The sequence below is a fragment of the Thamnophis sirtalis genome, unplaced genomic scaffold (genome assembly GCF_051295495.1).
Source record: "Thamnophis sirtalis isolate CommonGarterSnake01/CBP01778 unplaced genomic scaffold, rThaSir2_p1.2 scaffold_4, whole genome shotgun sequence".
Classification (NCBI taxonomy): Eukaryota; Metazoa; Chordata; class Lepidosauria; order Squamata; family Natricidae; genus Thamnophis; species Thamnophis sirtalis.
The window spans coordinates 138,454,484-138,563,528 of NW_028261384.1; the positions used below are offsets into that span (position 1 = coordinate 138,454,484).

The window sequence follows — 109,045 nt, forward strand, 5'->3', positions numbered from 1 at the left end:
TAAATGGGGGTGAGGTGGGGAGGGGGTCTCACTTGGAAAAAGCTGGGGAAAGATCCTAGAACCCCCCCCCCAAAATCCCCTCCCCCCCCCTTTGGTTCTCCATTCGGGAAGGGAAGATTTTTGCCCAGCAGAAGAGGAAGAGAAAGAAGGAAGAAGAGAAAGAAAGAGCAAAGTGGCTGAAAGGCGGCCGGGAGTTTTACCTGGGCAAGCGAAGCCTCCTTGGGCGTCTTTTGGGGCGGTGGGAAGGGCGAAGATGGGGTCGCCCCCCAGTTTTTTTTCCTCCGGGAGGAGGAGGAGGAGGAGGAGGAGAAGGGGGGACCAGGGAGGGGGAGAGCCCGGCAGGCCGGCCGCGCGCGGGATGGGAAGGCGGTGGATGTCCGGGGAGGAAGGAGGGGAGAGAGCGGGCCTCCTTCCCGCCCCAAATGCGGACGGTCTCTGGACGGGCAGGTTGGGGGCTCCTCCCGGCTCCTCTTTATGCGACTCCTCTCAGAAAGGAAAGGAGGGAAAGAAGAAAGGAAAGGAGGGAGAGAAAGAAAGAAAGGGGGGAGAAGAAGAAAGAAAGAATAAAGGACAGCAAGGAGGAATAGAGAAGAGGGAAGGAGGGGAATGAGGAGAAGGGACAAAGAAAGAGGGGAGGGGCTTCCTCCCTCCCTTTTTCCTTCTTCTCAGGAATAGAGAAAGCAAGGGGAGAGAGAAGGAAGGATAGAGGAGGATGGGCGAAATAGAAGGGAGGACAAAGAGAGGGGAACAGCTCCTTCCTTCCTTCCCTCCCTCCCTTCTCTCTCCCCCCCCTTTCTCCTTTCTTCACTCTCCCTCTTTCCTTCCTTTCCATCTTCTCCTTCTCCCTATTCCCCCGTCCCATCTTTTCTTTTTCTTTATCTCCCTCCTTCCCTTCTTTCTCTCTCCCTCCCTTTTCTCTCTTCCCTACCTCTCCTTTCCATCCTCTTCCACTCTCCCTCTTCCCTTCCTTTCTATCTTCTCCTCTCCCATTCCCCTCCCTCCCTTTCCTTTTCTTTCCCTCCCTCCCTTTTCTCTCTCCTTCCTTCACTCCTTCCCTTCATTTCTCTCCCACCCTCCTTTCTTCCCTCTCTCTTTTTTCCCCTTCTTTCTCTCCCTCCCTTTTTTCTCTCCTTCCCTCCTTCCTTCCCTTCCTCTTCCACTCTCCTTCCTTCCTATCTTCTCCTTCTCCCTATTCCCCTCCCTTTCCCTTTTCTTTCTCTCCCTCCCTCCCTTTTCTCTCTCTCCTTCCTTCACTCCTTCCCTACATTTCTCTCCCACCCTCCTTTCTTCCCTCCCTCCTTTCTTCCCTTCTTTCTCTCCCTCCCTTTTTTCTCTCCTTCCTTCCTTCCCTTCCTCTTCCACTCTCCTTCCTTCCTATCTTCTCCTTCTCCCTATTCCCCTCCCTTTCCCTTTTCTTTCTCTCCCTCCCTCTTCTCTCTCTCCTTCCTTCACTCCTTCCCTACATTTCTCTCCCACCATCCTTTCTTCCCTCCCCCCTCCTTTCCTTCCTCTCTCTCCCTTTTTTCTCTCCTCCCTCCTTCCTTCCCTCCCTTCCTCTTTCACCTCCCTCTTTCCTTCCTACCTTCTCCTTCTCATTCCCTCTCCCTCCTTTTCTTTTTCTCTCTCCCTCCCCTTTCTCTCTCCTTCCTTCTCTTCCAACCTTCCTCTCTTCCTTCTCTCAGCTGCTTCCTCCTTTCTGGATTTCCTCTTAATTGTCTTTGTCCACTCACAAGGACACACACTTTGCCCTTTCAGGAAACTTCACTATTAAGCTCTTCAGACAATAGCACAACAACCCTGCTGTGTAGGGCAAGTCAAGACCTCTCATTGTAGATCTGTCTTGAAAAACCCCAGTTTTCTCCCAGCCTGTCCTTCAGAATTCACACAACTGCAGATTTTTAGGCCCGAAAGTGTGTTTCTTGGGTATAAAATGTGAATTGGGAATCTCTGGGTTTTCCATGTTTGTTTATTCGCGAGCTGATTCATTTCCTCCCCTGGCTTGTTCAGTTATGAACAGGAATGAATGGATTTCTTTGGTATCTAGCAGAAATCTCTGCCTTAAATTCCACCGTTCCATCACACGCACGCAAAGCCACGAATAATGAAACCATTGAGCTGGTTATCTGTTTTTGGCTCCGAATTTCTGAAGGAATCGGGCCTACGGTGAGCCTGGGGATGCTTTGGGGGCAGGGTCCATAATGGGGGTTCCTAGAATTACCAATAGTGCCCCCCCACTCAGGAAAGCCCCCCCCCCCTTACATCTTAACTTTTTAAGTAATAAAGCAAAGAATAGGCCAGCTCAGAGATTAAATGCAATAGAATGTGGAATTTCTAAATTTCAGCAACTTTTAAGAGGCAGGGACTTCAAGTCCCAGAATTCCTCAGCCAGGGGTGGGATTCAGCCAGTTCGGGGGGAAGCGGATGTTCATTTTAATTTGGTTCACCGAGCCGAGGTGGCGCAGTGGTTAGGGTGCAGTACTGCAGCCACTTCAGCTGACTGCAGTTCTGCAGTTCGGCTGTTCAAATCTCACCGGCTCAGGGTTGACTCAGCCTTCCATCCTTCCGAGGTGGGTAAAATGAGGACCCGGATTGTTGTTGGGGGCGATATGCTGACTCTGTAAACCGCTTAGAGAGGGCTGAAAGCCCTATGAAGCAGTATATAAGTCTAACTGCTATTGCTATTGCTATTGCTATTGGTTCTTGCAAGGACCGGCTGGCCTCGCCCCTCTCGAGAGTCTCCATGCAGCCCATTTTGGATGCCAGGTAAGTGCAGGGCCCACTCGGAGGCTCTGGGAGGGCAAAAAATGGGCATACTGGAAGTACAGAAAATCCGGAAATGGGTCAATTTCTGGCCTCCGGACCCCGGGGAAGGCTGTTTTTGCCCTCCCAGAGGCTCGAGGAAAGCCTCCGATGCCTGGAGAGGGTGAAAAGACACACATCCCGGTCGTGGTGCAGGAAGCCAACTAGGCCACGCCCCCATGGCCATGCCCCTCCCCCCCAGCAAACTGGACAGAGAACCGGTTGCTAACATTTTTCAATTCCACCCTTCCCTGCCTCTAGCCCAGGCATGGGAAATGATGGCCCTTTTAATGACGTGTGGACTTCAACTCCCAGAATTCAGTTCTCTCCCACCCCGGCTCATGAATTCTGGGAATTGAAGTCCACAAATCCTTAAAGGGGCCATTAGGTCCCCACTTCTGTTCTAGCCAGTTTGGCTGTGAATGCTAGGAATTGAACTGACCACATGGTCACAGCAAAAATTCTCAGAAATGCCACTATCAATACAATACAATACACTAGCAGAGTTGGAAGGGACCTTGGAGGTCTTCTAGTCCAACCCCCTGCCTAGGAAGGAAACCCTATACCATTTCAGACAAATGGCTCTCCAACATCTTCTTAAAGACTTCCAGTGTTGGGGCATTCACAACTTCTGGAGGCAACTTCTGTTCCACTGATTAATTGTTCTAACTGTCAGGAAATTCCTCCTCAGTTCTAAGTTGCTTCTCTCCTTGATTAGTTTCCACCCATTGCTTCTTGTCCTGCCCTCAGGTGCCTTGGAGAATAGTTTGACTTCCTCTTCTTTGGGGCAACCCCTGAAATATTGGAAGACTGCTATCAGGTCTCCCTTAGTCCTTCTTTTCATTAAACTAGACATACCCAGTTCCTGCAACCGTTCTTCATATGTTTGAGTCTCCAGTCCCCTAATCCTCTTTGTTGCTCTTCTCTGCACTCTTTCTAGAGTCTCCACATCTTTTCTACATCGTGGCGACCAAAACTGAATGCCGTATTACAAGTGGGGCCTTCCCAAGGCCTTGTAAAGTGGTATTAACTCTTCTATTCTAATCTATTAACTAGATAGATTAGATAGATAGATAGTAGATAAATAGATAGATAATAAATGATACCATAGATAGATAGATAGATTAGATAGATAGATAGATAGATAGATAGATAGATAGATAGATAGATAGATAGATAGTAGCTAGATAGATAGTAGATAGATAGATAGATAATAAATGATACCATAGCTAGATAGATATAGCTAGATAGATAGATATAGCTAGATAGATATAGCTAGATTAGATAGATAGATAGATAGATAGATAGATAGATAGATAGATAGATAGATAGATAGATAGATAGAGATAGATAGATATAGATAGATAGATAGATAGATATAGATAGATAGATAGATAGATAGATTAGATAGATAGATAGATAGATGATAGATAGATAGATAGATAGATAATAAATGATACCATAGATAGATAGATAGATAGATAGATAGATATAGATAGATAGATATAGATAGATATAGATAGATAGATAGATAGATAGATAGATAGATTAGATAGATAGATAGATAGATAGTAGATAGATAGATAATAAATGATACCATAGATAGATAGAGATAGATAGAGATAGATAGATAGATAGATTAGATAGATAGATAGATAGATAGATAGATAGATAGATAGATAGATAGATAGATAGATAGATAGATGATAAATGATACCATAGATAGATAGATAGAGATAGATAGATAGATAGATAGATAGATAGATAGATAGATAGATAGATAAATAGATAGATAGATAAATAGATAGATATAGATATAGATAGATAGATTAGATAGATAGATAGATAGATAGATAGATAGATAGATAGATAGATAGATAGATAGTAGATAGATAGATAATAAATGATACCATAGATAGATAGATATATAGATAGAGATAGATAGATAGATAGATAGATAGATAGATAGATAGATAGATAGATAGATAGATAGCAGCTAGATAGTAGCTAGATAGTAGCTAGATAGATAATAGTAGAAAAGTTGTGGAGACTCTAGAAAGAGTGCAGAGAAGAGCAACAAAGACGATTAGGGGACTGGAGACTCAAACATATGAAGAACGGTTGCAGGAACTGGGTGGCGACCAAAACTGAATGCCGTATTCCAAGTGTGGCCTTCCCAAGGCCTTGTAAAGTGGTATTAACCCTTCACGTGATCTTGATTCTCTCCCTCTGTTGATGCAGCCTAGAACTGTGTTGGCTTTTTCGGCAGCTGCTGCCCACGGCTGGCTCCTATTTAAATGGTTGTCCACTAGGACTCCAAGATCCCTCTCACAGTTCCTACTATTGAGCAAGGTGCCACCTATACTGTCCCTGTGCATTTCGTTTTTGTTGCCTACATGTAGAACCTGACTCTTATCCGCTCTTGTGTGAGTGCCGTTCAGACATGATTCAGTTCTTTTAGTTTTGTGCTAGAAAGCAACTTAGGAATCTGTGAAGCACGGAAGTGATTGAAACATTAGAGTCCCAGTGTTTCCCAACCTTGGCAACTTGAAGAGGTCTGGACTTCAACTCCCAGAATTCCCCAGCCAGCGAATGCTGGCTGGGGAATTCTGGGAGTTGAAATCCAGACCTCTTCAAGTTGCCAAAGTTGGGAAACCCTGCATTAGACTCCGCTTCCCCCCCCCCCCAAATAAAGGCACTGATCTGCAGCTTAGGGGCCCGTTTCTCAAATAGGTTTTCTGGATTTCTGCTTAAAAAACACACACACACACATTCGATTGATCAGGATCCATGACGCATGGATTAAAATAATAAGAAACGCCCCATCAGGGATAACAAGGGTGATTTCTTTTTTTTCCCCTTTAACCAGCCAGCATAGAAGGAAAAATAGGATACGAAGCGCCAATACATTCATTCATGCAGAAAAACGAGGAAAACAGCCTGTGCAAATGAGTCCCTTGGAGTGGAGATCCAGAATGTTTCCCCCCCAAGACGAGGAAAACAGGAAATGGAAGAAAAATTCTGTCCTTCAGCCATGTAGATGTGTTTGGAAAGCAAGCCATTCCGCTGGTTAAATTGTATTCGCGATTAGGAAATTTCTCTTTAGCTTTAGGTTGCTTCTCTCCTGGATTAGTTTCCACCCATTGCTTCTTGTCCTGCCTTCAGGTGCTTTGGAGAATAGCTTGACTCCCTCTTCTTTGGGGCAACCTCAGATATTGGAAGACTGCTATCATGTCTCCCCTAGTCCTTCTTTTCACTAAACTAGACGGTTCCACCACAAAAGCGCGATAGACAAAAGCGCGCTCGACGAAAGCGCGTACGTGACGTCATCACAGCGCGACGAAAACATCGCGCTGTGAGCGGTAAATTTAAAATTAAAGCGAAAACCTTATCCTAACCCCCCCAAACGTAACCCTAACCCTAACCCTAACCCTTAACCTAACCCTAACCCTAACCCTAACCCTAAACCTAACCCTTAACCTAACGCTAAACCTAAACCTTAACCTAACCCTAAACCTAAACCTAACCCTTAACCTAACGCTAAACCTAACGCTAACCCTTAACCTAACCCTAAACCTAACCCTTAACCTAACCCTAAACCTAACCCTTAACTTAACCCTAAACCTAACCCTAAACCTAACCCTTAACCTAACCCTAAACCTAACCCTTAACCTAACCCTAAACCTAACCCTAAACCTAACCCTTAACCTAACGCTAAACCTAACCCTAACCCTAACCCTAACCCTTAACCTAACCCTAAACCTAACGCTAACCCTTAACCTAACGCTAAACCTAACCCTAACCCTAACCCTAACCCTAACCCTTAACCTAACCCTAAACCTAACCCTTAACCTAACCCTAAACCTAACCCTAACCCTAACCCTAACCCTTAACCTAACGCTAAACCTAACGCTAACCCTTAACCTAACGCTAAACCTAACCCTAACGCTTAACGTAACCCTAAACCTAACCCTAAACCTAACCCTTACCTTTATGTGAATCGGCTTGCTTTAATTTTATTTTAATTTCAATTTAATTTATTTTTAATTTTTTTCGTCGCGCTGCTGATGACGTCAGGTACGCGCTTTCGTCGAGCGCGCTTTTGTCTACCGCGGTTTTGACGGGTCACGAAACTAGACATCCCCAGTTCCTGCAACCGTTCTTCCTATGTTTTAGCCTCCAGTCCCCAAATCATCTTGGTTGCTCTTCTCTTATTCTCTTTTATTGCGATCCCTTTCTCTCCAAAATCGCCAGGCTGTCAAGGTTAGCTTTACAAGATGGGAGAGTAGAACTCCGATCTTTGATGACATCGTTGTGGCTCACCTTTTGAGGTTGTTTTTTTTTTTTTACTTTTTCTCGCGGACGTCTCTGCCCTTTATCTTTTGGGGCGGGGAACCCCCATAAGGTGACTTCCCCGCTCAACATCGACGCCGGATTTGGGTTGCAAGCAAGTCAGCGAGTCTAAAACAGGGAGTGGTCCTCCTTGCAAGGCGATGATCCAATGGTCGGGGGGTTGTGCGGATGCTGTGACGGGGATCGCAAAAGCTACAAACAGCGGGTGTTGGTTTAGTGCAGGCGTCGGCAACCTTAAACGCTCAAAGAGCCACAAAGGTCCTAAACGGAACCCCCCCTCCCGTTCAGTTCGACCGGCAGTCCGGTTCCCGCACCATAAAGTCTCCTCCTAGTGTAGCGTCCTTTTTCCTCTACCTGTCCTAACTGAAAGCCCTATCATTTGTAGAGCCAAGCGGCGACAGGGAGCCGCAGCAGAGAATTGAAAGAGCCACATGCAGCTCCGGAGCCGCAGCAGAGAGATGAAAGAGCCACATGCAGCTCCGGAGCCACAGGTTGCTGAACTCATGGTTTAGTGAAAAGCGGAGGAACAGGAAGCAAATCCAAGTGTCCATTCTGGTGTGTTTGTGAGTGTGGGTGCCCGCATGGCTGTGTACCTTTGGGTTTCAACCTTCATCTTCTACTTTTCCGATCACACTTAAGGTTTCAACACGTCTTTTCTTCTTCCCTGGAGAGAGAGCTTTGCCTACAGAAAGTGTATCCAGCCAGTTTCGCAGCAATCTTGAATGGGGCTGGGGAATTCGTCTTCTTCGGCTACGCAAGGAGGAGGCCGCAGAGAGTAGTTACGTCCCTGGTTGTTGTCCCAGAATTCCTTCCCCCCCACCAGGTAGCAGAGGGCAAACTCGAGGACCGCCCCTGCGGAGAGCGGGACTGGCAGAGGCAGCCGGAAGGCAAAGCGGTCAGCGTGGTCTCGGTCCCGCCCTGCAGGGGCGGCATAAGAGGCACGCGCTTCGTGCTCAGTAGCCCAAAAGTCCCAGGTGTATCGCACGGAGACCCTTTTCTCATAGGCCAGGTTGATCACGCGGATGGTGCCAGAAACGCAGGATCCCTCGGCCCGGACCCCCTCCAGCAGCACGCACTGGGCCAGAAGACGGGGCAGGAAATCGGACATGCTCAGAGGATCTGGGAACATTGGCTCCAGCAGCCGAGTCTGCAGGTTCAAAGATTCCTGGGGAAGTAAACGACGGGAGAGCAAAGATTAATCATCATCTTTCAATGATCCTGTAATACCTTGTGGGGTGGAGTTTGAGCAACTGAATGAAGCTAGCAGAGTGTTTGAATGGCCAGATGCCCTTCTTGTTGCCAATGCGGAGTTTTGTTCAGCAGATATATTCTCAGTGTGCCCAGAGAGAGAAATATTTGCCTCTACCTAGGATTGAACTCACAACCTCCTGATTATGAGGCGAGAGCTCCACCTCTAGGCCACCGCACCACTCCGCAAGGATTAATAGACAGAGAAATGGTAGCTTTGTTGCACTATTAGAGGGTGTGCCGTGAAAGGCAAAAAAAATTCAATATGGCAGCCATAAGCATGCAATCACAGCCCTGCCCTAAGGATTACAACAGTGGCTCCACACATGTCGCTTTTGGAAATTGAGGGGAGCCGAATGTCAACTCATAAAGTTGCCATGGTGAGGAAAGGGGCGGGGGGACACATTCCACACATATAGTACCTTCGGCTAGAGTCGGATCTCAGATTACTACAGCAGGTTTGTGAGGGGTGCACCTCATTGGGGAATGTGATTTATGACACAGACTGAGGGGATGGAAGAAGCAGGGGTAATGTTCAGCTGTAATTCAAATGAGGCTTAGATCTGACTGCAATAGGCTATTGCCAAAATGGTGCTCCTAATAAATGACTGGTTTTCTTTTGAAACTTGGCTCGAGGCTCATGAATCAATTAGGGCGTCTTTCGGAAACCCGACACTGAGCTAATCGGGGCATATTCTGCGGAGTGATGGATAAATTTGTAATTGCTCATTTGTGAGTCAGGGATCCAGTTTAGGACTGTGGTTGCCGAAGTGCATAATAACATTTTTGGAGACCAAGTTAGGGGTAATTGGGTCAAACAGCTTAAGACCCACTGAATTCAAGGGAAGTTGGGTTGATGGGAAGGAAAACAATACAGAAAGATAAGGAGAATACGGAGGACCGGAGCAGGAGTGGGTTCCTGCCGGCATTACTACCAGTTCGGTGCCCGGAAATTTTGGTGTGCACACCAGAAGTGCACATTTGCACTTAAAAAGGTCTGTGCATGTGCATAACATTTAAAAAAAGGGGGGGGGGTACATTTTTTTCAATGAAAATTGTTCTGCACATGTGCAGAACAGAAAATATAGATAGATGGATGGATAGAAAGATAGATATAGATAGAAAGATATTAGATAGATAGATACTACCGTAGATAGATAGATAGATAGATAGATAGATAGATAGATAGATAAATAGAGAGAGAGAGAGAGAGATAGATTAGATAAAGATAGATAGATAAATAGATAAATAGATAGATATAGATAATAGATGATACCATAGATAGATAGATAGAAAGAAATATATTAGATAGATAGATAGATGATAGTGTAGATAGATAGATAGATAGATAGATAGATAGATAGATAGATAGATAGATAGATTAGATAAAGATAGATAGATAGATAGATAGATAGATAATAGATGATACCATAGATAGATAGATAGATAGATAGATAGATAGATAGATAGATAGATAGATAGATAGATAGATGATACCATAGATAGATAGATAGATAGATAGATAGATAGATAGATAGATAGATAGGTAGGCAGGTAGGTAGGTAGGTAGGTAGGTAGGTAGGTAGATGATACCATAGATAGATACATAGATAGATAGATAGATAGATAGATAGATAGATGATACCGTAGATAAATAGATAAATAAATAGATAGATATAGATAGATAGATGATACCATAGATAGATAGATAGATAAATAGAGAGAGAGAGAGAGAGAGATAGATTAGATAAAGATAGATAGATAAATAGATAAATAGATAGATATAGATAATAGATGATACCATAGATAGATAGATAGAAAGAAATATATTAGATAGATAGATAGATGATAGTGTAGATAGATAGATAGATAGATAGATTAGATAAAGATAGATAGATAGATAGATAGATAGATAATAGATGATACCATAGATAGATAGATAGATAGATGATACCATAGATAGATAGATAGATAGATAGCTAAATAGAGAGAGAGAGAGAGAGAGATTAGATAAAGATAAATAGATAAATAGATAGATAGATAGATAATAGATGATACCATAGATAGATAGATAGATAGATAGATAGATAGATAGAAAGAAATATATTAGATAGATAGATAGATAGATAGATAGATAGATAGATAGATAGATGATACTGTAGATAGATAGATAGATAGATAGATAGATTAGATATAGATAGATAGATAATAGATGATACCATAGATAGATAGATAGATAGATAGATAGATAATAGATGATACCATAGATAGATAGATAGATAGATAGATAGATAGATAGATAGATAGATGATACCATAGATCAGTGTTTTTCAACCACTGTGCCGTGGCACACTAGTGTGCCGTGACATAGTGTAAGGTGTGCCGTGGGAAAAACACTTTATATATAGTCAAGATAGGCACAGAGTTAAATTTTTTAACATTTTGTAATGGTGGTGTGCCTCGTGATTTTTTTCATGAAAAAAGTGTGCCTTTGCACAAAAAAGGTTGAAAAACACTGCGATAGATAGATAGATAGATAGATAGATAGATAGATAGATTAGATAAAGATAGATAGATAGATAGATAGATAGATAGATAATAGATGATACCATAGATAGATAGATAGATAGATAGATAGATAGATAGATAGATTAGATAAAGATAGATAGATAGATAGATAGATAGATAGATAGATAGATGATACCGTAGATAGATAGATAGATAGATAATAGATGATACCATAGATAGATAGATAGATAGATAGATAGATAGATAGATTAGATAAAGATAGATAGATAGATAGATAGATAGATAGATAGATAGATGATACCGTAGATAGATAGATAGATAGATAGATAGATAGATAGATAGATAGATAGATAATAAATGATACCATAGATAGATAGATAGATAGATAGATAGATAGATAGATAGATAGATAGATTAGATAGATAGATAGATAATAGATGGTACGATAGATAGATAGATAGATAGATAGATAGATAGATAGAAATATATTAGATAGATAGATAGATAGATAGATAGATAGATAGATAGATAGATAGATAGAAGATAGAAGAAGAGGAAGAAGAAGAAAGAGAGAGATTCCGCAGATGCATTATTCACCCATTTCTTGGCGGAGGGGGACTTGCAAGTTACGAGTTAAATTGCCTAATATATTATTTTCTCTCGAAAATAACTGCCCATCCTTTTATAAACCCGCTTTGATACTGGGACATGGCCTTCAAGACACTTAAAATAAGATGTACATGTTCCTGGGTACAAGTCACCATGGAGGAGCATATCCCATTTCCCGAATTTTTCTTCAAAGATGAATTTCGGAGGCTTTTTCTGTTTCCAGGCCAGGTTTTCGAGGCTGTCATGCACTGACGTTATTATTATTATTATTATTCTTTTTAATTAGAAGTAATGGAAGTCGCCCTGCTTGGAGAAAGCTCCTGACATTGCCTGGGTTGTGCATTATTCAGCAGGTTTAAATTTGCTAGCCGTGGGGCTGTGACTTTGTTGTTTTCTCTCTTTCGGCCTCGAGCCTTTCGGCATGGCCACCAGTACGACCCTTTCGGCATGGCCACCCGTACGAGGTTTTGCAAAATAGGGGAACGAGAGAAGCTATACAGGAAACGGCCGCCGTCTCACGGAATGGCTAGATTTTTTGGGCAGCCCATCTGCTTATCAACATTAACGAACGATGCCACGAGCACCAGGAAACTTCACCTGTAAGATTTTACACGGGGGGGGGGGGGGTCGTGTCTGGAAAACACGTGGCCGAAAGGATGTGCGAACGGGGGGGCTCATCGGGGTGGTCAAAGCTGCCTGCTTTTTATGCGCAATGAACATTCAAATGAAATATTTTCCGCAGAGCTTTAACCTGTAGCTCCCCTCTTGATTTTTTTTTGGGGGGGGGATCTATGGACACCCCTCTAAAGATTAGTTTATATATAGATAGGAGCGGACAGGTTTTGCTGACTGGTTCCCTTTTTTAAACCCTTGTTCTCCAACGATGGCTAGAAGCTAACCAAAGAGAGAAGCAACTTGGAATGAAGGAGAAATTTCGTAACAGTGAGGACAATTAACCAGTGGAACAACTTGCCACCAGAAGTTGTAAATGGTCCAGCGATGGAGGTTTTTAAGAAGAGACTGAGCAGTCACTTGTCTGAAATGGTATAGATTCTCCTGCTTGAGCAGGGGGCTGGACTAGAAGACCTCCAAGGTCACTTCCTATCCTATCCTATTCTGTATTCTCTATTTTATGGTATTCTATATTCTATTCTATTATTCTCTTCTCTTCCTGTTCTTATTCTATTCCATTCTATTCCGTTCTGTTCTGTTCCCTATTCTATTCTATTCTATTCTATTCTGTTCTGTTCTGTTCCATTCCCTTCCTGTTTCTATTCTATTCTATTCTATTCCTGTTCTTAATCTCTTCTCTACTCTTCCATTCCTGTTTCTATTCTATTCTATTCTCTATTCTCTATTTTATAGTATTCTATATTCTATTCTATTATTATCTTCTCTATTCTGTTCTTATTCCATTCTATTCCGTTCTGTTCCCGATTCTGTTCTATTCTATTCTGTTCTGTTCCATTCCCTTCCTGTTTCTATTCTATTCTATTCTATTCCTGTTCTTAATCTCTTCTCTTCCATTCCTGTTTCTATTCTATTCTATTCTCTATTCTCTATTTTATGGTATTCTATATTCTATTCTATTATTCTCTTCTCTTCTGTTCTTATTCAATTCCATTCTATTCCGTTCTGTTCTGTTCCCGATTCTGTTCTATTCTATTCTGTTCTGTTCCATTCCCTTCCTGTTTCTATTCTATTCTATTCTATTCCTGTTCTTAATCTCTTCTCTTCTCTTCCGTTCCTGTTTCTATTCTATTCTCTATTCTCTATTCTCTATTTTATGATATTTTATATTCTATTCTATTATTCTCTTCTCTTCTCTTCCTGTTCTTATTCTATTCCATTCTATTGCGTTCTGTTCCGTTCCCGATTCTATTCTATTCCATTCTATTCTATTCTGTTCCATTCCCTTCCTGTTTCTATTCTATTCTATTCTATTCTATTCCTGTTCTTAATCTCTTCTCTTCTGTTCCTGTTTCTATTCTGTTCCTTTCTGTTCTATTCCGTTCCTGCTTCTATTCTATTCTATTCTATTCTGTTCTGTTCCATTCCCTTCCTGTTTCTATTCTATTCTATTCCTGTTCTTAATCTCTTCTCTTCTCTTCCGTTCCTGTTTCTATTCTATTCTCTATTCTCTATTTTATCCTATTCTATATTCTATTCTATTATTCTCCTCTTCTCTTCCTGTTCTTATTCTAGTCCATTCTATTCTGTTCTGTTCCATTCCCTTCCTGTTTCTATTCTATTCTATTCTATTCTATTCTATTCTATTCCTGTTCTTAATCTCTTCTCTTCTCTTACATTCCTGTTTCTATTCTGTTCTCTTCTGTTCCTTTCTGTTCTATTCCATTCCTGCTTCTATTCTATTCTATTCTATTCTATTCTATTCTATTCTATTCTATTCTATTCTATTCCTGTCCTTAATCTATTCTATTCTATTCTAAAAGGTATTTTGCTTAAAACTGGCTTACGACAGCACCCCTGTGTGGCCACTGGAGGCAGCACTATTTCTGTTGTAAGGGAGACATTGTTGAATTTTCCGAGACCTGGTTAGAAATTGGCCCTAGTTTTGTTGATTTTTTTCCCTCAAGGAAATGAATACCCTGTTCTTCTCCTTTTCTGGGGGGTAAAGAAAACTCTGAATTGATTGCATGGTTCTAACTTTTATGGAAGGCTCAGCAACCCATCCCGAGGTGCTTCTGGGCAGGACCTCCCCCCACCCCCCTATGTTACCTTCACCGGCGGGCAGAACGGCAAACACGGCGTGAAGTGGCTGAGCGAGTCGCGCCTCAGCTGATTGTGGACCCTCTCTGGCACCTGCGGGAGGTCGTTGGGCCAGAACTGCCGCACGCTGATCAGCTCCAGGCCCAAGGAGTCGGCGAAGCGCACCCTCTTGCGAGTCCCGGGGCTACGGCTGCGTGACGCTCCTTGAATCCTCCCCTGAGCTGGGGCCGAGCGAGTCCGGCGCCTTCCCCTTCTTTTGGGTCCCCGGAAGAGATGGCGGCGTCTCTGGGTCCTGCCTCGCGGCCTGCCCTCGGACTCCGATTCGGAGCCTTCGGTTCCCGAATCCTCCGCGATGCTCGGACGGGCTGTGCGATAATAAGCCCTCTCGTACAAGCCGGCAATGTAGCTTAAGTTGCGGGGAATGTTGCTGGGGGTCAAAGGGGAAGGCGGAGCGCGGGCCATAGGAGCAAAGTTGCCGACCCCTCTTCCTTACGGCCCAGCTCACTTATTCCTGTCCAATCGATTATGATCTTTTCGTCGTGGCAGTGGCTCAGCGGCTAAGGTGCTGTCGATCCGGAAGCTCGGCAGTTCAAATCCCTAGCGCCGTTTAACGGAGTGAGCGCCCGGGACCTGTCCTAGCTTCTGCCAACCGAGCAGTTCGAAAGCACGTAAAAAAATGCAAGTAGGGAAAAAAAAAAGGAATCACCACCCTTGGTGGGAAGGTAACACCGTCTTGTGCGCCTTCGGCTTTTAGTCATGCCGGCCACATAATCACGGAGATGACTTCGGACAGCGCTGGCTCTTCGGCTTCGAAACGGAGATGAGCACCGGCCCCTAGAGTCAGGAACGATTAGCGCATATGAGCAAGGGGAATCTTTGCCTTTACCTTTAGTCGTGGTTACCTTCAGGGATTACAGTCTTTGATCAACCCTTCCACGAGACTCGTCCTTGCTCTCACGGCCTATATCCTGTCCTATATCTCCTCAAGAGACTTGCCTCTTGATCATTCTCTTGCCCGTCTTCCAATCGTCGGAGCGCTGAGATCTCCTCATAGCCTGCGACCTCCTCGTATCGCTAATTTGTAAGTCTTCTGGCTGCCGCACAGTCGTTTCTGCTTCTTCACAGAAATTTACGCGAGGCGGCTGGGGAGGCATAAACGCCCTGTTCTCTGCCGTCGGGGATCTCCGTTTCCCCCATTGAATCATCTGCTTGGTTCCTTTCTATGAGGCGAAAAGAAGAAGTGCTCGCCCGAGATTTATCACTTGTAACGTTAGGGCTGCTCCTTCGGTGAAAATGTCACATGTCTGCCTCATCTCGGCTTTTGGTCCAATTGCACCGTCTGTCTAAGCTGTCCTCTTTTCTTGTCATCCACATCTCCTGAGCTTGTTGACATCTTAGGCAGATGCTGAGTGTCCAAACACTCATCTAAAGGCTATTGATCCAATAGAGGGAGGGAGTTTTGCCTCTTGCCAAGGGCTCCATCGTTCCTTTCTGCCGTCTAGCTGTCACTCACTCCGTCCGACTGGCCTCTCTCTCTCTCTCTCTCTGGCTCCGTCCTTTTATACCTCCGCCAAAGCCTGCCTTATCTGTGTTTCCCTCGAGAGCTTGCAAGCTTATGAGCTTTTTGGGGGTCCAGTCCAGCCAAAGGTGATTCAAAATTACTTTTCTCACCAATCTTGGACAGCAAGTCTTTCCAGTTTCCGACCGGATCGATGCTCGAGCGAGAAAAACCCAGAATTGCACCCAAAACGAGAGGTTCGGAAGAGCCGGAGGGAAAAAAAAAATCTCTTATGACGAGACTCCGGAAGCTTTTCTATTGCGTCTAGAAAGAGAGAGGCCCAGGTGCCAGGGTACAAAATGTCTCATTAAACAAAGAGATGCGTGCCCAGAAATGTTTTCCACGGAGATGAATAATTCAGAGGATCAAATGGAGTTAATGCACTGTCAGAGAGATCGAAAGGCGAAAAACGCACCCTCGCTGAGGAAGGGAGGAGACCGCGAATGGTGGGGAGGGGGGTCATTGACAGGGATCGGTTTGGAAACAGGAGGTCAGAAATGGGATCCAGCCCTTAGGCCTCCCTGTTCGGACACAGAGAAACACTTTTCGGGCTCCCCAAGATATCTTATATAATCCTCGGATGTCAAGAAGATGTGTTGGTTTGGGTTGATGGAGATCCTTCACTGGGAAATTCTGTTTACATCTGAATCATCGAAGTTGATTCGTCCGGTTCATGAATAATGTAACTCCATCTTGGATCTGATGAAATTCCCTTGAGCTTTTTGTCAAGCAGCATAAAAAGGGTTGAGCTATGCAATTAAAACAAATGAGGGGTGGAGGGTTTCTTTTCTCTTCTGATGCAAGTTGACCAACTGCCTCAAGTTCGACTCCGGTCAAACCAGGAGGAGAAACTTTAGGGCAACTTCGGAAAAGATACCTGAATCCAGCTATTTCTTTCGGTCCGTTGAATTCTGGAGAGATGGACAGAGTGCCTTGGCTGTTCTACAATCTATGGTGGTAGCAGCTTGAAGATGGATGGACTTCAACTCCCAGAATTCCCTTTAGTGGCTGAGGAACCAGTTTTAAGACGGGTGGACTTCAACTCCCAGAATTCCCCACTGTGACTGAGGAACCAGCTTTAAGATGGGTGGACTTCAACTCCCAGAATTCCCCATGCTGGCTGAGGAACCAGTTTTAAGATGGATAGACCAATTCCCAGAATTCCCCATGCTGGCTGTGGAACCAGTTTTAAGACGGGTGGACTTCAACTCCCAGAATTCCCCATGCTGGTTGAGGAACCAGTTTTAAGACGGGTGGACTTCAACTCCCAGAATTCCCCATGCTGGCTGAGGAACCAGTTTTAAGACGGGTGGACTTCAACTCCCAGAATTCCCCATGCTGGTTGAGGAACCAGTTTTAAGACGGATGGACTTCAACTCCCAGAATTCCCCATGCTGGCTGAGGAACCAGTTTTAAGACGGGTGGACTTCAACTCCCAGAATTCCCCATGCTGGCTGAGGAACCAGTTTTAAGACGGGTGGACTTCAACTCCCAGAATTCCCCACTGTGACTGAGGAACCAGCTTTAAGATGGGTGGACTTCAACTCCCAGAATTCCCCACTGTGACTGAGGAACCAGTTTTAAGACGGGTGGACTTCAACTCCCAGAATTCCCCATGCTGGCTGAGGAACCAGTTTTAAGACGGGTGGACTTCAACTCCCGGAATTCCCCATGCTGGCTGAGGAACCAGTTTTAAGACGGGTGGACTTCAACTCCCAGAATTCCCCACTGTGACTGAGGAACCAGCTTTAAGATGGGTGGACTTCAACTCCCAGAATTCCCCACTGTGACTGAGGAACCAGTTTTAAGACGGGTGGACTTCAACTCCCAGAATTCCCCATGCTGGCTGAGGAACCAGTTTTAAGACGCGTGGACTTCAACTCCCGGAATTCCCCATGCTGGCTGAGGAACCAGTTTTAAGACGCGTGGACTTCAACTCCCAGAATTCCCCATGCAGGCTGAGGAACCAGCTTTAAGATGGATGGACTTCGAACCAGTTTTAAGACGGGTGGACTTCAACTCCCAGAATTCCCCATGCTGGCTGAGGAACCAGTTTTAAAATGGGTGGACCAATTCCCAGAATTCCCCATGCAGGCTGAGGAACCAGCTTTAAGATGGATGGACTTTGAACCAGTTTTAAGAAGGGTGGACTTCAACTCCCAGAATTCCCCATGCTGGTTGAGGAACCAGCTTTAAGATGGGTGGACTTCAACTCCCAGAATTCCCCTTCCTGGCTGAGGAACCAGTTTTAAAATGGGTGGACCAATTCCCAGAATTCCCCATCCTGACTGAGGAACCAGCTTTAAGATGGATGGACTTTGAACCAGTTTTGAGACGGGTGGACTTCAACTCCCAGAATTCCCCATGCTGGCTTAAGAACCAGCTTTAAGACTTCAACTCCCAGAATTCCCCATTGTGGCTGCTGTTAGAAGAAAAATCCAGTCCGGTCCCAAGCTGGGAGAAAGACACTGGAAATAAAATGGAGGCTGGCTATAAGGAGAGAAGTTCTCTGTTCATTTGGATGCCAGAAACCTTAGTTGACAGTAGCATGTTTTTGGGGTGGTGGATCAAATGGGGTTGGGGTAGGTGGGTTTTGATTCATTCTTTGGGCCTTTGTGATTGAGATGCCTATCACTGTGTAATAATGTGTCCTTTAATATTTTAATAGCTATTGCCAGATTCCTATAGGGTCACGTAGGAGTGATGGCTGGCTCTTGCTGCAAAAGGGGAAATGCAAATCTGAGCTAATCTTGTCAGCTTCACCTTGCCTAATTGTGTTGCTTATCAGGAGTCTCTTTGCTTATGAATAGGTTGTTCCCAGTCTTTCTGAAGAGATAGCAAAATCTCCATTCCTAAAGACTAGTCTTTTCAATTCTCAGAATTCCCCCTAGTAAATTCTGCACGTACACATGTTCCCAATCTTAAAAGATGCGACATTTGAACCCAAGGCCTCTTCAAGGTGGTCCTCGTCTTACGACTACAAAGTTTCCACTGCTAAGCGAGACCCTTGGTAAGGGAGCTTTGTCCCATTTTATGATCTTTCTTGCCAGAGTTGTTAAAGGGAATCACTGCAGGTATTAGGTTAGGAACGCCGTTGTTAAGTGAACCTGGCTTGCTTCCCCAGGGATTTTACTTGCCAGAAGGTCGCAAAGGGGGGAAACCGCATGACCCAGGGATGTTGCAACCCGTCGTAAGTATGAACCAGTTGTCAGGCGTCTGAATTTTGATCATGTGACGTGTCCAAGGGCATGTCGCGATGGTTGTAAATGTCAAAAACGGCCATAAGTCATTTTTCCCCAGGCCACAGTAGCTTCAAATGGTCACTAAATGAATAATTATAAATCAAGGACTATTTGCATAGAAATAGTAACCTAAGTTAATTTGCTTACATAAGGTTATTTAAACTGATGTGTTGGAAGAAGGAGAGAGGGTAGGAAGGAGAAGAAAGAGGTTACAAGTAGGGGAGAAGTAAGGGAAGGAAGAAGGGGAAGGAGAGGAGGAAGGAAGGAAGTAGAGAAGGAAGGGAGGGAGAAAAGAAAAGAAAGAGAAAATAAGGTGAGACGTGGAGGAGATTGTAGGGGAAGAAGAAAGAGGTAAGGAGAGGTGGGTGGGAGGGAGAGAAGAGAAGGAGAGGAGGGAGGAAGAGAGAAAAAGAGAAAGAGAGAGGGTAGGAAGGAGAAGACAGAGGGTAGGAGTAGGGGAGAAGTAAGGGAAGGAAGAAGGGGAAGGAGAGGAGGAAGGAAGGAAGGAGAGAACGAAGGGAGAAAAGAAAAGAAAGAGAAAATAAGGTGAGATATGGAGGAGAGGTAGGGGAAGAAGAAAGAGGTAAGGAGAGGTGGGTGGGAGGGAGAGAAAGAGAAGGAGAGGAGGGAGGAAGAGAAAAAGAGAAGGAGAGAGGATAGGAAGGAGAAGACAGAGGGTAGGAGTAGGGGAGAAGTAAGGGAAGGAAGAAGGGGAAGGAGAGGAGGAAGGAAGGAAGTAGAGAACGAAGGGAGAAAAGAAAAGAAAGAAAATAAGGTGAGATATGGAGGAGAGGTAGGGGAAGAAGAAAGAGGTAAGGAGAGGTGGGTGGGAGGGAGAGAAAGAGGAGGTAGGAAGAGAGAAAAAGGGAGGGAGAGAGGATAGGAAGGAGAAGACAGAGGGTAGGAGTAGGGGAGAAGTAAGGGAAGGAAGAAGGGGAAGGAGAGGAGGAAGGAAGTAGAGAAGGAAGGGAGGGAGAAAAGAAAAGAAAGAGAAAATAAGGTGGTGTCATAGCAGGTGCGAAAGATGGTAAATAATACATTCCAAATTATACCTTATACCCTTTTAAATGGAATAATAATAATAATAATATAAGAATGGCAAAGAAAAGGAATAACTATGTGAATGTATACCTATAACTGCATGTAAGAGAATAGATGACAGTAAAAATATATTTTGTATTTTGTAAATCTTGCCTTTTTTTATAACCTTCAATTAGGGGGGAAAAAAAGAATCAGGTCACCCCCCCCTGAAGAGGAAAATATGTAAACACAACAACGGAAAGAGGGGATGGAGGGAGGAGTAGAAGGAATGATAGGAAGGAGGGGAGAAAGGAGAGGAAAAGGAGAGAGGGAAAAGCAGAGGAAGAATTGGAGGGAATGCAAGAGTAGGAGAGAGGGGAGGAAAGGGAAGAAGAGGGGAAGAGCAGAGGAGAGGAAGGGGAAGGAGAGAAGGGAAAGGAGAGGAGGAAGGAAGGAAGGAGAGAAGAAAGGAGGGAAGGAAGGAGGGAAGGGAGAAGGAGAGAAGAAAGGAGGGAAGGAAGGAGGGAAGGAAGGAGAGAAGGAGAGAAGAAAGGAGGGAAGGAAGGAGGGAAGGAAGGCGAGAAGAAAGGGGGAAAGGAAGGAGGAAAGGAAGGAGAGAAGGAGAGAAGGGAGGGAAGGAAGGAGGGAAGGAAGGAGGGAAGGAGAGAAGGAGAGAAGAAAGGAAGGAGGGAAGGGGGAAGGAGGGAGGGAAGGAAGGAGGGAAGGAAGGAGAGAAGGAGAGAAGAAAGGAGGGAAGGAAGGAGGGAAGGAAAGAAGAAGAAATAGGATTGTTGTAAAATAAGATGGGTGTATGGGATGGTAAGAAAGCAATCTCAATTATATCGTCAATTGTAGGGGAGAAAAATTGTTATAAATACATATTATTAACAACAGTTATGAGATTATATAATTGTGAATGTATATATGAGAAATAAAAATTTATAAATAAAAAAAATATAAAGCACAATATAGGCAAATAATACTTGATCATAAGTAGCTAAGTCTAAATAAATAAAGAAATGTATATAAAAATGGATAACGAATAAGGAGATTATGAATGCAAGACAGAAATGTATAGTAGGGAAAACACTAACAGCAAAGAAATCGATTCGGAACTGCTGTATGATATACGATGGGACTTATTGTTCCTATGTTGTTTTTAAGTTATGTGGTTATTTTTGTTAATGCGTTTATGTGTTCTGTTGATGTGCTTATGTCTATAAAATGAAAAAAAATAATAATAAACTGATGGGTTGGAAGTAAAATCCTGGTCAATTCAAAACCAGGAGAAAGATTCAGGAGCTGATGAACTGAAGCTGCTGGAGAGGTCTCCATTTATGGGTGGTCCTCGATTTAGGACCACAACGGAGCCCCCACATTTCCGTTGTTAAGTGAGACATTTGTTTTTTCCCCCAATAGTTTGTATTGAACATTTTTACCTTTAAAAAAAACAGGGGGGGAAAAACACACACCAGTGCGTTAAGTGAGACATTTGTTAAGTCAGTTTTGCCCTGCTGCACAACCTTCCTCGACACAGTTGTTAAGTGAATCACTGCTGTTGATAAGTTAGGAACCCGGTCGTTAAGGGAATCTGGCTTCCCCGTGGGTTTTGCGGGTCGGACGTTCGCAAAAAGAGATCGCACGGGGGGGGGGATCCGCATGAGCTCCCCTGCGCCTCGTTTTTGCCCCCCATGGCCTCCTGCAGCACTCGGCCGGCTGAACATGGACTGAATGGCCCATTTTTTGGCCCGTTTGTGCTCCCCCCCAAAATGGAGGGTGAAAACGAGGCGCGGTGGGGGCGCAAGTGATCCATTTTAGCCGCCAGGCCTGATGTTTCCAGGCCTGCCCTGCAGGCCGGGTTTAAGCCCCCTGTGGGCCAGATTTGGCCATGGGCCGGATTCAAGCCCCATGCGGGCCAGATTTGGCCCACGGGCCGGATTTAAGCCCCCTGAGGACTGGCTTTGGCCTGTGGGCTGGATTTAAGCCCCCTGTAGGCCGGATTTAAACTCCATGTGGGCCAGATGTAAACCTCCCGCGGGCCAGATTTAAGCCCCATGAGAACTGGATTTGGCCCGTGGGCCAGAGTAAAGGCCCCCGCGGGCCGGATTTGGCCCGCGGGCCATGAGGTTGGCGCCCCTGCCCTAGAGTAACTATCCTATCAGCAAATTCTGGTGAAGGCTGGTTTCTAGCCTAGCAGAGGCCTTCCTGCATATAATTGTCAAGCTTTAGCCTTATCTGAGGAGATTAGAAAGGAATGCAATGTCGTTTCTTTTCAAGGCCAGCCTGGCTTCTTACAATTCTGTGAAAAGAAATTCCCTTTCCCCACCGATGAAGAATCTGCATCTTCTAAAATAGTCTAATCTGTATTGCCCCTATCTGGCTTCCTGGGTGGCGGTCAGGGTCAGGTCTAGCCTTGGGGAGGGGAGGGAATGTCAATCCTTTGTGGCTTTGTCTTTGTATGACTCAATCCTTAATCCTGTCAATTCAGACGGCCTTCCAGTCTTCAAGTTGGGGTTTACTTGAGGTCATCCTGGCTGGGAGGTAGGGATTGCTTTAGCAGCTTCTTCTTCTTCTTCTTCTTCTTCTTCTTCTTCTTCTTCTTCTTCTTCTTCTTCTTCTTCTTCTTCTTCTTCTTCTTCTTCTTCTTCTCCTCCTCCTCCTCCTCCTCCTCCTCCTCCTCCTCCTCCTCTTCTTCTTCTTCTTCTTCCTGGATCTCCTTCTCCTCCTTGTTCCTGTTCTTCTTGTTCTCCTTCTCTTCCTTCATCTCCTTCTTCTCTTCCTTCATCTCCGTCTCCTCCTCCTCTTCCTTGTTCTTCTTGTTCTTTGTTCTATTTTATTCTATTCTATTCTAATTTTCCCTTTCCTTTCCTTCCATTCCATTCCATATATATTATTCCATTCTATTCTATTTTATTCTATTCTATTCCATATTTTCTATTCTATTCCATTCCATATATATTATTCTATTCCATTCCATATATATTATTCTATTCTATTCCATTCCATTCCATATATATTATTCTATTCCATTCCATATATATTATTCTATTCCATTCCATATATATTATTCTATTCTATTCCATTCCATTCCATATATATTATTCTATTCCATTCCATATATATTATTCTATTCCATTCCATATATATTATTCTATTCTATTCCATTCCATTCCATATATATTATTCTATTCCATTCCATATATATTATTCTATTCCATTCCATATATATTATTCTATTCCATTCCATATATATTATTCTATTCCATTCCATATATATTATTCTATTCTATTCCATTCCATATATATTATTCTATTCCATTCCATATATATTATTCTATTCCATTCCATATATATTATTCTATTCCATTCCATATATATTATTCTATTCTATTCCATTCCATTCCATTCCATTCCATATATATTATTCTATTCCATTCCAAATATATTATTCTATTCCATTCCATATATATTATTCTATTCTATTCCATTCCATTCCATATATATTATTCTATTCCATTCCATATATATTATTCTATTCCATTCCATATATATTATTCTATTCCATTCCATATATATTATTCTATTCCATTCCATATATATTATTCTATTCTATTCCATTCCATTCCATTCCATATATATTATTCTATTCCATTCCATATATATTATTCTATTCCATTCCATATATATTATTCTATTCCATTCCATATATATTATTCTATTCTATTCCATATTTTCTATTCTATTCTATTCTAATTCTCCTTTCCCTTCCCTTCCATATATTGTTCTATTCCATTCCATTCCATATTTTCTATTCTATTCCATTCCATATTTTCTATTCTATTCTATTCTATTCTGATTCTCCTTTCCCTTCCCTTCCATATATTGTTCTATTCCATTCCATTCCATATTTTCTATTCCATTCCATTCCATATTTTCTATTCTATTCTATTCTATTCTATTCTATTCCATATTTTCTATTCTACTCTATTCCATTCCATATTTTCTATTCTATTCTATTCTGCTGTTACGACATGTAATATTACACACGTACTTTTCTTATCTAATTTTTCTGATATTATACCTAATAAAAACAGCTTCTTTAGCTTCTTCTATGGATGGTTTTTCTCTGCCTTCTGGCGGGGGGGGGGGAGTTGAAAATAAAGAGAGGGGAGGGGGGTCTTATGATTTTTCCTACACACGTTTTTTTTATTCTTCTATTCTTTTATTTTTGTTTTGTTGTATTGTTTAATTATAATCATTCCGACCGGTCATCAGCACCTCCAATGTATGTATTTTTTTGATGTGTCATATCCTATAAAAGGACTTGGCACCTTCCTTAACGCAGGCAATCCTCTCCCTTACGATGCTTCATTTAGTGACTGTTCAACATTACAACGGGATTGGGGAAAAAATTGCGATGTATGACCCTTTTTCACACTTAACGACCGTTGCAGCGTCATGTGATCAAAATCCGGACACTTGGCAACTGCTTCGTATTTGTGACAGTCGCGGCGTCCGGGGTACAAGCCAAGGCCATGGGGAAGCCAGATTCACTTAACAACCGGGTTCCTAATGCTAACAATCTCAGTGATTCATTTAACAACCGCGGCAAGGAAAGTCCCTTATGTTTCACTTAACAACAGAAACGTTGGCCTCAGTTTTGGTCATAAGTCGAGGACTACATGTAAATGTGGCGGGTTTTTTTTTTAATTACTTGGTGATCCTGATTTTACTCCCTTTTACTGCATTTTTTTAAAACCCTGCAAAGCGGTATATAAATCTAAGTTCTATTGGCATTAAGGCCTATTTTCGCCCCCCAAACTTCCGAAAGGAAACCGGAAGTTGTGCTGAAGGGTCTATTAAGACTGTAACCCTTTGGGCTACGCACGGGGCGGGGCCAAAGGAGCCGTTAAACGTTCTTTCCTTTAGGAGCCAATCAGAAATGTCGGCTTTCCCACCTTGGTGTGGGAAAACGAAAGGGCGGGCCAAAAGGAAAAAAGAAAAAGACTCGACCAATTAGAATAGAAAAAGAGGAAGGGTGTTCCGCCCCGTGGACTAGACCGTGTGCAAATATTTGCATAACGTCACTCACTTACGCAATCTCTGTTTTGGCTGATTGGCTCAAGGCGGGCTGGGAGGCCCAATGAAAGCATCAGCGGATAGGATTGACAAATTACTTTTCCGCCAATAAACGACGGCTATACCTTTTAAAACAAAAAACATGCCAAGCGACCAATCACGCATCGAGGATTAAGATTGGCGAGGGAAAGGCGGCCAAAGTCCACCTCCCTTGCCTCTCAACCTTTCTTTCTTTTGCGCCCGTCAATCTTTTCCCACGGGGGGGTGGGGCTTCCCAGACTGACACCACCCTCCTCCATTCAGCTCCGTAACCCAAGCCAACAAAGGCACAGGTGGGGGAAAAACCCCATCGCTCCGTCCCATCAGCGAGCGGCAACGCTTGGAGGGCGGGCCCCCTCAAAAAAAAAAGAAAAAAAAAGAGCGCCCTTCGCCTCCAATTCACCATTTTGAAGGCGGTCCCGAACCCTTCCCCCAATCGGCGACGGACGCCTCTTGATTGACGGCCGCGCCGGACCAAACGAGGAGCCCGGGCTGAAGGCGCGAGGCAGAGGGCCAATAGAGAGCGCCGGAGCCGGACCAATCGGAGCGGGCGCGAGACGGGGTAGCCAATCGGAGCGCGGCGAGGGGTCGGCGAAGGCGGGCGGGGGCAGTGGCGGCGGCGGCGGCTGAGGCGGCGGGAGCAGCGGCGGGCTCTATGGCGTCCGTGAAGGGCACGAGCGGCGGCGGCGGCGGGCGAGGCGCCATCGCGGCCTTGGGGGGCGACGGGGAGCCGGGCGGGGGCCCGGGCGGCGGCCTGCCGTCGCAGTACGGGAACGGGTTGGGGGGAAGCGGCCCCGGGGGGGAGCAGGGCGGGGGGCTCCGCGTGGAGGAGGAGGAGGAGATGGTGATCGAGGCGGCGGGCGACGGAGGCGGCGGCGGCGGGGGGAGCAGAGGCGGCGGCGGCGGCCCTAGGGGCGCCCTCTCGTCCTCCTCGCTGCCCTCCCGGGTCGGCCAGGCCGGCGTGGGCGCCCACCACCACCTCCCTCACCCCGAGGAGCTGGAGGAGGAGGCCGGCCTTGGTGAGGGCGACCCCGGAGACTCCGCCATCGAAGACCCGGTGAGCACTTGGATCGGGGTGGGGGGGAGAAAAGGGGTCGGGGGGCTTTCTGGGTGGGTGGGTGGACGATGGGGAGAAGGAGGGAGGATGGAGGGATGAATGGAGGGGGAGAGGGAAAGGAAAGCATTGTTTTCCTTTTTAAAAAGGAAAGATTCAAAGAGGAAGGAAAGAACTTTAAAAAGGAAAAATTAGGAAAGAAGGAGGTGGAGATAAGTGGAAGGAAGGAAGGAAGGAAGGAAGGAAGGAAAGAATTTAAAAAAAAGGAAAGATTAAAGAAGGAGGGAGGGAGGAAATGGGGATAAGAGGGAGGGAGGAAGGGAGGAATTTTAAGAAGGAAAAAGTAGGGAGAAAGGAAGAAAGAAGAGAGGAAGGAAAGATGGGGATGAGTGGAAGGGAGGAAGGAAATAATTAAAAAAAAGAGATGGGGATGAGTGGAATGAATGAAGGAAAGAATTTTAAAAAGGAAAAATTAAGGAGGGAGGAAGGAAGGAGGTGGGGATAAGAGGAAGGAAGGAATTTTAAGAAGGAAAAAGTAGGGAGAAAGGAAGAAAGAAGAGAGGAAGGAAAGATGGGGATGAGTGTGGAAGGGAGGGAGGAAATAATTAAAAAAAGAGATGGGGATGAGTGGAATGAATGAAGGAAAGAATTTTAAAAAGGAAAAATTAAGGAGGGAGGAAGGAAGGAGGTGGGGATAAGAGGAAGGAAGGAATTTTAAGAAGGAAAAAGTAGGGAGAAAGGAAGAAAGAAGGGAGGAAGGAAAGATGGGGATGAGTGTGGTAGGGAGGAAGGAAATAATTAAAAAAGGAAAGATTAAAGAGGAAGGAAAAAGATGGGGATGAGTGGAAGAAATGAAGGAAAGAATTTTAAAAAGGAAAAATTAGGGAGAAAGGAAGGGAGGAGGTGGGGATAAGTGGAAGGAAAAAAAGGATAAAAAAGGAAAGATTAAACAGGAAGAAAGGAAGATGGGGATGAGTGGAAGGAAAGAATAAAAAGAAAGATTAAAGAGGAAGAAGGGAAGGAGATGGGGATAAGTGGAAGGAAGGAAGGAAAGAATTTTAAAAAGAGGAAAGATTAAAGAAGGAGGAATAAAATGGGGATAAGAGGAAAGGAGGAATTAAGGAAAAAAGGGAGAAAGGAAGAAAAGGGAAGGAAAGATGGGAATGAGTGTGGAAGGGAGGAAGGAAGGAAATAATTAAAAAAGGGAAGATTAAAGAGGAAGGAAGGAGCTGGAGATGAGTGGAAGGAAGGAAAGAATTTTAAAAAGGAAAAGGGAGGGAAGGAGATGGGGATATGTGGAAGGAAGGAAAGAATAAAAAGAAAGATTAAAGAGGAAGAGGAAGGAGATGGGGATGAGTGGAAGGGAGGAAGGATGGAATTTTTCAAAAACAGGAAAGATTTAAGGGAATGGAAGGAAGGAGGCGGTAAAGTCGGGAAGGGAGGAAGGAAAGTTAAAAGAACACGGTAAGGAAGGAAAGAATTGAAAAAACGAGGAAAAATGGAAAAAGGGTGAGCGGTAGGAAGGAAGGAGATGGGAAATGAGGAAGGAAAGCATTCAAGAAAGCAAAAATGAAATAGGAAGGGAGGAGATGAGGGAAGAAGAAGGGAGGGAGGAGAGAAGAAGAAAAAATTAAAGTACGAGCTTGGAAAGAAGGAATGGATGGGAATAGAAGAAGGAAAGAATTGAAAAAGAACAAATAAAATAGGAAGGGAGGAGATGGGAATAAGAGGAAGGGAAGAAGGAAAGAATTTAAACAAGGAAAAAATGAAAGAGGAAGGAAAGCAGGTGAGATTTTTTTTAAAAAAAAAAACCCTCTTCCTCCTTCCTGACCCGGATCTGTCTCTTCTCCTCCCCCCCCCCCCCCCAAAATGCCTGGCTGGAGAACAATAAGAGGGATGGAAACCCCTCTTTTAAAAAAATAAAAAATTCAATTTTTTAAATTTTATTTTTGGGACTAGACCCCATTTTGCTTCAGCACCAGATCAGAGGAGAAAGAGCTGGGTTTTTTTGCGCATTTGAAGAAAAAAAGGGATGGATAGGGAAGGGCGACTGTTTGCTGGGGAGGGGGAGATGGGATGGAGCCATGGGGCTTCATGGGAGATGGGAGGGAGAGGATTGAAAAGATTGGGGTGGGGGGTCTTTCCCTGGGGGGATTGGAGGTGGGGTGTCTGGGAGACATGGGGCTGCTTGGGAAAACATGTATGCAGGATGCTTTTGATGGACGCTAGAGCTGCAGGGCAGGAAGAGCCTCCATTGCGTCTCAGCGTGGGAACAAAGAGCGTTGAGCGGAGGATGGGAGCTTCCCGCTAATTGAGCCAATCTGGGGAGAAAGACCCCCTTTTAAAGGCAGAGGGGGCTTCCGTCCTCTGGAACAATGGCTTCGGGGGCAGCCCAGATAGAGCCGGGCGTTTGTAGGGGTTTAAAATCTATCTATCTATCTATCTATCTATCTATCTATCTATCTATCTATCTATCTGGTTGTAAAATCTATTTATATCTATCTATGGGGTTGTAAAATCTATATCGGGTTGTAAAATCAATCTAATCTATATCGGGTTGTAAAATAACTGTCTAATTGTAAAATCTATATCTATCTATCTATCTGGTTGTAAAATATACCTATCTGGTTGTAAAATCTATCTATCTATCTATCTTATCTATCTATCTTATCTATCTATCTATCTATCTATCTATCTATCTATCTATCTATCTATCTATCGGGTTGTAAAATAAATCTATCAGGTTGTAAAATAAATCTATATATTGGGTTGTAAAATCTATCTATCTATCTATCTATCTATCTATCTATCTATCTATCTATCTATCGGGTTGTAAAATCTAGAGGGTTGTAAAATAAATCTATCAGGTTGTAAAATAAATATATATTGGGTTGTAAAATATATCTATCTATCCATCCATCATCTATCTATCTATCTATCTATCTATCTATCTATCTATCTATCTATCTATCTATCTATCTATCTATCTCTATCTAGAGGGTTGTAAAATCTATCAGGTTGTAAAATAAATCTATCAGGTTGTAAAATAAATCTTATCAGGTTGTAAAATAAATCTATATATTGGGTTGTAAAATATATCTATCTATCTATCTGGTTGTAAAATCTATATCTATGGGGTTGTAAAATAAATCTATGGGGTTGTAAAATCTATATCGGATTGTAAAATCAATCTAATCTATATCGGGTTGTAAAATAACTGTCTAATTGTAAAATCTATATCTATCTATCTGGTTGTAAAATCTATCTATCTATCTATCTATCTATCTATCTATCTATCTATCTATCTATCTATCTATCTATCTATCTATCTATCTATCTATCTATCTATCTATCTATCTATATCTATCTATCTATCTATCTATCTATCTATCTATCTATCTATCTATCTATCTATCTATCTATCTATCTATCTATCTATCTATCTATCTATCTATCTATCTATCTATCTATCTATCTATCTATCTATCTATCTATCTATCTATCTATCTATCTATCTATCTATCTATCTATCTATCTATCTATCTATCTATCTATCTATCTATCTATCTATCTATCTATCTATCTATCTATCTATCTATCTATCTATCTATCTATCTAGAGGGTTGTAAAATAAATTATATATTGGGTTGTAAAATATACCTACCTACCTACCTATCCATCCATCCATCCATCCATCCATCCATCCATCCATCTATCTATCTATCTATCGGGGTCCAGAATTCCCATTGCGAAGTGAGATGGTTGTTTGCCTCTGTTTTACAACCGACCTTCCCACGGTGGTTAAGGGAATCACAGGGTCGTTAAATGAATCCGGCTTCCCCCATTGACTTTGCTAGTTGGAAGCTGTCCAAAAATTTCACAAATTTTGTGTGATTTTGTGACAACCCCCCCCCCCCCCCCCCCGGGGCAGCGTAACAATTGTAAATATGTGCTGGCTGCCAAAATTTGATCAGCGTCACTGTGGAGATGCCGTGGCCGTAAGCGTGAAGACCGGGGGTAACTCATTTTTTTCAGTGGTGTTATAATAGCAAATGTCACTAAACGAATAATTGTATGTCAAGGACTACCTGTGGTTGCGTTGTAGAATGGATGCAGGTAGTCCTCGACTTACAACCGTTCTTTAAGTGACTATTCAGAGTTATGTCGGCGGTGAAAAAAGTGTCTTAGAATCATTTTTCACCATTCCGGCATCCTCGTGATCAAAACTTGGCAATTAACTCACATTTATGACGGACGTGAGGTCTCGCGCGATCCCCCTTTGCAACCATCTGACGAGCAAATGGGGAAAACCAGATTCACGAAACAACTGTGTGACCATCCAAAGGTTGGAAGGATGGTCATAACCTGGGGGCCAAGCGCGCTTAACCAACGTCTCGTTCAGCAACAAGAAATATTTAGGCCCCAGCGTCGTAAGTTGAGGACTACCTAGACTTCTTTCAGAAGGAGCCTTTGGGTGGGAACAATTCGAAAAGGACATTTTATTTTGTTTTATTTTGCTCATGGCTGCTTGCCCATTTCTCCCCAGGAGCTGGAAGCTATTAAAGCCAGGGTACGAGAGATGGAGGAAGAAGCCGAGAAGTTGAAAGAGTTGCAAAATGAAGTTGAGAAGCAGATGAACATGAGCCCCCACCCGGCAACGGTGAGTCCCCCCTCCCCAATAACATTTTCCTGGAAATTCTGAATTTTAGCCATCCTCTCAATGAGGAGAGCGTTTTAAGTATTAAGGGTTGTAGACACACATACACAGTGTCATATAGGAGTGTGAGTTTGCGTTTATATCCGTGAGTATATATGATGACAGCCTCTTTGGTCTAGTGCAGGGGTTGGCAACTTGCGGCTCTGGAGCCTCTGCTGCAGCTCCCTGTCGCTGGTCAGCTCCACAATTGATAGGGCTTTCGGTTAGGACAGGTAGAGGAAAAAAGACGCTGCGCTAGGAGGAGACTCTATGGTGGGGGAACGCGACTTCCCGTCAGCTCCAGAACGGGGAGCTTCCGATTAGGACCTTTGTGGCTCTTGAGTGTTTAAGGTTGCCGACCCCTGGTCTAGTGGTTAAGGCACCAGGTGAGAAAGCGGGAGACTGTGAGTTCTAGTCCCACCTTAGTCATGAACGTCGGCTGGGGATCCTTGGCCCAAATCATATCCCTCTCCCTCTGTTGAGAGAGACGGCTATTCAATTTTGACATAGATGGCCTCTTTCAAACCAGTGGTCCTCTGTCCAAAATGGGGAGTTTGCTGTTTTCCAAAGAGTGATCGTTTAAATCAGTGGCAGTCAACCTGGTCCCTACCGCCCACTAGTGGGCGTTCCAGCTTTCATGATGGGCGGTTAGGGTTTGCTGTAACTCTGCTTTATAAATTTTATAAAGTGACTTCCCTACTTTATCAATCACCATGACTGTGGAACCGGTGGGCGGTTAGAAAATTTTACTACTAACAGAGATACAAAAAGTGGGTGGTAGGTATAAAAAGGTTGACTACCCTTGGTTTAAATGCATGGATTGGATGGTGGAGGAAGGGAAGGATTTACGCTCCTTGCCGACAGCTGGTCCTTTTCATTGGCATCCATTCAGCCCGTCGTTCAAGCCACCTGGAGGTTTTATCTCTGTTATCCCTCACCTGAGTGGTGGAAATGTGCGCGGGGGCCTTCTTGGAACTCTCGAAAGGATTGGGTGTTGGAGATTGGAGAGAGGTGAGGTCGTATCCCTCCCCCTCTGTTGAGAGAGGGGTGTCCAATTGGACACAGATGGGCTCCTTGACCCTTCCTCTTTCAAACCAGCGCTCCTCTCTGTCTTCAAAAGGACGGCCTTTAAACGCAGGTGGACTGCTGAATTTAGTCTGGATGGGATTTGACCTCCTATGTTGCGCCATTGCGTTTCGGAAGTGGCTGTTTTGTTTCCCCAACGTACAGTGCGCACCTGTGTTGTGTTGCCTGAAGATCCTCCTGAGCCCACTTGGGATAGCCACACATTCGGAAGGTTTCCTTGATGTGTTCTCCTTCTTTTTTCTTCCCCATCTTTGCTGGTAGGCAGGCCTCCAGTTCGTTGGCGTAGGGCTCTGGTGACTTCCGTTTTGTGCTCCAATGGGGGGGGTGGGGTGGGAATCAAAATGTAAATATTGATTCGCGGCGGGGGAGGATGTTTCTCTAAACTTCAATGTTGACTTCTGTCTTGTTGGTTTAGGTTAGAATAGAATAGAATAGAATTTTATTATTTGTATGCCGCCCTTCTCCGGGAGGACTCAGGGCGGCGAACAATTCAAAAGGGGGAAAAGGGGGAACATAAAACGAAATACAGATAATTAAAATAAGCAAGAGTCACACCGCCATACAAGTCGAGAGGGGAAGGGAACTCATCACCCCCAGGCCTGCCGGCAAAGCCAGGTTTTGACGGCTTTTCGGAAGGCCTGGAGAGAGGTGAGGGTCCGGATCCCTGTGGGGAGTTCATTCCAGAAGGCCGGAGCTGCCACAGAGAAGGCCCTCCCCGGGTAATAGCCAGATGGCATTGGCTGGTAGATGGCACCCGGAGGAGGCCAACCCTGTGAGATCTAATGGGTCTGTGGGAGGTAATTGGCAGAAGGCGGTCTCTCAAGTACCCAGATCCAATACCATGAAGGGCTTTATAAGTTACGACTAGCACCTTGAAGCGTATCCGGAGACTGATCGGTAACCAGTGCAGCTCGCGGAGGATAGGTGTAACGTGGGTGTACCGAGGTGCACCCACAATCGCTCGCGCGGCTGCATTCTGGACGAGTTGAAGTCTCCGAATACTCTTCAAGGGCTGCCCCATGTAGAGCGCATTTATTAGCATTTGTATGCCGCCCACTCTCAAGAGACTCTGGGCGGTTCACAGATAAACGGGACATATATAAAAAAATTAAAATAAAAACAAACATTAAAATTACACAGCATGCACACAGCTTGGAGCGGGGCTGGATAAAATCAACAGCCCCAGGCCTGCCGGAACAGCCAGATCTTAAGAGCTTTACAGAAGGCGGAAGAGTAGTAAGGGTCCGGATCTCTACGGGGAGATCGTTCCATAGGGCCAGAGCAGCTACAGAGAACGCCCTCCCCCGGGGAGCCGGCAACCGACATTAACCGGCCGATGGCACCCGGAGGAGGCCCAATCTGTGTGATCGTATTGGTCTCTGGGAGGTAAATGTCAGGAGGCGGTCTCTTGGGTAGCCAGGTCCTAAACCATGTAGGCTTTAAAAGTAACGACTAGCACCTTGAAGCGTGTCCGGACACCAATGGGGAGCCAGTGCAGCTCGCGGAGGATAGGTGTAACGTGGGTGTACCTAGGCACCCCCACTATCGCTCGCGCGGCTGCATTCTGGACCAACTGCAGTCTTCGAACGCTCTTCAGGGGCAGCCCCATGTAGAGCGTGTTACCGTGATCTTGTCCTGCGCAAGCCAGGAAAGCCAGAGACTCTTTTCTATAACATCTTTCTCGTGCGGATTTGATGTGTCTCTCCACGGTGTTGATCTGCTTGATGAACGCTTGCCAATTCCTGGGTTTCGATCTTGATCAAGTATCGTCGACATACCTGTGCCAGTGAGTGAGAGGAATTCCTGGGAAGGAGTCAAGGACTTTGGTTTCTACCTCTTCCATGTAGAGATTGCACACAGGGGGGCACATGGCACAGTTGTGTTTTTGTCTGTAGAACTTTCACTGTATTTAAAAAAAAAAATCAGGCTGAGTGGTCTGGGCCGAGGTTGGTTCTGTCACCTTAAGGGGCTGTCCGGCGTGCCTCCCTCAATAACCAAGGAAGAAAACTCCCAGCTCCATTGTTCGTGGAATTAAAATACTTATAGCAATAGCAGTTAGACTTATATACCGCTTCATAGGGCTTTCAGCCCTCTCTAAGCGGTTTACAGAGTCAGCATATTGCCCCCAACAACATCCGGGTCCTCATTTTACCCACCTCGGAAGGATGGAAGGCTGAGTCAACCTGAGCCGGTGAGATTTGAACAGCCGAACTGCAGAACTAGCAGTCAGCTGAAGTAGCCTGCAGTGCTGCATTTCACCACTGCGCCACCTCGGCTCTTTTACTGGTTATGAAAAGAGAGCCGCGAAAGTAAAGCAAGATCTGAGCCAGGAAGGCGCGAACAAGTACAGATCAAATGATAACCCAGCCCCCTCCCTCCAACGCCCCCACCCCAGGGTCCAATCCGCAGCTCCCTTGGGTGTCATGTGGGGGGTGCATCTCCAAAAGGCATCATCAGGCTGGTAATGCAGGACGGTTGGCCTTGACCCAGGTCCAAACAGCAGCTGCAGAAGATGGGTGAGAAGAATACTCCATTTTTCATACCATTTATTCCCATCCCAAATACCTGTCCCTCCCCTCCCCGTTTCTATGGCAGCCAATAGTAAGCAAGCAAAGCAGGGGCTGTCTTGTGGCGGTTGTTTTTTCTGGACTGGACCCCCGGATGAGATCCATGGTTTCCTACGATGTGACTTAACCTTCTTCCCCTGCATTCCAACAACCAAAGCTGTCGTGGTAGTGAAGAAGACACGACCCCTTAGGTGACAGCACCAACCTCAGCCCAGGCCACCGAAGGGCCTCTACTTGAACACTACCTGTTTTAAGTACGATGGTTTCTACGGACAAAAACGCAGGCTGCCCCATGGCCGACCTGTGTCCCACATTGTGGCCAATCTTAGAAACCAAAGTCCTGGAATCCTTCCTAAAAAATTCCACTCACTCACTCACTGGTGTATGTGGCCCAGGGGTGGGTTCCTGCCAGTTCTACCTCTTCTATAGATTTGTTCCACAAATCTACAGTGCCGTTTAGAACCGATTTCAGCTCCTCCCCCCGCCCGTCCGCACATCTTCAAGATGGAGAGCGAGAGGAGGAATTCTGGGAGTTGAGGTCCACAAGTCTTAAAGCTGTCAACTTTGAACACCCCTGAGGTTTTTTTTTTCTAAGGGTTAGGGGTGCAAGGGTCTTGTAACTTGACAGCTTTAAAACTTGCATGCTTTAATGCCAGAGTTCCTGAGCCAGCATGACTGGAGGAGGAATTCTGGGAGTTGAAGTCCACAAGTCTTAAAGCTGTCAAGTTTGAACACCCTTGGAGGTTTTTTTCCTAAAGGGTTAGGGATCCTCCACCATCCAACTTGACAGCTTTAAGACTTGCGTGCTTCAAATGCCAGCGTTACTGAGCCAACATTTTGGTTGCTAAGCAAGAGCGTTGTTAAGTGAGTTTCACCACATTTTACAAGCCAATCCCACAAAGCAGGCCACACCTACAGAAGAGGTTCTAAAATTTTGGAAACCCACCACTGATGTGGACGATACCTGGATCAAGATCAAAATGCAGGAATTGGAAGCGTTCATCAAGCAGATCAACGCTGTGGAGAGAGACCTCAAATTCGCGCGGGAAGATGTTACGGGAATAGTCTCTAGCCTTCCTGCTTGTGCATTAAGGAAGACCGAAGTCTTAACGTTGAAGTTTAGAGAATCAATATTTACATTTTGATTCTCACCACCCGCCGGAGCACAAAATGGAAGTCATCAGAACCCCACACCACACCACCGAGATGAAGGCCTTGCCTGCCAGCAAAGATGGAGGGGGGGGGGGGAGAAGGAAAGCACACCAAGGAAGCCCTCCGAACGTGTGGCTATCCAAGTGGGCCGTCATCAAATCGTCCCCACAGGACCTTCTCCAAAACAAGACAACGAAACAACGTGGTATATGCAGTACAATGCAGCGAGCCATCTGTACGTTGGGGAAACAAAACAGCCGCTTCTGAAACGCACTGGCGCAACCCATCCGGACTAAATTCACCACCTCTCTCCAGTCTCCACATCCAATCCTTTTACGAGTTCCAAGAAGGCTCCAGGCACATTTCCGCCATTCAGGTGACTGATAACAGAGATAAAACCTCCAGGTGGCTTTAACGACTGGCTAAATGGATGCAAATGAAAAGGATCAGCTGTCTGCAAGAAGTGTAAATCCTTTCCTTCCTCCACCATCCAATGAGAGCCGAAGAGGAGAAGCAAAAGATCTTCGAAGAAATGCCAGAAAGACCAGCTGCCTCTTGGAAAAGCATCTTTTGGGTAGAACCTGGATGACGGGGAATCTCTATAATGTTCCCTTCCACCTGATTTAATCATTCTCTCGTTTGTTTTTGTTTTTTCTTTCTCTCTCTCTCTCTAGCTGGTCCGGTCATCATGTCTTTAGAAGAAAAGATGGAAGCCGACGCCAGGTCGATATACGTAGGAAATGTGAGTTTCCCCCTTCCCTCTTAGCTGTCTTCCGAGCGAGGACCAAACCAGCAGGCTCACCTCCTGAACTGGGACCCGTCTTCCATTTCAGGTCGATTACGGGGCAACCGCAGAAGAGTTGGAAGCCCACTTCCACGGCTGTGGTTCCGTCAACCGTGTGACTATCCTGTGTGACAAATACACGGGCCATCCCAAGGGGTGAGTTGAGTTTTTCGTGTGTGTGTGTGTGTGTGAGAGAGAGAGAGAGAGAGAGAGAGAGAGGCTGCTTTCAGATTGGATTGGATTTATTCGATTTGTATGCCGCCTTATTCCCAAAGGGACTCAGGGCGGCTGAACAAAAGCCAAGGGGAGGGGAGAACAATACCAAAAAGTAAGACAAAAGGACGATACAAACAATTTAAAAAACACAACAAGCACAGCCAAGTCGAGTAGGGGTGGAACTCAACAACCCCAGGGGTTGTTGACCTCAGAGGCAGACGAGCAGCTGGAGCCTGTTCCCAGTGTGCGCATGCGCAGAGTTGCCAGACGAAGGGAACAGCTTATTTATTTATTATATATTAATTAGACTTCTATACCGCTTAATAGGGCTTTTAGCCCTCTCTAAGCGGTTTACAAATTTTTTAGCAAATTGAGTCAGCAACTTGCCCCCACAGTCTGGGTCCTCATTTCACCCACCTCGAAAGGATGGAAGGCTGAGTCGACCTTGAGCCGCTGAGATTTGAACCACTGAACTGCAGATCACAGTCAGCTGAAGTGGCCTGCAGTACTGCACCTTAACCACTGCGCCACCTCGGCTAAAGAACAGGGGTTGACTTGGGAGTAAGGCCACAGGTGGACGGTGAATGGCCCCTCCCAGAGGAAATAAAAGAGGAGCGAAAGGGGAGTGGAGTTTGCAGGAGGCCATTTAGTTCCCTTGGTTCGGGACTCTCCGAGACTCCTTGCAAAGTTTGGCAGATATCAGCCTGGCAGCTCTCCAAGCCAGATGAGGTCTGTGACTGTAAATCCTCCCTCGAAAGACTTTGCTGGATGAGAATGAGCAGAATTCACAGTCAATAAAAGGGGTTTTTGTCGGGACAAGGAGTTGGCTTCAGGCCCTTGGGACGCCTCTCACAACATTGGGTTTTGTTTTACTTTTGTTTTTTTCCTGTCCTCGGGTTTAATTCTGTCAGGATCAGGAAAAAGGGAGTTTCGGTTTACCTGGGAGAGTTTATTTTTAGCCTGATTCCCCTTATCTTAATGGCTCTACTTAAGTGTTCCTGTGGTCAGCTTTGTTACTTCTGTTAACAGCCTTTAGCAGGGCTGCTCCGAGTTTTCCTTTCAGCTGATGCTTCTTGGTTTCCTTCAAGGGGAGGGGCTGGCTTAAGTCTTTTGGTCACTGCTTTTGTGGTTCCTGGCACTGTCCTTTGGGGTCCGCTTCCCACAATTGGTACCTAGGTACGCCTCCACCCTTTTGTTTAATGACCTTTTGAAGTTACAGCGGCGCTCAAAAAAAGGGGACTCGTGACCGTTTTCACACTTAACGACCATTGCGGGCACCCCTGGGGTCACGGAAATCCAAAATCTGGATGCTTGGCAGCTGTGTTTACGACGGTTGTCGTATCCTGGGGTGTGTGAGTGTGTGTGTCTGTCCTGTGATTTCCTTTTGCGACCTTCTACCAAACTTGGGAGCCAGATTTGCGTCGCAGCTGTGGCGAGCAAGGTCGTAAAATGGGGGGGGGCAAAGCTTGTTTGAGCAACTGCCTCGCTTAGCGACTGACATTTGGCCCCCACCGGTTGCGGTCGTAAGCTGAGGACTGCCGGCGAGTGAGCCTCCCGCGGAATAGTAATGAAACGGTCTAATGCGTTTTTCTTCTGCCCGTTTTCTCAAGGTTCGCCTACATTGAATTTTCCGACAAGGAATCAGTGCGGACTTCCTTGGCGTTAGACGAGTCCCTCTTCAGGGGGAGACAGATCAAGGTGGGTATGCCCTTCCCTCTCTCTCTGTCTCTGTCTCTGTCTCTGTCTCTCTCTCTCTCTCTCTCTCTCTCTCACACACACACACCCCTATGCCCGATTCCTGAATAGTAACTTTTGCAGCCAATCTATGGCACACAGAGCCCTCTGTGGGCATGCACGCCATTGCCAGCGGCTCTTCCGGGTCCCGTTGCGCATATGCGCGGCAGCCAGCTGGTATCTCTCTCTCTCTCTGTGTCTCCCTCCCTCCCTCTCTCTCTCTTTCCTTTTATTTAGCTTATTAACAGTCAGTGTTTTATTTCCCTTCACAATTACAAAACAGTCCCAAAAAATTTCGAGCCTACTAGGGGCTTGGGGGATGAGGGTGGGAGGATTGCATGTTTAACTCCCACAGGAGCAAAAGGGGGTAGTTGCTTGCACACGTTTGTGTGCGTCGGCCTGAGTGGTCCTTCCCCTGAGTGTGACTGTCGGCCTTCCAAATATCATCCAGAATTAAATCCGAGTTCAAGGCATAGCTTTCATCAAATTTTCCAATTTAATAAGAGAGACCTGTTGGTACAAACTGTGGAAAACCCGAATCTGAAAGCTTCCTGGGTTTTCCACCCAGTTGAAAGTTCAAGAGCTTGCCCCCCACAGCCTCAAGTCCATCACATGGTCCAATCTTCCTCTGCCACGCTGGCATTTCCACCCATCTAGTTCCGGTCAGGTGCGGAGACAAAGGATGACCTTGGGCTTCGAGAAGGGAATGTTTTATTTTGACAACAACATTCTACTCCTTACGATCCGCCCTCCCAGTTCCCCACTAATGAAACAGAATAGAAAAAAATAACCCAATAACCCAGCCAGTTCAGAGAGCATCAAGAACCCCTCAATTATCCTTCTCATCCTTTTTCTTTTCCTCCTCTTGTCTTCTTTTCCTCCTGCTTCACTTCCCAAACCCTGCGCCCTTCTAGCACTGATAATGTTCCTTAGTTGGGTCATGAAACCTACCTACCTACCTACCTCTCTCTCTCTCTCTCTCTCTCTCTCTCTCTCTCTCTCTCTCTCTCTCTCTCTCTCTCTCTCCCTCCCTCCCTCCCTCCCTCCCTCCCTCCCTCCCCTCCCTCCCTCTCTCTCTCTCTCACACACACACACAAAAACATTCTTTCCCTCTTCTCCCTTCTTATTGACAGGACATTTCTCCTTAGCTCTAGATTGTTTTTTCTCCTTGATTCCATCCATTGCTTCTTCTTCTGCTTGTATCTCAGTAGCTGATATTTCTTCCTTCAATCTCTCTCTCTCTCTCTCTCTCTCTCTCTCTCTCTCTCTCTCTCTCTCTCTCCCCTCATTCTTTCTCTCATCCTCATTGACAGGAAATGTCTCCTTAGTTCTAGATTGCTTTCCTCCTTGATTCCATCCGTTGCTTCTTGTTCTACTTGTATCTCAGTAGCTGATATTTCTTCCTTAAATCTCATCCTCTCCCCCCCCCCCCCCCCCCCCCCCCCCCCCCCCCCCCCCCCCCCCCTCTCTCACAAACACACACACAAACACACCCTTCCTTGTGAGAATGGGATGGAAAGTTACTCTTTTACAAAATACATCCAGAGAATCATGAAATACTTTTTAAGGCAATGCCTCTTACTTGCAAGCCTCAGCCCCAAGGCCAGATAAAAACCACAAATGATAAAGAGCTAGTCCCTATCAGTGTCAGCGTGGTCTGAATATTCAAGGACGTAAGCCCACGCGCAGGACAAATTGTAAAAGACCAGATAAGGTGGATCCTGTTGTGACTAGGCAAAGGGGTAAATCACGTTGGTCACGAACACAGAATGTAAGGGATCTTAGGCAGGACGTACCGTATTTTTCAGAGTATAAGATGCACATCCCCCCCCAAAAAGAGAATGAAAATCTTGGTGCGTCTGAATTCAGCATTTTTGGCCTCCTGAAACCCCGTCCCTTCACCAAAATGGACATTCAGAGCGTTTGGGAGGCCTGCAAAATACTCCTGGGGGCTGGGGAGGGCAAAAACGAGGGTAAAACGGGCCGTTTCTTTGTTCCTTTTTGCCCCCAGCCCCCAGGAGCACTCTACAAGCCTCCCGAAGCCTATACATGCCCTGTTTAACTGGTTGTTTTTTGCTCGTTTTTGCCCCCAGGAGCACTCTACAAGCCTCCCAAAGCCTATGCATGCCCTGTTTTTTGGGGGGGAAAAGGGGTCGTTTTTTGCCCCCAGGAGCACTCTTCAAGCCTCCCAAAGCCTATGCATGCCCTGTTTAACTGGTCGTTTTTTGCTCGTTTTTGCCCTCAGGAGCACTCTACAAGCCTTCCAAAGCCTATGCATGCCCTGTTTTTTTTTTTTTTTTATTTGCAAAAAACCGGGCCCGTTTTCACAAAAAATGAGGTGTGCAGAAAGTTTAGGGAGGCCTGCAGAGTGCAAAAACTTTTTTTTTTTAAATTTACCTTTTCAAAATCTTGGTGCTTCTTATCGTCCGAAAAATACGGTGCATTGTGTGGAGTGCGTATATTGTGGAAATGTACCAGTGCCTTGCGTGAAACTCAAAAGAGCGCGCTTCACGATCGCAATCCAACTTGGGAAGGGATTGCAAGGAGGCCTGCTTTTGCAAAGGCGAATTTAATAAACCTTCTTTGTTTATTAAGCAATAATTCGACAGCGAGTGAGTGGGTGTCAATTTTGGATGTTTTAAAAATCTCATACCCTTGAGCCAATTAACTCCAATAGACCGATCAGATCCCACAGATTAGGCCTCCTCCGAATTCCATCCACCGGCCAATGCCGACTGGCGACCACCCGGAGGAGAGCCTTCTCTGTGGCTGCTCCGACCCTCTGGAACGAGCTCCCCGTGGAGATTCGAACCCTCACCACCCTCCAGGCCTTCCGCAAAGCCCTTAAAACCTGGCTGTTCCAACAGGCCTGGGGCTAAAGAGTTTTTGCCCCCCTTCTCGAATGGTATGGTTGTTTTGTGTTTTTAAATTTTGTATTGTTATGTCTCGTCTTTTTTATCCCCCTGTCTGTACCCCCTTCCCTGATTGAATTGTGAGCTGCCCCGAGTCCCCTTCGGGGAAAAGGGCGGCATATAAATGTAATCAATCCAATCCAATCCAATCCTGACCTGCCCGATTCTCTTCCTTTTTTTTAAGGTGATTCCCAAACGGACCAACCGGCCAGGCATCAGCACCACAGACAGAGGCTTCCCCAGAACCCGGTACCGAGGGCGAGGCTCCGGCTACAGTAGTTCCAGGGCCCGTTTCTACAGTGGCTTCAGCAGCAGGCCGCCCCGAGGGCGTGCTTACAGGTCTGACCCTTAAAAAGGGATCGGCAGGTTGGGAGGGAAAGGGACGGGGGGGGGGGGGGGTTCGATCCACGGTAGGTGGTCAGGTTCGCACTTGCAGACGGCTTGGTAACAATCCCCAGGCTTCAAACGCCCGGCCTCCCTTCATTGATCACGTGAAACAGACCCAGGAAAGGGCTCCTGCAAGCAGGGTGGATTTGATTTACCGTATTTTTCGGAGTATAAGACGCTCCGAAGTATAAGATGCGCCTAGCTTTTGGGGAGGAAAAGAAGGAGAGAAAAAAATCTGCCTCTCAGCAATTTGCCGTCTTGCAGCAAACAGCCAGTTTCAGTTTCCATTTCAGCACAGCTGTCCAGGTTACGAATAGCATCCAAATTCAATTAGAGTCCAAGGCGAAGAGTTGTTCAAAGTTCCAATTGATTAAGAGAGCCATGTTGGCACCTCTGGGAAAACCCGAATCTTGAGAGTTTCCCGGTTTTCCCCACCCAGTTGGAAGTCCAAGATCTTGCCCTCACACCCACAAGTCCATCACATGGTCCAATCTCCCACTGCCATTTTGGCAGCTTCTACCCATCCAGTTCCGGTTAGATGCAGAGGGGGCCAAAGACAAAGGATGACCTTGGTTTTCTAGAAAGAATGTTGTTATGGCTACATAGCATCTAACTCCTTACAATCCCATTTTCCCACAATAGAAAATGCATAGTAGAATAATAGAAAGTGTGGCAGGCCAAACATCCACAATAAAAGATGGCTGCGGGCCTGACCGTGACCCGTCAAAAGCGCGTTCCACAAAAGCGCGGTCGACGAAATCGCGTATGTGACATCATCACAACGCGACGAAAAAGATCGAAAAATTGAAATAAAAATTAAATTACAGCAAGCCGATTCACATAAAGGTAAGGGTTAGGTTAAGGGTTAGGGTTAGGTTAAGGGTTAGGGTTAGAGCGTTAGCATTACGTTTAGTGTTAGGTTAAGGGTTAGCGTTAGGTTTTTCGTTACGTTAAGGGTTAGGGTTAGGGTTAGGTTAAGGGTTAGGTTAAGGGTTAGGTTTAGGGTTAGGTTTAGGGTTAGGTTTGGGGGGGTTAGGGGAAGGTTTTAGCTTTATTTTTACATTTTTCGATCTTTTTCGTCGCGCTGTGATGACGTCACATACGCGCTTTTGTCGACCGCGATTTTGTGGTAGAACCGGGCCTGACAACAGCCCGATTAGAACAAGAAAAAAAAAATTGGCCTTTGCCCCCTTCAGTCCCAGCAATTTGCGCTGAATTCGGTATATAAGACACCCCCAGATTTTCAGCTTCTTTTCTGAGGGAAAACGGTGCGTCTTATACATTCTCTATTATAAGTTTCAGGTATTATCCCCAACCGAAATATTTCTGGTGTTAACTCAATACGCTGTTTTATCACACGGCCTTTTGATAAGCAAAATCAACAGGACAGCCATTATTTCAACCGTGTGGCTAGCTTAAAAGAACCGCAGCAATACACTTAACGGCTGTGGCGAGTAGAGTCGTAAAACGGGGCAAAGCTCTATTTTTTTTTACCCGCGTCTCGCTTAGCGACAGGAAATTTTGGGCTCCCTTTGCAGCCGGCCGTTGAGAACCACTCACCCTGATAAAACTCCTCAAATCGATTTTTCCCCCCCAGAAACCTGGGAGCGTCAAAATGTCGTGTTTTTGACCTCTCTGAATTGAAAATATTTGAATGTTTGTTTATTTTTTTGGAATGTTTGTTCAAAAATGTTTGTTCGAAAAGTCGATTAAAGTTTCAAATTAGCTTCAGGATGGCAGAACCCAAAGCAAGATTTTTTTTTTAAAAAAAAAAGTGATAAAAGCAACGGAGATTATCGCCAAAATTCAGTCTTTTTTTTTGTGAGATACTCAATTTTTTTCGCATTTTTTTAAAAAAACCCATTTTCTCTGATTTTTATAAAAGCTTTAAAAACAAAGAAAAGAAAATATACCTCTTTTTATTAACCTGTTTCCTTCTTCTCTTCACAGGGGCCGGGCCAGATCGACCTCATGGTATTCCCCTTACTAAAAACAAAACAAAAACAAACACAAAAATGGTTTTTTAGGAAGGAGGAAAAAAAAAAAGAAAAAAAAATGAAGATTGTTACCATGATGGAAAAAAAAAATTATATATATATATATAAATATATACTGTTGGTGGGAGGAGGATGTTTCTAAACGCTGTGCAGAGAAAAAAGATGGAGGGAGGGGAGAAAGAAAGAAAGAAAAAAAGAGAAAAAAATTGTGGGGCAGACGAGCTTTTGTTAAAACACCTGGTAGTATTGTTGAGAGAGTGAAGTTTCCCTCTCTGCCCTTCCTTCCCTTTGGCAGATTTTTTTGGGGGGGTGGGAAATTCTTCCTCTGCGTTTTTAGGAGTGTGGGGGGGGGGACAATGCTGGGGAGGGCGTCCCCATCCCCTCCAAAATTCTGATTCTTTTGTTCCTCTTTCGTTGCTCCATTGTGTGTCTTTGCGCATTTATTTCCCTGCTTGATTCCCCCTTCCTTCCTTCCTTCCTTCCTTCCTTCCTTCCTTCCTTCCTTCCTTCCTCCCTCCCTCCCTCCCTCCCTCCCTCCCTCCCAGACTAGCCAGGAAGAAGCTGGCATTCAAAGCTTCGTCGCTATCTCTTTTTTTCAGGCGTCCCTTAGCCCAACTTATGTTTCCGCCCATCAATGCCCCACCAGGTTCTGGCTGGCGGTTGCAGAAGGCTTCCATCCCTGCCTCTTACTCTCCATCACCCTTTCGCTCCAATCTCGGAATTTTGTCCTGCACCCAAATGCATTGTTCTAAAAAAAAAAAAAAAGACCGATTCCTGTTTAAAAAACGGGTTCTTCCTTCCCTCCCATCCGGTGCCCGCCATACAGGTCATAGGTGTTTCCCCGTGCCCCCCCCATTTTTTTCCTCCCTCGTGTGTGTCTCTTCTTGGGGGGGGGGCGGGTTGTTATATGCCTTGTTTGAGTGTCTTTATCTTCACAGATTCCTTTATTTTTTAGCCTGAAGAAATACACCGAAACCTGATGCTGTAGAAAACCAGGGGCAGGGGGTGGGGGTGGGGAAATAAAATAAAATAAAAGACCACCCCGGAAGGGCTTTTTTTGGGGTGGGTGGGTGTTGGGAATGATTTTTAAAAAAAAAATAAAAAATAAAAAAAGGAAAAAAAAAAAAAGAGGGGAAAAAAATATTCCAGGTCAGAGGGGGAGGTTAAAACAGAGGAAGAAGCAGAATGTTATAAGGGTGGGAAAAAAATAAAAAAAAATAATAAAGATGTTTTTGGAAGAAACGAGCGTTGGATGTGTGACTTTTCTCGGCCGATGATGAAAGGTGGGTATATTCCAGGGGTGGGTTTCTTGCCCCGTTCCAACTGGTGGCGTCCTTGTGCACGCGCGCGGTGCACACATGCATACTAGCGTCTGTGCGATGCTCCAGCTGCTCCTGGAGGATCGCGCAGGTGCTGTATGCGTCCTGCGCATGCGTGGAAGCGCAGAACTCGTCAAAACCGGGTAACGAGGGCGGGCGGGTGGGCCCTTCGCCGTTCCCGGAAGTCAGTTACTTCCGGGTTCGCCGACCAACCGGTTCGCAGGGACCGCCGCGAACCGGTTGAAACCCACCCCTGGTATATTGCCATACAGGTGGTCCTCGACAGCGGCGGTTCTCTTAGTGACCTGTTCTGACCCCCCTTCCTCGCTCGTTCAGAGACAACAGGCAGACAGACTTAGAAGGAAAGAACTTTATCAGCCACGGTTCACGCTGGCTGTGAGCCCAAATATAAACATAAATAAAGTCTCTGGCAAAGAAGATAACAGAATGCAAAAACAAAGATCTCTTACGGCCAAACCAGGTGTACAGAAAGAAAGCAGATCACTTCTCCAAGTGCCTCTCACAAACAAACCACGACCGATGAACCATGAACGAACGGCGAACGTTGACTTCTACAACCAGGATGTGGCACCATCAGTCCTTTTATCTCCAGAAGACAACACTAACGAGCCCCAGCTGCATTGTTATTCCTGCATCCCGACTCAACTCACAGCAAACGGCTGCTGAGTCACAACAGTGACGGTTAAAAGTTACAGCGGTGCCGAAAAAAATGCCCTCGTGACTGTTTTTCTCACTTACTGACCGTTGTGTCCTCAGCTTGCTCGGCCGATCAGAATTCAAACGCTTGCCGACTGACTCACAGTTTTGATGGTTGCCGTGGCCCGGGATGGGGACATCCCAGTTTTCTTTTTTAGGTGGGGGTGTTGTCGATCTGACAAATTTAATGGTGGTGGTGGGGAATTCACTTCACAAGGGTCTCGTTCGCTTAACGACTTGCAGCGATTCGCTTCATGACCCTGGCAAGAAAGGTAAAACGGGGGGCAGTGGAGTTCACAACCGAAAGCGTGGGCTTATGGGGGGGTATGTCGTTAAGTGAAGCCGGAGTGCTTCTAAACCGGTTTTATCGGCTTGAAAGAAGGTTATACATTTTGCTAATCCTTAAAATGGGATTTTTGCATCAATTCTGTAATTGGGTGTGTATGTAGGGTATACTTTAGTTTAACAATTAAGACTCTAAATGACTTGTTAATGTTGGTTGCAGGATAGCATCTCTTTCAAACCGTGGCACGACAAAATCGCGGTCCACTAAAGCGCGCCCGATTAAAGCGCGTACCTGACGTCATCAGCAGCTCGACAAATATGACCGCGGAGAAAAAAGGGCGCTTTAAAAAGCGCTTTTAAAGCAAGCCGATTCATGTTAAGGTAAGGGTTAGGGTTAGGTTAAGCGTTAGGTTAAGCGTTAGGGTTAGGTTTAGGGTTAGCGTTAGGTTTAGGGTTAGGTTAAGGGTTAGGTTTAGGGTTAGCTTTAGGGTTAGGTTAAGGGTTAGGGTTAGGGTTAGGTTAAGGGTTAGGTTTAGGGTTAGGTTTAGGGTTAGCTTTAGGGTTAGCTTTAGGGTTAGGTTAAGGGTTAGGGTTAGGTTAAGGGTTAGGTTTAGGGTTAGCTTTAGGGTTAGGGTTAGGGTTAGGTTAAGGGTTAGGGTTAGGTTTAGGGTTAGGTTTAGGGTTAGGTTTAGGGGGGTTAGGTTTAGGTTTACGTGTTAATTTTAGCTTTACCGCTCACAGCGTGCTTTTTTCGTCGCGCTGTGATGACGTCAGGTACGCGGTTTCGTCAAGCGCGCTTTAGTTGAGCGCGGTTTTGTGGTGGAACCCTTTCAAACATCCCCAGCAATTTCAGGAGGTAATCAACTCGGGCAATCCTCAATTTACAACTACAACTAGCTAACAAAATGAGATTCAGTGTAGAGAGAAGTCAAATCTTACTCTTAGGCAAGAAAAACCAAAAGGACACATCAGGCTTAATAGCAGTCACAGAGAGGAACCTTGGAGTCTTAGTGGACAACCAGCTAAATAGGAACCAGCCATGTGCAGCAGCAGCCAAAAAAGCCAATGCAATCCTAAATTGGATTAATATTGATTGATTGATTGATTACATTTATATGCCGCCCTTTTCCCCAAAGGGGACTCAGGGCGGCTCACAATTCAATCAGGGAAGGAGGTACAGACAGGGGGATAAAAAAGACGAGACATAACAATACAAAATTTAAAAACACACAACAACCATACCATTCGAGAAGGGGGGCAAAAACTCTTTAGCCCCAGGCCTGTCGGAACAGCCAGGTTTTAAGGGCTTTGCGGAAGGCCTGGAGGGTGGTGAGGGTTCGAATCTCCACGGGGAGTTCGTTCCAGAGGGTCGGAGCAGCCACAGAGAAGGCTCTCCTCCGGGTAGTCGCCAGTCGGCATTGGCCGGCGGATGGAATTTGGAGGAGGCCTAATCTGTGGGCTCTGATCGGTCTATTGGAGGTAATTGGCAGCAGGCGGTCTCTCAAGTACCCAGGTCCAATACCATGAAGGGCTTTATAAGTGACGACTAGCGCCTTGAAGCGTATCCGAAGACCAATAGGCAGCCAGTGCAGCTCGCGGAAGATAGGTGTTACGTGGGTGAACCGAGGTGCACCCACGATCGCTTGCGCGGCTGCATTCTGGACAAGCTGGAGTCTCCGAATGCTCTTCAAGGGCTGCCCCATGTAGAGCACGTTGCAGTAGTCCAGTCTAGAGGTCACAAGGGCACGAGTGACTGTTGTGAGGGCCTCCCGGTTCAGGTAGGGACGCAACTGGTGCACCAGGCGAACCTGGGCAAATGCCCCCCTGGTCACAGCCGACAAGTGGTGTTCGAAAGTCAGCTGTGGGTCCAGGAGGACTCCCAAATTGCGAACCCTGTCTGAGGGGCGTACTGTTTGACCCCCCCAGCCTGAGAGATGGAAAACTTGGCCAATTAGTGGGAGGGAAACACAGCAGCCACTCGGTCTTATCCGGATTGAGTGCAAGCTTGTTATCCCCTATCCAGACCCTAACAGCCTCAAGGCACTGCCACATCACGTCAATCGCTTCACTGAGTTGGCACGGGGCGGACAGATACAACTGTGTATCATCCGCATACTGATGGTATTTTATCCCGTGCCGTCGAATGATCTCACCCAGCGGCTTCATGTAAATATTAAACAGGAGGGGGGGACAGGACCGAACCCTGCGGCACCCCATAATTCAAGGGCCTAGGGGTCGATCTCTGCCCTCCGACCAACACCGACTGCGACCTGTCCGAGAGGTAAGAGGAGAACCACCGTAGGACAGTGCCTCCCACCCCCACCTCCCGCAGTCGTCGCAGAAGGATACCATGGTCGATGGTATCGAAGGCCGCTGAGAGGTCAAGGAGCACTAGGACGGAGGCATGACCTCCATCCCTGGCTCTCCAGAGATCATCAGTCAGCGCGACCAGAGCGGTTTCCGTGCTGTAGCCAGGCCTAAATCCCGACTGAAAGGGATCTAGATAATAGAGGCATACAATCAAAATCAAAGGAGCTACTAATACCACTCTAAAGCCATAGTAAAGCCACACCTAGAATCCTGCATCCAGTTTTGATCACAACACTCTAAAAAAAGTTAAGACTCTAGATAAAGTGCAGAGAAGAGCAACCAGGATGCGGAGGTGACTGGAGGCTAAAACACGAAGAACGGTTGCGGGAACTCTAAGGAAGAGAAGGACCAGGGGAGACACGAGAGCAGTCTTCCGATATTTTGAGGGGCTGCCCCAGAGAGGAGGGGGATCAAGCTATTCTCGAAGGCATCTGAAGATCAGAAAAGGAATAATGGTTGGATCGCAGAGAGATTCAACCTGGAAATAAGGATAAATTTTCTGACAACAATCCACCCATGAAACAGAAGTTGCCTTCGGAAGTTGTGGGAGCTTCATCCCTGGAGGCTTTCAAGAAGAGACTGGACTGCCATCTTGTCAGAAATGATAGCAATAGCAGTTAGATTTATATACCGCTTCATAGGGCTTTCAACCCTCTCTAAGCGGTTCACAGAGTCAGCATATCGCCCCCCCCAGTCTGGGTCCTCATTTCACCCACCTTGGAAGGATGGAAGGCTGAGTCAACCTTGAGCCGGTGAGATTAGAACCGCTGAACTGCAGATAACAGTCAGCTAAAGTGGCCTGCAGTACTGCACCCTCCCAAAGACCCGTCAGATCTCACAGGGTTGGCCTCCTCCGGGTTCCGTCCACCAGCCAATGCCATCTGGCTACTACCCGGGGGAGGGCCTTCTCTGTAGCAGCTCCGGCCCTTTGGAACGAACTCCCCGCGGAGATCCGGACCCTCACCTCTCTCCAGGCCTTCCGGAAAACCGTCAAAACCTGGCTGTGCCGGCAGGCCTGGGGTTGATGAGTTCCCCTCCCTTCTCGACTGGTATGGCTGTGTGATTTTCGTGTATTTTAATTATGTGTACTGTTGTTTATGTTCCCTTTCCCCTTTGAGTTGTTCGCCGCCCTGAGTCCCTCCTGGAGAAGGGCGGCATACAAATAAACCAAATACAATACAATACAATACCCTAACCACTGGGCCACCTCGGCTCATGATATACGGCGGGCATGTCAAACTCGCAGCCTGCAATCCGGATGTGTCGTGTGTGCTGGCCGGTTTAGTGAAGGGGGGGGGGGAAGTCCTGCTGCGTCATGTGACACTCCTTGTGTAGGGTCCGGCTGGGAGGGTTTGAGCTAGATGACCTAACAAGGCCCCTTCCAACTCGTGTCCATCTGTTTAAACTTCTGGTATACGTTTAGCGACCAAAGTGGAGACGGCACTGAAAATGCATCCCCCTCAAGTCACGAGATTAAAATTTTGGGCGCTTAAAAAAAAATGTTCGCAACGATTTTATTTGTTTGTGATATACCCCCCAAAATAAAATAAAATACAAAAAAAATATAAAATGAAAAAGAGAAAAAAAGAAACGAGGAAGGGGGAGAAAAAAAACCAAACAGGATTGACTTTCAACTCCCCTTTGAGTGCGGCAGAACAGGGTAATGACATCAAAACCACAACTTTTTTGTGTTATACAAATCCGGGCGCTTGATAAAACGGTTTGTATATTTGTGACGATTGTGGCATGTGTGTGTTTCCTGTGACCCTGTTTTGCGACGGTCTCAGCCAGATTCCAACACGCCTCAATGCGGAAAGCCCAGGCTCACTTAAACACGGCGTGATTCGCTTCATGAAGACAAGAGCCGTGGTGAAAAAGTGATAAAATCGGGTGCAACTTGCTCAATAACCAATGGAAATTCTACTCCTAATGGTGGTCGTAAGCCGAGGACCCGCCTGTTCCACAAAGCAAGAAGCCGAGTGTTCTAACCCAGCCTTAGTAGAAGCAAGAAAGAGAAAAACACGAATAACACCCTCTTGTGAATTAATGGCATACCCAGTTCCTGCAATTGCTCTTTATATGTTATCACCTCCAGTTGTTGACCCAGAAGCAAGAAACATTCAAAAAAAAACCCTCTTTTTATTTACCTCTTGGGAATTAATGGCATTCACCTACCGAAAAGCCCAGGCAAGAGTCCTCCAAGGAGTTAACTGCAGTACAGACCTTATCAGTTCCAAGGGGAGCTCCCAGGCAGGCAAGCAGTCTTTGTGGCACGCAACACAATGAGCAAAATCTTCAGAAATACGAACTGTTGTCTCCTACGACCACCACTCCCCTTTCCTTCTATTCATTCCCCAGCCAGGGAGGGGCCGTTCAGTGTCCACGTGTGCTTTGCTTCCCGAGGTGACTCTTTGTCCTCCGTTGTTCACCTCTCCTAACTGCTCTGCGCATACGCACATCTGGAACAGGCCCCAGCTGTTCTTCCGCCTCACTCAGCAGTCTGCAAAGGGGGAGGGGATGGCCCTTTTTCTACTCATTTCTGCCCTCCCCAGCCCCCAGGAGCTCTCTGAAAGCCTCCATAAGGGTATGCACGGCCATTTTGGTGAAGGGGGGGCTTCAGGAGGCAAAAAATGCTGTATTTGGTGTATAAGACCCACCCAGATTTTCAGCCGCTTTTCTTTTTTGAGGAAAAAAGGTGTGTCTTATACTCTGAAAAATACGGTAGGTTGTCTCCCTCTTCTTTGTGGCAGCCCCCCCCCCCCATACTGAAAGTCTGCTGTCATGTCCCCCCAGGCCTTCCTTTCTCCAGAGTAGCTATACCTAATTCCTATAACTCTTCTTCCTGTTTTAACTTCCAGTCCCCTAACCGTCTTTGTTGCTCTTCTCTGCACTCTTTCCAAAGCCCCAACCTCTTTTTTTTTTAGTATCATGGCAACCAAAACAATGCAATCTCTCTCTATAAAAAATGGCTGTTATGTAGGTATGTTCCGGCATAACTCTGGAACACCTCGAGCAATTTCAACCAAACTTGGTACACAGATGACTTACTCTCTGGAGAAAAATACTGTGGGGGGGGGTAAGACACCCCTAGAACCCCTCGGTGTGTGTGTTTTGTTAAGATACAGCCTGTTGTGGCTTAACATGGCTTCTACTGTACAGCCGTGAAATGGCTTCTACTGTACAGAGCAGTGGAGTTGCCATGGGAACGGCTTCACAGTACTTGACAAGGGGGCTCCCTCTGATAAGGGGGAAAATTCAACATTAGAAATTTGGTCCAGACACTTACCTCCGATAAGGAGTTATCGGCTAGTAGTATAATACGGTATATAAGTCCTTATCTGGCACTTCTTTAACAGAAAGTTTAAAGCACAGCCAGTGTTTTCCGAATTGATTATATATTTCCTTTTATTTAGCTTATTAACAGTCAGTGTTTTATTTCCCTTCAAGGTTACAAAGCAGTCCAAAAAATTTTGAGCCTACTCGGGGCTTAAGGGATGGAAGGGGGGGGGGTTGCATGTTTAACTCCCGTGGGAGCAAATAAGGGGTAGTGTTTACACACACATGTGTGCATCGGCCTGAGTGGTCCTCCTGGGCATGACGCTGCGCCATTACTTCAGCCATCATCTCTCCTCCTTCCTCGGTAATACAATATTCATTCCGAGGTCCCTCCCAAACTGAGTTGCAACCGATCATAAAAATGGAAGATACGGGAAGTTCTCGATTTACAACAGTGGGTTTAGCGACCGAAGGTCCAACTAAAAAGCGACATTTTTTACAGTACAACCGTGGGCGGCATCTCCACGCTCACCGTGATTCAAATTCAGAGGCTTCCTGACTCGTGTTTTACGACCGTTGCCATGTCTCGCGGTGTTGCCATGTTACCGATTGACCCGCCGCAGCGATTCACTTAACAGCCGTGGCAAGAAAATGGTGCCAAACTCGCTGAACTCTCCCTTAGCCGCAGACATTTGGGTCTCAATGGTGGTCGTAAATCAAGGACTATCTGTACATTCCAGATTTGGGGATTGGGGGAACGGACCGCTGACGTCATCTTCGTAGACAGTGGTCTTTTCGGTTTCTCTTCACTGCGAGCTTCAATGAAGAATTTATCGGCCCAAGGTGACGATTGGACATTTTGGGAGCCCAGACCAAAAGTCACTGTCCGTGCAACGAAGAACATTGCTCGTCTCGTCTGATCTAGCCATTGGTTTCTTTCGTGGAGGGAAGGATTTGAAATAAGTCTTTGTTTTGAGGATTTGGTCACCTCTGGTCCAATGTCCTGAACGCAAGCCCTTTGCAACGAGAAGTGTGTCACGGACACAATTATTAAAAACGAGATGAATGCATAGGTTTGAATCCTGTCTTGGACGTCAGTCGGTAGACTCCGGGCCCTAATTCCCGTGTCCGACATCGGTAAAACGGAAATAAAAACAGAATTCTCTCACACCAAACCCCCAAATCGTCCCTCGAAGAACTTTTTTTTAAAAAAAAACGGAGGATTAGCTTGACCTCCTAGCTAAGCATTTCGACACTCAACTCTTAACCCTGTATCCTTGAGTTTGTAAGCTCCCCCCAAATCTTTCCATTGCCGAAAGCAGAAAGGGTATTAAAAATTCTCTTCCGGGGAGCAAATTTTCAGATTTTTCTTTCTCTCCTCGACAGTCCGCGGAGAATTGTCTGCCTGTTTGACTGAAATTTGTCTTAAATTTAAGATTTCAGTTCGTCTCTGGTGTAAAAGAATAGCGAGTACATTAAATCTTCCTTGCGGCTACCAAATTCAGTGTTTTTTTGACCTGAAGCACTTGAAGATGTAGGGACTTCAACTCCCAGAATTCCCCAGGTCGTTTTCCAGGGACAAAAATGGTGGACAATTGGCTTGACAATTGGATTCATTTAACCACTTAACAACCGTGATTTGCTTAACGAACACTGCCAAAAAAAAAAAAGGTGGTGAAATTAAGTTGGTCACCCACTTAATGATCGGCACGATTTACGACCGTAATTTCGGTTTCCATTATTCTCCTACGTCTAGGACTGTGTATTTTTTTTTAATATTTTGTCTGTTATTTAATTTCTGTTATTTTCAAGGCAGGCCGCAGGACACCCAATGTTATCCGTCCAAATGAAAAGGAATGAAAATTAACATAATTTTGTTAATTATCAAGGAAGTGGGGGAAAAAATAAACCCCACACCACCATCCTCAAGTTTGCAATGCAAATTTTTAAAAAGGCAACAGGCAGTTAAAGAGTTGAAGTCCATGCGTCTTTAAGTTTCCAAAATTGAGAGACGCTACGCTAGCTAATCATGGGGCAACTAGCTATGACTCCTAGTTTCCAATTTAAGTCCGTCCGTTTAAATAAACGGGTTTTTGCTGATGGGGCAGTCGAGATGAAGTGACTCCTTTCGTGCAACTTCAGAAACAGAAAAAGCCCGAATCTGAATTTTTTCCCCTTCCTCCTGGCTTCCATTCGGCTCTTGCGTTCGGTGGACGAGCTCACCCGTCGAGGCTCAAACCGAGCCCGCCGTGGCATCAGCTGACGGGATTCGGGGTAGAGAGCAAGGGCACGTCGTCTCGCCGTGTCACACCGTGGGAGTCCCGGCGCGCGGACTCGCCGGCCCGCCGGAGCAGGGAGGGCCTCCGGTAAAGTTCTCCGTCGTGCAAGCTTTCGGGCAAGGGTTTGCGTTTAGTCTCGGGCAGCAGGAGCAGGCAAAGCAGCGCCAGGATGTTGAGGGAGGCCAAGACGATGTGTTCGAGGAAGGAGCCGTGCTGCTCTCGCACCCGCAACAGCGGGGCGCTCAGCCCTCCGAGGGAGGCCAGGGCCAGCGTGATGCCGAGACCCTTCCCTCTGCAGATGAAAATTGTTAAGATTAGCAGGAGCTTCAAGTTTACCGCAGGGAGGAAAGGATGCAGGAAGGAGGAAGAGAGAAAGGAGGGAGGGAGGAGAAAGGACAAGTGATAGGAAGGAGGGAAGAAGGATTAAGGAAGGAAAGGAGGGGGAGGAAAGAAAAGAAGGAAGGAAAGAAGAGTGATGGAAGAAGGAAGGAAAAGAGATAAATAGGAAGGGAGGAAAAAGAAAGGAAAAAAGGAAGGAAAGGGACAGTAAAAAAGGAAGGAAGAAAAAAAAAGGAAAGAAACAACAAGTACAGAGAAAGGCAGAATGGAAGAGAAAAGGAAAAGATGGATGAATGGATGGGAGGATGGTAGGAAGGAATGAGAAAGAAAAGAGAAATAGTAAGGGAAGGAGAGAGTTAGGAAGGAGAAAGGAAAGGAAAGGGGATCGATGGATGGAAGGAAGGAAGAAGGGAACAAAGGAAGGAGAAAAAGCTGTAATCATGAGGACTAGACACTTGAAGGCAAAATGGGTGGATGAAAAGCTAAGGAAGGGTGTAAATTTACACTGGAGATTTCTCCCCGCCTCCCCGAAAGCTGTTTTTCTGTGCTATAACTCAGCACCCTCTCTGGGTTGATGGCCCAGTGCAGTGGGGAGGGAGGGCAAGAGGGAATGATTTGGGGCGAAGTGCAGGTGTGAGCACACAGCTTCATTTGTGAGAGTGGCGGGGAACCCCTCCCTATTCTCTTGGGAGGGGGGGGGGGGGCTTTTCCCGCTGACCTGATTACGGTGGGGATGACTTCGGCAGCGAAGAAGATGCTGAGGGAGCCGGCTGCGTGGGAAGTGAAGAGTCCGAGAATGGAAAACGTTCTTCGGGCCGCGTTGTTGAGATCTGCAACAGAAGACAAAACGGAAGGTGTGAAAATGACCAAAAAAGGGAGAGAAGGGGAAGTCAAACAGACCGGGGCTGCTGGGAGTTGTAGTCCAACATCTGGACAGCAGCACATTCCCAAAAGCAGGATGACCCTGCAACAGCCATTTATAGCTATCTCATCAGAGAGAGAGAGAGAAAAGGCGTTTGATAAAGTTAAATGGCAAATTTCAAAGTTTTCTTGGATCAATCCTCCCAATTTTTCTATTTCCCAGGGAGGCTTTAACATATATTTTATTTTTTAAATTCTCCTCCTGGAATTTAAAGGTGATTTTAGGAATTGATTTCTTTTAATAGGAGAAAGGCATATTGTTTCTTTTTATTTGTCGTACAACTGAACGGCAAGATTTATGGCTTGACAACCACGGATAATTAATTCGGAGTAGGACTTTTCGGTACAACGATCTTTGCAATAAACTCATTTATTCTATTTATAACTTACTCCGACCAATTTATAGCTTACTTGGTAACTTATTTCTCAACCTTGATAACTTGAGCACCTGTGGACTTTGACTCCCAGAATCCCCCAGCCAGCATGTCCACAGGTTGAACTAGAAGACCTCTAAGGTCCCTTCAAACGCTTCTGTTCTGTTCTTCTTTATTCTAGGGGGGTTAGAATAGAAGACCTCTAAGGTCTATTCTATTCTATTTTCTACTCTACTCTACTCTCTATTCTACTTTATATTCTATTCTATTCTATTGTATATTCTATATTCTATTCTATTCCACTCGACTCTACATTCTATTCTCTTCTACTTTACTCTATATTGTATTGTATTGTACTCTATTCTACTTTCTATTCTATTTTATTCTATACTCTATATTCTATTCTATTCTACTCTATTCTATATTCTATTCTACTTTACTTTCTATTGTATTGTATTGTACTGTATTGCATTCTATTCTATATTCTATTCTACTTTACATTCTATTATGTTCTACTCTACTCTATATTCTATTCTATTTTACTTTACTCTGTACTTATTCTATTCTACTTTATTCTATATTCTATTCTACTATCTATTCTATTCTACTTTACTTTATATTGTATTGTACTGTACTGCATTCTATTCTATATTCTATTGTACTTTACATTCTATTATTTTCTACTCTACTCTATGTTCTATTCTATTCTACTTTACTCTATATTCTATTCTATTGTACTGTATTGTATTCTATATTCTATTCTACTTTCAATTCTATTCTATTCTATACTACTATATTCCATTCTATTCTACTCTATATTCTATTCTACTTTACTCTATATTCCATTCTATTCTACTCTATATTCTATTCTACTTTCTATTCTACTCTACATTCTATTCTATTCTACTTTACTTTATATTGTATTGTATTGTACTGTATTGCACTCTATTCTATATTCTATTCTACTTTACATTCTATTATGTTCTACTCTACTCTCTATTCTATTCTACTTTGTACTCTATTCTATTCTACTTTACATATTCTATTCTAGTCCATATTCTATTCTATTCTACTCTATATTCTATACTACTTTCTATTCTACTCTACATTCTATTCTATTCTAATTTACTTTATATTGTATTGTACTGTATTGCATTCTATTCTATATTCTATTCTACTTTACATTCTATTATTTTCTACTCTACTCTATGTTCTGTTCTATTCTACTTTACTCTATATTCTATTCTATTGTACTGTATTGTATTCTATATTCTATTCTACTTTCAATTCTATTCTACATTCTATTCTATACTACTATATTCCATTCTATTCTACTCTATATTCTATTCTATTCTATTTTACTCTATATTCTATTCTATTGTATTGTACTATATTGTATTCTATTCTATATTCTATTCCACTTTATTCTATTCTATTCTATTCTACTTTATATCCTATCCTATCCTATCCTACTCTATTCTAGCTTTACATCTTAGGCTGAAGATTTTCCTTAGAAATTGAGCCTGGGGTGCTTACATTCTCCCAGCCCCAGCAGGATCAGAGAGGAGATGCCAGTCAGGGTGGTGGTGAGGAGCAAAATCCCGCGACGTCCATACCGGTGTACGGTGAGGCACAGAAAGAGGCACCCAAGACCGGCGCTGCCAGCCGACAACAGGAAGGGGAAGTAGAACTTGGCGCGTGGGTCCTCCATCGACTCCCAGGCCTGCTGGTAGCAGTGGGAGATCGCGTGGGCTATGAATCTGGAGGAGAGCCAGCCAAAGGGAGAAACCAAAAATTGGCTTAAGGGTCTCAAAAGCACGAGAACAAACCAGGATACCCCAGACCCAATTAGGACGGAAGGAAGAATCTCACCGTCGTTAAAAGGACCCACAAGAGGCAAATAAGGAAGTCCCTTTGGTCTAGTGGCTAAGGCACCAGACTAGAAAGCAAGGAACCGTGAGTTCGAATCCTGCCCATTGGCATGAAAGATGGCTGGGTGACTTTGTGCCAATCACTAGGAGACCATGAGTTCTAGTTCTACCTTAGGCACGAATGCTGGCTGGGTGACTTTGGGCTAATCACCAGGAGACGGGGAGTTCTAGTCCTGCCTCAAGAGCCGAGGTGGCGCAGTGGTTAGGGTGCAGTACTGCAGGCCACTTCAGCTGACTGCTATCTGCAGTTCAGAGGTTCAAATCTCACCGGCTCAAGGTTGACTCAGCCTTCCATCCTTCCGAGGTGGGTGAAATGAGGACCCAGATTGTGGGGGCGATATGCTGACTCTGTAAACCGCTTAGAGAGAGGGCTGAAAGCCCTATGAAGCGGTATATAAGTCTAACTGCTATTGCTATTGCTTAAGCATGAAAGACAACTGGGTGACTTTGGGCCAACCACCAGGAGACAGGGAGTTCTAGTCCCACCTTAAAGATAATTGGGTGACTTTGGCCCAATCACCAGGAGACAGGGAGTTCTAGTCCCACCTTAAAGATAATTGGGTGACTTTGGCCCAATCACCAGGAGACAGGGAGTTCTAGTCCCACCTTAAAGATAATTGGGTGACTTTGGCCCAATCACCAGGAGACAGGGAGTTCTAGTCCCACCTTAAAGATAATTGGGTGACTTTGGCCCAATCACCAGGAGACAGGGAGTTCTAGTCCCACATTATGCATGAAAGAGAACATGGGTGACTTTAGTCCAATCACCAGGAGACAGGGAGTTCTAGTCCCACCTTAAAGATAATTGGGTGACTTTGGCCCAGTCACCAGGAGACAGGGCGTTCTAGTCCCACCTTAAAGATAATTGGGTGACTTTGGCCCAATCACCAGGAGACAGGGAGTTCTAGTCCCACCTTAAAGATAATTGGGTGACTTTGGCCCAATCACCAGGACACAGGGAGTTCTAGTCCCACCTTAAAGATAATTGGGTGACTTTGGCCCAATCACCAGGACACAGGGAGTTCTAGTCCCACCTTAAAGATAATTGGGTGACTTTGGCCCAATCACCAGGAGACGGGGAGTTCTAGTTCCACCTTATGCATGAAAGATAACTGGGTAACCTTTGGCCAATCACCAGGAGACAGGGAGTTCTAGTCCCACATAATGCACGAAAGACAACATGGGTGACTTTGGTCCAATCACCAGGAGACAGGGAGTTCTAGTCCCGCCTTATGCATGAAAGACAACTGGGTAACCTTTGGCCAATCACCAGGAGACGGGGAGTTATAGTCCCACCTTATGCATGAAAGATAACTGGGTAACCTTTGGCCAATCACCAGGAGACGGGGAGTTCTAGTCCCACATAATGCACGAAAGACAACATGGGTGACTTTGGTCCAATCACCAGGAGACAGGGAGTTCTAGTCCCACCTTAAAGATAATTGGGTGACTTTGGCCCAAACACCAGGAGACGGGGAGTTCTAGTCCCACTTTATGCATGAAAGACAACTGGGTAACCTTTGGCCAATCACCAGGAGCGGGGAGTTCTAGTCCCACATAATGCACGAAAGACATCATGGGTGACTTTGGTCCAATCACCAGGAGACAGGGAGTTCTAGTCCCACTTTATGCATGAAAGACAATTGGGTAACCTTTGGCCAATCACCAGGAGACAGGGAGTTCTAGTCCCGCCTTATGCATGAAAGACAACTGGGTAACCTTTGGCTAATCACCAGGAGACGGGGAGTTCTAGTCCCACATAATGCACGAAAGACAACATGGGTGACTTTGGTCCAATCACCAGGCAACAGGGAGTTCTAGTCTCACATTAGGCATGAATTATTTATTTTTAAAAAATAAAGGCAGGCGATATAAGTGAAATAAATAAATCTGAAAGCAGAGCTCCCTAAAAAATGTATGCTAGCACCTTGCCTCTTTTACCAAGGTTTCTACACCTCTCAGCTGCCCACAAGTCAACCCTACCATTCCTGAAGCCTCCATAGGGTCTAGTAGCATGCGGAGTTCAACTTACGTGGTAAAACCAAGGATCAGAATGTTTTTCCAGATGTTCCTGCAGGACAGGAGGCTGCGGAGTGAAATCTGGGCAGCTGCAGGCAGATGGCAAACGTTGTCCAGCTCTGCAGGGTTGGCGGGAGATGGGAGGGGACAGATCAGAGAGGGGAGGAAGGGAAAACGAAGGTCCATCAGTGGAGATGTTATCACACCATCCACACAAACAGAGAGCGGACGTCTAGAGCAGTGTTTCTCAATCTCAGCAGCTTAAAGATGTGTGGACTTCAATTCCCAGAATTCCCCAGCCACGCTTAAACACTGTCTTAAAGGCCAAAAAACCAGTCATGGGAATTCTGGGAGTTGAAGTCCACCCATCTTCAAATGGCCATGGCTGAAAAACACTGAAAGGCCCCAAAAGCAGCCATGGGAATTCTGGGAGTTGAAGTCCACCATCTTGAAGCAGCCGAGGCTGAAAAGCACTGTCTTAAAGGCCCCAAAACCAGCCATGGGGATTCTGGGAGTTGAAGTTCACCATCTTGAAGCAGCCGAGGCTGAAAAGCACTGTCTTAAAGGCCCCAAAACCAGCCATGGGGATTCTGGGAGTTGAAGTTCACCATCTTGAAGCAGCCGAGGCTGAAAAGCACTGTCTTAAAGGCCCCAAAACCAGCCATGGGGATTCTGGGAGTTGAAGTTCACCATCTTGAAGCAGCCGAGGCTGAAAAACACTGTCTTAAAGGCCCCCAAAACCAGCCATGGGAATTCTGGGAGTTGAAGTCCACCCATCTTCAAATGGCCATGGCTGAAAAACACTGTCTTAAAGGCCTCAAAGCCAGCCATGGGGATTCTGGGAGTTGAAGTCCACCATCTTGAAGCAGCCGAGGCTGAAAAACACTGTCTTAAAGGCCCCCAAAACCAGCCATGGGAATTCTGGGAGTTGAAGTCCACCCATCTTCAAATGGCCACTGCTGAAAAAACACTGTCTTAAAGGCCCCCAAAACCAGCCATGGGAATTCTGGGAGTTGAAGTCCACCCATCTTCAAATGGCCATGGCTGAAAAACACTGTCTTAAAGGCCCCAAAAGCAGCCATGGGAATTCTGGGAGTTGAAGTCCACCCATCTTCAAATGGCCACTGCTGAAAAAACACTGTCTTAAAGGCCCCAAAAGCAGCCATGGGGATTCTGGGAGTTGAAGTCCACCCATCTTCAAATGGCCACTGCTGAAAAGCACTGTCTTAAAGGCCCCAAAACCAGCCATGGGAATTCTGGGAGTTGAAGTCCACCATCTTCAAATGGCCACTGCTGAAAAACACTGTCTTAAAGGCCCTAAAAGCAGCCATGGGGATTCTGGGAGTTGAAGTTTACCCATGTTCACATGGCCATGGCTGAAAAACACTGTCTTAAAGGCCCTAAAAGCAGCCATGGGGATTCTGGGAGTTGAAGTCCACCCATCTTCAAATGGCCACTGCTGAAAAAACACTGTCTTAAAGGCCCCAAAACCAGCCATGGGAATTCTGGGAGTTGAAGTTCTCACGTCCTAAACTTGACTCTCAAACAAGCAATTACAAAGTGGTAACTTATCTCAGAATTGTGCCGAAAGGATCCCAGTTTAAAACTCACACACTGAGCTATGGTAATGCTGTAATGCCCAGTCAACCAACTGGCACGACGGGGTTTTGTTTTTTGGCAAGCTGCAATACTCACCATCCAGGGCCTCCCGGGTCTCGGGTTCCTGGGCGTTGCCATCTTGGCACAGGGCTAACAAGACTTCCTTGGCCTGAGTTGTCCGACGGGTGGCCAAGAGCCAACGGGGAGATTCCGGATACAACCCTGGGCAGCTAGGAAGAAAGGGAGGATTAAAAAAAAAAAGAGGGAAAATTAAAGAGGGAGGGAGGAAGGAGAGAATTTTTAAAAAAAAATAAAGAGGGAGGGATGGAGGAGGCAGAAGGGTGAAAGAGGAGGGAAGGGAAAGTATTTTAAAAAGGAAATATTAAGTAGGGAGGGAGGAAGAAAGAAAGGAAGAAAGGAAGGAAGGAAGGAAGGCATTTAAAAAAGAAAAATTAAAGAGGGAGGGATGGGGAAGGAAGGGGGAGAGAATTTTAGATAGGAAATATTAAGTAGGGAGGGAGGGATGAAGAAAGGAAGGAAGGAGGGGATTTAAAGAAAATTAAAGAGGGAGGGAGGGGGGAGGCAGAAGGGTGGAAGAGGAAGGAAGGGAAAGTATTTTAAAAAGGAAACATTAAGTAGGGAGGGAGGGAGGAAGAAAGGAAGGAATTTAAAAAAGAAAAATTAAAGAGGGAGGGATAGGGAAAGAAGGGAGAGAATTTTAAATAGGAAATATTAAGTAGGGAGGGAGGGATGAACAAAGGAAGGAGGGGATTTAAAAATGAAAAATTAAAGAGGGAGGGATAGGGAAAGAAGGGAGAGAATTTTAAAAAGGAAATATTAAGTAGGGAGGGAGGGATGAACAAAGGAAGGAAGGAGAGGATTTAAAGAAAATTAAAGAGAGAGGGAGGGAGAGAAGGAAGGAGGGAATTTAAAAAAGAAAAATTAAAGAGGGAGGGATAGGGAAAGAAGGGAGAGAATTTTAAAAAGGAAATATTAAGTAGGGAGGGAGGGATGAAGAAAGGAAGGAGAGGATTTAAAGAAAATTAAAGAGGGAGGGAGGGAGAGAAGGAAGGAAGGAGGGAATTTAAAAAAGAAAAATTAAAGGGAGAGGGAGAGGAGGGAAGGGAGAGAATTTTAAAAAGGAAACATTAAGTAGGGAGGGAGGGAGGAAGAAAGAAATAAAGGAAGGAAGGAGGGAATTTAAAAGTGAAAAATTAAAGGGAGAGGGATAGGGAAAGAAGGGAGAGAATTTTAAAAAGGAAATATTAAGTAGGGAGGGAGGGATAAACAAAGGAAGGAAGGAGAGGATTTAAAGAAAATTAAAGAGAGAGGGAGGGAGAGAAGGAAGGAGGGAATTTAAAAAAGAAAAATTAAAGAGGGAGGGATAGGGAAAGAAGGGAGAGAATTTTAAAAAGGAAATATTAAGTAGGGCAGGAGGGATGAAGAAAGGAAGGAAGGAAGGAAGGAGAGGATTTAAAGAAAATTAAAGAGAGAGGGAGGGAGAGAAGGAAGGAGGGAATTTAAAAAAGAAAAATTAAAGGGAGAGGGAGAGGAGGGAAAGGAGAGAATTTTAAAAAGGAAATATTAAGTAGGAAGGGAGGGAGAAAGAAAGAAAGAGAAAAAAACGGAGAGGATTTAAAAAAAGAAAATTAAAGAGGGAGGGAGGGAGGAAGCAAGGGAAGGAAGAGAGGATGGAGGGAAGGAAGGATGGAGGAAGGGAAGGAAGGAGGAAAGGAAGGTAGGAGGGAGGGAAGGAAGGAAAGGAAGGAAAGAAGGTTTTGTAATTCATGTTCAATAAAAATAAAAAGCCAAAACAGGAACGGAACTCATCTTCCAAACAATTCTGCTAATAAATGGAGAAACAACATCTTCCAGCGAAGATGAACAAACAAACAAGGATTAAACCTGGAACTGCCTTGCCAAGATTTCAAGATTCTGTGGTTCTATATTAACAATAAAGCAGCATTTGAGAGACCCTGGGTGCTCGTTCCCGCTATGGCCTACTGGGAAGGGCTGTGAAATTTCTCCCAAATTCCTCTCTAACGTGTGGCCAAAACGGGCCTTCCGACGAACGGCACAATTCAAGACAAAACTGGGAACACAAGGAATAGAGCCCCATGTATCTCGCTCAGCTCCCAGCAGCCCCGTGGGAAGTCTTATTTAAAACATTTCCATGGCAATGGCTAAATTTAACACGTCCATTTGTCTTCTCACTAAGCCAATTGTCCTCTGGAAGGCGGCAGGAGGGCAGGAAGTAACCCGGGGTCTACAATTTATGCAGATTTATGCGATTTTTGCCTCGCATTCCTGAAATGCATAAAGATCAGCGCATCTCCTTGGTTTTATAAGGGACTAGAGCTGGATACCCGTGCTACGCTACGAAACTCTGTGATCGGGCTTGATACTTAAAGCTTGAAAATTAATGTAGAAGGTGTAAGCTCCTTAGCATCAGAGCGTGTTAATATAAGGTAACTGGAAGTTGGAACAGAGCTCTTTTCAGGTGGGGAGAGGGAGTAGAATGTCTATACTTTCAGCTTGCAGGCTGGATGAGTCACGCGCTGGCCATGCCCACGCCCGGTCTAGCGAAAGGGTAACATGAGAGTGTGTTGATATAAGGCAACTCAGTTGAAACAGAGTTCCTTTCAGGTGGGGAGAGGGAGTAGAATGTCTAACTCCTTAGCATTAGTGTGTGTTAATATAAGGCAAATGGCAGTTGGAACAGAGTTCCTTTCAGGTGGGGAGGGGGAGTAGAATGTCTAACAGCATCAGAGCATATTAATATATGGCAACTGGCAGTTGGAACAGAGTTCCTTTCAGGTGGGGAGAGGGAGTAGAATGTCTAACTCCTTAGCATCAGTGTGTGTTAATATGAGGCAACTGGCAGTTGAAACAGAGTTCCTTTTAGGTGGGGAGGGGGAGTAGAATGTCTAACTCCTTAGCATCGACGTGTGTTAATATAATATATAGTACTGCATAACAACTACTGATGATCTGATGGTCATTTTGAAAAATCCTTTCTTAGCAAGCACCTAAGAAGCCAAGAGGAACAAACGTGTCAAATTTCAAGTTTGTAGGCTTTACAGTTCTTGAGATTTCTTGATGAGTGAGTGCTATTTGGCTTTTATAGAGAGAGATAATAATGAAATCACATTATTTACTTATACATAGTAATAATCTTTCAACTTCTAATTTCTACCTCTATTATCTAACCATTCCCATGTTGAAAAATATTCTGTATCTTCTTTATCTTTTATCTTTAACGTTAACGTATCCATTTCCGCGCAATCTAGTATTTTTTTCATCTGCAGGAGTTTCCTCATTTTTCAAGTGCTGTGCAAATACAATTCTTGATGCGGTCAAGACACGTACTATGGAATATATATTCCCTTTGTCATATTTTTCTGGTAATATACCTAACGAAAATATTTGCTTTATCATTTTCTCTAACCATATATGTATATTCCCCCAAATATTTTTTCTTGTCTTTGGATTCCCAGTCTCTTGTAGGGAACAGCATCAAGACGGTTTGATGTTGACTTTCCTTCTCACCCGTTCTTCTTTCCTGGGGCCGAGTGGCCATTTCTCTCCTTTTAATGGTTCTGGCATCCCTTCCCCAACGTTGCTTGAACCAGTGTGGAGAAAGGGAAGCCAACTTACCCATACAGCAGGCAAACCCCCATTCCGGCTGAGATCACCCCTTGTAGAATGCGCCAACCGCCGCAGACCCACGCCAGGCCCAGGAGAAGGAACTGCCCTCCCACCTGGACGAGGTCTCCTGCCATGGCTACCGGCAGCCGTTGCGAAGGACAACACAACTCCAAACCTAGGGAAGGACAGAAGGTAGGCAGGGCGTCGTAACTCAACAGGCAGAATAGAGGTGCAAGTCCTCACCTTACGACCAGAATGGAGCACCAAATGTATTGATATTTTATGTATTACTAGCTGGATACCCGTGCTCCGCTACGAAACTATATGATCGGGCTTGATAAATCGATACTTACAGCTTGAAAATTAATGAGTAGTTAATGAGGATCCCACAGAATCCTCTCCTCTCCTATCCCCTTTCTCTCCCTCAGGCTGGCCCCATTGCTCCGCTCATATCCCCTTCTCTCCCTCAGGCTTGCTCCACAGATGCCTCTCCTATCTTATCCCCTTCTCTCCCTCATTCTAACTCCTTAGCATCAGAGCGTTTTTCAGATGGGGAGTAGAATGTCTAAACTCCCAGCCCGCAGGCCGGATGAGTCACGCGTGCCCAAGTGGCGTTGGAACAGAATTCTTTTCAGGTGGGGAGGGGGAGTAGAACGTCTGCCTTCTTAGCATCGGGGTGTGTTAATAATAATAAAAAGAAATACTAATGATCTGATGGTCATTTTGAAAAATCCTTTCTTAGCGAGCACTTACAAGCCAAGAGGAACATACATGCCAAATTTCAAGTTTGTAGGCTTTATTGTTCTATTCCATTCTATATTCTATTCTATTCCTATATTCCATTCTATTCCTATATTCTATTCTATTTAATTCTATTCTATTCTTTCCATATTCTATCCTATTCTATCCTATTCCTATATTCTATTTTATTCTATTTAATTATATTCTATTCTTTCCATATTCTATCCTATATTATCCTATATTCTATTCTATTCCTATATTCTATTCTATTTAATTCTATTCTATTCTTGCCATAATCTATCCTATTTTATCCTATCCTATATTCTATTCTATTCCTATATTCTATTTTATTCTATTCTATTCTTTCCATATTCTATCCTATTTTATCCTATCCTATATTCTATTCTATTCCTATATGCTATTTTATTCTATTCTATTCTTTCCATATTCTATCCTATATTATCCTATCCTATATTCTATTCTATTCCTATATTCTATTCTTTCCATATCCTATCCTATTTTATCCTATCCTATATTCTATTCTATTCCCACATGCTATTTTATTCTATTTAATTCTATTCTATTCTTTCCATATCCTATCCTATTTTATCCTATCCTATATTCTATTCTATTCCTATATGCTATTTTGTTCTATTCTATTCTTTCCATATTCTATTCTATCCTATATTCTATTCTATTCTATTCCTATATTCTATTGTATTCTATTTAATTCTATTCTATTCTTTCCATATTCTATCCTATTTTATCCTAGCCTATATTCTATTCCTATATTCTATTGTATTCTATTTAATTCTATTCTATTCTTTCCATATTCTATTCTATTCTATCCTATATTCTATTCTATTCCTATATTCTATTCTATTCTATTCTATTCTTTCCATATTCTATCCTATTCTATCCTACCCTATTCTACTCTATCCTAAGTAGGAAATTTAAAAAGTCAGTTTTGGCCCATTTTACGACTTTTCCCGCCCCATTTGTTAAGCGAACCACTGCAGTGGCGAAGTTAGCAACATGGCCATTAAGTGGGATCTGGCTTCTCTTATTAACTTTGCTTGTCAAGACGGTTGCAAAACGAGAACACTTCACTCCGGGATATTGGAACCGCCATAAACGTGAGTCCATTGTCAAGCCTCCAAATGTAAATCACGGGGATGCTGCAATGGTCGTAAGTTTTTTTCCCCCAGAGCCCGCTGTAACTTTGATCGGTCGCTAAATGGAACCGTTGTACGTCGAGGACGATCGGTAATCCAAACTATAGCTGGAAGTTTACGGCATCATTCTCTAAAGTTGGCCATTTTAAGATGGGTGGACTTCAACTCCCAGAATTCCCTTGGTCATTTTTCCGGAAAATATTTATGGACAATGGGCTCACTTAATCGTAATAGCCGTGATTTGTTTTAACAAGCACTGCCAAAAAAAATGTTATTAAATCATCTCGGTCACGTGATGATTCATTTAATGACCGGCATGACTTACGACGATAATTCTGGCCTCCATTATGGTCCTTCCCCCTCCTCCCCGCCCCATTTTGCCTGTTATTTAATTTCAGTTATTTTTCAAGGAAGGACACCCAAGGGCATGTAATATTACCCGTCTTAATGAAAAGGAATGAAAATTAACATAATGATATTAATTAAGCAAGCCAAAAGAACAACAACAACTTAACACAGCACAGAAAAATTAGCCAATTTTAAAAAGGGAACAAGCAGTTAAGTGCTTCTCCGAGTTTAAGAATAAGGGCAGGAGATGATGGGGGGTTTGCAATCCATGTCTGATGAAGCATTTCTCAAATCTCCCGGAATTTATGGCGTGTAAACAACCCATGTTTCAAGCATGGATTAATTTTGGAATGGCTGCATTTGAAGGTTGTGGCTTGTGGAACAATTTCAGGATTGGACAAACCAACATAACAAGAGTTGGAAGGGACCTTGGAGGTCTTCTAGTCCAACCCCCTGCTCAGGCCGGAGACCTTATATCACGCGGGAAAAAATAGTCCAATCTCTTCTACAAACCTTCCAGTGATGGAGAGCCCAGGATTTTTGGTGGCAAGCTGTTCCACGGGTTAATTGTCCTCCCTGTTAGGAAGCTATCTATCTATCTATCTATCTATCTATCTATCTATCTATCTATCTATCTATCTATCATCTATCTATCATCTATCTATCTATCTATCTATCTATCTATCTATCTATCTATCTATCTATCTATCATCTATCTATCTATCTATCATCTATCTATCTATCACCTATCTATCACCTATCTATCTATCTATCTATCTATCTATCTATCTATCTATCTATCTATCTATCTATTATCTATCTATCTATCTATCTATCTATCTATCTATCTATCTATCTATCTATCATCTATCTATCTATCTATCATCTATCTATCTATCTATCATCTATCTATCTATCTATCATCTATCTATCTATCTATCTATCTATCTATCTATCATCTATCTATCTATCTATCTATCTATCTATCTATCTATCTATCTATCTATCTATTTATTAGACTTATATACCGCTTTATAGGGCTTTCAGCCCTCTCTAAGCGGTCTACAGATTTTTTTTTTAGCAAATTGAGTCAGCAACTTGCCCCCACAGTCTGGGTCCTCATTTCACCCACCTCGGAAGGATGGAAGGCTGAGTCGACCTTGAGCTGGTGAGATTTGAACCGCTGAACTGCCGATCACAGTCAGCTGAAGTGGCCTGCAGTACTGCACCCTAACCACTGCGCCACCTCGTCTCTTCTCCTTCATTCCACCTTGCTTCTCTCCTTGACGACTTTTCCATCTGTTGCTTCTCGTCCCTACCTTCGGGGTCTTTGGAGAAGAGGTCCGACATTTCCCAGCCACCAGAAAGGCAGCTGCCTTCGGAGGCTGAGATGAGTGAGGAGGAAGAACAGCTGAGGCCAGCTGTTCCAGATGTGGCTGGCTCCAGATGCGCATATGCACAGAGCAATTAGGAGAGGAGAACACGGGAGGACGAGGAGTCACCTCGGGAAGCAAAGCACACGTGGACGCTGAATGGGGAATCTCCCTGGCTGGGGAATAAATAGAAGGAAAGGGGAGTGGTGGTCGTAGGAGACAACAGTTCGTATTTCTGAAGATTTTGCTCATTGTGTTTCGTGCCACAAAGCCTGGGAGCTCCCATTGCAATTATCGCAAAGAACTGATAAGGTCTGTACTGCAGTTAACTCCTTGAAGGACTCTTGCCTGGGCTTTTCGGTGGGTGAATGCCATTAATTCCCAAGAGGTAAATAAAAAGGGGTGTTTTCTTTATATTTCTTGCTTCTGTTAAGGCTGGATCAGAACAACTGGAGGTTATAACATATAAAGAGCAATTGCAGGAATTGGGTATGTCTAGTTTAATGAAAAGAAGGACGAGGGGAAACATGATAGCAGTGTTCCAATATCTCAGGGGTTGCCACAAAGAAGAAGGGGTCAACTTATTCTCCAAAGCACCTGAGGGTAAGACAAGAAGCAATGGGTGGAAACTAATCCAGGAGAAAAGCAAGCTAGAACTAATGGGGAATTTACTAACAGTTAGAAGAATTAACCAGTGGAACAACTTGCCACCAGAAGTTTTGGGTGCTCCAACACTGGAAATTTTCGTGGCACAACAAAACCGCGAAGCCTTTATCCGCAGAGATATAAGCGCGTCGCTAAAGCTGCGACGTCATCACTGCGCATCATCACCGCTGCGACAACAGCGCGGCAACAGAAGGGCGCTTTAAAACGGCGCCGTGGCAAAAAGCCGATTTCAATTAAGGTAAGTGTTAGGATTAGGTTTAGGGGTTTGTTTTAGGGTTAGGTTTAGGGTTAGGTTTAAGTTTAGGATTAGGGTTAGATTTAGAGTTAGGTTTAGGGTTAGGTTTAGGGTACTGAGTGCTTGGGAATGCGCGGATTTGCCCTCCGCGATTATGTCATCGCGGTAGGGTTGCGTTTTTCCTTAGCGCTTCGAACGGCGCGAATTAGTCTTCGCGCGTATGTCTCCGCGGATAAGGGCTTCGCGGATTTGTGGTGGAACCGAAATTTTTAAAGAAGCAACTGGACAGCCAATTGTCTGAATTGATATAGGGTTTCCTCCCTCGGCTGGGGGGTTGGACTAGAAGACCTCCAAAGTCCCTTCCAACTCTGTTATTCTTTTATATATGTATTCCCCGTCCTAACTGCATTTTGTTCCTTCCCCCTTTTGGGCTATTATTTTAAAACTCATTAAAAAAAACGACAAAAATTTAGCGCATCGAAAGAAATACGTTGCCACATTTTAAAAACATATATTCGCAGCCAGCGCATCAGTTCCTAAGCCAGGATTGGGGGTCTAATCCAGCCGTCCAAAGAAATCCAAATTTGGGGGCGATGCACGGAAGCGCCGGCGTGCTACTTACGGGTAATGTAGAGGGCGAGTTGCATGGCACCCAGCATTGTGCCCCACAGGGACCGGCCCAGTATGAAGATGGAGGGAGAAGCGGCGAAGGCTGCCAGGAAGCCCACGGGGCAGCCGAGAGCCAGCGTCAGTAGGAAAGTACTCCGTCGCCCTACACTGTGAAAAGCAAAGAAAATCGAGAGATTTTACAGGGCAGTCCTTGAGTCCTCCATCGGGGCCGCAGAGGCGGTGGTTAAGCGAGTCGTGCCAGATTTTGCCCCCTTTCCCGCAAACGCATTGTTGCATTTGAGACATTTGTCAAGGTGAATCTTGCCCCATATTACGATGTTTCTTGCCGCCGTCGTTAAGCGAGCCACTGCAGTGGTCAAGTTAGCGACACGGCTGTTAAGCAAATCCGGCTTCCTCTTTGACTCTTAGTAGAAGGTCGCAAAATGGGATCAGGTGACCCCCGGGTTCCTGCCACCATCATAAATACGAGTCAGTTGTCTGAATTTTGATCATGTGACCATGGGGATGCTGGTAGAGTCATTGAGTGCGAAAAACGGTTGTAAGTCACATTCTTCAGTGCCGCTGTAACTCTAAATGGTCACTAAAGAAACTGTTGAAAATGGTGGGCTATCTATACTTGAGTTTTTCTTTCTTTCTTTTTCTTTCCTTCCTTACCTTCCTTTTTCTTTTTTCTTTCCTTCCTTCCTTTTTCTTTCTTACTTTTCTTTTCCCTTCCTTCCTTCCATCTTTCCTTTTCTCTTTCCTTCCTTCCTCCCTCCCCTTCCTTCCTTCCTCCCTTTTCTTTTTCCTTCCTTCCCTTCCTTTTTTCCCTTTTCTTTCTTTCTTCCTTTCTTTTTCTTTCTTACTTTTCTCTTTCCTTCCTTTCTTCTCTTTTCTCTTTCCTTCCTTCCATCTTCCTTCCTTTCTTTTCTCTTTCCTTCCTTTTTTCTCTTTTCTCCCTTCCTTCCATCTTTCTTTCTTCTTTCGCGCTGTCCTTACTTCCTCTTTCTTTCTTTCTTTCTTTCTTTCTTTCTTTCTTTCTTTCTTTCTTTCTTTCTTCCTTCCTTCCTTCCTTCCTTCCTTCCTTCCTTCCTTCCTTCCTTCCTTCCTTCCTTCCTTCCTTCCTCTTTCTTTCCTTTCTTCCTTCCCTCTCTCTCTCTCTCCCTCCTTCCTTCCTTATACATGCCACCCATCTGGAGGGGCCCCTAAGTGACTGACAACCCGTAAAAATAATTAACCAATAAAAAACCCCATATGAAAACCATAAATAGCAACACCGTTTAGCTGACAAACCAAAAACTCCCATCCGAACCTTCCCATTTACCTGTCCGCCAGGTGACCCAGGAAAACGGCTCCTGCTGCGAAGCCCAGAAGGAAACAGATCTGCTCCAGAGGGATCACCCAGCTGCCAGAATGATCCAGGGACCACTGCAGAGAAGAAAAAAGGATAAAAGGATTTTTAAAATTTATATACATATATATTTTCAATTCATTCACACCTTCAAAGCAATAAATGCGTGATTTAAATCTGATACTGGTTGCATCATTCGAGACTGTTGCATCTTCACAGTCCTCAGCTTACGACCTATTTGAGGTTACGACGGTGCTGGGAAAAGCGACTTATGATTGGTCCTTGTTTTTACGGTTCCACCACAAAACCGCGGTAGACTAAAGCACGCTCGACAAAAGCGCGTACCTGACGTCATCACAGCGCGACGAAAACATCACGCTGTGAGCAGTAAACTTAAAATTAAAGCGAAAACCTTACCCTAACCCCCCCAAACCTAACCCTAAACCTAACCCTTAACCTAACCCTAAACCTAACCCTTAACCTAACGCTAAACCTAACGCTAACCCTTAACCTAGCCCTAAACCTAACCCTAACACTTAATGTAACCCTAACCCTAACCCTTAACCTAACCCTAAACCTAACCCTTACCTTTACGTGAATCGGCTTGCTTTAAAATCGCTTTTAAAATCTCCGCGGTCGTATTTGTCGCGCTGCTGATGACGTCAGGTACGCGCTTTAATCGGGCGCGCTTTAGTGGACCGCGGTTTTGTCGTGCCACGGTTTTTACAGCACCTGCATTGCAGGATAGTCCTCGACCAGGGGTAAGGTCCTGCCGCTTTAACAACCGGTTTGCCCAAACCTGTCCGAACCGGCTGACTCTCCGCACTGATCATAGTGGAGCCGAAAATTTCTATGGCTTGATTCTTTCTATCCCTTCTGCAATTACCGTATTTTTCAGAGTATAAGACGCACCTTTTTTCCTCAAAAAAGAGGCTGAAAATCTTGGTGCGTCTTATACACCGAATACAGCATTTTTGGCCTCTCGAATCTGCCACCGGCTCTGCTAGTCGCCGGCAGGCCACAACACTTAAAAAATTAGCAGCATTCAATAAAATTTCTCTTTCCAAAGATCAAAAAGCCATGCCGCATTTCCTAAACGGGCTTCACGGTCTTGAATAAAACCAAAGGAAAACCTCTTGCTGATCCCATTTAGAAATTGCTGTCCCTTTTTTCTTTTGTTTGTGGAGAAAAACAACGCCCCGTTTCTCCATTGTTCAGCTTAGAAGCAGCCTTGGCTAACACAAACAATCCATAATCTGTGTTTTAACACGTTTCCAGTTGCACCATCTGCAGATAACATGTTTAACATTCTCGTGGCCTTTTTGACATTTTCTTTTCGCCTTTGTTTTTTTCCTTGGCGGCCTCCAATCTCTGCGACTCACGAACCGCCTAAAACACTTCAAGGAAAATAGATGACGAATCTTTTATTTGCTTTTATTAACGTACACTTAATAAGGCCACGTAAATCCACAATTCTACTTTAGCGTAAAGCTACGTTAACAGAATTCTACTTTATCATAAAGCTACACTAAAGGCAAGCGTGAAAGTTCCGGTAGTCCTCAACGTACGACCACAATTCAGCTGAGAAAAAAATCCGTCGCTAAGCAAGATGACGGGACTGTGGGGATGCTGCCACAGTCATAAGTACGAAGACTGGTTGTAGAGTCACTTCTATCACAGCCGAACAATTGGTCTTAAGTCAAGGACTATCTATCTGCCACGATTGAGCCCCACATTTCTATTGATAAGCAAGGCCGTTGAGTTTTGTCTCATTTTACGACCTTCCTTGCCACAGTTGTTAAGTGAATCACTGTGGCTCTTAAGGCAGTAACCTGGTTGTTAAGTGAATCAGTAGGTCGCAAAAGGGGATCATGTGACCCCAGGGCACTGTGGCCGTCATAAATACGAGTCAGTTGCCCAGCGTCTCTATTTTGATCTTGGGAATGCTACAATGGTTGTAAGTGTGAAAAACACTCTTAAATCACTTTTTTACAGCACCGTTGTAGTTTTGGTCGCTAAAATGAACAGTTGTAAGTCGAGGACTACCTATTTCAATCTCCCACCATCTCTTTTACAGCCCGAAGGTTCTTCCTTCTCTTTCTCCACCCATTGTGCAGCTGTGGGGCTAGGCTGCCTCTTCTCTATTTCCTAGCTTGCATTTTTGAAGTCTTTTGCATAAATCATCACAATGAGAATATACTGTATCTGTGGAGCAAAACTCAGCCCTGGTGACAGGAAAGGCATCTGGCCAGTAAACACTCAGCTGCATTAGGATGTCCAAACTCAGGAAAACGAAGTGGTGGAGATACTCACCTCTGTCACTGGGTTGCTGGTGAGGATGGGGAGTCCCCCAGAGTCTCCACTTTGACCATGGGGACCATGACAGGTGGTGTTATCGGACAGCTTGGTGCCGTTGGAGTCCCCGCAACGATGCAGAGGGGTGAGAGCGAAGAGGGCGTCTGAACCCAAGGCCAAACCCACAAGGACGCAGGGAAGACAGCTGAGAGCCAGCAGAAGGCGCTGCCGACGTTGGCCCCGGGCCCCCAGGCGCTCCAACAGCCATTCGAAGGAGGGAGGGCCCACCTCCGAAGCCGAGGTGGTAAAATCCCTTCGGGGACCCCCGGGATCTGGGACCGGGGGGCTGGTGTCCATGGGAAGCGTCTGCAGAAGGGGGGGGGGGAAATGGAATGAATAAGGCAATAAGGAAGAAGTACAAGAGAGAAAAGCGAGAGGGGAAAAGAAGAAGGGTTTAAATGAATGATTTTGGAACTGTGGCCCCTTTAAGATGGGCGGACTTCAACTCCCAGAATTCCCCCAGCCAGTAGGAATTCTGGGAGTTGAAGTCCACCCGTCTTAAAGGGGCCAGCACTGCTTTAAATGAATGGCTGCATCTCTAAACAGCCTTGCCTTGGTTTTGGAATCCAGCAATCCTCACAGATGATGTGATCTAGCACTATGCCCAATACAGGTAGTCCTTAACTTACAACGGTTCATTTAGTGACCATTCAAAGTTACAACGGCATTGAAAAAAGGGAGTTATGACTCATGACCGTTGCAGCATCACGTGATTTACATTCGAATGCTTGACAAGGGCTTCATATTTACGACAATCGCAGAGTCCCTGGGGTCGCGACCTTCGGACGAGCAAAATCAACAGGGGATCCGGATTCACTTAACAACCGTTGGACTCATTTAACAGCGGCAGGGATTCACTTCAGAAATACACGTCATAAAATCTCACTTCCCAGTCTCACTTAGCAACATAAATTCGGGGCTCCATTGTGGTCGTAAGTCGAGGACTACCTGTTACGGAAATATTAACTCAGGTTAAAATAAACCAAGACTCTTGGCTTAGGGCAGGGGTCGGCAACCTTAAACACTCAAAGAGCCACAAAGGTCCTAAACGGAAGGCCGCCCCCTGCCCCGCCCCCCAATTCTGGAGCCAACCAGAAGTCTGGCTACCCCACCATAGAGTCTCCTCCTAGTGCGGCATCCTTTTTCCTCTGCTGACCAGAAGTCTGGTTCTCCCCCACCATAGAGTCTCCTCCTAGTGCGGCATCCTTTTTCCTCTACCTGTCCTAACCGAAAGCTCTATCAATTGTGGAGCCGACCAGCGACAGGGAGCCGCAGCAGAAGGATAAAAGAGCCACATGCGGCTCCCGAGCTGCAAGTTGCCGATTCCTGCCATATGGGGAGAGAAAGCAGATTATGGGAGTCCAGACAAGCAGGTTTCCTTGCAATTCCCACAATCGGCAGCATGGGGGCGCCATTTCCCTTGGGTCAAGGGGTCCCAACCCCAGGGCAGTATCGCCAGATTCATGAGTGTCAGGAATTTAACAGGTCAGGTCGTTCTGACAACCATTTGGCCCCAAACCATTGTCCCTCCCTCCCTCGAAAGGCAGGAGACCACCCTGGCATCCAGACACTGCATTTGGAGGAAGGGTCCTCGGGGCCGGCTGGGGATTCTAGGTTTTGCAATCCATCCGGGGGATACCAAGCCTTGCATCTGGGGCATGCCGGCTGGGGATGCTAGGTTTTGCAATCCACCTACGTGACGCTGGGCATTACATCTGGGGAAGCTGGCTGGGGATGCTAGGTTTTGCAATCCATGGGAGGGGGTGTGTGCTACGCCCTACATCTGGGGAATGCTGGCTGGGGATTCTGGGTTTTGCAATCCACCCAGGGGAATGCTAGGCATTACATCTGGGGAAGCTGGCTGAGGATTCTAGATATTGTAATCCATGGGGGGGGGGGGAGGGAATGCCAGGCCTTGGAACTGGGGAAGCTGGCTGGGGATGATAGGCTTTGCAATCTATCCGAAGGGACGCCAGGCCTTTTGCAACGCCGTCCATCCAAAAGCTGGCAAGGGGGGGGGGGAGACCCTAAGGGAGGAAAGATGGGCTTTGTAGTAGCCAGGCTGAAGAAGAAAACACGGAGCAGGGGGAAGAGACAAAGCAGCGGAGGATGCAGATAATTTGGGGGGGGGATCTAAGCGGGGAGGGGGGGGCAAAAGAAGCAAGCAAAAGGCGGGGGGGGGCGTGAGAACCCAGCCTGGAGATGCTCACTCACCCAACGCCAGGCGGGCGCCCACCGACGGCCGCAAGACTCCCCGAAACCCAGCCGCCACCGCCCGGGAGTTTCAGGCCGAGGAAGCCGGCAGTCCCCGCCCCAAGGCCGCCTCTTCCTCCACCCGGAGCCGCCGCCCCCGGCCCGACGCAGCCGCCTCCTGAGCTCGCTTTAGCCAGCCCGCATCTCCAACCTGGCGCCCGCTGCAAATTAGAATAGAACGCAACGCAGTTCGGCCAAGCAAATGGCTTGGGCTTCGGATTTGGGGAGGGGGCGTCGTCAAGCCGGGCAGGCGGGGGACGAGCCCCAGGCTCTAGCCCCCACGGGCGATCCTAAGCTTCTGCGCGCCCGGGGGGGGGAGGGAAGGCTCTGGGATCGGGCGCAGCGCCTTTCCGCAATGGGTTTTTTTTTTGGGGTGGTGCTGATGGTGATTGGTCGGCCTTCAGGAGAGCATGCCGGGAGATGTAGTTCGGAAGAGCCGGGCAACCAGTCTTGGCCAACGGTATCCGAAGGTGGACATTTAAAACCTCTTTTTTGCGAAGAAGGATATGATTCCCCCCCCCCTCTCTTTGGCTGATTTGATTTTAGGGGTCGTGGACCCATCCTTTTGCCTGGGTTTCTTTTGTCCTGTTGGCGTGGGGGGGGGGGGTCTATTGGAGGCGGGGACCCCTTTGAGAGCTGGATGCAAGGACTTTTCATTTGAATGTATGCCCATGAGCGCGCATTCAAAGTGACAAAAGTTATTATTCTCTTTTATTTATTCTATTCTACACTTTATATTCTATTGTATATTCTATTCTTCTATTCTATATTGTATATTCTATTCTTCTATTCTATATTGTATATTCTATTCTTCTATTCTATATTGTATATTCTATTATTCTATTCTATTCTTATCCTATTCTTTTCTATTGTATATTCTATTCTGCATTATATTCTCTATATTCTTATACCTATTCTAATTGTATTCTTAATCTAATTGTATTCTATTCTTATTCTATTCTCTATTGTATATTCTATTACTCTATTCTATTTTATATTCTATTATTCTATATTGTATATTCTATTATTCTATTCTATTGTATATTCTGTTCTATTCTGCATTATATTCTCTATATTCTTATACCTATTCTAATTGTATTCTTATTCTTAAACTAATTGTATTCTATTCTTATTCTACTCTATTGTATATTCTATTATTCTATTCTAATTCTATTCTATTGTATATTCTGTTCTATTCTGCATTATATTCTCTATATTCTTATACCTATTCTAATTGTATTCTTATTCTTAAACTAATTGTATTCTATTCTATTCTTATTCTACTCTATTGTATATTCTATTACTCTATTCTATTTTATATTCTATTATTCCATTCTATATTGTATATTCTATTATTCTATTCTAATTCTATTCTTTTCTATTGTATATTCTATTCTATTTGCATTATATTCTCTATATTCTTATTCCTATTCTTATTCTATTCTCTCTTGTATTCTATTATTCTATTCTATATTCTATTCTGCATTCTATTCTCTTTATTCTAATTGTATTCTTATTCTGTTCTATTCTATATACTATTGTGTATTCTATTCTAATTCCATATTTTCTATTCTATATTGTATATTGTATTATTCTATTCTATTTTATATTCTACATTCCGTTCTCTCTATATTCTATTCTAATTCTATTCTTATTCTAATTGTATTCTTATTCTGCTCTATTCTATATACTATTGTGTATTCTATTCTAATTCCATATTTTATATTTCATTCCATACTGTATATTCTATTTTCTGTTGTATATTGTATCCTATTCTGCATTCTAGTCTCTATATTCTATTCTTATTCTAATCATTCTAATACTGTTCTTATTCTAAGTGTAGTCTTATTCTAGTCTATTCTTATTCTGTTCTATTCCATGTACTGTTGTGCATTCTATTCTAATTCCATATTTTATATTCTATTCTATATTGTATATTCTATTATTCTATTTTCTATTGTATATTATATTCTATTCTGCATTCTATTCTAATTCTATTTCTTCTAATCCTATTCTTATTCTAATTGTATTCTTATTCTGCTCTATTCTATATACTATTGTGTATTCTATTCTAATTCCATATTTACTATTTCATTCTATACTGCATATTCTATTATATTTTCTGTTGTATATTGTATTCTATTCTGCATTCTATTCTCTATATTCTATTCTTATTCTAATTGTATTCTTATTCTATTCTATTCTTATTCTGTTCTATTCCATGTGCTGGTGTATTCTATTCTAATTCCATATTTTCTATTCTATTCCATATTGTATATTCTATTATTCTATTCTATTTTCTATTGTATTCTATTCTCTACATTCTATTCTAATTCTATTTATTCTAATACTATTCTTATTCTAATTGTATTCTTATTCCGCTCTATTCTATATACTATTGTGTATTCTATTCTAATTCCATATTTACTATTTCATTCTATACTGTATATTCTATTATATTTTCTGTTGTATATTGTATCGTATTCTGCATTCTACTCTCTATATTCTATTCTTATTCTAATTGTATTCTTATTCTATTCTTATTCTGTTCTATTCCATGTGCTGGTGTATTCTATTCTAATTCCATATTTTCTATTCTATTCCATATTGTATATTCTATTATTCTACTCTATTTTCTATTGTATTCTATTCTCTACATTCTATTCTAATTCTATTTATTCTAATACTATTCTTCTTCTAATTGCATTCTTATTCTAGTCTATTCTTATTCTGTTCTATTCCATGTACGTTCGGAGAGCGTCTTTTTAATCACTTCAAAATGTACTGTAAAAATACTCCAACTACATCAGAAGCCAGCTGTCAAGAGGGCTGAACAGCATCTGTAGCTTTGCTACCCCAGATCATCCAAATTGACAGGGCTTATTTGCAGATAGATTACCTCTGAATCTACACAGGACTATATATTTCTGCTATTCTGAAGCAAAAGGTGCGGGAAAGAGAAACATAGATCCAACATTGAAATTGCAATGATGCAGAACTGTAAATATTCTATTCTATTCTCTCTCATATATTGTTATTCGATTCTATTATTATTTTATTCTATTTTTCTTTTCTATTCTATCCTATCCCACATTCTATTCTCTATATTCTGTTCTATTTTATTCTTTTTTGCCCCCTATTCTATGTAGCAAGGTGCCTAATTTTAAACTCCTCTCCAGATCTTTTTAAAACTCTGGCCCTTTAAGAGGTGTGGACTTCAACTCCCAGAAGTTTTGCTGGCTGGGGAATTCTGGGAATCGAAGTCCACCTATCCTTAAAGGGATGAGGTTGAGATAACATATTGCTGAAGTCTCCCTATGCCCTTATTTCCACTGCCTGTAAAATCTGCTTTAAAAAAAAAAAGTCCTGTGTATGATATAGAAAGGATTATAAACAAAAAAAGAATGAAAGGTAAATTAACTAAGGTCGATAAAGATAGTAGGGCAGCTGATATGTATCGAGAAGGTGAAATGATTATGCCGGGGTTACAAATAAGAAAAAAAATAATAGTTGGGAAAGAGATCAGAAGAGGGGGATAAAATGGAGGGGAAATGTGGAAATAAATCTAATAATGTACAGTTAAAATTATAAGATGAAACAAAATTGGGGCGCTTAATGATGTAAAAATATGTAACATCATGATGAAGATAGCGGGAAGTTTGAATCTGTCTTGCACTGCATGCCAAAAAGAGGTGTTTTTTTGGAGGGGGGAAACAATTGGAACTATTATAAAGGTATTATACCTTTAAAAGAAAAACTAGCAATACGGAAAACATTTTCCCCCACACTTCTTTCGTTGGGAATATAATGATCAATTCCACTGATATTAAATGGGGGTTTGCTAAAAGGTGGAAATACACCCCGTAAAATAGAGAAGGGAAGGGAAACAAAGAGAGGGAAAGAGAGGAGAGGAGAGAGCAAGGGAAAGTAGAGAAGAGAGAGAAGGAAGAAGAAGGTAGGAAGGAGAAGAGAAGACAAAATAGACTATAATGCGGCGTACGGAAAGCAGAAGAGCAAATAAAAATTGAAGAGGCGTAATGGCAAAAAGAATTGATAACACTATTGAATGCTCAAAAAATGTTAAAATGGGTAGGCATGCTTTGGATTATATTATATGTATGTTAAAAAATAAATAAGAAATCTTTTCTCAAAGCCCTAATATAGCTGGTCCTTGACTTAGGGCCAAGCGTGCGAATTTTGATCACGTGACCAAGGGATGTTGCGACGGTTATAAGTGTGAAAAACATGGTCAAAAGTCATTTCCCCACCCAACTTTGAACGACAACTACATCGTCATCTTTTAATGACCCCCGTAATCCCTCGCAGGGTGGAGTCTGGGCAACTGAATGGAATGGAGTGTTTACTGGCCGGATGACATTCCTGTCTCCAATGAGGAGTTTTGTTCAGGAGATATATTCTCATCATGCCCAGAGAAACATTGGCCTCGACCTAGGATTGAACTCACAGTATCCTGATGTGTGAGGCGAGAGCTCCACCTCAAGGCCACTGTGTCACTCCGGAACGATCACTACAGGAGGGGGCTGTAAATCACAAAGAACGTCATAAGTGTGGATCAGACAGGTCGTTCTCAACTTACGACCAAAACGAGGAGTGGAACTTCCATTGCTAAGTAGGTGGGTTGTTACAACGACTCGCATTCCATCTTACGACCGTTTTTTGGGGGGGGCAGTTTTAAGTCGTTAAGTGAATCAAACAGTCATTAAGCGAATCCAGCTCTCCCCAGGGACTCTGCTCGTCGGACGTCAGCTGGGAAAGCCGTTAAATCACGACCACGTGACGTCAGGATGTTGCAACATGCATGTGATTTGTACATGCTGGTTCCTAAGTGCCCAAATTTGATGACATTGATGGTCGAGATGTGCCGATGGTCCAGTAACCGAAATGGTGGCTTAAAAATGGTTATAAGTCGAGGACCGGCTGCCCTGGGCCAAAAATTTAAAAACACAGCCATTTTTTCCCAGCTATTTTATTATCATCAAACCTAGAGAGATTCTGAGAAATATTTCCTGAGGGGGGAAAAATACTTTGTCTCCGTTTACTCATAATTAGAGTTTCTGCCCATTCAGTCTTTTCGACCGTGGTCCCTTTAAGAGGGGGTGGACTTCAGCTCCCAGAATTCCCCAGCCAGCCATGGCTGGCTGGGGAATTCTGGGAATTGAAGTCCATCCCCTCTTAAAGGGACCACGCTTGAGAAATACTATTTTAATTGCCTCATCAATTCAGTTAATAACCGTTTGTGTCCTTTGTCCTTCCAATCCTTGACACAATATCTTTTATTGCAGCTAATCGAGGGGGTGGGGGGGCGGGGGTGGGGGCGAGGAGGCTGGCAACGAAACACCCGGTTCGGCAGCCATTTTGTTCTTCCTCGTTTCCTTTTAAGCCTCTGTGGGAGTGTCCGGACATACCGGACACCATTCCCCTCCTTTCGACCATCAGGAGTCTCCAGAAAGCAGCAAAGGTCCTCTGTTCTCTCCTCCCCACCACATCCCAAATCCGTTCATCTCCGTGGATGATTGGGTGTGTGTGTGTATGTCACACTTCCAGATTATAAAGAGTCCGTGCTGAAATCCGGCAGCGGACGAGGCTCCAAGTTCCACAGACGCCGGCGAGGGGGCCAAAATCAGGGACGTTCTTTGGCTAAGGAAGATTGGCAAGGGCGTAAGGAAGGAGGCCAAGAGCAGGTCCTTGAGATGTGACAGGGTGCTCTGTTTTTTGTTTTTGTTTTGGCACGTGCATCGGCCGTGGCGGATCTGGTCTTGACCGATGAACGAGCCTGGCAGAAGCAGGAACATTAATACCGATTCCCGGACTGTCACTGGCTAGGATGGGCCCCGCCAAGCACCCTCCGTAGAAAGAGAGACCTATTGTCCCATTGTCCACCGTAGGGGTGGATGGCAGCTGTGAGGAGTCCTGGATCAAGAGGGCGCCAAAGTGCCCAGCAAGGTGGTGAAAGCCAGAGCTTGGCGCGACAACTCCGCCACGCAACCCTGCATCTCGCGGGCAGCCGGCAACGACGGGTAGCTCAATGCGGCGCTTTTGACCGCGAGGACCGCTTCCTTCAAGGCTTGGCACAGAGCCGTGCTGGCGGCCCCCACCCTTGCCCGCACGGCCGCTGAAGATGCCAGGCGGGAGACGGTATCGCCCACGAACACCAGCTTGTGTGCTGTGACAATGACGAATTTTCCGTGAGGCACGAAGACACGAGGCGGTTGGTGGGCCCCGGCGCTGGCCAAGAGGGCCTCGATGGCCGACAGGAGGGTGCGGTAGTGCGTCTGGCACTGCCCCGTGTAGAACTGCAGCAGCTGGCTGTCCTCCGGGGATGGTGGCACCTGGCGAGGAGAGAGAAAGGTGGTTAGGACACTTAGGACCTTAGGAACTGTTTGCCACTGCAGATGGACATTTCCTGACATACGCCACCCTCTGGAAGCAGAATTTTCCTTGGGGGATCTAAAAGGATTTTATTAAAAGTATTTCAATGCGGCGGGATCCACAGGGTGGGGTCAAAAAAGTCAAGATGGTGGCCATAACAGTTTGATCGGAGCTTGGTAGGTTTTTCGGGGGCATCATAAACAGGATCAATTTTGATGGCAGCATTGCTATTGAGATTTTGACATATGATGACACTATTGTATGAATATGATCATGGTTTATCACTTCTTGTGTGTATGCACACTGAGAGTTTATGCACCGGAGACAAATTCCTTGTGTGTCCAATCACACTTGGCCAATAAAGAATTCTATTCTATTCTATTCCACTCTACTCTATTATTCTATTCTATTCCATTTCTATTCTATATTCTATTCTTATTCCTATTTTCATTCCCCTACTCTATTCTATTCTACTCTATTCCTATTTTCAATTTGATTTGATTCCATTCTATTTCTATTCTATATTCTATTCTTATTCCTATTTTCATTCCTCTATTCTATTTCTATTCTATTCCTATTTTAAATTCCATTCCATTCTTCTATATTCTATTCTATCCTATTTCTATATTCTGTTTTTATTCCTATTTTCATTCCTCTATTCTATTCCATTCCATTCTATTCTACTCTATTCCTATTTTTGATTCCATTCTATTCTACTCTATTCCCATTTTCTATTCTATTCCTATTCTTATTCTATTTCTATTCTACATTCTATTCTTATTCCTATTTTCATTCCTCTATTCTATTTCTATTCTATTCCTATTTTAAATTCCATTCCATTCTATTCTTCTATATTCTTCTATTCCATTCCATTCTATTCCTATTTTTGATTCCATTCTATTCTACTCTATTCCTATTTTCTATTCTATTCTATTCCTATTTCTATTCTATATTCTATTCTTATTCCTATTTTCATTCCTCTATTCTATTTCTATTCTATTCCTATTTTAAATTCCATTCCATTCTTTTATATTCTATTCTACCCTATTTCTATTTCTATTCTATATTCTGTTTTTATTCCTATTTTCATTCCTCTATTCCATTCCATTCTACTCTATTCCTATTTTTGATTCCATTCTATTCTACTCTATTCCTATTTTCTATTCTATTCCTAGTCTTATTCTATTTCTATTCTATATTCTATTCTTATTCTTATTTTCATTCCTCTATTTTATTTCTATTCTATTCCTATTTTAAATTCCATTCCATTCTATTCTTCTATATTCTTCTATTCCATTCCATTCCATTCTATTCCTATTTTTGATTCCATTCTATTCTACTCTATTCCTATTTTCTATTCTATTCCTATTCTATATTCTATTCTTATTCCTATTTTCATTCCTCTATTCTATTTCTATTCTATTCCTATTTTAAATTCCATTCCATTCTTCTATATTCTATTCTATTCCTATTCTATATTCTGTTCTTATTCCTATTTTAATTATTCTATTCCATTCCATTCTATTCCTATTTTTGATTCCATTCTATTCTACTCTATTCCTATTTCTATTCTATTTCTATTCTATATTCTATTCTTATTCCTATTTTCATTCCTCTATTCTATTCCATTCCATTCTACTCTGTTCCTATTTTCAGTTCCATTCCATTCTCTTCCTATATTCCATTCCACGTTTTCCATTCCATTCTTATTTTTTTCACCAAACCCCTCTGGACCCCTTTTTGCTGTTTACACAATGTGTTGTTGTGGTACAGGTACACAATGATTCCAATCAGCGGGTGCAAATTCCACCTGGGGGAACATTTCGACAGGACGTTTGCAAGAAGGGAAGGGCAGGAGCCAAAGGTCGCCTTCTGATTTTGCAAACACGGCTTTCCAAGAATGTTGAGAGACCCCACGAGGTCATAAATTTGGGTGGGAGACAGCGAGAGCGAGGGGTTATAAAGTTCAAAAAAAGAGATACCATTTCTTCTGTCGGCGTTGCCTCTCCCGAGACCGTGGGGCTGGCTTCGGGCGTGGAGGCTTTCTGCTGGATTTTATCAGTCCCCTGAGGAGAGGAAAGAAGGAAGCAAAAAAAAAAGAGAAAGAAGGAAGGAAGGAAGGAAGGGAAGAGAAGATGGAGGAGAGGGGAGGGGAGGAGAAGCAAAGAACGGTAACAGGAATAGAGGGAGGAAAGGAAGATAGAAAAGAAGGAAGGCAAGAAAGAGATGAAGAGAAGATGGAAGGGAGGGAGAGAGAGAAGGGAGGAGGTGAGTGGAGAGGAGAGAAGGAAGCAAAAGAAAGAGAAGGAAGGAAGGAAGGAAGGGAAGAGAAGATGGAGGAGAGGGGAGGGGAGGAGAAGCAAAGAACGGTAACAGGAATAGAGGGAGGAAAGGAAGATAGAAAAGAAGGAAGGCAAGAAAGAGATGAACAGAAGATGGAAGGGAGGGAGAGAGAGAAGGGAGGAGGTGAGTGGAGAGAGAAGGAAGCAAAAGAAAGAGAAGGAAGGAAGGAAGGGAAGAGAAGATGGAGGAGAGGGGAGGGGAGGAGAAGCAAAGAACGGTAACAGGAATGGAGGGAGGAAAGGAAGATAGAAAAGAAAGGAGATAGGAAAGAGATGAAAAGTAGATGGAAGGGAGGGAGAGAGAGAAGGGAGGAGATGAGTGGAGAGGAGAGAAGGAAGCAAAAGAAAGAGAAGGAAGGAAGGAAGGGAAGAGAAGATGGAGGAGAGGGGAGGGGAGGAGAAGCAAAGAACGGTAACAGGAATAGAGGGAGGAAAGGAAGATAGAAAAGAAGGAAGGCAAGAAAGAGATGAACAGAAGATGGAAGGGAGGGAGAGAGAGAAGGGAGGAGGTGAGTGGAGAGGAGAGGAGGAAATGAGAAGCAAAGAAGGGTAACAATGAGGGAGGGAGGGAAGGAAGGAAGGAAATTTAAACAAGGGGGGAAAAAGGAGGAAGATAGAAAAGATGGGAGGGAGGGAAAGAAAAAAGGAATAGAGAGGGAAGGGGAAGGAAGGAAATTTAAAAATGGAGGGAGATAGAAAAGATGGAAAGAAGGAAGGAAAATGGAAGGAAGGAGGCGAACAGAAGATGGAGGGAAGGGGAGGAGAAGCAAAGAACGGGAACAAGAAGGGAGGGAGGAAAGGAAGATGGAAAGATAGAAAGGAAGATAGAAAAGAAAGAAGGGGGGAGAGGAAGGAGATGAACAGAAGATGGAGGGGAGGGAGGTAGAGAAGAGGCAAGGAGATGAGAAGGAAAGAAGTGAGGTTAGGAGGGAGGGAAGAAAGGAAGGAAGGAAGGAAGGAAATTTAAACATAAAGGGGAAGAAAAGGAAAAGAAGATAGAAAAGGTGGAAGGAAGGAAGGAAGGAAGGAAGGAATAGGGAGGGGGAAGAAACACATTTTAAAAATAAAGGGGAACAAGGAAGACAGGAAAATGGAAGGAAGGAAGGAAATTTAAAAATAAAGGAAAGGAAGATAGAAAAGATGTAAGGAAGGAAGGAGAACAAAAAGGATTAGGAAGGAGAAGAAAAGGAATGGTAGAGAAAAGACAGAAGGAAGGAAGGAAGGAAGGAATAGAGGGAGGGGAAGAAACACATTTTAAAAATAAAGGGGAAGAAAAGGAAAGGAAGATGGAAAAGATGGATGGAAGGAGAAGAAAAAGAAATAGGAAGGGGGGAAGAAAGGAATTTTAAAAAGGAAGGAGAAAAAAGGAATGGAAGAGAAAAGAACAGAAGGAAGGAAGGAAAAGAAAAAAGGAATAGAGATCGAAGGGGAAGGAAGGAATTTTAAAAATAAAGGCGAAGTAAAGGAATGGAAGATAGAAAAGGTAGAAGGAAAGAAGGAAGGAAATTAAAAAATAAAGGGGAAGAAAAAGAAAAGATAGAAAAGGTAGAAAAGATGGAAGGAAGGAAGAAGAAAAGAATAGAGAGGGGGAAGAAAAGGAAGATAGAAAAGGAGGAAAGAAGGAAGCAGGGAATTTTTAAAAAGGGGAAAAGACAAGAAAGATAAAAAAGAAAGAAGGAAGGAAGGAAAGTGGAAGATGGGAAGAGAAAAGAAAAAAAGGAAGAGGAAAGATAAAAAGAAAAAAAGAAAGAAGAAGAAGAAGAGTGCATTTATTCGCTGAATTTATTTATACAAGATAAAAGAGACAGAAAACTAAATGCCAGAACACAATTAAGAAGCTTTTTTGGAAAAAAACAAAACCGAATAGAGGATAAGAATTGAAGCCGGAATTGTTTCTCCTGGGTATTTTTGATGGGAAAATGGGGAATAAATTACAATACACTAACATTACACATATTAACCTCAAGCAGAATCGTGTCAGCACAGAATTGGAAACAGACAGATATCTCCCCCCCTCCCCAAACCCGATTATAAGAAGGAAAATCTATGAAGGTGCAGAAATGGATAGACTGTCTATGGGAATGAAGGAGAGGGAAGAAACCGAGTAACCAATTTCGTTGTATTTATTTTTGTACAATGACAATAACAATAAAGATTATACTACACTATCCAATTTGGAATAGATGGTATTCTATTCCGAGAGCCGAGGTGGCGCAGTGGTTAGGGTTGCAGTACTGCAGGCCACTTCAGCTGACTGTGATCTGCAGTTCAGCGGTTCAAATCTCACCGGCTCAAGGTTGACTCAGCCTTCCATCCTTCCGAGGTGGGTGAAATGAGGACCCAGACTGTGGTGGCTAAAAATTTGCTAAAAATCTGTAAACTGCTTAGAGAGGGCTGAAAGCCCTATGAAGCGGTATATAAGTCTAATTAATAAATAAATAAATGAATAAATAAATAATTCCTGGCTCAAGAGTAAACGTAAAACTTAAGGTATAAGCTGTAAAAGTTATCAATATATAGAACGTAAAATTCGTAAGAAATATATGATATCGATGTGTGAATAGAATAGAATAGAATAGCAGAGTTGGAAGGGACCTTGGAGGTCTTCTAGTCCAACCCCCCGCCTAGGCAGGAAACCCTACACCACTTCAGTAGATGTCCTTATGATTTAAATAAGGATATAACATAGGAGAGGGATCTAGAGATAGAATTGTTGTAAATAGGATTGTTACGAAAGACATGGATACCGATATGGAAAAGTTGTTATAGGTGTAAGTTTGTGTTTTAAATGTTGGAAAATTCAATATATACTGTTTTGTTTTGTTAAAGATTCCCTCCCCATCCCCAAACCCCCTCCCAGCCCTCCCTCCTCCGATGCCTTTTGGCATTGCAATCCCCAAACTCGGCTGGCCGGGGTGTGTGTTAGTTCAGCAAAATTGTGTGTGTACACAAGAGGACTGTTTTTACTGGCTTGGGATTGTGAGGTTTTGAAACCCGGCCGTTAAAAAGTCCTTTGAATCCTAATTTGAAATTTTCGGTATGCGGTTCCTTCGCCCCGCCAAATATTTCGGCTAGCTGGGACAAGCAAAAACGGATCCTTTTGTCTTTTTAACGACACAGTTTTCACCATTTCTCTCTCCTCCAGTAGAAATGCGGGCTGGGATTCAGAACGGGCTGAATTTCACCAAAAAATGTAATATTTGAACCAAGAGAGAGAGCTCGGCGCAATACGGGGACATCCTCGACTTTACGACCATAATTTGAGCCCAACGTTTCTGCGGCTCAGCGAGACAAGAGGTGAAGTGAGTTTTGCCGCCATTTTACGACCCGTCGCTAAGTGAATTCACTGCAGGCGTTAAGTTAGTCACCCGGTCGTTAAGTGAGTCGGGCTTCTCCGTTGACTTTGCTCGTCAAACAGTCGCAAAAGGGGATGACGTAACCCCGGGACAGTGCGACCGTCGTAAATACAAGTCAGCTGCCGAGCCTCTGAATTTTGATCACGTGACGGTGGGGATATGGCAACGGTCGTTAAGTGTGAAAAAATGGTTTTGAGTCACTTTTCGCAGCCGTCGTACGTCCGAATGGTCACTAAATGAACTGCTGTTAAGTCGAGGACTGCCTGTATTGTGTGCACCGGACTACGGATGGTCCTCGACTTACGACAGTTCATTTAGTGACCATTTAGTTCAAAGTTACAAAGGCAGCGAGAAAGGTGACTTGTGACCATTTTCCAAACTATGATCCGTTGATCACAATTTGGATGCTTGGCAACCAATTCATACTTACGACGGTCGCCATGTCCCGGGGACAGGTGATTCCCCTTCGGCGACAAGCAAAATCAACGGGGGAAGACAGGTTCACTTAACAACTGCAGGACTAACTTAATCCACTGCAATGATTCACTTAACAACAGTGGCAAAAAAAATGTTGGTAAAATGGCGGCAAAATTACCCTCACACACGTTTCACTTAACAACAGAAGTTTTGGGCTCCCTTCTGGTCGTACCACGAGGGCTACCTGGTACACCGGAAGTTAAAACACACGAAAGCATGAACGATTTTAAAACTCGAAAGAAAAGGCAGGCATTGTTTTTAAGGAATCCGCTTTTAAACTTTACAATGACTCTATCGGATCGGTGTCGGGTTCGAGACAAAGCAGTTCTCCCCGATCCCGTTGTGCTCGAGTGAATTTTGCACGCCAGCGTCTAATACGAATGTCATTGTGGGTTAATGTTCACCTTTCTTTGACGGGTGAAAGAATGGAAATCGTTTGAGGCCGAGAGCGTGTTTACAAGAAGGAGGGAAATAAAACCTGATTTCACACAACAGTAAAACGTGCTTTCTCATTTATAAAGGTAAAGGCTCCCCTCGCACCTACGTGCTAGTCGTTCCCGACTTTAGGGGGCGGTGCTCATCTCCGTTTCAAAGCCGAAGAGCCAGCGCTGTCCGAAGATGTCTCCGGGGTCGTGTGGCTGGCATGATTCAACGCCGAAGGCACCCGGAACGCTGCTCCCTTCCCAGCAAAGGTGGTTCCTATTTTTCTACTTGCATTTTTTACGTGCTTTCGAACTACTAGGTTGGCAGAAGCTGGTACAAGTCACAGGAACTCACTCCGTTAATCAGCATGAGGGATTCGAACCACCGACCTTTCTGATTGACAAGCTCAGTGTCTTAGCCCCTGAGCTACCGCATCCCCTATATTTATAATCGTGACCCGTCAAAACCGCGTTCCACAAAAGCGCGGTCGACGAAATCGCGTATGTGACGTCATCACAACGCGACGAAAAAGATCGAAAAATTGAAATAAAAATTAAATTACAGCAAGCCGATTCACATAAAGGTAAGGGTTAGGTTAAGGGTTAGGGTTAGGGTTAGGTTAAGGGTTAGGGTTAGGGTTAGGTTAAGGGTTAGGGTTAGGTTTAGAGCGTTAGCGTTACGTTTAGCGTTAGGTTAAGGGTTAGCGTTAGATTTTTCGTTAGGTTAAGGGTTAGGTTTAGGGTTAGGTTAAGGGTTAGGTTTAGGGTTAGGTTTGGGGGGGTTAGGGTAAGGTTTTTGCTTTATTTTTACATTTTTCGATCTTTTTCGTCGCGCTGTGATGACGTCACATACGCGGTTTCGTCGACCGCGATTTTGTCGTCCGCGGTTTTGTGGTGGAACCATTTATAATAATATAATATTATAAATATATATAGTAAAATATATATTTATAATATAATTAACTGTGATAATTATGGTCGTAAGTCGAGGACTACCTGCAAAAGCATGTGACATTTAGATGATGTCCTAATGTCAAGAACAGGATAGCAGTTAGCCTCGTGTTGTGGCCGTCCTTACCTTCAGGTGGACATAGTCGTACTCGTCGGCGAGACGGATCCCTTCGTATTCGTTGTGGACATCATCCCTGGCTTGGTCCAGCTGCTCCCCTGCCCCGAGACCCCCCAGCCTGGGCGGAGGGAGAGGCAGCGGGCGGTCCTGGATGCTACCCTTCCGCACGATGTTGGGCGATGGGGGCGGTAGCTCGCCCGAAAGCCGCTCCTCGCTAGGAAGAGCCGGCAGCGGACGGCGGGACAGACTCTCCGCGGACGGCAGCCGGGGACGAGTGGGGGGTCCCGGGTCCCTTAGATTGAGTCCTTGGAGGGTTCCCTCCAGGGGTGGGGTGCTGGGCGTCAGTAGAGGAACGTCATAAATGGCCCCGTCTTCCTCTTCGTCCTCCTCGTCCTTTCCACCAGCCCGGATGTCTTCGGGGGATTCGTACAAGTTAAGCAAGGCGGAAGCCCGGCGTAAATTGGACGGGATGGCGTAGATCAGTGGCCCTTCGCAGTTTTCTTCCTCCTCCTCCTCCTCCTCTACCCCCTCTTGTGCCAGGGTTTTTTTGAAGGCGAGCGGCACGTCGTAAGCCTCGTCCGCATTCGTCGGGGCGCTGGGCTGGGGGGCTACGCGGGCAACTTTTTTGACCCGCGGGGCCGGCGAATCGTACGTGTCCAAAACCACATCGCGGAGCAAAGATGAGGGTACGTCGTAAACCTATGAACAGAAAAAAAGAGGATAAGGAAGAATTCCCAAATGGAAGTCTGTTTGGGGGTCAGGCATCCAGCTAAGCCAGAATCCAGCTTGGTTGCTTTGGCGTCCAGCTATTAAACCATAGTTTACGGCTCAGTGCGTTTAAACTCTACATCATGGCTGGATCAGGAGTGGAGAGAGCTCAGCATGGATCATAAACACAGTCCCTTTGATTACGAACTGCAGTTTATGGCTTAACTTAAATGTTCTGCTCTGGTGGTTCAGTCCATGCACCACGATTAAAATGAACCATAGTTAAAACAAACCATGGCTTGCATTATGTGTCAAGACAATGTAGTGTTTCTCAGCTTCCGCCCATTGAAGATGGGTGGACTTCAACTCCCAGAATTCCCATGGCTGGTTTTGGGGCCTTTAAGACACTGTTTTTTCAGCAGTGGCCATTTGAAGATGGGTGGACTTCAACTCCCAGAATTCCCATGGATGGTTTTGGGGGCCTTTAAGACACTGTTTTTCAGCTGTGGCCATTTGAAGATGGGTGAACTTCAACTCCCAGAATTCCCATGGATGGTTTTGGGGCCTTTAAGACAGTGTTTTTTCAGCAGTGGCCATGTGAAGATGGGTCGACTTCAACTCCCAGAATTCCCATGGATGGTTTTGGGGCCTTTAAGACAGTGTTTTTTCAGCTGTGGCCATTTGAAGATGGATGGACTTCAACTCCCAGAATCCCCATGGCTGGTTTTGGGGCCTTTAAGACAGTGTTTTTCAGCAGTGGCCATTTGAAGATATGTGGACTTCAACTCCCAGAATTCCCAGAATTCGAGTCCTTAAGCCAGTGTTTTTCAGCCTTGGCCACTTGAAGATGTTTATGGCTAGGGAATTCTGGGAATTGAAGTCCGCACATTATCAAGTAGTGAGGTTGAGAAACACCAAGATAGTGGATAAAGAGCTTAATTGATCCATTCAGCTAAACCACTTTTCTCTATCCTCATGCTTTCAACCAGCATTTCAAGGAGAGATCTGCATATATTTTATTTTATTTTATTTTATTTTAACCTCTTCCAACTCTTTTCCCCTGGAAAAAAATTAGGAATAAAGATTTGAAGCCTCTTTTCCTTAACCTGCTAGATTTCTACCTACGGGGCTTTTTAAAAAAAAAAACATTTCAGGAGAAACCCTCCAGCGTCTATCCTCGCTTTCCGAGCACAATTGAACCAAACTTTCTGTGGTTCATCGAAAACAGATGTCAGGAGGGCTTTGCCCCATTTTACGACCTTTCTCGCTGCAGTTGTTAAGTGAATCACTGCGGGGGTGAAGTCAGCAAGCCGGCGGTTCAGAGAAAGTGGCCTCCCTCGTCGACGTTGTTTTTCAAAAGGTCGCAAAAGCAGGTCACCTAACTCCGGGATCAGTGGTGGGTTTCGCATTTTGTTACCGCCGGTTTCGCGGGTGCACGCATGCACCCTTCCCGCGCACGCGCCTGGCCTCAAAAACGTGCCTAAATAGGACGGCGTAGAGGCGATTTCCAAACCGGCTGAATCTCACCTCTGCTTGGGACACGTCAGAAATACATGCCACTTTCGAAGCGAATTTTGATCACCGTTATAAGTGTGAAAAACGGTCACTGTTTCAGGGCCGTTGTAACGTCAAACGGTCACTAAACGAGCGATTTGTAACTTCAGGGCTTTCTGTATTTACTGCTCAGTGCTGGATCTATTGCCGCCTCTTGGACCGATGACCATTCTGGTTTTACAGATGAACAGGGTCGGAAGGGACCTTGTAGGTCATCTAGTCCAACCCTCCATCCAAGCAGGAGATCCTACACTATTTATGACAGACGGCAGTCCAGTCTCTTCTGGAAAGCCTCCAGGGATGAAGCTCCCACAACTTCCGAAGGCAACTTCTGTTCCTTTGGTTGAGTCTTCTACACTGTCAGAAAATGTCTCCTTATTTCCTGGTTGAATCTCTCCTTGGTCAGTTTCCATCCATTCTTCCTCGTCTGGCCTTCGGGTGCTTTGAGGAATAGCTTGACCTCCTCCTCTCTGGGGCAGCCCCTCAAATATTGGAAGACTGCTCTCCTGTCTCCCCTGGTCCTTCTCTTCACTAGACTAGCCAGGCCCAGTTCCTGCAACCGTTCATCGTATGTTTGAGCCTCCAGTCCCCTCATCATCCTGGTTGCTCTTCTCTGCCCTCTTTCTAGAGTCTCAACATCTTTTTTTATAGTGTGGTGACCAAAACTGGGTGCAATATTCCAGGTGTGGTCTTACTAAGGCTTTATTGTATTAGTAGAATAGAATAGAATAGAATAGCAGAGTTGGAAGGGACCTTGGAGGTCTTCTAGTCCAACCCCCTGCCTAGGCAAGAAATACACCACTTCAGACAAATGGCTCTCCAACATCTTCTTAAAGACTTCCAGTGTTGGCGCATTCACAACTTCTGGAGGCAACTTCTGTTCCACTGATGAATTGTTCTAACTGTCAGGAAGTTTCTCCTCGGTTCTAAGTTGCTTCTCTCCTTGATTAGTTTCCACCCATTGCTTCTTGTCTCAGGTGCCCTGGAGAATAGTTTGACTCCCTCTTCTTTGGGGCAACCCCTGAGATATTGGAACAATGCTATCATGTCTCCCCTAGTCCTTCTTTTCATCAAACTAGTTCCCGCAACCGTTCTTCCTATGTTTTAGCCTCCAGTCCCCTAATCCTCTTTGTTGCTCTTCTCTGCGCTCTTTCTAGAGTCCCCACATCTTTTCTACATCGTGGTGACCAAAACTGGAGGCAGTATTCCAAATGTGGTATTGTAAAGTGGTTTTAACACTTCACGTGATCTTGATTCTATCCCTCTGTTGATGCAGCCTAGAACTGTGTTGGCTTTTTTGGCAGCTGCTGCACACGGCTGGCTCCTATTTAAATGCTTGTCCACTAGGACTCCAAGATCCCTTTCACAGTTACTACTGTTGAGCAAGGTGCCACCTATACTGTACTTGTGCATTTCGTTTTTCTTGCCTAAATGTAGAACCTGACTCTTTTCACCCTTGAATTTCATTTTATTAGATAGGGCCCAATGTTCAAGTTTGTCAAGATCCTTCTGTATCTTAAGCCTGTCTTCTGGATGCCCCTCTGGTGTTGACCGATATCTCCAGCTTCAAAAGGCACCGGGAGACGCCTCCCAAAATCACAGTCTAGCATTTTCTTTTCAAACTTTCCCAGCTGCTAACTTCCGCATTCTCACCTGTCCTTCCCACCAATGTGGGTCTCCATCTAAGGCGAATGTTGGTTGGGCTGGGGAAGGCAGCTGTCCCCTTTTCTAAAGGACTCAGATACAATTACTCTCAGCGGCAGGACAGGCGTAAAATTTAATCCAACAGGCGCAGCCAGTTGTCGGCCCCCTTTCCCCCCTCCCTGGAGGCTTTGCCAGTCGCCACCGGGCGCCCCAGCCGATGGCAACTGGCGCCGAGATCAAATGTGGCCCCCTGAAACCAGCTGAGATTTTGATTCCCGGATCAGATTTAGAATAGAAACCAGTTGGCCAGCAAGTCAGGTGGCAATCACATATAATGTAATAAAAGATGTTTTTTTTAAAAAGATCTTAGAATGAAACAAGATAAATGAACATAAAATAAAAGAGCAAAGTGAAATAGAAAAGAATAGATTGAGAAGAAGAAAACAAAACAGAATAGATTTAGAAGACGAAAATAAAAAGGGACAGATTTAGAAGACTAAAATAAAAAAAGAAGAATGGAACAAAACAGTGGAGGATGGAATAAGGAAATGAAGTAAAGTAAAAGCATAGGAGAATAAAATAAAAGAATAAATGAATTAATTAACATAGCAGAGTAAAATAAAAAAGAATAGATTTAGAAGAAGAAAACCAAACAGAATAGATTTAGAAGAAGAAAATAAAAAGAAGAATGAAACAAAACAGTGGAGGGTGGAATAAGGAAATGAAGTAAAATAAAAGCATAGGAGAATAAAATAAAAGAATAAATAAATAAATTAAAATATCAAAGTAAAATAAAAAAGGATAGATTTAGAAGAATAAAATAAAAAACGAAGAACGAAATAAAACAATGGAGTGTAGAATAATGAAATAAAGAAAAATGAAAGAGTAGAAGGATAAAATAAAAGAATAAATAAATAAATAATAAAATAAAATAGCAGAGTAAAATAAAAAAGGGTAGATTTAGAAGAATAAAATAAAAAAGAATAAAAATGAAATAAAACAATGGAGTGTAGAATAATGAAATAACGTAAAATGAAAGAATAGAAGACCAAAATAAAAGAATAAATAAACAATAAAATAAAATAGCAAAGTAAAATAAAAAAGGGTAGATTTAGAAGAATAAAATAAGAAGGATAGATTTAGAAGAATAAAATAAAAAAGAATAAAAATGAAATAAAACAATGGAGTGTAGAATAATGAAATAACATAAAATGAAAGAATAGAAGAATAAAATAACAGAATAAATAAATAATTAATAAAAGAAAATAGCAAAGTAAAATAAAAAAGGGTAGATTTAGAAGAATAAAATAAAAAAGAAGAAAAATGAAATAAAACAATGGAGGGTGGAATAACGAAATAATGTAAAATAAAAGAATAGAGTAGAATTAACCGAATAATAAAACCAACAAAATAATAAAATAAATGAATAAAGTACAATAAAAGAATGGAGTAGAATAATATGCTAACGTAAAAAAAATTGTAATAAACTAAAATAAAAAAATAGAAATAAAATAAAAAAATATAAAATGAAATTAAAAAGTAAAGTAAAATAAAATATAAAGTAAAATAATGAAATAAAATAAAATAGCCATGCCATCTCAGTTGACAGGACAGAGAGTCCTTGACTTACTATGTGTTTAGTGAGCATTTGAAGAGATGTGTTTCACACTTACAACCGTTGCCGCATCCCCACAACCACGTGATCAAAAACCAGGCACTTGGGAACTGACTCACTCTTATGACCGTTAGTTTCCCTGGGTCATGTGACCCCCCCCTTTAGCGACCTTCCGACAAGCAAAGTCGATGGGGAAGCCATTCACTTAACAACCGCGTGACTCGCTTAACAATTGCAATGATTCACTCTAACAACTGTGGCAAGAAAAGGCCAAAACCGAAACCCACGGCCATCTTCTCCTTTGGCCTGTTCTCTCAAAATACCTCCGCAGAATCTTCTTCTCTCCGCGTCCCCCGAGGGACCCTGTAGATCCCCTCTGGGGGCAACGGGCAGGGCCTTGCGGGTGGTGGGATCTCATAGACCTGGGGTGGAAGAAAAAAAAGACAAGGAGAAACCAGGAATCAGGATCTGGAGAGGAGGAACCGATCCCTGGAGCTTTGAAACCATATCTAAGATAGGTTACGGCCAACATGGCTAGGCTAAAATGGGGATGGAGAGTTCGTGGTTTGGGGGGGGGGGGCGGAGGAAACCAGCTTTCATCGTGGTTGGTTGGGCGACCCATCCCATCCCATCCAAGTGGACCTCAAAAGCAAGTTTGGGGTCAACATCTTAGAGGGTTTTAGAAGATCGAAAAGTTCCTCCTCAACAGCTCTCCTAGTAGGCATGCTTCTCCACCCTGGGACCTTGTAGATATGGTGGAGGACAATTCCCATCATCCACACACAGCTAAAATGGGTGGGAACCTCTCAATGCACTTGGCTACCGTCTTCTCAAACTTCTACCCAAGATGAGAAAGATGGACTTCAATATCTTCAATATCTGGTGGAAGATATTGGAAGTCCATCTTTCTCATCTTGGGTAGAAGTTTGAGAAGACGGTAGACAAGTCCCTGGGGATGTTTCATGTCACCTCTCCAAGGTGACACCATGGAGACCAACCAGCAGGAGAAGACCTCCAGGTCCGTCCCCCCCCGTCCTTCTCACCTCCTGTTCTTCTTTCCTTTGATCTTTCCTTCTCCATCCGTCCATGGATCCATCTGAGATCTTCCCCATCAGAAGAAGCCCTTCCTTCTTCGGGACCTGGTAGACCTCTGCTGGGGTGTGATTTGGGTGAGATCCCGACTCGGGGAGGACCTTCACCCTGTTGGCGGGCACGATCCCTTGCTGGCCGTGCAAGGAACACAAGTGCCAGCCCTCCAGGCCAGTCCCTTCTGGCTGGAGGAGGACCATAAGGTCTCCTTTGCTGAAGGAGAGTTCGTCCGGACACTCGGCCGTGTTGTCGTACAGCGCACGACACAGCTGCGCCTGTGGACGAAAAACAAGGTGGATCCTCAGAGCTCAAGTCACATTTTCCAAAGCTTGGTGTTAAGTCCTGCTCTACAGACGACGATATCCAGAATTCTTAAAGACTACAATTCCCAGAATTCCAAGACACAACTCCCAGAATCCCCCAAACTACAACTCCCAGAATTCCTAGACCACAACTCCCAGAAATCCAAGACACATCCCAGAATTCCAAGACTACAACTCCCAGAATCCCCCAAACTACAACTCCCAGAATTCCTAGAGCACAACTCCCAGAATTCCAAGACTATAACTCCCAAAATTCCAAGACACAACTCCCAGAATTCCAAGACTACAACTCCCAGAATCCCCCAAACTACAACTCCCAGAATTCCTAGACCACAACTTCCAGAATTCCAATACTATAACTCCCAAAATTCCAAGACAACTCCCAGAATTCCAAGACTATAACTCCCAGAATTCCAAGACACAACTCCCAGAATCCCCCAAACTACAACTCCCAGAATTCCTAGACCACAACTCCCAGAATTCCAAGACACAACTCCCAGAATTCCCAGACTATAACCCCCCCGAATTCTTAGACTACAATTCCCAGATTTCCCAGACCACAAATCCCAGAATTCCAAGACTATAACTCCCAAAATTCCAAGACACATCCCAGAATTCCTAGACTACAACTCCCAGAATCCCCCAAACTACAACTCCCAGAATTCCTAGACCACAACTCCCAGAATTCCAAGACAACTCCCAAAATTCCAAGACACAATTCCCAGAATTCCTAGACTACAAATCTCAGAATTCCAAGGCTACAACTCCCAGAATTCACAAACTACAACTCCCAGAATCCCCAAACTACAACTCCCAGAATTCCAAGACTATAACTCCCAGAATTCCAAGACTATAACTCCCAGAATTCGAAGTCACAACTCCCAGAATTCCCAGACTATAACCCCCCCCAGAATTCTTAGACTACAATTCCCAGAATTCCTAGACTACAAATCTCAGAATTCCAAGTCTACAACTCCCAGAATCCCCAAACTATAACTCCCAGAATTCCTAGACAACTCCCAGAATTCCAAAATCATAACTCCCAGAATTCCCGTTCTACAATTCCCAGAATTCTTAGACTTCAACTGCCAGAATTCCTATACCGTAACTCCCAGAATTCTAAGACCACAACTCCCAGAATTCTCAGACTACAACTCCCAGAATCCCCGAACTACAACTCCCAGAATGCCCAGTTACTGGTTAGTTATCCACAACCAAGATGCTAAAATGACTTTTTTTTTTACAAAACGTACAGTTGTTGGGACCAACAACTGTAACTTTTAATGTTTGTCTGTGTGAGCATCTCCCTTTCTATAATACGCAGTCCTTGTTTAGCGACTGTCTTGCTTAGTGACCATTTGTGGTCCCAACAGTAATAAAAAAGGAACTTTGCGACCAGTTCTTGCATTTATGACTACTGCAGGTCTGCCAAGCGAAGAAAAGCGGAACCGAGATTGGGAAACCGGGTTTCACTTAGCGACCGACAATCAAGTTACCCGACTATGGTCGCTAAACGAGGACTGTCTGTACATTAAAAACACTGCAGGCTTCTGCGTTAGATCTCTACATACGGGGTAACATTTAAAAATATGTATGCATGAGAAAGGTTATTATACCACAGGACCAAGTTGCACAGTTACTTCTTACAACTACACCTCCCATCATGCCCAGCTATTCTATTTTTTCCAACCGCCTCCCGGGCATCTATATCCCATCATCCTGTTCCCTAAGGAACCGAGAAGCTGTGGGCTGCAACAGCTTTGGAAACCTCTGGTTGAGAAAACCCCAAACCAAAGGATTGCAAATTTGCTCTCCCCGCATGTAGAAAACTAGTGCTTCAGGGATAATGCTAGCTCTTTACTGGCGGGGAGTTTTTAAACGGCCCTTAATCTGCCCATTTTGCCTTCCCGGATATTCTGAATGGGCTCTACCCACTAGGGATGGACTTCTTTTCAGACGGCCCCGAGAAGCTGCATTTTTAAATCCATGCTTGAATTCCTCCGAAAAATAGACGTTTGGCTGGGAAATCTGCCCAAAAAATTGGGAACAGGAGGATCCAAAAGGCAAGTTCCGGCATTGCTCGGCGTTCCCATTTATAAACAATCGTGGAGTTTTGCAACCAAAACTTTTTTAAACCTAAAACTCAATTGCTAAACATTTCCTGGAGTAAAAAAATGACTTAGGATACGACCGTTGCAACATCCGTCATGTAATCCGAATCCAGACCCTTGCCAACGGACTCGTATTTACGACGGTTGCAGTTTCCCAAGGGGGGGGGGTGTCACACGATCCCTTTTACGACCATCTTACAAGCAACGTCCATAAGGAAGCTGGATTCAGTTAACCATCGTGTCACTTACTTAACAACAGGAGGTATTCATTTAACGACCGTGGTGAGAAAAGCCGTAAAACGAGGCGAAACTCACGTAATAAATGTCTCACTTAGCAACACAAATCTGGGGCTGAATTGTGGTTGTAAGTGGAGGATTATCTATAGTGTTGTACCACGTCGTAGAAACCTAGAAAACTGATGCCAGAAAAAGAGGATCTTAATCCACTTTTTAATTGAATTTTTTAAAATTTTTCCTTTTAGTTAATAAATTTATTATTGGCATCACCCCATGATGATATTATTATTATCATTTTATCCTTTGTCTTTTTCTACATTTTTGTTGGATGAGAGGGATGGATTTATCATCCCACAAACCTTAAAAAACAAGTAAAGGTAGCCCTTGAGTGACAAACAATTCGCTTAGTGACGTTTCGAAGTTACAACGGCACGGGGGGAAAAGTGACATAGGAGCTTGTTTCACACTTACATCCGTTGCAACATCCTCCCGCTCACGTCATCAGAATTCAGACACTTGGCAATTGACTCGTATTTCCGACGGTCGCAGTGTCCCGGGATCACGCGATCCCCTTTTGCGACCGTCCGACAAGCAATGTCCATGGGGAAGCCGGAATCACTTAACCACCGTGTCATTTTCTTAACAACGGCCGCGATTCATTTAACAAGAAAGGTCGTAAAAGGGGGGCAAAACTCACTTCAGCAACGTCTCACTTAGTGGCAGAAATCCTGGGCTCCGTTGTGGTTGTAAGTTGAGGACTAGCTCTAATTCCCCCCCCCCCAGCTTTTGCAGAGTCCTGCAAACTCTTATAATAAGCAGGTTTAAATCGGCAGTGGGATTCATTCCGGTTCACAACTGTGAGCTCACACGCGCACGGACGCTCGCAATGTGCGCACGCCTTAGATGCATGTGCTTTGCTCACATGTGCAATGTGCACGCATGTGCACTGCGTCGGAAACGGGGCTACATGGGACGTTTTGGAGTTGAGGCGGCTACCCGCAATTTGCCGCAACCAGTTCCGTCGAACCGTTCCGAACCGGCTGAATACAAATTCTGGTTAAAATAGAATAGAAATCTCAAGCAATAATCTCGTTTTTGATAGGGTGATGGCGGATACGATTTTGATGGGTTACTTGGCGGACAAGGAAAAAAGTGAAATCACTCATCTGGGTGTCGACAAATAAAATTTAGCCAGAAATGATCTCATTTTTTTGGAGCGGGGAGGGAGTTTAAAACCCAGAAAGCGGAAAGTTGATGAATTTCAGCCAAAATTTTACATTCTCGACGGGAAAATATTTAAATCGTCAACGCAAAATCGAAGTGAGGCCTAACTTTGCGCCTCAGGGACGTATTTTTCAGACCGGCGAGGGGAGCCTTCTTTAAGCGATTCCTAAACCCCTAAGCCACTCGATTTTCCCTTTAGAGGCAGACCTCGACTTACGACCACAACATTTTTTGTTGCGAAGCGCGACGTTTGTGAAGTGAGTTTTTACACCTTTTTTTTGCCACGGCTGTTAAGCGAATCCTCGCCACTGTTCGGTTAGCCACACGGTCGTTAAGTGGATCTTTGCTTGTCAGAAAGCCCCAAAAAAGGGAATCACATGACACCCACCCGATCCCACGACCGCCATAAATACGAGTCGGTTGCCCAGCGTCCGAATTTTGATCACGTGACCACGGGGATGCTGCAATGGTCGTTAAGTGTGACCATGGGGATGGCTCAGGGGTCGTAAGTGTGAAAAAACGGTCGCAAGTCATTTTTTTTCAGTCCCGTTGTAACTCCGGTCACTAAGCAAATTGTTGTAAGTCGAGGACTGCCTGTGTTTAGCCACAACAGCACAAAAAAATACTTTTCCAGAGATGCAGCTTGAAAAAAGGGCTGATTTTTAGGGGAAATGAAAAGTATTTTGATTTGCAAAAGTAATTCAGGAGGAGCCATGAGTTCCTCTCCCCCCCCCTCCTCCTCCCCACCGCCCCAAAACCTTTTTCGGTGCCCCCCTTTCTCAACCCAAATCAACAATACATCAAAGCGTTATCGGATTTGCAGATAATAAGGAGGCCCAAATCACCTTGAAATGCTTCAATCTTTTCCCTGAGGGTCAAAATTGTTCTCAATCCTGTTTTACTACAAATTGTGGTCAGGGTAACCTTTGATTCCTTTCTTTCCTTTCTCTCTCTTTTCTTTCTTTTTCTTCCCTTCTTTCTTTCTTATTTTCTCTTTATTCTTCCTTTCTCTTTTCTTTCTCTTTCCCTTCCTTCCTTGATTCTTTTTCTTTCATTCATTCTTTTTTCTTTCTTTCCCTTCCCTCCTAGATTTTTTCCCTTTTCTTTCTCTTTCCCTTTCTTCTTTTTCTTTCTTTCTTCCCTTCCTTGAGTCTTTTTCTTTCTTTCTTTCCTTCCTTCTCTTTTTCTTCCCTTTCTTTCCCTTCCTTGATTCTTTTTATTTTTCTTTCTTTCTCTTTCCCTTCCTTCCTTGATTCTTGCTTTCCCTTTCTTGATTCTCTTTCTCCTTCATTCCTTCCTTCTTTTCCTTTCTCTTTCCCTTCCTTCCTTGATTCTCTTTCTTTCTTTCCCTTCCTTTCTTGATTCTTTCTATCTTCCCTTCCTTGAATTTTTTTCTTTCATTCCTTCCTTCTCTTTCTTCCCTTTCTCTTTCCCTTCCTTCCTTGATTCTCATCTTTCTTTCTTTCTTTCTTTCCTTCCTTGATTCTTTCTTTCCCTTTCTTGATTTTTTCTTTCTTTCCCTTCCTTCCTTGATTCTTATTTTTCTTTCTTTCTTTCTTTCTTTCTTTCTTTCTTTCTTTCCTTCCTTGATTCTTTCTTTCCCTTTCTTGAGTCTTTCTTTCTTTCCCTTCCTTCCTTGATTCTTATCTTTCTTTCTTTTTCTTTCTTTCTTTCTCTTCTTTGATTCTTTATTTCCCTTCCTTGATTCTTTTTCTTTCTTTCCTTTCTCTTTCCCTTCCTTCCTTGATTCTTTCTTTCTTTCTTTCCTTTCCTTCCTTGATTCTTTTTTATTTTTATTTCTCTTTCCCTTCCTGCATTCCTTGTTTCTTTCTTTTTTCTCTTTCCCTTCCTTCCTTCTTTCTTTCTTTCTTCTTTCTCTTTTCCTTCCTTCCTTGGTTTTCTTTCTTTCTTTCTTTTTCTTGCTCTGTACGCTCTCTTTTTACCTTTCTTGACTCATTCATTCCTCCTTCCTTTCTTTCCCCCCTCTTTTTCTTTCTCTTTTCTCTTGCCCTTTCCTCTTTCCCTCCCTTACCCTATCCTTCCTTCCTTGGTTCTTAATTTCTTCCTCCCTCCCTCCCTTTTCTTCTTTATTTGATTTCTGTCTTTTCTCTTCTTTTTTTTCCCCTTTCTCCCCCCTCCCTCCCTCTCTTTTTCTTTTTTTCTTTCTTTCCTACTTACACTTGCAGACATGTTGGGCCTCCAACATCAAACAAAAGGGATGAGAAGAGCCTCCGGGGGGGAACCCGAATGACACCTTAATATATTAAGTCTCTTGAAAAAATAAAGCCAGTCCTTAGAAGCATTCTTCTATGTACGTTGTGCCCGGAGGGAAAACAACAGAAAAAAAAAAGATTCCTGAGAATTTTAAACTCGGTTTTTCCTCATCTTAAAACAAGCCAACAAACCACAAACACAGAAGCTTTATAACACTCCAAAAGAATCCTTGGCAAGACGAGAATCATTTCAATGCAAAGTGGGAGGGAGGGGGGGGAAAATAATCTCTATTTAGAGAGATTTTTTCAGGGGTTTCCTATATAATTTATATATATATATTTGTGTGCAGTGACTGTGATTTGCTTAGAAGCTCGTCCAGCTGCAATCTGCAATCCCCTATGATTATTCCCCCAGTAGTTTTTCTGAGGTTTTTTCCACATTTCTGGGTCAGCAAAATTAGGCCAGAAAAGCCATCGGAGCGATCTTGATTGCTTCCAGACCGAAAAGGACCGAACGAAGGAAGACAAGAATGCAACAAGCGAGAACACGAAAGCGGAGAGTCTTTTTCCAAGGCTTGTTTAAAAAACTGGAAGAAGCAGAACAGCCGGAACCCGAGAAAATAAATCAAAAGTTCCCTTTTGGCGACGGAGAATGATCCAGAGTTCACGGACTCCCATCTGCCCCGCAAACCTTTCCTTCTTCAATCCAGAATTATTATTATTTTAAAAAACCAAACCAGTTCAGAAGTTCCTTCAAAAATCTTCAGCAATATTTATTGTTTCCTGAGAACGAGCAAAGAAGGACCGGCGGTTTATCGTTCATATTTGGCCTCTTTTTTTTCTCTCTCTCTCTCTCTTCTCTCCGTTCTTCTGCTTTTTAAAAAAAAATTAAAGATCAAGTCCAACTTTTAGCCAATTCCGAAAAGGACATCGATCCAATTCTCCGCAGCTCCCCACCAAAAAATCCCAAATCGCCCACCAATCCGACACGTATCTCAAAACGAGTAACTCCAGGAACTTGGAGGCCTTTCCAAATAAACGTAATATATTTCCAAGGAAGCTAGCTTCTCGCTCCTTTTCGAGGTTCGAATCCAGATGAATTCTAATTTCGAGGGAGTTTTCCTGCTCCCCGCGCAAAAATCGGCAAACGTCCAGATAATCTTGTTTTCATGCTTCCAATTCAACCGCAGGCGGGAATGTCCGAGTCAGCAGGGAGACCGACATTGGGGAGGAGGGTGGGGGGAGAAATCCAGATAATGTGGTTCTTTTGTTTGGCCCCAAATATTTATTTCGCAAGGAGAGGCGGGAAGCCAGGGTTGAGTTTCATGCAAATTCCCCCCCAATTTCTTTCTTAAAAAGTTATGGAGGAAGGGACAGGTTTCTGGGGCCAAAGGTGGTGGCAGCATCTCCTCCCATTTACACCAGTTGTGTCCCCTGCTGGGACCCACTTGGTCACCTGCTGAGATGACAATACAAAGAGGCATTGTTAAGAATTGGATTCCTCCGCCTTAACTTAAAGAAAGTTACTTTCCCAAACTCCTCTCTCAAATCTCTCAGATTTTCTTGCATTCTGGAGGAAGGTTAATTTTTAAAAAGCTTGTTTTTCCTTCCTTTCCTTCCTTCCTTCCTTCCTTCCTTCCTTCCTTCCTTCCTTCCTTCCTTCCTTCCTTCCCTCCCTCTCTCCCTCCCCTTCTATCGTCCCTCCCACCTCTCTTTTCCTTCCTTCTCTCCCCTTCTATCGTCCCTCCCCCTTCCCTCTTTTCCTTCCTCCCGTTACTTCCTCTCTCCCTTCTATCCTTCCTCCCTTTCCCTTTTTCTTCCTTCCTTGTCTATTTCTTTTCCTATTATCCTTTCTTCCTCTCTTTTCCTTCCTTTCTTCCATCGCCCTCCTCCCTCCCTCTTTTTTTCTTTCCTTTCCTGCTTCTTCCTTTCTCCTTCTATCCTTTCTTCCCTCCTCTCCTTTTTTCTTCCTTACTTCCTCCCCTTCCCCGTCTATTTCCTTTGCTACCATCCTTTCTTCCTCTCTATTTTCCTTCCTTCCTCTCATTCCCATCTCCTCCCTTCCTTCTTCCCTTTCTTATTTTCATTCTTTCCCTCATTCTTTCCTTCTTTTTCCTTCATTCCTTCCTCTTGTCTATTTTCCCTCCCTTCTCCCTCTCTTTCTTTCCCTTTCTCTTCCTTCCTTGATCCTTTCTTCCTTTTTCTTTTCTTTCTTTTCTTTTCTCTCTTTTCTCTCCCTCCCTCTCTTTCTCTTTCTTCCTTGATCCTTCCTTCCTTCCTCTTTCTTCTGTTTCTTTTTTCTCCCTTCCTTCCTTCCTAGATTCATTTATCCTTCAGTCCTTCCTCTTTCTCTCCTTTCTTTCTTTCTTTCTCTCTCTTCCTTCCTTGATCCATCCACCCTTCCTTCCGTCCTTTCTCTTTCTCTCTCATTCTTCCTTTCCCTTCCTTCCTCAGTTCCTTCCTTCCTCTTTCTTTTCTTTTTCTTTCTTTTCTCTTTTCTTTTTCTTCCTCTCTCCCTTCCTTCCTAGTTTCCTTGATCCTTCCTTCCTCTTTCTCTCTACTTTCTCTTTCTTTGCTTTCCTTCTTTCTCTCGCTCTTCCTCTTCCTTCCTTGATCCAGTCATCCATCCTTCCTTCTTCTTTCTCTCTACTTTCTCTTTCTTTTCTTTCCCTCTCTTTCTCTCGCTCTTCCTTCCTTGATCCATTCATCCATCCTTTCTTCTTTTCTCTCTACTTTCTCTTTCCTTTTCTTTCCCTCTCTTTCTCTCCCTCTTCCTCTTCCTTCCTTGATCCATCCATCCATCCATCCATCCTTCCTTCTTCTTTCTCTTTCTTTCTCTTTCCCTTCCTTCCTTGATTCCTTGATCCATCCTTCCTTCCTTCCTCTTCCTCTCTTCTTTCTCTTTTCTTTCTTTCTCTCTCTTTCTCTCCCTCCCTTCCTTGATTCCTTCCTTCCCCATTTCTCTCTTCTTCTTTCTTTTCTTTCTCTCTCTCCCCCTACCTTCACAGCCCTTTCTCAAAAGTTGTTGTTTTCACACACACCCCTCTTCCCCTTCTCCTGGGGGAGGGGGGGGCGTCCTTCCCAGCCCAAGCAGCCCCCCCACCCAACCCCAGGGCCCCCTCCCCACCCACCCCCCACCCCCTCCAGCCCAGCTGCCTGGCCATCAACAGCCGCATCATCCCGACTCAGCAATTCCTCCCCGCCAGCCGGGCTCCCACTCGGCAACCGTGGCCAACGTGGCTGGCTGGCCGGCTCCCGGGAGGGGGAGAGCGGGGTAGAAATAAAGGGGGGGACGGGCAGGCAGCCCACCCACCCAAAGAGCCCCGGGAGATGCGGAGGGGGAAGAGGAGATGCTCCCGGGGCAGAAAAGGGGGGATCGGGGCTGGGGAACCCCCCAAACCTCCCCTCCCTCCCTCCTCCGCCCCCTCCCCACAATCCAGGCTAAAAGGGGGAGGGGGAGATGCTTACTTGGCCGGGCCCCGCGACCCCCGCCGGCGCCCTCCTCGCCTTCGCCTTCTCCTCCTCCGCCCGGCTGCCAAGTCGGCAGCTCCGGCTCTTCTGCGCCGGCGCTTCCCCTCCTCCTCCTCTCCTCCCCTCCTTTAGGGTGGGGAGGGGGCTTTGCCCCCTTGGAGGTCTGCCCCCTTTCCTTCTCCCCCCTATAGGCTCCTGTTCCCCTTCCCGCCCACCTTGGGGGTCCCCAAGCCAAGACTCCCCCTCCCGTTTCTCTCCTTGGAAGGTGGGGAGGGGGCTCCCCCCCCTTGGAGGTCTTTCCCCCCTTTCCTTCTTCTCCCCCTCCCACCAGGCTCCTGTTCCCCTTCCCCCGCCCACCTTGAGGGTCCCCATGCCAAGACCCCCTCCCCTTTCTCTCCTTGGGTGGGGGCTTTTTCCCCTTGGAGGTCTCCCCCCTTTCCTTCTCCCCCTCCCACCAGGCTCCTGTTCCCCTGCCCACCTTGGGGGTCCCCAAGCCAAGACCTCCCCTCCCCTTTCTCTCCTTGGAAGGTGGGGAGGGGGCTCCCCCCCCTTGGAGTCTTTCCCCCCTTTCCTTCTTCTCCCCCCTCCCACCAGGCTCCTGTTCCCCTTCCCGCCCACCTTGGGGGTCCCCATGCCAAGACTCCCCCTCCCGTTCTCTCCTTGGAAGGTGGGGGAGGGGGTCCCCCCCCTTGGAGGTCTTTCCCCCCCTTTCCTTCTTCTCCCCCTCCCACCAGGCTCCTGTTCCCCTTCCCGCCCACCTTGGGGTCCCCATGCCAAGACCCCCTCCCCTTTCTCTCCTTGGGTGGGGGCTTTTTCCCCTTGGAGGTCTCCCCCCTTTCCTTCTCCCCCTCCCACCAGGCTCCTGTTCCCCTGCCCACCTTGGGGGGTCCCCAAGCCAAGACCTCCCCTCCCCTTTCTCTCCTTGGAGGGTGGGGAGGGGGCTTTTTCCCCCTTCCTTTTTCTCCCTCCCACCCACAGGCTCCTGTTACCCCCCACCCCCTGCCCACCCTTGGGGGTCCCCAAGCCAAGATTCCCCCTCCCCTTTCTCTCCTTGGAGGGTGGGGAGGGGGCTTTGCCTCCTTGGAGGTTCCCCCCCCTTTCCTTCTTCTCCCCCCCCAGGCTCCTGTTTCCTCTCCCCCTCCTGCCCACCTTGGGGGTCTCCAAGCTAAGCCCCCCTCCACTTTCTGTACTCCTCCTTGGAGGGTGGGGGAGGGGGCTTTTTCCTCTTGAAAGTTTCTCCCCTTTCCTTCTTTCCCCCCCTCAGGAACCTCTTTTCCCCTCCTGCCCACCTTGGGGGTCCCCAAGCTAAGACCCCCTTTCCTCTTTCTCTCCTTGGAGGGTGGGGAGGGGGCTTTCCCCCCTTGGAGGTCATTCCCCCCTTTCCTTCTCCCCCCCCGTGGCTCTATCCTGGTCCTTCCCCCTCCCCTCCTGCCCCACCTTGGGGTCTCCAAGCCAAGACCCCCTTTCCTCTTTCTCTCCTTGGAGGGTGGGGAGGGGGCTTTTTCCCCTTGGAGGTCTTTCCCCCCTTTCCTTTTCTCCCTCCCCCTCCCCCCGTGGCTCTATCCTGGTCCTTCCCCCTCCCCTCCTGCCCACCTTGGGGGTCTCCAAGCCAAGACCCCCCCTTTCCTCTTTCTCTCCTTGGAGGGTGGGGAGGGGGCTTTCCCCCTTGGAAGTCTTTCCCCCTTTCCTTCTTTCCCCCTGCCCCCGTGGCTCTATCCTGGTCCTTCCCCCTCCCCTCCTGCCCACCTTGGGGGTCCCCAAGCCAAGACCTCCCCTCCCCTTTCTCTCCTTGGAGGGTGGGGAGGGGGCTTTTTCCCCTTGGAGGTCTTTCCCCCCTTTCCTTCTTCTCCCCCCCCCGTGGCTCTATCCTGGTCCTTCCCCCTCCCCTCCTGCCCACCTTGGGGGTCCCCAAGCCAAGACCCCCTTTCCTCTTTCTCTCCTTGGAGGGTGGGGGAGGGGCTTTTTCCCCTTGGAAGTCTTTCCCCCCTTCCTTCTTTCTCCCCCCCCCCGTGGCTCTATCCTGGTCCTTCCCCCTCCCCTCCTGCCCACCTTGGGGGTCCCCAAGCCAAGACCCCCTTTCCTCTTTCTCTCCTTGGAGGGTGGGGAGGGGGCTTTCCCCCCTTGGAAGTCTTTCCCCCCTTTCCTTCTTCTCCCCCCCCCCCCGTGGCTCTATCCTGGTCCTTCCCCCTCCCCTCCTGCCCACCTTGGGGGTCTCCAAGCCAAGACCCCCTTTCCTCTTTCTCTCCTTGGAGGGTGGGAGGGGGCTTTTTCCCTTGAGGTCTTTCCCCCCTTCCTTCTTCTCCCTCCCCCCTCCCCCCGTGGCTCTATCCTGGTCCTTCCCCCTCCCCTCCTGCCCACCTGGGGTCTCCAAGCCAAGACCCCCTTTCCTCTTTCTCTCCTTGGAGGGTGGGAGGGGCTTTCCCCCTTGGAAGTCTTTCCCCCTTTCCTTCTTCTCCCCCTGCCCCCGTGGCTCTATCCTGGTCCTTCCCCCTCCCCTCCTGCCCACCTTGGGGGTCCCCAAGCCAAGACCTCCCCTCCCCTTTCTCTCCTTGGAGGGTGGGAGGGGCTTTCCCCCCTTGGAGGTCTTTCCCCCCTTTCCTTCTTCTCCCCCCCCCCCGTGGCTCTATCCTGGTCCTCCCCTCCTGCCCACCTTGGGGGTCTCCAAGCCAAGACCCCCTTTCCAAGGTGGCGCAGTGGTTAAAAGCAGCACTGCAGGCTACTGCTAGATCAGCAGGTCAGCGGTTCAAATCTCACCGGCTCAGGGTTGACTCAGCCTTCCATCCTTCCGAGGTGGGTGAAATGAGGACCCAGATTGTTGGGGGCAAT

The 109,045-nt window shown here is 44.9% G+C and overlaps 4 protein-coding genes across 6 annotated transcripts; 1 reads left to right on the forward strand and 3 right to left on the reverse strand.

Annotated features, from left to right (window-relative positions):
• Positions 1–7,581: 7,581 nt before the first annotated feature.
• PPP1R3E (protein phosphatase 1 regulatory subunit 3E) lies at positions 7,582–14,730 on the reverse strand. The gene is made up of 2 exons (XM_014059251.2): positions 14,278–14,730; positions 7,582–8,317 (listed from the first exon to the last, which is right to left on the reverse strand). Exons 1-2 carry the CDS (start codon positions 14,728–14,730, stop codon positions 7,835–7,837), a joined length of 936 nt encoding a protein of 311 aa, XP_013914726.2. The 3' UTR covers positions 7,582–7,834.
• Positions 14,731–25,822: 11,092 nt separating this feature from the next.
• Positions 25,823–44,802, forward strand: PABPN1 (poly(A) binding protein nuclear 1). The gene is made up of 8 exons (XM_087714225.1): positions 25,823–26,263; positions 30,807–30,914; positions 32,329–32,335; positions 36,436–36,503; positions 36,595–36,701; positions 38,372–38,459; positions 41,592–41,746; positions 43,745–44,802. Exons 1-8 carry the CDS (start codon positions 25,862–25,864, stop codon positions 43,782–43,784), a joined length of 975 nt encoding a protein of 324 aa, XP_087570351.1. The 5' UTR covers positions 25,823–25,861; the 3' UTR covers positions 43,785–44,802.
• Positions 44,803–51,869: 7,067 nt separating this feature from the next.
• Positions 51,870–76,268, reverse strand: SLC22A17 (solute carrier family 22 member 17). The gene is made up of 10 exons (XM_087714226.1): positions 75,936–76,268; positions 73,680–74,027; positions 71,340–71,443; positions 70,029–70,183; positions 64,878–65,043; positions 61,317–61,450; positions 59,635–59,740; positions 57,208–57,431; positions 55,095–55,206; positions 51,870–54,329 (listed from the first exon to the last, which is right to left on the reverse strand). Exons 2-10 carry the CDS (start codon positions 74,016–74,018, stop codon positions 54,014–54,016), a joined length of 1,656 nt encoding a protein of 551 aa, XP_087570352.1. The 5' UTR covers positions 74,019–74,027; positions 75,936–76,268; the 3' UTR covers positions 51,870–54,013.
• Positions 76,269–81,297: 5,029 nt separating this feature from the next.
• EFS (embryonal Fyn-associated substrate) lies at positions 81,298–106,302 on the reverse strand. 3 transcript variants are annotated; one of them, XM_087714227.1, is made up of 7 exons: positions 106,217–106,302; positions 102,714–104,207; positions 96,595–96,915; positions 95,875–95,973; positions 90,040–90,729; positions 84,347–84,430; positions 81,298–82,324 (listed from the first exon to the last, which is right to left on the reverse strand). In XM_087714227.1, exons 2-7 carry the CDS (start codon positions 102,723–102,725, stop codon positions 81,911–81,913), a joined length of 1,620 nt encoding a protein of 539 aa, XP_087570353.1. In that variant the 5' UTR covers positions 102,726–104,207; positions 106,217–106,302; the 3' UTR covers positions 81,298–81,910. The 3 variants fall into 3 exon arrangements, with proteins under 3 accessions (XP_087570353.1, XP_087570355.1, XP_087570354.1); XM_087714229.1 differs by having other exon boundaries at positions 102,714–104,204; positions 106,217–106,277; XM_087714228.1 differs by lacking the exon at positions 106,217–106,302 and having other exon boundaries at positions 102,714–104,298.
• Between the last annotated feature and the right edge of the window lie 2,743 nt (positions 106,303–109,045).

Excerpts from the sequence above, each read along its gene's own strand:
- PABPN1 (XM_087714225.1), top strand. The coding sequence starts at position 25,862 with ATGGCGTCCGTGAAGGGCACGAGCGGCGGCGGCGGCGGGCGAGGCGCC. Across the intron at positions 38,460-41,591 it reads TCAGGGGGAGACAGATCAAG|GTGATTCCCAAACGGACCAA; the intron begins GTGGGTATGCCC and ends CTTTTTTTTAAG. Across the intron at positions 41,747-43,744 it reads CCCCGAGGGCGTGCTTACAG|GGGCCGGGCCAGATCGACCT; the intron begins GTCTGACCCTTA and ends TTCTCTTCACAG.
- SLC22A17 (XM_087714226.1), bottom strand. The coding sequence starts at position 74,018 with ATGGACACCAGCCCCCCGGTCCCAGATCCCGGGGGTCCCCGAAGGGAT. Across the intron at positions 61,451-64,877 it reads GGGGTTTGCCTGCTGTATGG|CTGCCCAGGGTTGTATCCGG; the intron begins GTAAGTTGGCTT and ends CTTTCTTCCTAG. Across the intron at positions 54,330-55,094 it reads GTCATCCCCACCGTAATCAG|AGGGAAGGGTCTCGGCATCA; the intron begins GTCAGCGGGAAA and ends TTTCATCTGCAG.
- EFS (XM_087714227.1), bottom strand. Across the intron at positions 95,974-96,594 it reads AAAGGAAAGAAGAACAGGAG|GTCTATGAGATCCCACCACC; the intron begins GTGAGAAGGACG and ends CTTCCACCCCAG. Across the intron at positions 90,730-95,874 it reads GAGAAGAAGATTCTGCGGAG|GTTTACGACGTACCCTCATC; the intron begins GTATTTTGAGAG and ends TTCTGTTCATAG.
- PPP1R3E (XM_014059251.2), bottom strand. The coding sequence starts at position 14,730 with ATGGCCCGCGCTCCGCCTTCCCCTTTGACCCCCAGCAACATTCCCCGC. Across the intron at positions 8,318-14,277 it reads CGTTCTGCCCGCCGGTGAAG|GAATCTTTGAACCTGCAGAC; the intron begins GTAACATAGGGG and ends TTACTTCCCCAG.